Consider the following 144,179-nt stretch of genomic DNA (forward strand, 5'->3'; position numbering starts at 1 on the left):
TCAAGATTCAACTATCTGTATTCCACAAGTATAATTTCAGTTGCCGTTAATAAGATGTATGTGCACATTTATGGGCATAGTTCTTCAAATAATCTTTTCTGAGTTAAGAGACCACATAAAAGGCTATTATCTGTGACTCAGCTGTGATGATGTTTTTAAAGCAGCATTCACCAAACTTTGATGCATAGATGAATATCTGTGTTTTGAAGGCTTCTTGGTTTTGTCTGATAAGTTACAAGATAAGAGTTAAAAATCCTTTGTCTTGGCATAATTTCTTTACTGTTGTTGGGATAGGAAGTGCTATGACAAATGGGCATGTAGCTGGTTCCCAGTACTAATTATATAAAAGAATTTACGACCCTCTGATATAAGTAGTTCAGTATGGAATGTCTTCCTTTGGTGACCAAAATCCCAAAACATTCAGAGATGTGAAGCTTGCCATTTATGTAAATGGGATCAAAACTAGGTATTTCCTATAGATCCTGCTAAATGATCTCATTGGGGAAGTACTCTCTTGCCTGAATTGTTGTCTAGAGACAGAGGTAATAGAGGGAAGATGTATCTATGGAAGTTGAATGTTTCAGGGCTTTGCATCACAAGTGTGCTAGAAGTGATTGGCACAACAGAAGGGTTTGTGAGTGGTAGAATATGGTAGATGAGAAGAAAAATGTAATGGAGAGATCTGAATGGGAAAACAAGAGTAGAAAAGCAGTAGGAAAATAGCTGGTATTTGTACATGAATCTTGACAGGGCTGAGGAAAGTGAGGTGAGAACTGAAGTGGGGCACTTATGTCCCATCTTCAGAGACTATTGGGAAGATCTGTGTGAGCATTAGATGAGAGTGGCAGTGACTCCGATGTGGCCAGCTGGATGTGCAGGGTAGAATCCACACCGAAGGAGAGTCACCTCTCTGAGTGAAAACAGTGGAAGGCATCAGAAGCAAATCTTGGCATCCATCCTTTAGTTTCTTCAGAAGAGAAGGGAAGCAGGGTTTGCACCTTGTCTACCCTTCCTTACAACTATAAATACAGTGGCCTCTGGCTCTAATATAATCTTAAAATTGTATAGATGCATTCTTGTGGCATGTCATAATTCTAGTTCTTATTGAAATGGCCATAAGATCCCTGAAGTGAAAGCTGTGTAACTTTTGTGTGTCTTTCTGGCAAACTCAATTAGTCTTTCCCTTTCTTAAAAAGCTTGTGGCATGGCCCCTGCACACACCTCAAGGGGAAGAGGAGCTGGCAGAGACACTCGGGTGAGCAAGGGGCTGTCTCTGTGTGTACCATGTCAGGAGAGGAAGGTTATTCAGCCATCTCCCAAGGAAAAAGCTGTATCTGAACCTATTCATCCTGTTCCTCCCTTGATACTATCCCTCACCTTTCCAAACTGTTGGGAAGCCAGTGCAATTGTGCTGCACTGTAGGTGTGAGTGTATGGTTATAAAGGGAACAGATATAAAAGGAGTCGAGTAACTTCTGTGGAACATGGTTTTGCGCTGACACTGATTACTTCTGCTGTGTCAGTGGCCTTGAAGTGCTGCTGGAGACGCTGTGGTGCCTGCAGGTTTTCCCAGCAGCTTCAGTGTGTGTCATGGAAAGATTAATGCTGTGAGACTCATGACATAAGGGTATAAGCTGGCCTCATGTGCCCCATGATGACTTTTGGAATTGGTAGATAAGCTTGCTCTCCAGCTTTCTTGTTTTTAATGAGCAATTATCTTCCTGCAGGATCCTGCAAATAGTGCAGTGACTTCTCAGCAATGCAGAGGGGCTAAAATGGTGTCCTTTTATGGCAATCTCTTCAATGTGAGGCAGTTTTCAGTCGGGACTTAGTGTTGGAAGATAATTGCTACTGCTACGGTGGATCACTCAGGCAAGGCTCCTTTTTTTTGTCTTTGGCTATAAAATCTAAAAGGAGAGCAAAAAGACCCTCTTGAAGCAAACTTCCTGGTGACATTAACAGCTACATGACCTACTGATGACAGGGAAAAGGGAGAGCCAGCCTATTCCCCCAGCCAGAAAGCAGCTGTAATGGACTCTTACATTTTCAAAAAGCCTGAATCAGACCAAGCCCTCTAGAGCCAGAGTTCTGTTGATAAAGACTCATAGAACTGAGGAGATTTTGGCATGAGGGGACTGAATGTTGAAAAGGTGTTTTCATTTTCAGCACACTTCTGTCTTCTTTAAAGCCATATCTTTTTGCATTATTTAATTTTTTTTACTTTAGTTTGAATATAATCAGTCTGAGGTAGGAAGGTTTTTGCCTAGTTTTATGTACATTTTTATAGCCATCTTATTTATTTGGTGCAAAAGTGCTTATCTTCACATTAAAAATAGCCTTATTTGTTTTAAAATCCTTTCTTCATTCAAAAAAACATTACAAAACATTTGAAAGACACAGACTGTTTCCATTTAAAAACACCATGTGTCTGAAAATCTTGTCATATCACTTGATTAGATTTTGTCTGCCTTTATGATATAAAGTTCTTTTAAAAACTAAATATTATATCTTTGTGACTATTGTGGCTTGTCTTCTTGATAACCACAGCATATGAGAATTTGCTATATAAAATCCATATTTAGTTGTGAAGACTTCAAAATCTTGGGAGATGGGAGAAAATTCCTGTAGCAAGATCTCAGAAATCTAAAAAGATTTCATTGCTTGCTGATGTCCTCTCACAACTATCGTTGCTGACCACTCTGCTGGGTGTCTGGTATTTGTCTAAACACTTATTTGCCCTGGTGGTGGGCACATGGCTGAGTGAACAGGCAGCACAGTTGTGATCTGTTTGGTAGGAAGTACAACTTTGTTTAGAAATCACATTTGTTTGAGGAATCATTTCACCTGGAGCCTGCAGGAATACCTATGGCTTTTGCTTTTAGAAAATATACCTTTGCTCTAATAGTTTTGAAATAGACTGAACTGGAAGCTTTCCTACCTGACTGAACTCTTGTCTTGGATGTCTGTGCATCCTTAAGTATGAGGAACTTAACTGGTCTAAAACCAACCATATTAAACTTTTGAGATGATGGTAAAATGGCTTCCTGGTGCTTTGGGCTTTTATACTTTGCTTTATTAGAGGCATCAAGTTTAACCTTGAATAGAATGATCCTGGACTAGTCTTATTTTCCTGAAGATTCACTGTTCCCCACCTATTAAGGATGTCAGCAATGCTGGTAGGGTTTTTGGATAATCCACCAAGAGAAGGGCACTGATAAGATGTGAGAATCATCTTGCATAAACTGATATATAGGTGACTGTCAGAGTTGGCAGAAAAGGCATAGTGAAGAACTGGAAGGTAGGAGTTAGAACTGTAAAAATTTTCTATGTTTGAACATACAATAATTATATTAATTATCTGCTGAATTGCAAAGGACATTTAAAATGTCAGAATTCATGGGAGCTCTGACACCCACTGATTTTTTAGCCACTCTGACAATGAGGTTTGTGGAGATGTATTCTGAGGCTCTGTTAAGGCCAGGGGAGTTGTTACCGTGGTTTAAGTTGGGAGAGAGCTTCTTATTGACCCAGTCCTGTTCAGCTCCACATTGGCAGATAAGATTTATCAGGGATTGAGAACCTCACTATAATAACTGAGAGGCAAATTCATCCATGAAGTGACTTCATTGAAGGCAGTGAGTTACAACAGCCCACAGGAACATTCAGCACAAAATTAATTTCTGTGTAACTAATGAGTTTTATTAAAGGGGTAGATTAACATGACTTTAGTTTTTAAATCCAATGGTTTATTATCTTCTTGTCTTCTCAGCTCTGTTTACTTCAACAGGAGCTGTCATTCTGGTCAACAGTGTGTCTCTATGGCAACTTTCAGAAAAAGAATTATTTATTTGTACACACGTACCTCCTTTGTACCTTAAGTGAGAGGTCTGAATCACTGGGAAAAACAAATTATTGTTCTATCTTTTAAATAAATTAAACTCTCCCCTGTTTCAGATCCACCCAGGGATCATACTAAGTACCCGAGGCACACAAGAGGAGGCTGTGCTGTAGGAATGCTTGATCTGGGTGGGGTGATATACACTGACTCTTTACTAAACACCTCTAAGTTCAGAGGCACCAAATTTGTACCTACATTTTCCTTTTTATCTCTGTAATTTGAATGAGCTTAACAAATTTATTATAGGTTAATATATTTATAAATGTATGAAAAACATTAAGTTTATCACCTTTAATTGTTTATGAGAGAAGGGCAGTGTTACCCAAGTAGAAGGCTGCATCTGAAATGAATCAAGAATAGCAGCTGTGTACAGCATATTAATCAGAAAAAGTAAGAAGTTGCATTAGATTAATTTTTTTTCCTTTGAAGGTTTCATAGAACTTCTATGAATATGTTGATTTCTGTTAGGTAATTTAATACCACAGCATTTGCTTTATAGGTGAAGAATAAGACATGGCAGGATTACCTAAAGCTATACCATGAGCCTGAATGTTCTTCTAGCAACATTTTGAACTGTGGTGATGGGGACTAAAAATTGCACAATACTTACACCATGTTAAAAAAAAAATTAAAAAAAATCTTTGTACTGTTAGGTATTTCAGAGCTTTATTTACCACCAAATTTTGGTATGGCTGGGATATGTTAGAAAGGAGTGCTTCCTGAGGGGAAAAGAACTTATTTTTTTTATTGTGCAAAAACTCTTTGCCTCTAGATATTGTTGTCTGAATAGTTTCTGTAATAAAAAGCTCCAGTAGGTCATGTCAGGCTTGTTTATTATCATTGCTCCTAATGTTTCTTTGGTGTTATTTTCATGAAAGCCAGCCAGTGTCACAAAAACTGTGGAGCCCTATGGTGCTTAGGAACTTTGAAAACGAGTCAGCCTTAAATAATTTATAAGACAACCAATGCTCTATTTTCCAAATATGTGAAAACTATTAGCAGTTGCTGCACATGTTAATTTGACATTTAATTGCATGGTATTTGTCTTTGAGCCAGAAAATATATAGAGCAGGCTTTGTTTATTGTCATGTTACACACCAAAAGCATGTGCCTAACAGCTTACCCCTAGCATAAACACCAACTTTCCAGCAATGATTTTTCTTTTGGGAATCCTACTCTGTGGTGCAGCTGCAACTTTTAAAAATATTTTGCTGAGTAAGAAAGAACACGTGGCCTGGCTTATGTATAGTTGGCAAAACATGGAGAAAAAGATGTGAGTTCAAGTAAAGTTATCTCTGGTGTTACTTTTGCCATGTGGATATGTTTCTTACACAGCTGTGATGCTGTGTCTTAGGAGGCAGAAGTCACAATGTTTGTGTACCTTGCACATCAACATAAAGTGATAAAGAAGTTGTGAAACTGGTTTTAGTAGCGGCTCTAAGTTGCTTTTCTTCCTTTTTGCCATGCCAGCTGTGGCCCACAAGAGCTTGTGACAGCATCTGATTTCAAAGGCAGGATTACTGCCAGTGCTCCTTTTTGGGGCAGTAAAACCATTCTGCAGCCCAGTGCAGCCCTTAGTAGCTCAGTTGTCTTCATGTCTGCACACAAGTTTTATTTATCCAGAAGACACTGGTCACTTTTACAGGTTTTAGTTGTTCTTGTGCTTCAGATTTGCTTGCCAGGTCAGAGGCTTAAAATTCTTTGCCCACGTATAGCAGGAGTATATTTTCTTTCTGTATTTCTAAACCCATTTTAATCTGTTGACTTGGGAACAATTAGTAATGTTTTGGTAATAAATTTTGATACATATTTCCCAAGAAAAACACTATTTATAGAAAATATATTACATTGTCCATTGTAAACCTTACTTGTAAATGGTTGATGATTTTTCTTAGAGAATGCAGTCTAATATTACTAGGATGGGGAAAGGAAAGCTTCCTTTTAGAATTCTAATAGTGCTGTTCCAGATTAAATAAAAAAGGAAAAAAAACCAGAAAAAATCACTCTGCCAAAAACTAATAAAAAAACTTTAATCTGCTTGTTACCACAATTATATGTCAATAATCTGGTGCTTTTATACACCAGGAGACATTATCTCAGAGTTTGTGTGCTTTTTCTTTGGTGATCCTAAATTATTCTGCAGGACTGTAACATATGCCGCTGGTAGAAAGGAAATTTTCCACTCAGGGCCTTTTTCAAGTCTTTGAGCTAAAACCTCCCAACTTTCATGTTTGCAGAGCTTTGAAAGTTGAAAATTTCATGTTGAATTCCAGTAGATATTCATGCAGGATGTTTCCCTGCATTTCCTTTGCCTTCATTTTATTTCACTGTATGACCAGTTCAGGGGAGATTGGCTGTCTGGGAGATTGGCTAAACTGAGAATTTTCTGCAGCTCTCTGAATGCCTTCATTAGACAAATTCAGGTATGCTCACACAGCTGAATCTGGGCGTATTCCTGCACTGATAGTAAATGAATTTATTGCTGCTGTGGAAACTGTTGGAAATAATGGAAGTGCCCTCTCTAGGAATTATATAAACTATGATTGATGGATTTGAGTTTATAGTTGATTATAGCCAGGTTTAATACAAGAGTTTTCCCTTTGCAGAAACATACATCAATCTAGTTGGCACTGGTTGGGCAGAGAAAGTAAATAAACAAGGACTAAGAGGCATGTATTACTGTACACACTGGAATCACAATAGAGATAGAACTGGAATAAAGTGTCTCCAGAGAGCTGGAGATAGCTGGAGCAGCAGCTGAGAGTTATTTACAACGTTATTTTTTATTGAAGACCTCTCATAAAGAAATTTCCTGTAAATCAACATGTTGCATTGCTTGACATCAGTCTACTCTTGTTTTTTTTGGTATGTTGTATGCCTTTAAGCTCTATTAATAATTATATATAGGAAAAACACAGTAGGAACTTTAGCATCAGGAATTACTTTTCTTGCTTGAATATTTCTTAACTGCCATAAATCTTGGTAAGGACTTGTACAAGGATCAAAATAGTGTGACTGATTATATTTTTTCCTGCTGGAAGATGTTTGACATGTTTTTATACATCTTGAAAACATTCAAACAAGAGCAGATGGAAGTTTTTGAGAATGGTAGCTTTTAGATCAGGAACCAGACAGATTAATGTTTTGTGAATTAGATTAGAGTCCAAATTGTCTGAATGATTTTGTTAGCAGACATCTAACCAAAGTGTGTTTTTTTCCTCTTGAATTGGATTAAACTGTCATAGTCACAGCAATTATGCTGTGGTTTATGGGAAGTTTACTGACTTTGATTATTGAAATAAATTTTAAGGAATTTTTGGTGTGACCTTTTGTCACACCAGATAGCAGCAGGTGTTTAGAAGGAAATCAGCTGGCTAAAGAACTGTTGAAAATCCAGATTTGCTCAAATATATAATAATTTTTGTGAATGGATTATACTAAAACTCCAGAAGACCTTTGAAACCTCTTGAATAATTCTAAGGGATATTTTTCTAATTTTTAGTGTTTAGCTCACATCAGGTTTTTTAATTTCTCTGCTGGAAATGAAGTCTTGGAAATTAAGAAATACTGTGTGGTATTTGTTACCACCCTGATGCATTTGTTCTAGACAGGTAATAATGGCTTATTCTGCTTGCATACAAAAAATATTGAAAATCAGAAATAAAGGAAAGAATAGACCATAAATAAAGGAAGAAAATTCCTTGGAATATCTGGCAATCTCTGTGGAATTCTTTTCTAGAATTTTGTCTCAGAATGGAAGTATAGCAGGTAGAGATTTAAATGAGGAATATGCAAATTTACATTGTGAGAACAGAGTTGTTTCAAGCCCAATACAAGTAGCAGAAAAATAAATGAAGATGATAGCAATAACTTTCTACTGATGTTGTGCATGGAACAGTGTTTTGTATGTGCAACCTAATAAACATTCTTATGGGTCATAATTTTGTATTTGGTCCAGAAAGGAGAATATAGCATGAACTAAAGGAACTCAGGATCCAGTCAAAATTGTCTATCTTTCTGTATCATCTCCCCACAAGAATTCTGTAAAACATATTTTGGTTTTAGCAAATAGCTGAGCAAAAGTTAGCTATTTAATAGACATAAAATGATTATTTTTTCTGAAATTCTAGCAAAGTGTTATGAAGAGCAAAGCAGTAAATAATATATTATATGTCCCCTGCTTTGTAAAAATAAAATTTCTGAAACAAAATATTGGAAGGGTTAGCTTAGGTTTTTTTGACAGAAGTTCTAACTTCTTGCCTAAAAATACAGTCTGTTTAACAAAATAGTTCTCTCATAAGCTTTTTGTCAGATTGAGATCCTCATTTGGTCAATTCTAACATTAATCTTTTGGAGATTGAGGTTGCTAACAAAATAGTCAAAAAAGTTTGTTCAGGTGTAGCCATACCACATGTAGGGGGCTTGAAGATATTCCTGGAAATAAGACTGGAATTGCTGATAGGTGATAATGATGGCAAATGAATAATTACAGTGATCACTTGTTTGTTGTGGACTAAACAGAATTCAGGGGTAAAGGAACTGTGTGTCTTGAATACAAGAAACTGAAATGTCTCAGGATTCTCAAGGTCAGGTCCTGCATAATGCCTAAAATGGTCTTTCAAGAGCTGTTACTTTGATAAAACATCTACAAGAGGTGGTGAGGTGTCTTGTCTTTGTAATTTTGTCATACATGGGACTCCTGTGTCTGAATCAACCCCTCTAAAAACCCCAAATAAAATAACAACCCACAGCATGAAGCCTAAACTGAACTCTTCCTGACCTGAATTTGCCTGCTACCTTCATTTGTACTGTGAGGAATGTCAGAATGCATCTCCAAGTGGGCTCTGCATGGAAATGGTGAATGAGAGGAGAAATGGTTGATCATTATTCTTTTTCTTCTTTTTAGTTTCTTAATTGTATCTTAGCTTTGTATACAGTGACTTTTCTGTGCTATCTTCTTCTTGATGACAGCAGCCTTGTACTTAAAGGGTAATGTCATTTTGGTTTCAGAAGGCATTGAAAAGTCAATGGAAAATGTGAACTACTGAACTGGCATATTACAAGGACAAAAACATCAAATCAGATGAATAGAAAACAGGTGATTTTGTTCTTGAATAACAAAGAGTATTCTGTATGCCTTGGAGGGAGATTAATATTTCAGATTTAATTTTTAAATAAAACAGATTTAAAAACAAAGAATGAAATAGTTCAGAGGTTTCAGGGTCAGTTCAGTAGGTAAATGCAACATGCATAAGAAATAGCAAAAGAGCAAAATAGTAATTTAAAAATAGATTTTGAAATTCCTGGGCTGCCTAGGTATTTCAAACCACAGCAAGGCTGATTCTGTCTTTTCTAGGTGGTTGCACTGGCACTCAAACAGCACCCAAGGTTTTCTTGCAATTTTTTTGGGATGAGATGACTAAAAATTGAAAGCCAGTTTCTTCTTTTCCAAACATGGAAAATCAAAGTTCTTACAGTTAATTCTCAGCCTTATTTATTATCCCAATAGGAGTGGGGCCATTGAAGCCCAGTGAAACAAGAAGCAAGATGTAGTACTTGCAAAATAAATAATATAAAATCAGCTCTTTATAACATTAAAATTTCACAGTCTTCAGCCACAGACACTTATCTATGTATTTATGTCATAGAATGTTTTATGGAAAACTTCATGCTTCATTCTGTTCTTTTAAAAGGATTGAAGATTTCCTATTTCTTGTACAACTTCTATATTTCTATTTCTTGGCCTATACCAAATGAGCAGCAGAGGGTTTCAATGCTGTAGCTTTCTTGAATTGCTTTGAGTAAAGAGGACCAAGAAACCCATGCACAGGTTGCATGGGTGGCAAACCTGAGGCAGGGCAGAAACCTGGAAAATGGAGCAGTGCAACTTGGGGACAGCATTAGAGTCACCTGGCAGAGCTGATGCCGTCCATGTGTGCCATGGCCTTACTGCATTAATGCTGAGTGCTCCTTTAGAGGGATCTCCTTCTACTTTGGGAAACTCCTGGTGATCTCTACTTTTCATCATGCAGCCCTTCAATGCCTTTGTCTCCTCCAGATTTGTCATTACTGATGGTGAAACTATTGACTATTGATCAAAACTATTGATCTGAACTATAAAACTATTGATGGAAGTATTGACTTCCATCTTACATGATGGAAGAATTCAAAATTGGCTGTGAAGTTCAATCTATATACTCTTTACAATCAGGTTTAATTAACTTTGGAGTTTGAAAGCAGAAGCTTAAGGGAAGCTGTCAGTGACCTCAGCAGAACGTAGAAAACTGAATGTTGTTAAGTCAGGACCAGAGTTCTAATGGAGACCGTAGGTAGCAGAAAAATAAATCAGTTCTAGGAACTGAAACCAGGACAAAATCCATTATCTGACAGTCAGTGTCTGTTTCACCTCAGGCTCAAAATTCTGGTCTGTGGCTCCTTTAATGTGTGTTCTGGAAAGAAGTCAAGAAATAGTTTTGATAAATGTGCATATGGTTGCAAGCAAATCACCTATATTCACCTTAAAGTGTGATTTGGGATAAACTTTCCTTCATGGGGAGGGAGGAATTAGCCTTACTTGTCTTAGGAAGTCCCTGAGAGGGACCTCCTCAGTGTCCATCAGTGTGTGCAGGAGGTTTCAGAGGATGGAGCAAACTCTGCTTGGGGGGGCTAAGCAAGGGGACAAGAAGAAATGGACAGAAAGTGAGGGACAGGAAATTCCAGCTGAACACAACTGGATGCACCCTATGGTTCCTTTTCCAGCAGAGTCATTCTGAGTCAGCAGAATGTTTCCTGTTTATGATTTTTTTTTCACTTTTACAAGTGAAAGAAATGGGCAAAAATATGGAATATCGATTATGATACTTTCAATTTTGCAATCAAATAGCTGTAACTGTGATAATTTCTGGTCAGGTTCAATGCCAAAATATTGAATTTATTGAAAGACTTGCTTTCACCAGCACCACTGAATGAAGCATCAGGCATCTCTTCTTTGAAAGGTGGTAGAACTTTTTCCCTGTCAGAAATAACAACTTTTTTTTTCCTACCTACATGTGCTTTATTTTTGCTGTAGTAGTTTGTGAAGCTTTTGTTAAAAGGTAATGAGTAAAACCACTTGACAATTTTTTTCTCTGTGAACTGTCATGCTTATCTTGGTTAATATTGTTGCAAAGTGCTGCTTGAAGAAATGTATCTAGAAACAATAATGTTCATGTTGATATTTGTGGGATGCATGTGGATTTTTTTTTTTTTGCATAAAATAAAACACACAATTCTAAACACTAATCTCATGAATTTACCAGAAATGGTACTGTGTGTCAATTAGTTAAGACAACTTGAACTTCAAGTGTTTCCCAAGCCTGTCTTTGGAAAATTTGTGATCAGGGATTTAGAAAAACAATATTGACCAACAGTATTCCCTGCTTGATTGTTTTCTGACTTTGGCAGAGAGAAAGGAAATTAAAAAATGGATTTTCATTTTAAAATGTTTCAGTGGCATGCAAGTATCTTAAATTATGGTTTTTTTTCTGAGTCTCAGTGACTAAAAGTAATAAACCTCTGACACCGGTGCCTTCTGAAAATGTATGCAGTGTCATATATTTTGGTTAAAGTCAATTTCTGTCTGTGTAAGCTGAGAACTAAATCTTTGCTGAAAGAGAAATCAATGGTTTGATCACACATTTTTGCTTGAAATAACAGTAAATTTCACAATTTGATTTTAACATAACCATGCAGAAAAATAATTAATGGGTGGCCGAACTTTGAGTCTCCTTGTGTGTATAAGGAGAAATTAAGACCAGTAGATGTTGAACTTTCCAGTTTGGTTCAATGTGGATTTATGTAATGTGGAACAGCTTTCATTAGAATGTATAAATGTTTCCACACACACTTTGTAGACATCTAGGAAGAAAATTATTGACTTGTTTTAGTTCTTTTTTGCAGAACAGAGAAAGGGGAGAAGCTGTATGTGCTATAAAGAGTTTTAATACTTGCAGGAGTGAAGGGTTCTAGTGTTTTGTTTGTGTAATGCCATTGCTCTGGTCAGTCCCAGATACTTCAAAACTTCATGAATATTAGCAGTATTATCACTGTTTTTATAGCTGAGGAAGGAGAGTGTTATTCTGTCCTCTAGGAATTGCTTTTGATTTATTGCTGGAATTACACATTGCTGGATTGTGCAAGTAGGCATTTCTGGATCTCTTTCAATTCTAGCAGTTCACTCTTAGATTTAAAGCTGGTTTCTCGTAGAACTCTTGAAAAAAAGGTCCTTGTTTCTTTAGTTACTATTTTTAAACATGTCATGTCAGTTTTCTCTTCGTTCTCTTCGCTTGTACAAGAACGCAATATTTCAGCTTTTTGACAGCATGCTTGATTTGTCTTATGATAAAGAATCAGATGTTTTCTCACCTTTCCAAGCCTTCAATTTTCTTTTCAAAGATAATTTTTGTTGTGCTTCTCCATTTTAAATTAACTTAGGTTATAAATATTAGCTTAGGTAAGAAAGCAAATTGAAATTTCATGTTTATTTGTGTGAATCTGAGATGCTAAAGAATCAGGGATGCTGACACAGTTGTTGGATCTACTGGTACCATCCAGTACCTCATCTGCTTCTTTTGCTTTGAGTGTTGAAATATGGTGCTACTTAAATTCCTGCTTTTAGAGTAAATTAGGGAAATATCAGAAGAGATAACATAGATATGTAAAAACTGATAGAAAACTTGGTTTCAATAATACTTCCAGGAAGACAGAATTATTCCATTATTATAAGTAATCCCTATTTAGTTTTACTTCCATAATAATCTGTTAATGCTCAGCCTTAAAGACTTGCCAGTTGACTGAAGCTTGGTTAAAGCAGTTGATGGGAGAAGGAAGAGTAGTGGGAAAATTAAAATTTTGTAAACAGGCTGTTGTGGAACAGTAGAATAGATTCAGTGTTTCACATAAATTTGTTTTGAAGTATCTTTAAATTATCCAACTTTAAATTGTTTTAATACTAATTTGTTGGTTTGAATGTTTGACATCATTAAAAACTGGCATACAAAAAAACTTTGTTATTCAGTCTTTCAGATGCATTAAAATAATTTAAACCATGCATTTCTTACTTGAAGGCAGTAGAGAAATAGAAACAATTGAAGGCTGTGCCTTAATAAAATTGAGATCTGCTTAAAGAAAGAAGCACCAAGGAAGGTCATTATGTTCTGTATGTTCCAAGTATAAAATTGGTATGGAGACAAGTGAGTCTAACAAAATGTACCTTTGGAAACAGTGCTTTTCATTACTGATGTGGAAACATAAGAAAATGGTTTTAGTTATAGTAAAAAGAGTTAAATAAAATAATTGTTATCTATTCTTCATTTATGTTGGGTTAAGAGACACCTTTTCCTGTCTGATCTGTAAATTAAGAATAATGTCCTTATGGCTATTATTACTTGTGGCAAAATTAACAAAGCAAAAGGAATTTTTTGTAAAATGGAAAACAATGTATCCTTGGAGAATGTACAAAAAACCCCCAATGTATCCTTAGGGTATCTGTGCTATGCATCTTGATTCGTGTTCCTAGAAGGTCCTGATTATTTCCTTCCAATTGTGGTTGTGAAAAATTCATTGCATTACTGTAATTATTTTGCTGAAAGGAGTTCAAATGTAGAAATTAATTTGCCCACTGCATCCAGTGGACACCAAAAGGTTGTGAACAATCTCCTGAAGGCTGAGAGCTATGTAGGTTTCCAGCTTTTGGGATTTTGTTTTTAGCTGTCTGCCAAACCAAGGAGCAGCTGCCCCTGCAAAACTTTACCTTGAATAGTACTGACAAAAACCAAAAATTTCATTTCAGCTTTTAATTGACAGAAGTAAATTCTTGGTACATAATAGTTTTCTTTATACTCTTTTTATGTGCATATTTGTCAGATTTTATTTAAATAATTTTATACACAATATTGGGATAATCTGTTACATTAATGCACAGCTTAAAACAGTTCTTATTTACACTGATCACAGAAAGACAGAGGTATGAGGACAAATACTTTACATTCACCATCTTAATCAGCATTTTAAGTATAGTTAACCAGCACACATCACACACATCCATATCCATATTTATAAGAAATGGAGTTTTTTCTAATTACACACGGGCATGTAGGTGTCTCCCTTTGAAAAAACCAAAAATTAATGAAAAATTTTTGAAATGCCATTTCCCCCAGATAACCAAAGACTTTAAAAAAAAAAAAGAAAAAGGCAAAATTGACCTGCAGATTGCACATTTAATGGAATCAGGCATGGAAACATGGTGGCTGTGTTTGGACACTTCTGGTCACTGGGGCACTTTGGAGAGTATTTTTACTAGTGGCAAGTTTTGAGCTCCTATGAAGACTTATTCCTGAAAACTGCAATGTGTTCTCTTGCTTTGGAAGTAGATCTACTGGACACTAACACATTTGATTTAATATTAAGTCATCTAACAACACAAAATTGCAGCCAAAGGATACTCTGGATTTTTTTGGGTTTTTTTTAGAATATAAATTAAAAACACATGACTTCATTCTCTGAGATTAAGGCAGCAATGGAGAATATTGTGCTACAATGTGCATTAGCTGTAGGTAATGTTCTATTCTCCTGTATCACATTTTTACATTTATAATCAAAGGCCAACATATTATTGAACTAGACTGGCTGACTACAAAATCTTATAATGGAGAGATAGGTCTTGTGTGATAACCTTGTTACATCAAAGTTGAATTTCTCGCCTTACAATATACATATATTCTATGAAAATTAAAAAAACTGGTAAAAATATGAAAATATTTCCTATACAGAGGTACCCTTATCTAAGTTAAATTCTAGTCACTGCTATAAAAAGGCATTAAAAACTAAGTAAAACACTGGTGTAAACCAAGTAAATGCTCACTGTAAAGCTTTTTTATTTGTAAGGCAAATCTTCATCAGACCTATTAGGATTTATTTTCAAAATGTACTGTTTGGAGGTTTTCCCTTTGTAACTGATATTGCCCATAGCAAAGGAGAGCTAAGTCTTGCAGAAAGGTTCACAGAGTGCAAGGTAAATTACAAATGCAGGTCACCTGCAAGCTTGATGCCTCTTGTCAGTAACCAAGAAACAACATGACACCTTCAAAAGAAAACCAGCTTAAGGCTTAGTAATTCTCTTAATTCACTAAATTTATTCTGTTTCCTTATAATGAAATTAGGCAACTCATGTTTATACAGCAGCTAAAGAAACGCCTTAAGAAAGGAGGAAAGCAAAGCACACAGGTGGCTCAATCTTGCTGTCAGTGCTTGGGCAGGAAAGGCTGCCTGCTCTTATGGAAATCAATGTATGGTTAATGTACACAAGGGCTGCACTGCTGCACTGAGACTCTTTAGCCTCTGCTCTTCCCAGCCACTCTAGAGACCTTCATGTCTTTCTAAGAGCAGAGTTTCACTGAGCACAATCATATATGTGTCATTTCTATTCTTCTGGTGTCTTCAGTTTCTTGGCCTGCTTCTGCCTGTCAGTCACACTGTGACTGCAACCTGTCTAAGCACATTCTGTTTTTTAATGGTGAAGGAAAGCCAATTAAATGCTGTACTTAAACACTGTTATATTTTTTTACTGATTGAATGTTTTTATTGCCCATGTAGCTCTCTGGAGTAGTCTCTGATGAATTTAGATGTACCTAAATTTGACCAGTACCACTGTACAAATTAATAATTTTCCACTGATTAGCTGGATAAGCCCACAGTCACCAACAGGAACATGGATACAAATCAGAGGAAGGTAGCTGAGAAAGTCTCCCAAATTGTTCAGGGGTCTAATCTGAAACATCAAGTTAGCCTTCACATTCAGAAGATCAGGTTCTTACATGAGGTGATCTGCGAACCACAAATATTCCTAGTACTGAGAAAATAAAGTGTGTTAGAACAAAAAAGTCTTACTTTACTTCTCCAAGAGGTTCAGACTTCACACAGTTTCTGCAGGTAGGGCTATATATTGTAATTTTTTGAACTGTGATAGCTTTCTAATGTCTGAGTCCTTCAGGCTCAATTTAAAATGTTTTAACATGGCACTGCAGATGAAATATTTTTAAGTCTCACCTCTTTTGAAAGTGTTGAACTCCAGTTTTGGTTTGGTTCTTAGGAAAGAAATTCTGAAATATTTTCCAATTCCTCATGAAACTTAGCAAAGCAGTCCAGGATATGAATGAAAGCTATCTACTCCTATAAAAACCATGTCTGCTAATTAATGCTGTATGAATTAGAAGAACTGCAAAAGAGACATTAACAGCAAAAGAACTTTTGATGTGGCCTCCTACAACCTAGCAGAACAAAATAAACTTAATTCATGTCAAAACAATAGCATAAGAAGTGAATGTATATACAAAATGTTTGGGCTTGACCCTTTTAAATAATAACACTTAAATGGTATTTTGCTGAGAAGAAATGACCAAGTACAGGAAATTTCATCTGGGAAAAGTACATACAACACACATTGCACGTGCAGTTAGGGAACATGCTCAGTAGTAACAGCCAAGTAATTCTCCTGCATTCTATATTTAAAATATCATGTTTGATCCTGGATATCCTGCAGAATCCCTTTCTATGGTGAGATGTCTTTCAAGTGTTGCCAGAGCATTTGTCTCAGGACATGGCAGAACACAAGAAGGACTGGCAAAAAAAGGTATAAATCAAATGGGCTCAATAATAAATAGCACTACTGCTTTTTGGACTATTGCCTTGAAAGGCCCAATGTTTCTTCCAGAAATCTAAATCTGTGGAGTTTTAGTAATGTATCATTAGAATAGTTCCAAGGATGTGAAGAATTATCTGGCTGAATGATGGCAGGGAGGGGTGCAAAGAGAGAATGGAGACTTTCTTTCCTTGATACGAACTTTTTGTGGTTTGATGAAACATTATGGATCACAGGCAGCTCTTTTTCACTGGACAGAAGAAAGGTCAGAAGAGAGATACTGATATATGACAGCTGCTTCCTTTATCAGATTAAGAATAGGCTTTTGAGGAACTATTTTCTAGAACTGTCAAATGAGCTCTTTAGTTGCTTCACTGAATTCTTCCCACAGGCTTGTTACCCAAACAGCCAACATAATCAGCAAGCAGATGATTCTGCAGCTTGCACCAAAAATTTTCTTCTTTAAAAAGTGGCCTGCCTACTCAGTCAGCATATACATGCAAATCCATGGGGATATTCTGGGAGAGTGGAATTCCCCAGAGAGGGTCTGTTCTTGAAATAGGTGCAGCTGAGGGAAAGGTTGAGCTGCTGGGCTGAAAAGTCAAGACAGAATTAGGGGAAGACTTGCACTTAAGTGACATGGATGATAAAGACCTGACTGGAGGCTTTGGTCTTTTGTTTTTTAACTACAAGTGTTTTAACTGAAGGGAGAGGAGTATCTTTGTGGGATTTTATATTTCCCATATTGAGAATGTATTTGGGAGCCCAAAGCGGGTGCCTAAGAGGAGGTGGGTGCCTGTGCTATGGCTTCTTATTGAACTGTCTGTACCATATCACTGAGTGGAAGAAATGAACATAACCTGGTCTTCACAGAAGTATTTGTCATTTTATAGAGGCTAGTTTGTGACTAGTGGCATCATTCATCATCCAAGAGGCTTGAGGTAGTTCATCATCTTACTCTGTGGAGAATTGAAGACATTTGTCTCCAGGACAGAAGTCGTATTATTTGGGGGGAGACTTTCTTTGGACAACATCTTGAATTTAAAGTCTACCTATGCAGTCATGCACTGTGTATTGTCTGTTTCATTCAGGCTAATTCTGGTAATAAGATTCCTGCTTTCTTTGATAAGACTTTTTGTCTTCTGTATAGATTGCAAGTTCTTTACCTAGAAAACCTCAGAACAAGGTGGCAGTAGTGCAATGTAGTCCTGAGCTATAAATACTACACTAGACAAAAGAAGTTATACAGTAACAGAAGTAAAAATAATGTGGTAGATAATTGCCTTGGGAATCAGTATTAAAAATACAATCAAACCCAAACACACTGGCTAAAGCTGATTTCACTCCCATGTATGGTAGCTTTGCTCTATGTCAGAGCAGAGTGGTGAGAAAATGTAACTTTTCCTGTGTGGGTTGTGCTGTAGGGATGGGATGGACTGTGTCACAAGTGTACATTGGTGGAGGTTTTCAGCATTTCCAATCATGAGCCAACCCAACAATGTATAAAGTGACAGCCTATTAAAGCTCCACATTAAATAACCCCTAGAAGTTTCAAAACTTGGTAATTACATCTATGCTAAGAAGCTTTTGAGCCATGCCAAGACAGTGACTGAAGCAGCTGAATTGTTGAAAAGTAGGTGTTAAAACAATGGAAAGATTCTCATGGAGTTTGGCAAACAATAAAAATGAGATTAACTGGGAAGCTGGTGGGATGATTTTTTTTAAGCCTTCAACATCTTTTCACTATTTAGCCTCTTGTGTAATTACAGCATTAGATCTGCAACTTTTGGAGTTCCTTTATTATTGAAATATATTTAATAACAGGGTTTAAGCAGCTGTTGGCCATCAGCAGGGCCAGAAAATAAGACTTCCTTTATAATTAGAAGAAAATATTCTTTGGGTTTACATCCCTGTTTAAATAAAACTACTGTTTGTCACAGAGACTCTTCAAGAGAAGGACAACACTTGATTCATTCTGAAGTATTGAATATGTTGGAGGAAAAGAATGAATAAGGAGAGAAATTTCCCTTTCATTACTTTGAACAGAAATCAATGTTAAATAGAAAAAGCCCAAAAGCATTGGCACTTTAAAACTTGGCTATTTTAAAACAGAAAATAACTCAACAAATATTGTTTTATAAATAAAAAAGGCCCATCCATTTAAAAGGTCTTTTTTTAAAAAGAGGAAGCACTACATACATTTAAAAGGCAAGCTCAATTTAATGTATAGAGACAAAACAAAATCAGAGGTAATGTCCAGAGGTAAACTCTGGCTTGGATCCAGCTGAGAAGCTACTGCCTCTGAAAATTACTGTAGACCTAGTGATAAATAATTACAAGAACTAACTCAAAGCTACTGAATATAGTGATCACTTGAAAGGTACTACAGTGACAAGTGACCACAGAATAAGAACAGCACCCAAATGCAGAGTTTGTTCTGTATCTTCTACTACTTTGCATAATACTACTAGAGAACAGAGCTGGAATAGGTTTAGAGAGCTGACTGTGCCTAAAATATACTTTTAAATTATTAAAAAAATCTTACTACATTTTGTAAGGTGAATCCTGATTAAATTATAATAATAACATGTTCACAGCAGGGGAGTAAAGCCAGTTTGGTTTTTTGTGCCACTTGGTAATTATATAATTCTAAAAACTATCTCTTCTTATGTATTTTACATTCTTTATTTGGAACAAAATACAACAAAAAGATGAGAGTCTGTCTATTTGGATGTAACTTTCATGCTTAGCTATAAAAGTCTGCAGTGTGTAGATCATATGATAAAGCCATTTCAGTTGTTGATATAAGGGAATATCTCTTGCATGAAGTACACTGTGATATAAAGCTGTGTTCTGCTCTAGTAACTGTAACAGGAATTCTCTTCCTGCTGCTCTTCAGCTTCAGTGTAATGAAACTGGTCAGAAAATGGCATGGACATGTACAGCAAAGACAGTGTTCTTCACCAAGAGAAGGAACTAATAACAAACCACTGAAAATGAAGCACTGAGTCTTTGTCTCACAAGGATGCAACCTCACATCCCTAAGGACAGCATGAAAAGAAAGCTAATGACATGAGTACATAGTTAAAATTGCTCTTTTGTCATAACTGAGGTGTACTCTTTCCTTAGATCTAAGAGTGTTCAGGTGTTGTTGGTTTAAAATAGATTGTGGCATGAATATCTGAAGAAGTTATTACTGTCAGAAAAGTTTAATTCACTTTTTCACAATAAAAAAGCACTTAACTTATGCTGATTGCTCTATTTGTCTGCTCCCCCTTCCTCCTCTTCTGCCTATAGCAAAACTCACAAGTTTTGGTCATGTAGGGATCTTATGGCACCAAAGGATGCAAGAAAAATTAAATGGAGTCTTTAAAGATCATTTGAAGCCAAGTAATAGAAGGGAGGCATTGACAACAGAGAGCAGATGTCTTCCCTCAAAGAGTCAGTAGATAAGCTCTGGGCCAGCCTGGTCCAAGCATAAATGAGGGAGCTTTGAACTTGACTTTTCTGTTTTCTTAGTTTAGCTGAACGTGGGCTTTTTCCTTGATCTGTTGGTTGTCATATTGTTAGCCAGTGTTGGAGCTGTAAGGAAACAGAAGTGGTTGTTAAATTACATCATTGATTCAAATGATGATGCTGACAGATACATTTCTTGACAAATCAAGAGTTACAAAGAAGTTTCAGGATAATGGATCGATAATCCACTCAGTGGCTAAATTTCTGTGCAGTCCAGTTTGCAGTGAGAAATGCTCTGAATGTAAAGGCTACTTAGTCAGCTCTCAATTCAGTTTTAAAATTAAGAACTTCCAGACATAAATGAGAATAAAATATTTGTATTTGTTTGGTTACAGTAGTCACTGTTTTATTTACAATCTTAAACATTGTGAACAAAACACTAAATATGCTTTAGCACTAACAAAGCCATTTCTAGCTGTTCATTGAAGATGGCAGCAAATTAAAATGCTGTCATGTTTGGCATGGTTTAAGGTAACTTTAATACTTTGCTTCTGAGGACAGCCTTTTCTAATTTATGTGAAATTAATTTGCTACCTTTTTGCCATAGATTTGTGTTCACCAGCACTGTGGAATGGCTGTTTATAGCCCTTTCACACAGGAACATCTGCCCCTGGAAACACTGAGTTACAGCAGGAACAGTAAATCATCTGACAACTGAGGGCAGAAACAGAAGAAAGAGAAGGCAGGAAGAAGTGCTGTGCTATTTCATATTCTTGGCCACATCAAATAAATTGTGGTCATGAAACAGGAAGCTTATTTGTGCTTTCATTCTACATCCTATAAATCTACACAGATGATTTCCTTTAAAAGCCAAAATTTACTTCAAACAATATCTTTCAGAATAAGCAAAAGCCAGATTTATTTTTCAGTATCAACATACAAACCAGCACTATATTATCTAGGTCATGTTTTGTGGAGGTGTGTATAATTCTAGTTGCTTTCAGCTTTGAAGACAGAAAGTGGTCCAGAATGAATGCTGATAAGTGTAACAAGCTTCATATTTGCATCCTTTTTATCTTCTACAAAAAGGAGTTTCAATAAGCTTATTTTATTTGCTAAAAGGAAAGCAATATTTGGAAACCCATAGTATATTTTCTGTGGCTTATGAAGTCTCCAGAAATGTTTTCAATCAACCCTTGTCCTGTGAGGAAAGCCAAGTCCATGTAACCTATGTCCATGACATTATAGGTAAGCTCTGACACTGGATATTTTTTTGCTGTTTACCATGTGTTGTGGGACATAATTGCAGTGTTGGAAACATGACTTCAGATTGCTGTGCAGTAACTGAGTGAGAGGCCATGACCTCTTCAAATGCACATGGTAGTTTGGAAATACCTTTGTTTCTTGTTGAGATCTCACTGTATTCACACAGAACCTAAAATATCAGATTCAGGTGATCTGTAAAATTGAGTACTTAGTCCCAAAAGCCTTCCAAAAGGGCTGATGCATGTGGTACTGAGCCTCCTGCATCTTGTCATGCTGGCATAAATAAAGAACTACAGACCTGCAAAGGCATTCACCACGAGGAGATTGGTGCAAACCTGTAGTTTTTGCTAAAGACAGGAAAGGGTTGGTATCAGGAAAAGAAGCATGTGAAAGGTGCACAAACCTTAAACTGCCTGACATTTCCTTGGGCCACGAGTTGGTGCTCATTTTCAGGTGTGATGCAGTAAGCTAGTCTCTAAACCAGACAGGAAGAAGAGGAAAAAGTCAGCCATATGAACTGGGATTATGGATGTAATCCCCAATCTATAGTGGGGAAGTAGCATGAACTTTATTTAAAATGGTAACTTAAATCTTTAATATCACTGCACCCTGTGCCTTTACTCAGTCACTGAGAGAATAAGCCTATTATAAGCCCTTGGGTGTTAGCCTTTAATATAAGAAGCAACAGTAGAAAGTTTATGCAAATACTAAGTCCAAATATTTAGCAAGTGCATATAGAAAAGAACATCAGGAACAAATTGGTATCACAAGACTCAGATCACCTAAATTCATGCTTTTCTGTTAGTGGTGTAAGAGGGTTGGACAGTCCCAGAGTGGGAGAGGAGGGAGGTACTGGTATTTCCCAGCTCATCTCCCTTGTCTGCCCCGTGCTGTGCCCTTTGAGATCACATGCAGATTTTGGTTTATTAGGAACTTTCAACCAGGTAAAGGAGTTCCAATTAGATTAGGTTCATACCTTTCCCCATCCTTTTAAGAGTGTTAATTTGGGGCATCATATCTTGAGCTAGTTACTTGGATGTCATATATTAGCCTTTTGCCATAGAGCTCATGGGGAAACTGAGGAGTTGCTCTTTGCAGGAGCAGTAACAGACAACCAGAACTTGCTAACAATACAGATAAATGAGAGAATGTGGTTTTGGCCAAAGGCTTCTGCATCCTCATATCAAGTAAACTTGAGCAAGAGGAAAAAAGCCTAATGGACCGGCTTTTGTCAATTATTCCTAATTATCTCAAATTATTCTTTGAGACTTAAATGCTCCTAGAAAATGTGTTTGTAACCCTCCCCCAAACAGAACAAAACAAAGGGCTTATAGAATTGCTGGAAATGAGATCTAGAAATTGTGCACAACACTCAGAAGTGGGACCTGAGGAAAACAGGGCAGCTGAGGAGTTCCCACTTTGGGGCACCTTTCTGAGGTGAACATTACATGAGAAGATTGTAATGTTACAGAAACCTTTGTTCCTCTGGGTTTGCTGGGCCAGTGTGAGTGGGATGTGACCTGTCTTTGTAAAGGTTGAGACACTATTTTCTGCTTAATTCTGTGTGTGATGTTGGTTCAGTGATTTGCCTAAGAGCATCAAAACCTTTCTACACCACTGTGTAAGTGTATCTCTAGGAGAGGAGAGCAGTAGAACCAGTTTTAAGTCAGTGGGTTTAGATAAAATTATAAAAAAATAGGTGAGATTGGTGTACAATGGTGAGGAGGCTTCTAAGCACCCTTAGATAATAGTGAGGGTAAAGTTAATATGATGGGAAAAATGATATGGTTAGTGAACCTTAATACTGTGCCATTTTGAACTGACAAATAAAAGTACAGAACACTTTGAAGACCATACCTCATAGCTGAATAAGAAGATACTATAATTTGTACATTCTTAATAACAAAAATTTAATCTCATCAATTGGATCAATTACATGCATAAAAAATAATTTTTCACAATTATTATGGTGCTGTCTGGAAAGCTAATTTCTGTCTAGAAACTCAAACAGAATGCAGTAATCCTATCTCAAACCACTGATCCACCTGACAGATGGATTCAAAAGGTCACTCGTAAGTAATAAGTTTTGGGAGAGAAATAAACTGCCAACTTAGACCCAGCCATTTCATTTCACAGCAACATTAAATGACATTTGATTAGTGTTCCACTTACTTCTTTAAAGGTTCCACGCACATTCATAAATTTATAGATGATATAGGCAGGCACAAGGATCATTGAGGATAATGCTATTCCCCAGCCAATGCGGTTTGCCCACAGAGGGAAGGTGTAGTCATCATAGGTCAGAGGCTTGAAATTTATTATGCTGACTATCACGACAAACTAGAAAAGAAAGTATAAAATTAACCACAGTTTCAAGAAAAAACTACACAGAATCTATTTGTTTTTACTTTCTTTGTTTCCCAGGAATATTAGACTTCCTTTAGAAGCTTTGTACCCATTTTTCAATGTGAGGCATAGTGCAAACTGCAGCATGATACATGTACTGAGGAAAGGTAGAGCAGCCTTATGGCCTGGAAAACAAAGTTTTTTTTTAATTCCTATGCTTCCCTGTCTAGTGCTAGATGCAAGAAGGAAAGAATGGGGTACCACCCTACTTCTGTCCTGTTAAATCCATATGGGTTGTATAACATGCAGATATCCTTGATTTGGTTCTTTGGGGCTATATATTCTGCTCCACATTTCAATTTCCAGTTAAAATATTTTGAGCCTAGGGTTTCAAAGACTATACCAGGATAGTGTGAGTTAAAGGAAGATGATAGTGTAGAGTCTGGTTAGAAAAACACCAGTTCTATTCTCTGATTTTTCTTGGGATTACACACATAGCTGCAGATAACATGGAGAAAGAGCCTCAAGAACTTCCAGATGGAAAAAAAGAAGTGTGCATTGTGTTAGCTGAGAGATGTAGTATTTTCAGATTTATGCTGACCCTTATATTTTTAGGCTTTAGACTAGGAATTTATTGTGGCTCTTTTACCTTAAATCTAAAGATTTAAGACATCTTAAACTACCTGAAAGGCTAACTTAAACTACCTGATGGGCTCTCTGCCTTTAGCTAGATTGTTACAACACTCATGATAAAATGTAAACTTTCAACTGTCTCTTTGTGCGCAAAACCTAAGGATTCTTGCTCCAGAATTTTCCCATTCTGCTCGAGTCAGCCTCCCTGAATGCTGCAGGATATAGTTCCACACAAGTTCATTTATAGAACTGTGTTTAAAAGGATAATTAACACAGGCTTGCTAGGTGCTTATGGATGAATTGGGGTTGTAGCTTTTATATTTAAAACATGTAGACTTGGCCTAAAAGACTACCCAGCATATATTTGCAATACCAGTACTGCTCGAAGATTGCACAGCTTTAGTGCAAATCATTGTCTCTTAAAATCATAGCAAGGTCAAATTTCTGTATTGTTATCCTGACCTTTTGATTTACAAATATGCACTGGAAGAGATTAAAGTATAAAACTCTAGGTTAGTACTGAATCTAACCTTTACACAAAGCATCCAAATTCACACTTTGGGATATTTTTCCCTAATGCAATGGAACACTTTTCTTCCCAACAGACAGCTTACAAGGAATATTTTATACAGTTCTTCAGTGTTTCACACAGCTAATTACAGATGTATTTTAATTTTTCTAAGGTGTCGATTTTGGGACCTTGGTATCTGCCTATCAAAAATAAATTCTTGCTTATTACATAATCTCTTATCCCTGGCTACCTTATTTTCCCAATGGAATGGTTTGTAGTTAATATGCAGAGGTGCTGCAGGGACAGGGAGAGCACTGCCCTAAGTGTTCATTAAGAAAAGCTACCTTCTTAAAATGATGCTAAAATGAAGGAACAGAGGAAGACCACAACCACCACAACTTCTCTTTCACAACTGAAATGTATATTATGGTAATAATGATTATAATACAAAATTAATCAGCATATAATTTCAAGGAGAAAAATGAATTAAATTGGAGTGTCTTCTATTCATCCCAACAATTTATGGCACAGCAACAGGTATCTTGCTCTAGGTATCTACTGTATATTCTGGGAAGCAATGCACTAGTATTCTTTCCACAATGGAATAATTATCAGCACTTACCAACAAAAAAGCAGGGCTAACAAATTTCCAGCACAGCCTCCAGTAGAGCCCTGGTTTGAAACCCATCATCTGTTGGATGTCTTCACTGAACCTGTCCACACCTAGAATGGATGTGAGCATGAGACTGACTGCAGTCTAAACTGATGAGATGCTGGCATGCCCAAAACATCTTTTTCAGAAACTAGACATGAATGACTTCCAAATCAGAAGACATAAGAAATAACAACATTAATGTCCTTTCAATGTCTAGATGTCTTTGACATCACTGTATCTGATTTAAATGCCTGTGAACAATTAAGGCTTCCTGCAGACAGCAGCATTATCTCTGAAAAGAAGCATTTCACAAATATCTAGAATTTAAGTTGTAAATAGGATGCAATTTTTAAAATAGTTATGGAGTTTTGTGACCTAATTCCTCTACGTTGATATGAGTCCGCTGCAGGAAATTGTAAACCCTTACTTGCACAAACTGCTTGCTGATCATGAGGTAGATCCATATGATTCTTAATTTATCAAAGGAGATTTCTTTGTTCAACTTAAAGGCATATTTAACTTTCAGTGTTTCATTGAACACCACAATGTTCTTTACATCCATTACAATTATAATTTCATATTTACGACTTTTCCAGAAAACTTGGGCAACTCTTCTGTTTGTTGTAAATATGTACAAAACTACATCACTTCAGAATGGGATGATTAACACAACGATTAATGATTAATGGGATGATAAAATGGGGAAAAAAGTATCCTTCTGTGCTTTCTGTAAAAAGAAAACAATCTCTGACTTTACACATTATATTATTATATACATATTATATATTACACAGATATTGGCTCTGTGCATTCTGTCATGTAAAACTATTTGTTTATAATTTATTTTGCTCAGTGTGTTCAGGAAGTTCACTTTTAATCATGAACCCATTAGGTATACAGCAGAAATGCAGCTTTTTACCACAAATATTTGTTTATTAGAGATGAAGTATAGTTTTCCATATAGATTAGTTCTCTTTATGTGGATCAGTTCAGTACAATTTACTTAATTTATTTAATGTAAATAATTGGGACAGCTTGAGTTAGTCCATTGTATGTAATAGGATGCAAATATTTTCGGGTGTGGACATTTAAGTATAAATGTCTTGAAAAAATTCCAGCCCTCAGTATTATGTCCAGGTGAAGAGAAATAGCCAAGAAGGATCTGCAAATGCTCTTTAAACTTAATCTGATTCTATTTGCAGTGCTTTCTGTGAACTTTAAAGTGACTGAATTTTAACTGCTATGAACACTGACTGAAATTTAACATTGTGTAGAAGGTCAAAGACAAAGTCTATGTATATCAGAATTTTATTCATATGTTTCCAGACAGATGCACTTGGAGCTCAGACAGTGCTTGGTGCCCAATTTCTGCTGAAATGGGGGATGAGTAGGCCATGCTCTCAGACTGCACTTTTCCACAAAGTGCTTTCTCAATACTGCAGGTTGTCAAATAATTGTTCTAAGAATCAACCTTTAAGCAGAACAGCTATAGCTACAGATGATGGTACCTGTAGGATTTGGTTTCAGAGGTACCTAAAATTTATTATCAGAAGCTAGTTAAATACCCAAAAATAGAACATTCATCAGAAAGATGATAACAGGGTTGCACATGAGGAAAATTGTTAACAGCTTAGCAGTCATAACCAAGGTACATCTGCACTGTAAAGCAAACTAGCTCTCCCTTCTCTTACATACACAGTTGGCCTTTGCAAGAAGAAACTTTACAGTAAATGATCATAGGTATAATTTGAACAAAATTTCCATGTTTTTAGTCTGTGCCAAAATGTCAATGCTTGCCTTTAGGCTGGCTTAATATTCAGCTAGGTCATTAAGGCAAGAGGGGTCTATCAGAAAAAAGAGGCAGACAAGATCATGCCAGATTTAATAAGTTTAAATAGCACCTGGGGCTGTAATAAGTTCTTTATAAAGCAACAGGTCATGCTGTGTCAGTAGAAACATCTGTCAGCTGCTCAAAAAAATGAATAGATATTTTCCTGATTATGGGGAGGCTGCAGGAAGAAATGAAAAAAATGATAAAAGACAGAGAGTGTAAAATAAAATTTTACTAACTTTGGCCTGATTTGTGAACCACATACAAAGCTTAGATACTGTAAAGTGCAGTAAATCCTGTTTTAATAGTAGCAGAAGGTAATTTGCCCTTAGAAACTGAAGAAGCCTCTGCTTCCAAGCTAAGCTGTGATCACTTGTCCATATTCAGCTTTTACAGGGATTAAAGACAGTTGTCTGTGAAATAAAGTGCCTTCATTATTTTGAGAGACAACAGCCTGTGTGCTGCTTGCTCCATGCTGATGTTGGGTGACAGAATTAGTGCATTAAAGCTAGAAACTATTCCTTTAGTAGAACAGCTATTGAACAGCTTTATGCATGAATGACATTCTTTCATTTCACTCACTCTTCAACAGTTTTTTAACTGCAAGATAAAGTTTGTTTGATTAGAAGAACATGGTGAGCAGAATGGATGGATAAAAAGTGACTGAGGTAAATAGCAATAAGAATCATAATGTTTAAGAACCCTCTGAATCATACATTAGCCATGAACACTGTGTCTGAATAAAAACAAAGATGGTTTTCAAGAACAATCTTATTGGGAATCAGGGCAACTAATTCAATACAGACTTAAAGGGAAGATGATTTGCAGGCTGCTGTGACATTGAAACCTGGTTATAGTGAAAAGACATGTGATCAGCCAGGAACTAAAGCATGAGAATAAAGGACATTAGGAAGGAAAAGAAGAGGTCATTTTTTATAGGTGGCTTTAGCACATCACTGCACTCTGATTGGCATAGAGTGATAGTGCCAGAGGTCAACTAAATCCTCCTAAAGCTTGCCATATTTGGGATAAAGTAAATCACTACTCCCTTTTGTGGCATAAATTAGGATTAAATATTAGAAATAGACTTGCTGGTACCTAGTATGTTTCGTATTTCATACCATTCTATGAAATAAAATAAATAAACTACCAGTGTTTTACAGTGGAGTAGAATATTGTCTCAAACAAAAGGGATTAATGTAGGAATTATTATAACTCTCCAAGCACTACCTTTATTTGCATTGTGTGGGGAGTGCTTGAGACTGGCCCTGGGGGAGTAATGAAAAGTGGAAACCAATGAGTCTGTATTTAGGCTAATCAACTTTGAAAGCACCAAGTCTAAACCTGCTACTGCAAGTCTTCAGCAATACTAAAAGTTGTAAAATACTGGCAAAATCCCATCCCATCACAGTCCCTTTCACAAGGCTGTTTGCTTTGGCTTTGTGCAGGGTCTCAAAGCTTGGCCCACTGAATGTCTGCATTCCTGTCACTGCTCATAAATCAGGTGAAAATCTCTCTATGAAATCTGACTTGTCATGGTTTCATGTACACAGGGCTATGCTGTTCTCTCTTAAAATGATGTGTAAGCCTGTCAAAAGCACTTGGAATTTCAGAAAAGCTTTTGCACATGCAAAAGGAAGAGCTTACCATAAAACCAGGAAACGCCAATTGCCTCCATTAGAACAGCAAACAATATTGAAGTCCCAGCTGCAAATGTGTCCAGAAGCGTGAGCACATAAATTCCACCCTGCAACAGGGAGTTAAAAGATGCAAGAAAGTGAATTTACAAAGAGAATAATCTCAGTATTTTTGTATCTATTTAACAGAAATCTGCTTTACTTGAAGCATTATCTTAACCCAAGTATTTTAATATGGATCTGATGCTGCAGACACAGGACCATATCTGCACACAAAAAAGTGGAATCAGACTTGCAACTCTTCTAAAGAGGCTTCTTTTCTCCCATGTCCTCACTTCTCTGGGAAACAGAAACCTCAGCTTAGATCAATGACTTCTCTTGGCACTTCTGTTCAGGGGAAGTTTGGGGAAACGATCAGCAGCTTGTAGGGCAGGGCCTGTCTGCAGCAGTTAATGAAGAACTTCCTAAATTAATGGCAGGAATGGAGCACTCCAGGAGTTTCCATAGGCCATTATCAGTCAGTTTCTTCCTCAGGCCATTTGTTCTGCAGGCCAGAATCTGCACTGTTGGTCTGATTTCCCTTTTCCCTGACTGCCTGCATCTCTCTTGCCCACTGTTCCTCCTGAGGCAGAAGATGATGTTGATTCTGTCACAGCACAGCAAGAAGCTGCTGTGCCCTCTTCAGTCTCTGGGCTGGGGTATTTGCAAACCTTTGCTCAGTGGATACAGCCAACCTTGTCTTCCTTCACAACAGCACATTTTGTGCTTCAGTGGTTCATGACTGAGAGCTGGAAAGGCATTTTCTGAAGTCATGTTTCATTTTTTTAACCTGCAATTTGACTACGTTTTGCCGTGTTTTACAATGTAGTCTGTTACCTGCGTAAATTATTTCTCATTTTACTGAATTTCAGCTAAAAAGGAATGGAAAACATTTAGGTCCAGATTTGTTTCAAAATGAACCTGGATAAAGTGTGTCAGGAGACTTTCTGTCGCATGTAAACATCTGAAGGAATTATTTTCTGTGTTTTCAACCACCAATGGTATAAGTAGCACCTGTATTGTTTAAATCTGTAGGTGATTTTAGTCTCTGTAATCAGCTGCCTTTTTATTTTTTTAAAGATGTTTTTTTCTGAAACAGCTGTGCATATTTACAAAAAGAGGGAGAACAGTACTTAGGCCTCTTGGTTTTTAATTCTATGGGGACTTGTCCGGAAATGGAATGAACTTTGGTTGCTCTTTTAGAAAATGCTGCTTATTGAATGACACTTGAGATTGACCTCTTGTTTTTGCTCTACACCTGCTCCAAATTAATGCCTTTGCAATCAAACTTACCAAAGTGAATTACTAATATGATTTTGTAAGTAACATGTTTGTTTCAGAAACAGCTACTTTTGAAAAGAAAGCCTTAAAGATTCAGGGGGCAAAATCAAACAATTTCATGTGATGTTCTCACAAGGGTTTTCCTTTTTATTTTTTATACATCAGAAATGTTGTTCTTTAGTTACATAAACCAATACATTTGGGCTATTCTAGACAGTTTTGGGAATTCCAGTTAGAGGAGTGAACTTAAGTCTAAACAGGTGCCACTATTTAAAAGCTGGAGTTAGGTCATTTTCTGAAATAGCTTTAGCTCACTTGGAGGCAGTGGAATTGCACCCACTGACACCTGTTCACCTTCTTAACACTGAATTTCTTCTGATACTGTACTTCAGGAAGTTTTATTCCAGTAGAAACTTTAAATAAAGAGGACCATGTTCAGTTATTAGGGATCAATAGAAATAGTATGGTATTAAAAGGATAAATATTTTAAATGACATATCTGTTTTTAGAGTCTCAAATTTTCCTCAGTTTGAGGAAACTGTAACAAAAATATTGGGGTATTTTAATGTAAAAAGAACTTAGTTATTCATAAACTTATGTCATTTCAGTAATCTTAATAATAGATGTGGAAACCATTTCTAGGAATGGAGAGAGGTTCAGCTCATCTGCTTTCATGGTGGTTTTCTCAAGTTTCTGTTGTTTTCTGACAGTTTTGGCATCTTTGTTAACAATTCTCTCTGCTTTTTTTATGGTAAAAAAAAAGAGAAAATTATTTTCTGCCTAGAACACTGTGATTCTCATTCCTTAATTAATTGTAAAAAGCCAGAGGAGACAAAACATTCCACCTGATAGTAGTGATAAATGCAGGTTCCTAAATGTTCAGGATAAGGTTTCTGTGCTTTATATGGTGTTAAAAGAAGTCAAGATCTATGTAGATGAAGGAACATTAAGAAACAAGATGGGGAGAGGAGTTATTCTACACTTCTTCCATAAGAAGTGAGGGACTCTTACCTTCTTCGAGAAGAGAACAGCCAGATGGTCTGGTCACTTGAAATTCTTAGTTCCTCACAGAGGAATAAGCACTCTACACAGTGCTATTTATTGTGACTAAAAAATTGAAAACCAAACCAAACAAAAAACCCCAAATGAACACAAGAGAAAACACACAGAACCAAATAAACTCAGCAGTAACACAGAGGGCTCTTTAGAACAAAGACTTGTAGGCTTGGTTGATAGCAAATGATCTTTTGTGATGTGCCAAAAACCAGAGAAACTTCATACATGTAAGATTAAAACTGATGTTCTGAACAGAAATTTTCTAAGATCTAAAATTTATAATAAAAATAGTCATCTGAACCTATCCATATTTTAATGGCATTTTGAAGGCAACATTTTGATGGAAACTTTTGTTGTACTTACATTGGTAATGCAAAAAAGGGCAAGTAGGAAAGTGCCAAAAGAAACACCAAAGGTGAAGAGCTTTCTGTGCTGCTTCAGGAGGTGGAAATCATCTGCCAAGCCAGTGATGACAGCCTCCATCCCACCCATCTGAGGAAGGGAAGGCAAAAACTCTGGTTAAACACTATTGACTGTTGGAAACACAGGCTGAAGAATGCAAAGCAGTTTGTGCAATTAATACCCAATTTCAGATTTCTTTCAGCTGTAAGTCACTGGTGGAATGAGGCTTTGTTTTCTTCTGGCAAAGGACTGAGCCAGGGAACTGGGCATCAAGAGGGGTGGTTGTTGCCTCCATAGCTGTATCCTCTGAGGAGTCTTTGCTGACTCAACAGAACAATAACTAGACAGTACTTTGGGGAAAATAATATGCATTTTAATATACTCTGGGAAAAAAGCTGTGAGCTTAAGTAACTAAGCTCCTTAAGATATTTCTTAAATAAAGACAGGCACGACAAGCACCTAAAGGAGATACAGTTGAACAAAGATTCACATTAGCCATTGATTAATGAAAGCTGGTTTGACAAAAATCTTTACAGACTTGGATGAATTACTACAAAAGAAGCTTGATGTAATTTTTATATTTTTTTGCTGACAACATGAAAGAATTTTGCTTTGCTTTCTAGAAGTTAGTGAGGAGCATTAGCCATTGCTTTGTAATACAGGAAAGGTGCTTTCCAAGATTTCATTTAAATTGCTGGATTATGTAGGTGGTTATGAATTTTAATTTCTTTTCATTAATGAAAACATTCTGCCCTCACTCCAACAATGAAAATTAATTTCAATCTTTTATCATAGTAAATAAAAGTTTTTAATATTTTGGAGAGGCTTAATTCTATGATTTTTGTGATGTTAAGAAACTGTGGCAAGACCTGGTGTGCTTGGTGCAATACAATAGTTAGTTAGCAGGTACTGACATAGCCTGTCCCTTTCTTATAAACCTTTGATTAAAATATTCCTGGTTGAAATGAGTAACAGAGAATTATCACCATAATAAGTACTGGAGGACCTGAGTTTTCTTTAGGAAATTATGACAAATCTTGAGCTGGTAAATACTCCTTTTAAAAGGAAAAAAACTAAACTTGGCCATAGTTCATAGCTATTTCACTGTATTTTAATTAGCTCCAAAAGAAAGACTTTTCTCCATCTGTAGGAAAATTGTGTTCTGCAATCTAAAGCCTTGTGTCTTTGTCACTTCTATGTTTCTTTACATTGCCCTACACTTAACTGCTGTTCCAAAGTTAACTGTTGTGGATTTAGATACTTCTGAGCATGAATTTTCTTCTTCTTCTTCATTCTCTCCTTTTCCTACTGGTCATTCATCTCCTTTCGCTGTGTTAAACCCTTCATTTCAATCCTTCATATTTGCTTACGTTGTTGAAAAATGGCCAAGCTACAATCCCAGATATACTCTTCCTTCAAACTTTTGTCTTAGGATCCAGATCTTAGTCTACATAGACAAACTTCATTGGACCTTAGCTGGAATCCAAAACTCCAAACACTTAGGAAATATTCAGACCTGAATCTGACCTTTACAGCTCAGCCCTCACTCCACAAGATCTCATACAGCTATTTGCCAATGACTATCAAAGATCCCTGCTGCAACCTCATTTTTTTTTTTAGTTTTGCTCTTTTCCATGTCAATTAATTCTTTCCCTTTGTTGTCCTTGAAAATAAATGAATTTTCCTGATGTTGGAATACTAAGAAAACCCCTACCCTACTAAAGAGGATGAAAGTTTGTCCATGGTTCTCTATTTCTTAAAGACCCTATCTGGTTTTCCAGAAATTTATCAGCCTTTAAGTTAAATATAACAGGATGTCTTGAGGCCTCTTTGGTAGAACAAAGCAGTATAAAAGTCATCTGGGGACTTGGAATATTTTCTGGGGATCTTTCCTGGGATGAAGTTTCTGTGCTCCTGAATATCATGGTGTTATAAAACTCATCACATTAAAGAGCAAATACACTTGTTAGATTAGACATTTTACAGTACGTTTACAGGAAAATGAAACCACTATGGAAATATTCTGGTGTGATTTTAAAATTGTGATTAAATTTACAGTAAGTTCTGTATCTTGGCTTGTAGAAAAACAATGGGAGGAGCACCTTCAAACATTGTCTGTTTTGAGCAGATTAGTGGATTTCAGCACATATAATGATCCCTTCTAGAAACCACTCTACTCAATGTCTTACTTTTGTTTTTCAAGCAGGGCTCCAAAACCTTTTTTCAGGTTCACAGATGTAATAGCTATAGTAGTGTCATACCTTTAAATAGTAATAACTATTAAATAATTTAAATAGGAATAACTAAGGGGTCATAAATACTTTAAATAGTAATAACTGTTGATGAATAGCCTCTCTGTAAAGTCATAAAAAAGTAGAAGGGAGGAAATATTTACTAGCTTGTCAAAGATTTAATCATTTCCTTAACCTCTTAATGATGGAAAGTCTTTATAATACAGCAAGTAATAGTATTGCTATGTTGTCTATGACTATGAAAACAGATTTAGGAAATGTACAGAATATTTACTTGAAATTTAACCCCCTGCTTAAGGCTGATGCCTCTCTACTTCCAGAATATGACAGAAAAAGAGCAATGTTAAGGCTAGAAGGAAAAAATACTCACAGAACTGTCAATGCCAAGAGTAAGGAGCATGATGAAGAACACCACAGCCCAAAATGTAGATCCTGAAAGAGTTGAAATTGCCTCTGGGTACAGGATGAAAACTAAACCAGCTCCTGGAATAGAAAAGGGGAAACAAAGGTGTCACTACATGATGTTTCTTATCTTGACAAAAGTGATCATTTTAATAAGATAAATCATGACTAAGTTAACTTTCATTTTAGTCCTTGTCATGCTCTGAGTACTGGATGAAACAAAATTTGCATTATAGCAAAATATATCTAAAATGCTTTATTTATTTACTTATGATGATTTGGTATTAAAAAATCCCTATCCCATTGTTTTCCACTTTGAATAATATTTTATGGTATTTGCAACTTTACTAGCTATTTTTCATCTGTGTAGTGGAGAAGGAATTATGTGGATGTGGACTTGTCTGTTTGGCAAGAGAATTCTTGGATGTGATGAGAGGTGCAGAAGCTGAGACCATGGGTGACCTGTTCCCTGTGAAAGGACAGACATATAGAGCTGTTCTTAGCAGAACCATCCAAACCAGTCACCTGTGGCACTGAACAGCAATACTTTTGTAAGATACTGCCCAGTGGTTAATTCGTGTTTGTTGAATGGGCAAAACCTGCTGGGGAACCTCAATTGATGAGAAGTGAGGTGAATCAAAACCATTTAGAGTTCACATTTTAACACGGGATTTAAACACAGCATTCTAGTTCCAAGAAAGTTGATTCAGTTCACTTCCATGAGATTTCCACACACTTGTTAGAAACAAATATAAACACATTTACAAGGAAATGATGGGGGAAAAGAGTTAAAATTAATATAGAATTAGCTTCCTACCTTCAGTAGCTACATCCTCAATTTTAACTTTGTGCTCATGAGCCATGTAGCCCAATATGGAGAAAATTGCAAATCCTGAGATGAAGCTTGTGACACAGTTAATGGTGCTAGTCAGCAAAGCATCCCTAACCATGGAGAACATGGAGAGAAAAAACATGAAGAACTAGATAGGTATTTTCTTTAACATTTCCCCCCCCATATTTCAGTTCACAATGCATTTTTAATTCATGTACTTTCTGATTTTATATTTCATTGGAAAAGTAATGCTTGTTTTCATTCTAAAATAGAATGTTAACAAAACATCTAAATGCTGGAATTTCTCAGAAGCTGCAGAGTAATTCTGGTTCAATTTCCACGGTGGTGATTCAGCAGAACACCTACAAACTGACTTGATTTAAAGTGCATTCCTAAACTGGAGCACAATGTAAAATATCAGAAATATAATCCCAAAGCACAGAAACCCTTCTGGAAGCTGGAATCTTTCTGCTTTTAGCTCCTGCACCAATAAGATTTCATCCTGTGTTCACTGTTGCGCTTAATGGTACTTTTGAAAGGCAAACACCAGCACAGTTTACACAGCTGTCTAAAGTCCAAATCTAATCCCATTCTGCTTTGGAAAGCAGCAGATATCTTGGCAGGTTCCTGTTACTAAAATTTCAGTAAGGAAGACAGTGTTTCAAGATTTGGGTTGGTTACTATGCCTACACAAAACTCACCATCATTAATTTATGACTGAAGAGAAAAAGATAGCTTAAAATTTATTTCAGCTGCAGTCAGAGTAAAATAGTATAATTTTGCAGCAGCAATGGAAGAATAGGCTCTTACCTGTAGCAGTTGTTGTCAAACTTATTGTAACTGGCAAATGCAATTAGAACACCAAACCCAGCTCCTAAGGAGTAAAATATCTGAGTAGCTGCATCAATCCATACCTGCATAATGACACCAACATTGCCAGTGTCAGTTCAGGCCACAAGGATACAGCAGGAGAAAAGCAAGACAGCAGGCTTTTGGAAAACATTCATGCTAACATGTCTGTCCCATGGAGCATGGCCCTGGTCTGGAATGGCCTGACCTGAGATGGGGAGGCTGGAGCAGGGACAGGTCCCCAGAGCGCACACACACTGCTGCCCTGCTCTAAAAAATCAGATCTAATATATCTATTCAGCAGTGACTTTCTAACAGATCTAAGGAGCTTATGACCTCCAACTGCATTGGGATTTTAGTGCTACACTTTTATATTTGGCCTAGTGGAAAGGAAGAGAGTGCCTTATCCCATGCTGACATGATATGTGAAAGCACTTAGGTTGGTGATCTTTTCTCAGCATAGATGATAGATGCTTTCAGCTGCTGCCTGCTGGACACTGTGAAACACTTATGGTGCTCTGTGTTTGTAGAAAAACTTAATTTTATGAACTATGGAGAGCTGATTACCTGAATGATAACATGAAGAGCAGTCCATATAAGTTTTATTGCTAGCCAGTGGATTGGAGGATATAATTTTCTCAAATTGTAGTCCATACAGGGTTTTTAGGTATCATGGATTTCTCTCAATGAATAACAAAACAATCCTGTAATCTTAATTCCTTACTTATTCATTTTATATACCAGTTACATCTTAATATTGTATTTATACTACATACACTTAATATTACAATAGTCAATATTGTATTTATAATACTGTACTATTATTGTCTGTGAATATTTTCACACAAAGGTTCAGATCATATAGGACTCTACTCTCTGAAAAGCATTTATGTAGATAAGAATGCAGAAGAAGGGATGCAGTCTCCTATGTTTGTTCTTGTTTTTTGTAAAATTCAGATAGCTTTGATGTTAACAAAATTCCTGAAAATTTTTAACATCGATTTTGTTAAACTCTAACCATATCTGCATACTGCCCCCATAAGACACTTGTTTTTACCGGTTCTGTGTCTCTTTTGCATCCTGCTAGTGCAGCTGTACTCAGCCTTTCTCACTGTTCAAGCACCCTTAAGCAGGTGCTTAAGTCCTGTTGACTCAAGTAAGAGATTAGCTCTTGCTGCCTCCCAAAGGATTTAAGCACATGCTGAAGTATCTGTTGAGTAAGAGTCTTGGCTCACAGTAGCTGATTAGGAAACAAATTGTGAATATCAAGGTGAAGGGAAAGCAGAGCAGAAACCAGAAATTCCTTTACAATTAAGATTAAATGCAAAACATTCCGTTTGTTGTAAGCAAGCAGGATGTAAGGCAGCAGGGCTTCTGCAGTTCATGCTCACATTTCTCATTTTCACGGCTTCTGATAGATGCTTAATCTAATTTTTTTTTTTATGATTGGATATTATTTTTATATGTATTAAAAATAAACAAATAGGAACATTTTACAGCAGGCAGTCATCATTCTTTCCAGCCTTCTTCAGTGTTTATGCTGTTACAACTTTTGTGTATATTCAATGCAGTGCAGTTTGTGGCTCCACAAAATGGGGCACACCTTGTCAGGGTGCTCTGGGGGCTTTTAGAAGAGCATTGGCAGAGCCCTCTGTGAGTCATTAATGTTTGTGACTTAGGATGTTTCTTTGTTAGATTCTTCATTTGGGAGAAATAAAAAAAAATCATATATCACATCTAGGGATGCATTGACATAGAAATAAAGCAGGATTCTCTTCTTTGGAGCCTGAGGACAAAGATTAAACACACAAGGCTATTGCAGCAGCAGGGATGCCAGTCTCTGAGAGGGGAAGGGCTGACATGACAAAGCAGTTAGTGGCACTTCTCAGCATAAGTGATCTTTAGTCTTTTATTATCCTAGTGTAACTTTTTGTTGTCGTCTGAAAAATTTAGCCTTAGAAGCAAATAACTTTAGGGTGGTCTAAATAGCAGCTGCAGAAATATTAAGCCAAGAAAGAGCAGCACACAGAATGTCCTTCCAGAAGCAGAAGGCAGAAATGATTATGGAGGCTTGGTACAGCTAATACAGCTCCATAGACATCTGGTTGAAATTGTGGTGTTTATTTCCAAACAGCACTTAAAATGTATAAGAAAAATATAAGCACCTGTTTTGTTCATCTTTGCATCTTTGTATTTATGTGTATGCATAAATGTGAGTCACTGGGATGGCTACTGCCTTGTGACAAAGGTAATGAAAATCCAATATTTGAAGTTTGATTGGATTATTCCAAAATAGACATGGGGTTTGGGTCTGTTTTTGAAGAAATGCCTGTTTTCAAATTTAGCAGTAAAAAAGCCACTTGGATGTATTTTTTAGCGAAGAATATAAAAAACATGTCTGTATTGTAACACTTGAGGTCTTTTTTAATAATTCAGGAAAAATCAAGATAGGATTCATAGGAAAGGTACAGTGCAATCATGGACAGACTGCAGAGATTTCTGAAAGTTGCAATTTTTCAAGATGATGCATTTCCTTCTAGTAAGATGATGTCTTTTTTCAGATTTATAACCATCTGAATGGCCTTGTGACCCATCCATAGAGATACTACTGTCCAATAAATGGTTTATGCTAATTTTAGGACAGTAGGGGGTAAAATATCTCTGAAGTATTTGTTCTTTGTAGGTTTGAAATGCTGCTAATTTCATGTATTAGTGACTGTATGTGTAGATTTTGCTTTACAATGTATGAAGTAAGTCATAAATCCAAGTTACTCCACAAATTGGTTTGGATATGCTCAATGATACAGTGAAATGTACATTACTTTCAGTAGTAAGATAAGAGCAGCATACTTTTGAAAATCTTATTTGTATGAAGGACCATGGTTTGATTAGGTGAGTTTGTCCTGACTTTTTGTGTTTAGCAAGGTTTGCATGGGCCAGTATTTTTTTTTTTCTAGGTTAATATTTAAGCTAGCAATTCAGAAAGTAGGATTTTCTTCTTGAGGGAATTCTTAGCCTTTTGAGAACTAAGTTTTTGTGTGACTCCAATTTCCTGTATAAAGGATATTGCAGTTTACTGGGTGCACAGTCAAAGCATGGACTTTTTTAGGGGTCTGCCACACCTGTAAGTGTCTCCACACAGGTGTTTTGTGATCTGAAGATCTGTGAGGCAGAGCATGGCTATTTAATTTCAGAAGTAATATTTTTAGTTTCAATAACAAGGGCAACAGGCTTAATAATTAGGGAATGAGAACAGAAGAGTACACTTACTGTGGCTTCTTTTAATCTTCTGAAATCTATATGCAGGTATGCATTTATTCCATTGTATGCACCAGGCAGGGTTATTCCATGTATTAATAAGACAAATAATACAACATAAGGCAAAGTGGCTGTTATCCAAACAACCTGCAGACAACAGAGATCCCAAAGGTTAATCAGCTGTTACAGAAGATTTAAGAATATATAAAATAAGTACAGCTGGCATTTTCTTGCTTTAGTCCATTCAGTTCAATGGAGAAGCTCTTTTTAGGACACAAGGGAAAATGTTACTTGTCACAAGTCTTTTAATATATAAGTTTACAGATACCAGTAGGAGACAGTTTTGACAAACAGAAGACAGTGTCAGGGTGTGTTAGACTGCTGATTTCTCCTCATCTCTATGTTGTTTACTAGAAAGAGCAGTCATTGCCTGATGTTAAATTACACTTTTGTGAAAATGTACAAAAAGCTCTCAAATGTATCCAGCTCCAGAATTTCTGTTGATGTATTTTCTGAGGGATTTCAAACAGTGATTTTCAATGACTTTCATCAGAAATTTCTCTTGACATGGCATTTTGTGTAATAAAACCAAAGCCTCTTACATAGTTGAAATGTAGTATGTTTGGCTAAGAAGAAGATGCACATTTAAGACAATTTTGAGTATTTAAAAATATTTTCTGGATAAAACCACCAATGTTGAATTGAAAATAATACATTAATAAAATTTTCAGTTGGAATATCACACAAGAAATGTGATAGTTTGGTCCTTGAGGATGCCTCAAAATAAGTGATTTATTTTCTTGCTTTCTACAATTATGAGACTTAAAGTAGACAAAGAATGTAGTCAAGATAGAAGGACAATATTAGCTCTACCTTTCCTGAAGTCTTCACGCCTTTCCACAGACTAAAGAAAAGAATGATTACCACCACCAAGAGGCAGAGGGAAAGTTGCCAGCGAGGCAAGCCAAGGTCGTGGATTCCACGGCTTTCGTGCAGGTGCAGAACTCCTCGCCTACACACCAGATATACAACAAAGTCACAACAACAAAGAAACAAAGTCACAGGGGGGAAAAGGTTTTTGCACTTCTCATGCTGTGGGCAGCAGGAATGGGTGCTCCACCACAGCAGTAGAAGCTCTACTGGCATCACTGGCAGTCAGTGAAGGTGTTTTGTGAAGGCTCTATTCTCTGCCAACTCCTTCAAATTAAGTCCAAATCATGTCTTAAGTAAAAGTTTCTGAAAGCAATTCTTCCTTCGTAAGTAGAGAGATGTTTGTCCAATTCTGCTAACAAAATTAACACTCAGAATTCAAATGAGTCAAAAAGAAAGGAAAAACTGTTGGAAGTAAGATGACTAGATTTAGTGTTTTGCTTGCAGATTATTGAAAAAAGAATGAAAGTAGATGAGAAATACATGCAAAAATGAGAAGAGTGTTATGGGGGAAAGACTGAGAATAAACATTAACAGATGGAGCTGACAAAAGAACAGGCATCTATTTTATTATGCTGGACTAAATGCAAGAGAAACAAATAAATTGTTTAAGCTTTCTGATATTCTAGTCAGTGCTCTAGAAATATTTAATTAAAACAGCACCAAGAATCAAACTACATGCACTAGAAATCAGGGATTTGTGCAAAGGACCTTGGTTTATGCTAAGACTGCATTTCATGTTAGGGAGTGTAAATTACTTTTGCAATAAGACTGCATTTCATGTAAGGGAGTGTAAATTACATTTGCAATGACTTTGGGATTGTAAATCTGGGTTCCAAGAGCCTGTCCACCTATCTGCAGGAGGGGCAGGAATGTGAAGGGCTCTCAATTTGAAGCTCCATTCAGACATTCTAGTTCCTCTCAAGTGAAATTTCTTCTTTCTCTCCTTCCCTGTGCTCTCTGCTGGGAAGATTATCCTAATCACCCAAGAGCTCTGGCTCCAGTTCCTGCCTTCCACACTGCATTTAGCTAAAGGGAAATAGTTCCCCTCCACTGAAATCTGCATACAGCAATTTGTTTGATAATTTAGTTTTGACTCTGTTTAGTCTTTGTGCAGCACTTGGGTCCCCTTTAACTTGGCATCAGACCCTGAACAGCCAACAGGCAGCTCAGCTGCTTGGTACTCACATATAAACCTTACTGAAAACAAATTATTGAGGAGGCAGTGGGGCAGCTGCTCAGTGGGACCCAGTAAATGAAGGACCCAGTCACAGTTTTAATAACAGGAAATGTTGGATCAATAAATCCTTCTCTGTGTCTTGGTTTTCCCATCTGTAAAATAAGGGTTATTATAAATGTGTGCTTTCTCTCTACTCTGAGCAATTCAGAACATATTTGTTACAGAAGTAGTGAATATTTGCACATAAATAGGGAACTAAACCAGGAAAAAAGAAATGCCAAAGGTGAACTGAAAATTACTCTGTATCATTTTTCACTCCAACACATTTAAGCTATAGCCAGAAAACAGGATTTAAGAGTTTTAGGTATAGAATTCAATGGGATGTTATTGTCATACTGTTACTTTCTAGGGAGCTTTATGTATTATTCATCTGTGGACCGATTTATGTGATTGTCTTTTAGAAATTTAGAAAATTTTGCATAAATAGATCAAGTTTAAGGTCTTGGAGTAGGCCTCATTTTTTCAATCCAAAATCAATCATAATTTTCATTTTCGGTCCAAATATGTTTACACAGCTCTATAGGCTCATTCTTTCTCTTTTTATTAGAGGCAAAAGTTACTTGCCTAAATTTGATGTGCTCAATAGAAGGGTGTCATTTATCTAAATTTTAGATGTGTTGCATCAGATTGATTCAGAATTCAAAAATGTCTTCACTTGTCAGTAAATTAGTATGTTAACTAACAAATTTATTTGTTAGTTAACATATTAAGTACTTCTAGGAACATCTAAGTACTTATAAAAGTTAGCAGTCATATTTATGAGATCAAACCCAAATGGCTTGCATAAACTAAGAATCAGCAAAATGGATAAGGTATAAATAGACATAGTCCTGGTGTCCCAAGCTATATTCCCTATTCTGGTAGTTAGACTATGTTTTTATGATTTAAAACTTAATGCAAATTATAGATTGAAGATGCTAAAAGAACTGTCAGTGTATACAATGTGCAATCTATAGAAATTAAATTGCATACTCAATTTAGAAGGCACTTTGAAGCATGATAATTGTGCTCAATTAGAAAGCCCTTCTACATGCATCTTCTGTGTTAGACATTTGGACAACCACGGTTCAGTCATCATTGCTGCCAGGTTCCTTCAGAGCATGAAATGTGGTTTTCCTTTACTTGTGGAAAGTTAGCCTATTTGCACCAAGGGGACGTGGCTAGAGCCCTTTTTGCAGAGTTTGCCAGGCTCCAGGTATTTTCATTTCACAAATAGCACTACTTATGTTAAGCTGTAGTTTTCATGGCAGTTTGTGTCCACACAGCAGCATGAGGCAGAGCTTGTGGTACAGAACCTGTAGACCTGAGGTGGTTTCATGCAGGATGGACACCAGGGTCTCCGCAGTGTAACTCTGGGCTGGGAGCAGTGCAGGGAGAGCAGAGTGGCTCCACATGAAGGGCCACAGGGGTAGCCTGGCTCAGGCCCAGCTCTGCCATATGCAGGACTGCTGTCTGAGCTGCTTGGGTGTCTCTGGATGCTCTGTAAGGAGCTCTGAGTAGGCACAGCTGCAATGCTGAAGGATCTCCTGGCTCTGGGACAGAGCTGTCTTGCAGCCCAGAGCTCAGGAGAGCAGCTGAACTATCTGAGGTGCAGTGCTTGTGCCCTGCGTGCCTCATCCCACCCTGGAGTGCTGGGCACAATCCAGGGGGATTCCAGGGGGATGCAGCAGCATCTGGGTTTCTCTCTAGATATTTCAGCTCCCTCTTGTGTTGGAGAATGGAGCTGTGTAATGGACTGCAAGATAGATTTTGGGAATTGCATAATTTACCAGTGGCACCCTGGATGGCATATAATAAGTTATTTGTACTTCATCACAGAATATAATGAATTGAAAGGGACCCTCAAGGATCATTGAGTGCAACTGTTACATCTGCATAGGACATCTCTAGGAAATGTCCACACCTCCCATGCCTGAGAGCATTATCCAAACACATCTTGAACTCTGTCAGGCTTGAGGTTATGACCAGCTCTTTGGGGAGCCAGTGGCCAGCTACCCTCTGGGTGAACCTTTTCCTGATATTCAACATAAACCTGACCTGACAGAACTTCAGGCCACTCTCTCAGGTCCTGTCACTGGTCACTAAAAAGAGGAGATCAGTACCTGCCCCTCCTCTTTGCCTCAGGAGGAAGTTGTAGCTGCAATGAGGTCTCCTCTTTTCCAGGCTGAGCAGAGCAAGTGACCTCAGCTGTTCCTCATACAGCTTCCCCTCAAGGCCCTTCACCATCTTCATAGCCTTCCTTTAGATGCTCTATAACATCTTAATATCTTTCTTATATTGTGGTGCTCAAAACTGCCCCAGCAGTCGAGGTGAGGCTGCTCCAGTGCAGAGCAGAGCAGGACAATCCCCTTCCATGCCCAGCTGGCCCCCTGCTGGTGTGGTGCCCCCAGGACCCGGGTGTCCCTCCTGGCTGCCAGAGCCCTGCTGACCCATGCTCAGCTTGCCATCACCCAGGACCCCCAGGTCCCTTTCCAGCACTGCTTCCACAGCATCCCATTCCCTGTCTGTCTGTACAGCCAGGGTTGCCCCTTTGCAGGTGAAATTTCTTTTTGAATCGTGATAATACAGAGAATATTTATCTCAATGCACTGAAAACTTTATTCTCCCACTAACTTAACAATTCTGACCTCCTTTAAAACTGTGCCCCACTTCATGACTCTCCAAAAATTTACTGTTTCAGAAGAGCTGAATGGAAAGACTGGATGTGATTAGCTGAACATGGGGCTCTCATTAGTCTTAGTTTCCTGATTCAGGTTTTATAAGCATTTATAGGCAGAATTGCTTATGCTGACTTTTGAAGTGGTTTCTCTTTTGGGAGAAATTGCTTCACAACTGTTTGTGTTGTGAAATTGTTTCATATCTTTGGGGTCCACAGCACTGATCACTCCATTTGCTGTGATACTGAACTATGTGGACCCTTTGCCTGGGCTGGCATTTCCAGTGAAGACTTGTACCTTAAAGCACAAACCTATTGCTCTATAAAAGTAACCTTTACTATATAGGGTGAGGGTTTTTTTTCAGAGTGTTTTTGGTTCACACACTTCTCATAAATGTCATAAACATGATGTTCATAAATATGACAAATGTTGACTGCCGTGACTGAAACTTGGTTTTATTCCTTGTTCTGAGGTAGGCTTTTGCAATTGCTCACAGCTGGGCAGACTTGTGAATTCTGTGAATTTCCTTTACTGAATCTGGCATGAAAATTTCCCTGTAAAATTTCTCATGCAGAAAGAATGGATTACAGCCCTGAGAAAAAGTACTGTCAGAGGGAAATAACTATAGCCCAATGTTTGTTGACATTTTCAGTGTTTTTTCTTAAAAATTGCCAAGATTTGTTTCTACAACAGATTGTGATTTTTTGCAGGCACAGTACCTTGTGAGAAGAATAGTGCTTTTGTTCCTCCAAACTGGTATTTTTTTAATTGTCAGCATAAATGAAAGCAAGATGGTAACAGACTTTTCCCAGACAATGGAGAGAACAAATATAAAGCAAGCCTGTATTCAGATAAAGTATTTAAATAGGAGAAATATAGAGTAGATAGGGGAACTTTATTTATTTACTTCTGTTCTTCCAAAAAAAAAAAAAGCTTTATATTGAATTATTTTAACATGTGTGGAAAGGATAGAAGGTTCTTTTCATTTTCTGTATTTAATTCCAAACCACTGAAGAGGGAAGGAACTAAAGAAATGTGTGTCCCTAAAGAAATGTGGAGTTGACATTTTATTCCTAACTGGATTTCTTTTATGTCTGGCTATTACTTAGCAGAAAGGCACCAGTTGTTATTAGATTTTAGCTTGGTTTGCCAAGTTTACAGTGTACAAATACTTTACAGTTGATTTTAAGCATCTCTAATGAAGCATCATAGAGGTCCTGTTCCTTCCTGTTATAAGAATCTGTCCCCATGACATCAGTGGCGCCTCAGCCTCAATTATGCCTCTACAACTGAAACCAGACTTAATAAAATGACACTCTCTAGAAGGCCTCAGTGTAGAAGCACCTCAACCTTAAGTTCTATGCAGCTCTTGAGGCTTGAAATCAAAAGCCAAATATATTCTTCAGGGTTCTCCTGTCACTGCCTTGGCCTGGAATTTGCAACTTGTAATGATTTCTTCCAAGTCTGAGGTTTAGCAGTTTCTCTCTGCTTTTCCTCCTGGCCAGATGCTGGACAGCTGATAGATTGGCCTAGATTGCAAGTTTTTCCTTTTCTCACTCAATATAAGTAGTGACAACCAGCATATTTCTGCTGAATTTGAGGTACTTTGTAGTATTTGATGAACTGTCACATCACAGTTCTCCCACTTCCTCCTACAGTTTATTCCTGAGCCGCTGGAGATAGAGGCAGTCAGCTCTGGCAGCTACAGGGCTTTAGAAAATAATCAACTCTAAATTCATAGTCAGGCCAGCTTAGTGTGAAGGAATTATGTCCCAAAAAGAAGTGTCTGTCTCTTTTCAGAATAATCATACCATCTGTCTGCTTGAGACCTGTCTTGGACGTACCTCTTTTCAGTCACTCTCCAACTGCAACAGAAATATTTGGTGTTTCTGGTCTCCCTGCTTCTCCCTCAGCCTGCCCACCAGAGGCCAAAAGTTTGTGTGTGAGTGTTCTGATGTAACCACACAATCTAAAGAACCAAGTTTAAGCTGTATCACTTAGCATTTCCTTTTGTGACTCTGGCACAAAATATGAAACTTTATAATCAAAAGATTCAACTCTCCTTGTTGCAAGAAAACCATGAGCATGAATTAGGTTATTTGATATAAGAAACAAACTGTTTTTCTGATTTCATTTATTAGGTTGGGTCTGAATACACTAAGAATACAAGTTTGTACAAGTTTGGGTTGACACCTGAGCTGTACAGCTGGACCAGATGAGCTCATCCAAATACTGGATAAATGAATTTAGTGCCCCTTGTGGTTCCCTGTTTTTACAGCTGGGAAAACAGATGTTATAGAGTGTTTTAGTTTAGTGGTTACCCTTCTCATTTTTGCAATGTAGTCTAGCCGCTAATAAGTACAGGGCCTAGTGACCTAATTATAGCCCCAAAGTTCAGGGATCAAAGCATAATGAAATGTCAAATTCCCTTTTCATTCTTACCTTCTGAACACTGCACCTTGAATTCACTTCATGATGAGAAAAGAATCATAATATTTCAAGTTACAGATAATCATTAATTGAGCTGTTCCCCAGATCAGTGTAACCAAATCAAAATATCATGAATTGATTCTACCACAACCTCACCCACTACAAAGTTAAAATCATTACCCAAGCATGATGTGATAGCAGAAGTTGCACAGAACCATTTTAAATAATAAAAAGACAAAGCAAGAATGTAGGGATTACATTTTACTTTACTAAGACTTAAGCTTTTTCTTGTAAGAGCAGTAGATTTCACAGCTGTCATTATTTGCCATTTTAGTGAGCTCTTTTGAACTCAAGCCCCCATCTTGTTTTCAAAGCACTGAGTTTCGTTTACCCAAACCCCTGCCAGCAGTTTGTGTATCACTACTGATCTTTCACTGTGCTGTCTTCAGAGAAGAAACAGCGGCTACAAATGTTAAAGAGCTATAAACAGAGACCCCAAGATCCCTACTGGTTATTTATGGTAACAGGTTTTTTCCCTTTGTTTCTACAGGGTTGGACTAACTGCTCAGCAGGTGTGTGCCCTGATATCCTTCTCTTCTCAACACAGAAATATTAATTAATTCATTATTCAGAATAATTCAACAGCTGGCTCAATAGCATGATTCTCATCCCCTTTCTTTCTTTCTCCTAACAAATCCTATTTTCCCCTCTAAGTCCATAATGAAAATATTTATACAGAGATTGGTATCTTTGTTTTATAGTTCAGTTGTTAATTTATGTACCTTTTGGGGTTTTATTCCAGCTGTTTGATATGAGTGTGCCTTTGCCTGTCTCAGCCAGTGTTGTAGAACACTCGTTTGCTTAGGCATAGGTAAAAACCTGTCCTTCTATAACCAGGGTCTTTCCCCTGCTCAGTGTTTCATCTCACTTCATTGAACTGCTGAAGCAGTGGAACAAACAGAGTTCTGCTGTTGCTCTGAAATATTTTGTGAGTAGAGAAACATTCCAAATCTGTGAACAAATGGTTATTTTAAAGCCTTAAACTCAGCTCACTTTGACATGCTGTCACCTCTGTCAGAATGTTGGTGTGTTTCCTTGCCCTAGCAAAGCTGATGCAAGCAAAAGTGGCACATAGAGATTTGTGTCTTGTCCAATTCCATTTTGCTCAGTAGAAAGCACTGCATTAGTACAGGAGAAACCAAAGATCACAGAGGCAAAAGTCTTAGTCACCTAGGAATAGAGACCAACATGACAGCTCCATTTTAACCTTAGTCTTCTGATGCTCATTCTAGAGGCTAGATACAAACTATTTTACTTTCAAGGGAAACTCCCTTAGACATAGAATTTTGAATAAATAGCAAATTCAGGTCAACACTTACTCATAAAATTCAGCTGCAGGAGTGAGCTTGTACTTCGAGTATTTAGTACCATTGCCAAGCACTGATGCATTGAAGAGTTTGGGATCTGTACAGTTTGGGCTGTTCCAGCTATTGTGGCAGTTTGTCCAGGGGAGCTCAAATGTGAATGATGAAAATAGATAATACAGAGACCAAGCTATGATAACGTTGTAGTAGAAACCCACGTAAAGAGCTATGAGTATCACTGCATAGCCTACACCTAAAGACAAAGGAAAACTAGATTATACATTGCATTTGACATGCAACAGTATACACAAACACTGGAGTTAAACTCAACCATACATGATTAAAAATTCATTTTAGGTCTTCACACCAATAAAAAGGAATTTTTTAAGTTTGCATACACAGATGTGGACACAATGTACCTGACCTCTAAACAAAAAATTACAGAAATGGTTCTGGAAAATGACTGGCTTTTATCAAATCCAGTTGTTTGTCAGAAAAAGAAATTAGGCGGTGCAATGTCAAAATTTGTCCTTGTACAACTCCATTGCTGATTTGCTTCCAATGCAGAAAATTACAAGCCCATGTTAGGAGTGAAACTCACTTCATCTTCATGACGTCAGGGACCTTGGCAACTTCTCTTGGAAAAGTAAAGCTTGACACTTAAATGTAGTTTCCCTATGCCTCACATTCCCACCCTGAGCTAGTTTGGAACAGACACTGATCCCTCTCCTGTTTCTTTCCCATTACTACTCTCTAGAGTGGCTATCATCAGCATGTAACTGGCTCCAAATCATGCATGAAACAGTCTGTGCTCAGTGTTCCACTGAGCTCTCCAGGTGGGTTTCGGGCATGCCAGTAAAATGTGGTGAATATCAGGTTGGGGCTAAACTGTGTATGACATTCAACCCTTTTTACTATCTCTCCAGGATTACAGAATTCAGAGTGTAAGCATTCTCTTTTGACTGAATGTTTGCTTTGTATTTTTCCATATCATGAAGTGTGGCTGGAGGGTCTTTTTAGCAAGAGCGCCCCAGAAAGTTCATTCATGAAAAGTGCACTCATTTCTCCTCATGAAAGTGGACATCTTCCAACAGTTTGGGAGGAAGCTTTGATACTAATGTTGGAGCCCAGTAAAAGTTGGTTGATAGAATTGTTCAGGAATCTTTCTTTGCCTTGACTTCAATCATTTTTTCTTTACTGTGTGCAGCTTTGTTCTCTGAATCCTCCCTCAAAGTTGTATGTACTGCATATTAAAGGTAGGGACTACAGTGATTTTATGAATGTCATCACTGTCACAATGGGTACTGTCACAGCAACTCAGTGCTAACCTTTACTTCTAGTTTTATTCAGTTTAATTTTTTGCATTGGAGGCCTAGCAGTTGGAGATTATTAGGTTTTCTTATTTCTTTATAAAGAAAGGAAGTAGCAAACACTGTGAGCATTAATCCTGGTTTAAAATTTGCATAAGGAACAGAAGCTGACCCTGGAGGAGTTGGTGCTTCAAAGACTGCTGCATGTACAAAAGTTACTCTTTGCTCTGCAGGAGGCTTTTAATCCATAAACCAGTTTGCTTATCCCTAACAATGGGGAAATAATTGTGAAAGTAAAGATGAAACATTATCTTCAAATCCTTGGTGTTTAAATGAACCTAGCACTTGAACACTCCAACTCCAGTGATACACCATGATCAATGGAAAGAAGAGGAGGGAGGAATACCCCAAAAGAATAATTCCTAAGTATTCAAGGTGAATGCTAGAACACTAAGTATGGATAATTTATGAAATACTTTAATTAGATTATTGTTGTTTACAAAAGCGTTCCTAAAATTCCTTCAATCCAGGAGAACAATGAGATATGTTTAATATCAAGATTAAAAAATACTGGATCAAATGTGTTTTAAATAGCTCTTCTCTATGATCTTAAGAATGTTCAGGAATTTTCTCTTATGTTTCTAGGTTTTCTTAAAAGTATTGCTGCACCACCCACAGTCTAAAATAGATCCTGAAAAAAAAATGCAGAGATGAAAACAGACTATGTTACAAAGGTTACAGGGTATATTTATAATTGCATATGTTGTGATAGCATCTCATTAAAAGTAGAGTGCTTGGAGTTCATAGCAATAATATTCATAGCTAAAATTAGAAATATAGTGCTGTTCATTTGGAGAAGCTGTTATAAATTTGTGTAGACTGTGTACTTTTCCTTTGAGTGAGAGATTTGAGTTGTCCCAGAAACAACTCCAAAGCATTAGCAGTAAAACGTGTTTGCATGTTATCAGAGGTTTTAGTCAAAACTTTAAAAGTACTGAGTTTATACCAAGGTGCAAATATGTCTCAATGCTTATTACTTTCTGAGAATCAAATAACTTATGCTATTCTATATTCTTGTAATAAGAAACCTTAAAAATCAACAGTAATGTATGTTTAGTCCACCTTGAAAATGTCAGCTTAAAAACACAGCTGGAATGTCAACAAGAATATACATGAAATAAGTTCTGTTTTCCTTTCTCATAATCTTTTCAATCCTGAAGTCAACACAGAATACCTCTGAGCACAGTGGTATTTGGCTCAAATGCTTTGAGATCCTGAAGGTCTAATTTTTGCATTTAGGTTTTTAAAATCCTCATTGTCATCCAAAGGTATATAAATAATACCAACAGGAATTTTTATTGAGCAAGGGTATTCAGGTTCCTGGGTGCTGGGATGAATTTTGTCTCCCATGATGGGGTTATAGAAAGGCTAGGTAAATCTATATGAATGAACTTTAAAATTTTGAGGCATATTATTGTATTAGCTTGCTTACTTATTTTTTGTTATATTGCTGATTTTGTGAGTTTTGGGTTTGACTGGTAAGAAAAACTCCCTTCACCTTCCTTATTGTGTGGCACTAGACTGCTTGAAGAGGAAAGCTGTATTTTGAGAAAGAAGACTAACATTTACTCAGTGTAACCTATATCCAAGCAGCGGATCCATCAAGTTTGGATTGCTATTGTTAAGCTCCTCAGCTTTTGCCAGTCCCAAGATGAGCATGATCTGAATTTTAAGGTTCTAAGGTCAGCTGAGCTTTCCTGGTTTAATTTCATATATCTCTGTATTGAAAAGGCTTTTGCATAATATTTTAGATACAGTCTGGTATACACACAAAGGAACATACATATTTTGCTGGCAAGCAATGCTAAAAAAAGTTCTTGAGGTTCCTTAACAAATACTTGCTTAATGTACAGTACACATTTGTCTTCTTTCACACATGGATCATTTCCTGATCAAAGCCAAACACCCTGAAGCACCGAACCCGTTTTTTCATTGCAGAGTGATGCAGTGTACAAACAACACTCCATAGCCTTTTATTCAGTGATGCTAGAGAGTTAATCCTAGTGGAAAACACTCAATAGTAATAATGTTCAGATTTTAATAAGTGTTTTTCATTGCTAAATCTGAAGGATGCTTTACAAAGACTATCAGAATCACTGCTCCCACTTCACAGGCAGGAAAATTGAGGTGCAGAGATACCACAGAAAACACTCCTGTGATGTTACAAGTCTACTGGCTGAACCTACAGTCCTCACAGCTCCATTTTAGTGTTGTAGGCACTGTGCTGGTTTCTGCAGAGAAAGCTCCATGCCCTGAATGGGGTAATGGTTACCCTTAGTCAATGGGGAAGACAGGGCTGAACTAACGGGGATGGGAGTTGGTATTTCCAATATCTGGATTGGCAAACCCCTCCCTCCACCTCGAGATACCCAGTTCCTCCCACTCCCCAGCACACAGGGGAAAGGGAGGGCTGGGCTGAAATTCTCCTGCTCATTGTCCTCTGCTACAGAATGAAGATGATTTCTGTGGCTTTTCTCATGTTGTGCTTCACCTTTGATAACATAAAGACTTCTGACTTCAAGGGTTGGGGAAAAGTCACCAAATGCCACGTTGTCTGTGAGAGATCTTTGCATTGTTTGGGATCACACGTGTGGCACCCTCAGGTGCTGTTCACGGGTGCAGAGGAACACTTACCTTTGAAAACTGGACAGATTTTCCACACAGTGGCAGCTCCTTCTCGGTTATATTGTCCCAGTGCTAATTCCATATAGAACAGGGGCATTCCAGCAATGATTAAGAAGAGAATGTAGGGAATAAGAAAAGCACCTGAAAAGACAGTAAAGAGACTTTGTAGTCTTTGTATTGGTTGAATTTTTCTGTCTCTGTTGCTTACTTTAACCAGCTAAAGACTGGTAAAAAAAACAGTTTTGGGAAATAGAAAGGAAATATTAGGAGGGAAGAACCCATGTGTTCTCATCCCTTTTCTGTATTTTTTAAAGCCCCCAGAGTCACAATCCCTGAAAAAAAGCTATAGGCCTTAAATCCCATTTCCCCTTAATGCTTCCCCTCTGCTTTTTGGCTTTAAAGGGAAAAATAGCTGAAAACATTTGCATAGCTGAAAGGGACAAAGGGACTCTGAAAAATTTTGTCAAGTTATTTTTTTTTAAGTGTAGTATTTTCAGAAGGGGGCACAGCACCAGCAACAGAAGAGAAAAAAGTGAAATCCTGTAAGTGCATCTTAAACCATTGAGTGAAGCATCTGCAGGAACCTCTTGGCTTGAAAACTAATTAGTACCAGTTAATTATACAGAATTTGGGCTTCCATGACATATTTTGAATTTTGCTATAATAAATTTCCTTATTCTTATGAAATGGGTTAGACAACACACCCCTTTTTCCAACCTAGTGATGCCCATGGCCATACTGTGGAGGATGTGGAGGTTCCTGCTAGGCCCCAGTGCAGTGTCTTGGTATTGCAGCAGGACAGTGCTGGGGCTGCTGGCACCTTCCTGGAACACTTCACAAGGCTGAGCAGTCTCCCGTGAGTTTGTACTGTCACTGAGAAGATGACACTTTGGAAAAATCCTGGTGTGGCAGCTACTATAGTGTAATGAGTATTGCCAGCTGAAATACAAAAGGATCACCTAATGTAGAAGCTACCTGAACATTTCTTAGCTATTTTTTATGATTCAAGTTGCAGAGAGATTACCCCAGTGCATGGCTACATGTGATAATATGAAGCAATTATAACTGGTGTCATGTTTAATAACTGTGGGCTCTGACAGTTCTCTGCTTTGTGGTACATGCAAAGGGTAGCTTTTATTATATTGTGCAGCTTGCTTGGTCAAGAAGAGTTCAATTAATATTAAACTTGCCTGTATTAAAAACATTATTGGATTGCTTTAATAACTAGAGAGCTGACAGAGTAATTACATACACTGAATAAGTGACTAATGTCCTTAGGAGTTACCTATGAAAAAGAAAGTAGATTGTGAATATCATGGCTCAATTTCTCAGCAAAAGGAAAAACAACAGTAGCTTGACTATTTCTCCTAATATCAAGTAGTACAAACTTTTGCAAACCTTTAAAATCGGTTGTGCTCATTTAGTAATTTTCCTTTGTAAAAGGAATTAAGTTTGTATTACTCCTAAATTTATGCACTTACAGGAGATAAAAAAGCTGAAAGCATGACTGTAGCTTTTTGAAACATGCCAGTAAGCAGAATGAATTACATGTTTGAAAGTATGTTTGAGACTATTGTTATGCTTTTAAAAGTCTGAATAGTTGTTTCTTTACCTTTTGAGCTTGCTTTTCACAGATATTACTGGTGTAAGCTGCCTTGCATGACTGCTCAGAAAGGGAATTTTGACTATATACTGGAGAATAGAATGGAAAAACAAACTCTGCTCTCTTAGTCATACCTCCAATCTACTTCTAAAAGTAACGTGCTGTAACATAATGGTAAGGACAATGTATTCAGCATTCAGTCATAAGTTTAGTCATTTGAAAGTTGAAACCTTGCAATGAAACAGAGACAAGGTATATCAACAGAAAGAAAAAATAGCTTAATCCTTTGAGAATGCATATTAAAAATTGAAATATATCAGTTGTATCACTTTGGGGGCAAGAATCTTCTTCATGATGGAATGTAATGTAAATGCACCTTGCATTTGCATAAGCTACTACAATATCAGTGGTACATGTTTTGGTAAGATTTTAGTGTTGTTTATAATCTGTTTTCCATGATTGCCATGTTGAACTGGTGTATGTTTGAATACTGTACAGAAAAAAAAATTTATTCAACAGATACTTAATACCCTGCGGTTCTGAGGTCTGTTCAACGTTGAAACATACTCAGCCAAATCAGTCTGGAATACTGGATATTGCTTTCGCTACATCTAGTATCTGGAAAAATTATTTTACATGGTTTTACTGTCAGATTTCCTGCAGGTGAGCTTTTGAAGTGCCATACTTGTCTTGCTTTGATCATATTACAGCGTGCAGAGCTGACTCACAAACCTGGCTTGTATTTGGGAGGTATGGGGTTTACAGGGAGTGATGTTTGATTGATGTCATGAGACTGTGGAAACTTGATGCCTATTCAGGGAAATTTGTATTTGAGAAGATTAACCCTGGAGATGGGTAGTGGACATACGTATTAAATGCTAGTTTAAAATACGCAGTTTTTAAGTATGACTAACACTAAGATGAACTGTGAAGTGTACTCTACTTAGGCATACTTGCTTAAGTGTCATCTGTTTGGCTGCGAGTCATTCCAGGCTTTAGTTAAAGGAGGTTTCTTTCTTTTTTTTCTTCCCCCGCCCTGCCCCCGCAAGGGATTAATAAGGTGTGGTGTAATTTTCATCAAAGAGCAGTTACACAGTATGGCAGGGTTTCATAGCTGGGTTACTTTTCAGGTGCTAAGTGATTGAAGTATTTTGAAATTGAGATAAATACCAAAGTAAGGGTGCTTAGTCATATTAGTTTGACTTAATGTTTTGGAGTCTTCTGGAAACTTCTTGTTTAGCAGCTTCTGGTTTGGTAAAAAATAACAAAAAGGTCAGGTACTTTTGTAAGTATCTTTGTATTTGCTCTTATTTTCCTCGCCAATATCCAGAATCAATTTTCATGGTGTCTGCTCAACCCTTCCTGGGATCAAGGGCCCTTCGAAGAAAAATAAATGATGGTCAAAACATCATTCAAATTTCCACATGAAACAGATATAGAATAGAATGGTCTGCAAATGCTTGCAAGCAGCCTGTGTGTGAGAGCTGACCAGTGTCACTCTGGGCTTGCACAGGGGCTCTGTTATGGCTGTTTAGGAGCTGTCAACAAGAGGTGTTGTTTGGAAAGCTTCCTACAGCCCTGTTTGTGTGAACATCCTGTGGGCCAGGGAAGAGACAAGGCACTCCTGGTGGGCCTCTTGCTTCAATCCACTGGTGTGAATTGAAGCATCAGCCCAGACTTCTCCTCAGAAGCACTTGCTGTTGGTGCCTACCCTGTCCAGGAGGCCAGGGTGTGTCAGGGAGGGTGTCAAGCTGTGGCACTCCTGCTCGTGCCGCTGGCCGCAGAAACTGCAGCGCTTTATTTGCATGAATCCAGAGTCACATTTGGATAGGCCAGACAGCTGAACTCTCAGGAAACAGAGCTTGGCTAACACTTCAGACAAGCTTGCCAAGATCTACCTACCTCAGCGAGCTGAGGGAACGCAATCTGTGCGATCGCAGCTTTGGCAGTAACACGCTGATAGCACTCGAGGGGATTCCACTCCCCCACGGTGTGAGCACACAGCTGCATCCCACAAGGCAACACTAGTTTCAGAAATCCCTAATGGTTCCTAATTTCCCTCTACAGCTAAAAAGCTGAAGTCATTAACATCTGTAATACAGCTCTGGCACATGAGCCATACTTGATTCTCTACTGAGTCACATGCAGCTCAAAAGCCACAGGTTGGCCTTAGGCTGTTGTGAACTGCTACATCCTGACAGATTTCACGAGACCCATACATGTCCCTTTAAGGTACTGGTGCAAATATGGGGTTAAGACAGCCTTATGTCTTATGCAAAACTAGGTTAGGTCAAACCCTCAGCTTCTGCGAGAGCCATCTATGTGAAACTTCCAGTGGAAACTTACACAGGATTTTTTAAAAAACTATTAAATTTAATTAATGAAGGACAAAATACAAGACAGACTTTGCATTCCTGTGTTCAGTGCCAAAACAGCTTCTTAATTTTGGTATACCACACAGAGTGTTTCCTCTCTTTGTCAGCATTCCCAGCATCCTAAGGGGTGGGAAGCAAAAGCTCTAAATATTCTTCTCAGTCCTGCAAGGAGGTCTCATCTCACTTTTAAATCCCAGAAAGAAAGAAGCACTAATTTACTAATGGCTGAAAAAAGGTAATTTAAACAGCTATGGGTTTCCTAAAAGGATTTTTGATGCACATACAAGAAGTAAGCCAGGACAGGGGTAGTTGAAACAATTTTGAACTCTTGGTGCTTGTTAGCCTTCTGCATTTGTTACCATGGTTATTTCTGGTCAAAATGTTATATTGGCAGGGGTGTCTGCTAAAACAACAAACTTTGAGCAAATATTGCAATATATTTTCCAGTAGGGGTGTTTCCAGTATTTGTACAGGAAAAGTCTAAAAGCAGAGATCTCCCTGTTGGTGAACTGAAATACAAGCTAATATCTCTATTGACATTGATCAACACGGTTTTGTTTTTTTTTTCCATTCAGAACAAATAGTATTCCAAACAATATAAACAAACAGCTGATAGAATGCAGTACATCTGCTCGGACAACAAGGAAAATGGGTGGAAACTGATCTGTGCAGACTCGTGAATGAAAAATGAAGTCACTGATGCAGAGTTCTTGAAATCTAGCTCACCATGGGTAGAAAACTAGGTAATTGGAGGGGCAGGTGTTTCTAGTAGATGGGTGTTACCTGGCTCTTCAGCAGACAGACCACCAAGCTGGCACAGCCTGCAAGGGCACCTCTGAAGGAGGGGAGCTGGAGCCTGCAGCTGACAACAGGGATGAAGGGACGAAACACAAAGACCTTACTGACCTGAGACTAAAAGCAATGAGGGTCAACAAAGAGAAGTCAGAGCTACAAAGAAGCATGATGGAACCTCAGGTCAAAGACAAGATGATGATGATAACAGCAGCTGTATAATGATGTTGACAGCAGCTAGCAAGAGATTCTAGCTGTAAAAACATTTTTCTGCAAAACAAATCGCATGACTTACTATAAAAATTTCAGCAGCACTTTACACGTGTAAAAATTCTCCAAGTATACAATAAAATCTTCCAAGTATGCAACCTTTTTTAATGGTAAGTATTTCTGAATCATAAAACCAGTGGATCTATACCATAGTGACTGGTGTGTTTCTCTTGAAGCCTTTACATTTAGCTACTGCCTGTAACAAACCATTGCTAGATTTGAACTTATTTATATTACTACTCTCAATTTGGGCTCAGAGCCTTCAGTTTTTTCAGAATTGCAATTTTAACAGCATTCCTTTCACTCAAAAGAAAGTGAAAACAGTTTCCAGAAATGGTTCAGTGCCGTTGGCTGAGGCCAACTGAAGCCTGCATTTTTTGTCTTGAGTTGTTAACCTGCTACTGCCTTAAAATCACTTGAAGTAACTTGAAGTGCAGTGTATTTATAAGCTGGTCACTGATTAGTAACAGAAAGGGTTACGAAGGCCCTCCCCACGCAAATCCAATCATCCTTTTGCCTTTTGTTACAAGAGTCATGAGCTAAAGAAACCCATTAGTAGCTATTTTGAACAAATTAATGAGAGTTAAATATATCCAGCCACTCAGAGCAGCATGATTCATTCATAAATAACAGCCAAGTCATTGGCCAAGGTCCTATTTACATAAATTAATGAAACAATCACATTTATGACAATGTGTGGTTTAAAGATAATTGCAGACACATACAAGAACAGGACTCTGGCCTGTGTTGTTTGGTAGGAAATTAAAGAATAAGTGAAGAGACGTGGTGGGTATGAGAGAATGTAAATCATGTTGATCCAAGGTGGACAGTGTGGCAGTGGGAGCTCTGGAGAATTGCGGGGGCTTCTTGTGTTGACCTTCACAACACTCACTGTGGCTGGCATAGGAAAGGGACAATTCCCACCATTTTCCATGAGTGTGACCATAGAAAATCCAAAGATCTGCTTTATGGGTTGCAGTGAGAGCTTTTAACACTGTGCCTCTTTAGCAGAGGTACTATTGAACTTGGATCTTTTGTTTCCAGATCAATGCAATGATGTGAGTTTTATCTGTAGTTTGGTAAGTGAACACTTGGAGTTCACTTACAACAACAACATGAAAGCCTAGCTACTAGCATTCCCACCCAAATTCACTGTCTTGATTTTGTGCCTTTTTTAATTACCTGGCTGGCTTAAACAAGCAATGAGACACTAAGTGATCTGGACTGTGGAGCAAGCTTGTAGATTGTTCTGTTATTTATGCCATCCCTATTGATAAAGCTCAATAGGACAGGGGCTGTAGGAGTGGTAGAATCCTTTCCTGGACAGATAGCACCACTGGGAACAAACCACTGAACTTTATAGTTCAGGAACTCTCCAGAAGGCCCTAGTCAGGGGAGACATGTAGTACTGGGCTACTGGGTCAGCATGCAGATGCCTCCCTGGAGAACACTGCTGCTTCACAACAGACATGACTGTTGTGGACATGAATGGAAGCTTAAGAGATATTGAGAGGGAAAGATACTATCCTAGTGTTTAATTAATAGGAATGTTCTATTCATGTTTTTTCTCCAAACTTGCAATCATTAGGGGTGACATGAGGATATATTCACCTGCAACTCCATATCAACAAAACCACCCAGGTAAGGTGTAGGCTGTACTTCAGATATACAAGAGCAAGGTGCCTGTCAAAATACACCCTGATTTATTGGTGGCAGAACATCCATGGCTAAAAATATTTTTTAATGAAGATAACAGGAAGTATTTTCTATTGGCTTGTGGATCAAGATAAGCAGGTTTTCCTAGATCCCAGCACTAGATCCATAGCAGCATAACATCATGTGACAAGTTTTCCTTGAACTGTTAAGGACTGAAAATATATTTTCTGTGATATACAGAACATCATCATGTACACAAAAGGAAATACTACTGCATCAGCTTAGCTGTCTCTTAAATGTAGGGAGAGTTGGTGCCAGGGAGATTTTGGCAAGTACAGTTCTACTTTGGTTCAGATATAGACTGTTAGTCATAGTTTTCTCATCTTCTTGGAGAATTTGTATGTTCATTTGTGTTGGGTTTTCTTTTCTTCAGTCAGCTGTAAACTAAAGTGGATGTTTTCAAAGTTCATGGATTAATCTGAATTTGATGCCGGAATGGCTTGTGAGATATTTTGATCTAACTTGCTGTCTAGCATAGACTAGAGTTTCAGACAGAAAAACCTACAAACCTGATTGGAAGCTACTAGACAGATCCTTTGCCTTCTGGTTGTTTTGTTTTGGAGTTTTTTTGGGTGTTGTTTTGTTTTGGAGATTTTTTTGTTTGTTTTGTTTGTGTTTTATTTTTGAATCAAGTGCTTCAGCTTTTTGTTTTTGTTTTTTTTTATAATCTATATAGATTGAGTGAACTAATTAATTACAGTGCAATAGTGATACCTGCTTTTCTGTCTGGAATTGTCACCCCACAGGTATTTCTTGGTGTAGCATATTCCTGCATTGGCAGGTTGAAGAGCTGTGTAGGCACTTTTGGTACTTACATTAAGTTAGGATACCTCCTTTCTGAGCTGTGCTTTTAACTCATCAGGAGTACCAAGTTTATATCCCTGAAATGTTTTTCCACCTTAATAAAAAAGAACCTGGAATGAGTCCTCTGGAGTTGAGCCCATCATTTAGGCAGTATTGGTCCTTGCTTTCTGCCCTCTCTACCACTCTCAGGTAGTGGTAGAGAGCTCCCCTGTGGGAGCTGCTCGCTGTCCTTGTGCACTGCACCACTGTACACGAGGAGATTCCCCTCCCAGCCATGCACTGCCCTGGCAGAGCTGATCAGAGCCACAGCAGCAGCTACACAACAAGGCAAGGTGTGTGAAATGTGCTTTGTGCTCTGCATGTAGCAGGGCAATTCCTGGTTCTCAGCAAACTGGGATGGAGGGTGTTGCTCTTAAAGACTGCTTTTCTTTTGCACGTTGTCAAAATGAAAACCAGCCTGCAGCCTCCAAGTTAAGCACCCTCTGGGGAGGATGCAGTACCCATTTTAGGCAGCATGAGATTCATAACTGTGCCAGGGTAAAACAAAGTGCCCAAGACATCTTAAATCAGCTCCAGACAAGTGCCAAGCAGCTTTCAAGAGGATTAATGTACAAACCAATAGGAGGTAAATGCCTTGAAATTCTGCTAAAGAAGAATCAAGCACAACAATCTGTGGTACTCTTAAAAACTTGCCCTACACTGTTTATTGATTAATCCAATTTTAAGTTGTAGCTTCAATTTTTGGAGTCAAAGACTAAAGCAGAACATTCCTTTTCCTTCCAGTCTTTATTAGATATTTATTTTTCTTAGTGTAATACTTTCTGCATTATTTTAACCTTTACAAACTTTTGCCTAAGAGAATCCCCTAAATTCTTCCTTTCAGTAAAAGGGTTATTTCTATTACAGAAGTGTGAGATAGTCAATATTCCTAGCTATAAGAATTCTAGTAAATCTTACCTTTACTCTCAGTAATGAAGCCTTCCTTCTGATACCACTAAAGGAAGCAGAGTAACTGATATTTTTCTGATATTTCTTAGACATGCTTTCTAAAGCATGTATGAAGTACAGATAGCAAACATATTTGAAATGGATAATATGTTATCTAGCCATAAAGAATATTTTCTTATAGAAGGCAAATGCTGCATAATTTTAATTTATTTGTAAATTTTAACAGCTTTGTATGGTGCTATTAACAATGATACTGTCTAATTCACAAAATTTCACAAAAACTGTCACTTTTCTTCACAGAAAACTTTTCCTTTTGAGAAAAAAAAAAATATTTGGCACAGGGTAGTGCTGGTAATATTCTGTGTACCAGCCATTAGGTGGGGTGTCTGAGAATTTGGGTATTGTGAACACAAAGTGAAACTTCTCAGTACCGTCCCTCCTGCAGCAGGAGGACTGTAAGAACTCTTCTTGACATCAGTTTGCTTGAAAGGCTAAACTTAGTCTTATTTAGACCACTATGAAATCACAACAGCACTGCACAAATCTATCTGTACTGGCTAGCAACACCCTTCTTTCATTTTCCATCCTCCAACTACCCAGCTTCTTCTGTGGGAATTAATAAGACAGAAGTTTTTTCCTTTAAGTTTGCAGCTTGAGTCTTATGTTTGTTCTTAGTGGACTGTTTTCCTGATAGGCTTCAAGCATTGTAATTCTCCCCTCAGTCCAAGCTGTCCAGTACATGCTTTGTCACTGCCATTCAGCACAGGGCCTCCTAGCTTGAAATGCCATGGAAGAATGTAAAAATTACCCCAGGGCCCATCATAGCTCCCTGCCAAGATGAAGCAGAGGCATATTAACAGTTTGAAGCAAAATCCTTGTTTCATCACAATGCAAACTTTTGCTTGGGCAGATTGCAGAGCAGTATTGTTCACGGATTACTCAGACCTTATGATAAATCAGTGTGGCTGAAACTGTGTTTTCAGCTTGTCACACAGCAGGTTGTTGGTTTTTTAAAAATTTCTAAAGAGCTTTAAACGCATAATACATCATGACTGTAAAATGGTATTTGGAAAGAAAAATATAGGTGATCTTAAAGATCTCAAAATCTCCTTATTTAGGGTCACAGAGATTTTGTCACCAGCTTCTGTATGAGTCAATGGAGGATTAACTGGCTGTTTAGGAAGACCCTGATAACTGGTTTCTGCCTCTTTCTTTTAGGGTAGAGTCAAGAGAGTAACTTATGCCAGAAAGTAGCTATATTCTTATATAGCCACCAGTTTCAAAAGCTCAAAAACCATGAAGTAGGCCCCAGAATACTTTAAAATGTATGTTCTACTACAGTCCTTTTGCTTTCCTGTTTGCTTTTAGTTTTGAATTTACTTTGTATTTTCCCACCTTTTCTTTTCAGCCTTGAAAGGCAGAAAGAGATCCTTGCCTAAGCATTTGTCCCTATGAAACTGTGAGAGTAAAAGGCACTTCTTAAAATAGTACTTTTTTTTATTGCTTGAGCCTGGCATAGGAGAATGCTGAGGTCATATCTAACTCTCACAGAGTAAATCTAGTTTGTGTAATAATCACCATCATCTATGTAATCTTGACAGTTTGCTTTTCAGGTAAAGTTCTGAGCTATTGTACTGAGTGAAGATCAGTTACATCTCAGTGGAAGTTTTCTGTATCACTTTAGTCTGAATAGTTTTTTATTACTTTACTCTGTTTTTCTTTTCACATAGTTCTTACTCTGGAAATTCTGTCTACTTCAGAGTCCTTAAGAGAGAGACGTCTGTTATTTGGGTTTAAATCCTGGCTCTGGTGACGTCAATGGAAAAAAATCACCCATTGACTTCAGCTGGGTCAGGATTTCTCCCATGTGGTTTATGAATCTATTGATTTTAACTAAGGCTGTAGAGCCATACACATATGAGAAACAAACTGCAGAAAAGAAGCAAATGATCAAACTCTTCCCCAAAACAAAGTCCTGGATTGTCTTTGATCTCACCAACACCTGTCTCACAATCTCATTTACACATCTGGATTTCTCTTCTTAAAGGAGACAAAGCACTGCAGAGCACAAACTATTCCTTAGTTTTGTGATAAATTGTAGAATTAAGATGCCTGTGTACAGCTCTAATCTCCCCTCAGTTTGAGGGCGTGAGCTTGGGAGCTTTGTTCAAGCATCAGTCTTACTGCACATCAGCAGATACAGCCTTGCATGCTGGTGAAGAGTCATGTACCAAACATCCTTCTGAGAGTGGCTTCTAAGCTGTGAACTTGATGTTTTGGTAACATTTGGCCTTGAACTTTTTAAAATCATAATAAGTCCAATATACTTAATTGTGAAATTACTGTGTTGTGAAATAATGATTTCTCTGCCAAGAAGGAAAGATGCTGAGACCTCCTGAAATGTGGGTTACATTAACATTGAAGAAGAAAAAAGAAATATTTCAATTGTAGAATATATCCATGAAAGTCTGTGTGGAGCTGGGTTTGTTTTTTTTTTTCTTTTTTTTTTTTTCCCAAAGGCAAATCTTTTGAGGGCATTTGGAGCACCTTCTAAATTTAGGATTTGAGAAATTGTTTCCTCCTGTACCAGTCCTTGTGGGGAAGAGACACTATCTCTGTTTTATTGCTGCTTTAAAAAAGGTGTGTTCAGGGTTAACCTCTTGTTATCAATGGATTGTGTCCTTGCTGTCATTCTGGCCAGGCTGACAATGAGGTCCTACACGTGAATTAGGCATGGCTAAAAGCTGCCACTCCTATTATATCCTAATAAATATAATAAAGTGGGAAATCCAAGAATGGTCCGCTTGGGAACGATCTTTGTTATTACTGGGCAAGTCTGTATTTTAAAGTAATGAGCCACCATGTCCTTCGTTTTTCCTATAAATATTGTGACATTAATTATCAGGTTGGGATCTCCCAGGACCTGTGAGGATCTACTGCTCCACCTTGTGGTCTGAAAAACGCTTCCCGTTATTCTACTCTGTACAGAGTGCTCCGCCAGAAAAAGTCCAGCCTCTTCCCCTTTTTTATTTATCTGGAATTTGAATGGAATCAGTATCATACTTTCCCTCGAGATAAGGATCTTAAGGGCAAGTAACGTGCTGTCACCTTTGACATGCTTCAGGATAGACATTGCAAGAGCTCTTTCATTACAGAAGAGAAAAATAGAAATGAAAATATCAGTGAAGAGAAGAGTGCTGTCCACACATACCCACATAGCTCAGGAGATGCAGAATAAATTAAAAATAGCTGGCATAAACCAAGATGCACAATACTCAGCTGCTTTTTCAGTACATACACTGGGCCCAAGGAAACAGTGATCTGGATGGTCAATGAGGCAATTGCTGAGGGTTCATCCTTCCATGCTGCTGTTGGGCCAGAAATCAGCTCATTCCCACACTCCTGCAGTCTTCAGTAAAGAGGAATGCTGTCCAATTGCCCAGCCAAAATCCTTCCCCTCCATCAATGCCACAAAAGCTGGTTCTCAGGCTAGGAAGAGTGATGTAGCAAGACATGACAGCCAGTGCTTGGAAATCATGCAATAACTTTCTCCAGCTCAGAAATACAGACTGCAAAGGAGTAATATTCTTCTGCTGTTGAAATCACAATTCCTGTGTACTTCAGTGGGGTGGGATCAAACTGCTCTTCTGATGCAGGGTTTGTTCTAGGGAAACAGTTTATAGCAAAGCAATACAAGAAAGTCTTTCTGTCCGTGTGGTTTAACACCACTAGTCTGGGAGGGTTGGATCCTATTTTTGACAGCTACCACATATTCTTGGACAATTATGATAGCCAAACGGATAGCAATCAGTTAATACCTACATTAAGAAGAGCTTCTGTAATCACCTGTGCTTTTGGAAGTGAGTGGTTGTGTTCATAAAGCTTTAAGGAGTAGGAGCACTGGAAAAATTACCATCTTCTATAAAAAGACTTATTGTATAATAAGGGCACCTTGTCTTACTACATACCAGCAGTCAGAAAGCTCGTCATAAAAAAAACATTTATGGACTGGCAACGGACAACTGTCTGCCCAGTCCTGCCTGAATTTGGCTTAGTAATATGTTACCACAGAATTCTGTTCACTGGAAGGTTGGTAGTGTGCTGTAGATGAGTGTAGAGAAGGACGTGGCTTGCACAGCCAGACCTCCCTGCAGACAGTTTCTGCTTCGGAATGGTAGACCCTGGTTCCCAAAGTGCTGCTCTGTGCTGTCACCTTTGTCATGCTTCAGGAAAGATTGCAAAACTTGTTTGAATAGAGAATAGGGGAAAGGAGAAAGAAGAGTGAAAATAAAACAAAGGATAGTTTTGATAAGTAGTTTAGAGGTTCTTTCCCATGGTTTTCTTGAAGAATATGTCACAAGGCAAGGAAATTAACTGTTTTCCTTCCATGGCTCTTACCTCTTTTTCCCTTTTTTATGGATTAAAGGTTTCAAAAGCTCTGTGGCTAAAATTAAGTATGTTGAATCTATACAGAAGTGAAGATGCTGAATTACACTACAGTTACCCAGAATTTCCATGAGAACAGGAATTATTCAGCAGTACTGCGGATCTAGGCACTTTCAGTGGTGATTTCTTGAAGGACTCAGATACCCATCTTTAGGAAATCAAGTGTTGAATGTGAATAAATCCTTGCATTGGAACTTACTCTGATTTGGCACCAGTATATAAGATCTGCACAATTAGGATGAAATTTTCCATTAAAGGTTCAAGACTTAGTATGTAGGTAGGGAGAAGGAAAGCAGATGATTAAGGAGCTGCAGTTGGAGGAGGCAATTACAGCTTGGCAAGACCTGGGTAATGGACTGCTAACATGAATCCTTTGTCTCCAAAAGCCTTGAGGAAAGAAAACTCAAGGTTTATAACCAGTATGACATTCCTGGATTTACATACTCTTCATTGAAAATGGATTGGGACAGTGGATTTGTCCTTAAATACAATTTATTTGAACTTTAATAATTATAATGACGGTAATAATAGGAAAAGCAATAATTATTTTTTTTCTTGTTGTGACATTTCAAGTCAAGAAGTTGAGAGTCAGTTGCAAGATTCCAGGGGGGTTGAACAATCCTTAAGGTCCCTTCCAACCTAAATAATTTTATGATTCTATATGTACAAAGAAAATGGAAAGTACTAAGAGTGAGGTAGTAGTGAAAGACCCAGAACTGTTTCACAAGGACACATCATTAAATGTGTGTCTTGACTTCAAAATTACAATACTTTAGTATAACTGGAAATTTGAATTATTTGGTTATGGTTTACTATTTTGTAATAACATTGAGAGCAGTTAGGTACAACAGTGTCTAATAACTACAGGTAATAACTGCAATGTGTGTAAATGCAGGGTAGACTGATATCAGAGAACCATAATACAGTTCTTAAATATTTAATCAATTGGTTAAACTGGGACAAAGGCTTCACAACTGGGAGTTGCTGATGTGCTTACCATCAGACATAGCAAAAATGAAGACATGGGCTATTTGATGTGGCTTCTCAGAAGTGCTCAAAATTCTTTAAACCATTCATTTTCATTTTAATACACAGCAAGAGGTTCAGTAATTTATGGACTGATTTTAATCCATCATTCCCCTCACAGCACATCTAAACTCTCACTGAAGCTGTATGTTCTTCCTGATCTTATGTGCAAGTAGATGTATTAACATTCTCTCTCGTACTGGTCTAAGCATGGCAAAGAAGTATCTATCTGGAAATAATACCTTTAGATGCTGGAGCTGTATTCACATATTCACCAAACTGACAGACAAGTTTGTGATATTTTGCCTAAAAATGAAAGTGAGTTTCTGCCCCCAAACCATGTGGACCATATCTCATTCCCTTTAGAGATATTGTGGTTTCTTCAGTAAAGAAGGGTTGTTGGCTGCTACACTCCTAACCTGGCCTTTCCATTTTCACTTACACCCAGAGCTTATGATGTGAGTGATAAAGTAGACACATGAAACTCACCTGCCTGCTGTTTCAGTTTGAATGTGTATCCAAACCCTGCACTCCATTTCAAACTGTAAGGAAGTCCTCTATTTGTTTCAGTAGGAGTTAATATGACCTTTGAAGGCTCCCTAATGTGACTTGCAGAATTTACTTGTGCAGAAAAGGTTTACTAGAAATTTTCAGTACTTCTTCCTTGGCAGAACTGAGAAGGGTGTACAGGAAAGAAGAGGGCTTGAGGGTGGGGCAGGGGATGGGAAGACCGTAAGCAGAGATTTTAAATTTTCAAAAACAGAACTAAGTTTAGTTCTTGAAGACTTTTCTGCCTCTTAGTTTAGAATAAAGTGGTAATCAAAATGTGCATCAAAAATGTGTTTGGAAAATGCATCTTTGCTTTTGTCAGCCAGTCCACACCTGCTCTTCTATTGTCAGTAAAGCTGGAAAATTAGTTTTGGTAATTGATTTGAGCTCCCTTTAGATCAGTTCTCAATGCTTGCCCTGCATCAGCCACAGGATGGTCCTTTTTAGGTGTGAAATCAAGCTAAATATTATGGATCTCATCTAGAATTTTTTTATGCTGGTATATCTCTAGACCTTTGTAAATTTGTCAAGCTAAGCATTGCTAGAATTGTTCAGGGACAAATAACATCTCTGCATGGGCAGGTATTTAGCTGAGAATCTATATTGTGTGCCACTTATACACTATTTCATGGTATCATACCTCAGAGTCAGAAACAAGGTTACAATTGAAAGATTTGCGTGAGAGATTCAGTTCTTCCCTCTCAGCTATTCTTAATACTCCATATGTAGTAGGTGTATGATGCAGTAGCTTATAACTCTGCAGAAATTCCTGTTCTGAAGATTTATTTTGTGGAGCCACCAAGACATATAGAGCAGAACAGGGAATTTCAGAGAAGCATCTGGCATGTGAGCTCCAGTGCTGAGGAGCCTGGGTGAATCCATGCCCTACATGCACCCCGTGATTTGTGGCTGATCAAGGAAGGGAAAGAAAATAGATGGTGTGGGAAAGGGAAGAGAGCATCTGTGAGCTGGACACTGACTCTGGATCTGGGAAATGAGGTACTGCCGCACCACACAACTGAGCATTGTCCCTAATGTCACACTACAGCTGAGAACCCAGAGCTCATGGCCATAGTGAGGAGATCAGCACAACAGTTTAACCTATCTGAGGTCAGTGGTTTGATGTGCAAATGGGAATTGAAAACCCCTTTTTAGGAAACCAAAATCACTAGATTTGCATCTGAGCTTTGATTGACTGATGAGTCAAACTCTTGGCGTAGGCTTTGCAGTAAGATTACTTCAAAGTTGATTTATTATTATCATCATCAATGCTATTTTGAAATATAAACTCTGATATTGTAAGGCAAAGGTCATCCACCTTTGAACTGTAAAGTGCCAGGTTATATTCTTCCCCAAAACAGTGATTAAATTTGGTGGCAGACACTTTGCAAAGCTGAGGAGGCAGAGTGAAGTAGAAAGACAAGGCGGTGCTGTCAGCACCACGGTTTGCTCCCAGTGAAGTGTGCGGTGGCCAGGCTCCCAGCTCTGTGGGAGGTGACAGCTCCACCGTGTCCTCCTCGATGCCTGACAGCTCTGAGCTCCTGACATTGAGCTGGGCCTGTTCAGGGATATTTGGATCTGGTTTATGCTGTCTTTGGTACCTGTGCCATGGATTGCTCAGTCCTGCATTACAGCTTACAGAACTGTGACTAGGAAGGGAGCATTAGCAAAAATTGTAAGATACTTCTGAAGTGTATTGACTGCTGGCAAACTGTTGAAGCAAACAATATATTCTGGAAATACTGTGGTCTAAAAACACTTTAAAACAATGCTACAGGGGCGATTTAAAGTGGGCATTATGATAGCTAGAGTAATGTTAAAATATTTATCTGCCGCTCTTCTTAAATTCATTAAAAACTTAATCTGATTCTTATGATACGGTAAGTCTCCAGTGACTAATCCGACAATTACATGCTTCCTAATGAGTAGTCTGAACATGACTGACCTTGCAAATACTTTGGCTCACAAATGAAGTACTTTACATTGGTAAATTCCTTTTCCTCAAATTTCAGTGGGAAATATTAATTCTGCCTATGACTATGCAGGAACAGGAAGCAAAAAATAATATTAATACTGAAAGTGTCTTGTACAAAAACTACAATAGCTTGTTAACTAAGACTGAGCATCATCCTCCCCCACTGTGAGCACATCAGTTAATCATAGTAGGCATTACTCAACTTGGCATCAGTAAATTTCAGATGAATCCAAATACCAGGGTAAATCTTTCCCTAATTTGATGAAAGTATAATTTTAATAGTAGTTCTCTTTAATTCACCATAGCCTCTTGTAGAGCTGGGGAGCAATTAAAATGTTTGTTGTGCTAGAAAGAATTCTTTGGAATACATTGATGGTGACCACTTACAGAGAGTTATATAGCTAGGAAATCTTTTTCTTAACTTAATTTAAATTATTAAATTTTATTTTTAAAATATTTTTTTAAAAAAGTGCTCTTACCAGAAAGGCTATAATGAGGTTATAGCTCTTGTAAGTTTAGTTAGTAGAAATGACCATAGTTGATGTTTTCTCCAGTGACAAGCCCTGCCTCTTTGCAACTCTCAGAAATGCACTGCACAAAAAGTATTCCATCTGCTGCAAACAGTGCTTCTCCTCTGTGCTGTGAGCAGCAGTGAAAACCATGTAAGTCATGGTCTTTTTGATCAGCTGGAGTGACAAGGTGATGTTTGAGAATTCCCCCTTTTGGAGTGTTGCCATATCTACTTAGTGGGAGTTTGCAGATTTTTCCCATCTGTACAGAGCCTACCCTATCACCTGATAAATACTTTAGAGCACACAGTGGACATATCCTGCTTCCAAGAAGTCAGTGAGGGCAAGAACTTCTCCAGCCCGTTCATACTAAACTGTCCTGTAAGCTTTCTGTGGTACGTTTCAAATTACAATACAGCCACTAGATCTGTCTCTGCCCTTGTAAGGCAGGTAAGTCCTGTGAAAGTAGGTAACTGATATAGAAAAATAAATGCTCTAGATTTTTAGATCTTACTAAAGACTGGGGATTTTTTTTAATAGCGGAAGAATGATTCCAAAAATTACCGTTGTTTACAAAAGGGTTACATTCTGCCATCTATCTTTGTGCAGAAGTCCCATTGGGGTCTCTCAGCAGGCTACTCCCAAAACACAGATGTTTCTGGCTATTCATTCTGTGTTTCAGTTCTGCTGGATGCTTCTTACTCTCTAGCTTTTTGTTACTGGGAGCTTGTTAAAATACAAATGTTTCTTTTTGTTACCACCACCAGTGCTGTCTCCCCAGTTACCTAACAGAAAAAGTCTGTATAGCTGCCACTGGGTGGTGTACGCCTTGTGTAAGTAAAACTCACTAAAGTAAACTATCAGAGTTTTGGATAAGTGCAACTTCCAGATCTAACCCAAAAGCCTCCATGTCTGGTTTTTTTTTTGGGGTTTTTTTTTTTTTTTTTTTTTTTTTTCTCCTAGAAAATTTCCCTGCAGTTTATTAAAGAAAGAAACTCCAGGACTTGGCTAGTAAAAAGGGGGTGTATGTATATACATCCATGTCCTTGTAAAATTCAACTTTGAATAGGGGAATACAGTGTGTGTTTATATTTTCCTTCTCAGATCTTGTAAGTTTCCATACTTTCTTGAGGGCCACCTACTTTTACAAGCATGGAAAGGCCCTTAGTTCATCTGCAGGCATCTTGAATTAATCACAGTTAGCTTTAGGACATAGTCTATATGTCAACCACCTAAGTTTTTTTTTTGAAATGTAGAGGAAGATGCCATTTTCTATCACTTCCATGTCCTTGATGTTGTTGTTCAACTTTTAAGAACATTTCTAGAACATTTGTGGGTGTAGCTTTTGGTAGGAAAGCAGCATTTCCTTTTGTTAGGTAGCACAAGCTATGCTGACTCAGGACTTAGGACATTATAATGTGCTTCCTTTACACAGAATATTTTTTATCAATCAGTTGATAACACGTTCATAACCCCATGTTTGACTGTCCAAAGTCAGCTCTAGTTAAGTCACTGAGGTTGAGTATTTGCTGAGGCTTTCAGAATAAAGACAAACCGCAGGAGGAAGAGGAAAGGAAACCTTTTACCTTCCACTGCTTTATTTTATGTATACCATCCAATTCAAGTTTAATCTGTTCTGTTGGTTTCTTGTTTACCTAGCAGTTCCTTATAAATATCAAAAATCAAACTGTAATCCTACTATGAGCATCCTGCAATTTTTTAATAGGTTAAGTCTGAACATGCCAGACAAGTATAAAAAAAACCCTTCTGATTTAATCCCTTTAATTTGCTCAGCAGTCCAGAAAACCTACTAAGGTAGTGAAATTAAGTTTTCCCCATGTCTATATCCACATACCAACTTCTGCAGGGGATACATAGCAATTACATGAAACCCATTGTGTTATTCTTTTGAGAAAGGAGAAGTTAAATTGGTGCTAGAAAGGTTCCTTCATGCAGGAAAATTTACACATAAAGCAAACAAGCTCCCAAACAGTTTGAAAGAAAGAAAAGATGGAATTGGCTTGAAACTCAGTAAAGTACTTTTAGAACCTGAAACTCTTACAAGAGTTCCTACTGACTAAAACTGATATATATGTCCAACATAAGAGGCAATGGATGGAAAAAATTTAAGATATCAGAGTGTTTGGTCGTTGTATCAGTAAACAGTTCTTGGCCATTCTATAGACTTTGGTAGCAAAGGGCCTCTGCTGGTAAAGGTCAGATTTTACTTTGATGATATTACTGCAAATTTTCACTGAAATGTTCCTCCTGTAGCTGTTGGCTTTCTCTTTACTGTCATTTGGAAGTATTTGAATTAGAAGAGGCTAATGAAGACCCAGTTTTTTCTAGCTGAACTGACCTAAGATAATATATGGTGGCTAAACAAAATGTAAGAGTTGCACACTGTTACCTTCTGTGCCTGAACTGGCAGTAAATTATGAAGGAAGCAGGTTAGGAAATTAAGTGACCCAAATTACAATAGAAAAGAGTTCAGGCACTCTGGATGTCACCTTGTGCAATGTGAGATAGGGGAACATATCTCTTTTCCTAAAAATTTCCAGATGATGTGGAGATGTGGCAGTGGTGCATCTGTCCTGAGTGGGATGAATGATGCTGCTGCCACACCTGCACCTGACACGGCAGGAGCCTGCTGGGCTCCTGATGCATTGTGCTGCTGTAGTGTGAATGGCTAACACTATTTTTGGATATAACGAAATAAGGATGGAGGTTATTTTTCAGTACTAACTACCTTCTTCAGTCTGTCTGGGTGGTGAGCAGAGAGGTTTTCTGACTCCTCTCAGAAGTTTTGGAGGTATCAAGCTTGACTATTTCATTAGCACCAGTACCATATTAGGTTCCAAGTACAGGTATAATTCCATGTTATTTGATAGGGATTTTCCCATTCATCTGCATTCCTAATTTCACAGGAAGCAATTATTTTATGCTACAAGTGTGAACTATTAGCCTTTATCACCAGGCAACCACACTATCACTATATACATATATAACTATCTTTCAGAACATGCTTTCTCTCTGTCGGTTCTATCTGTATGGTTCACCGTTCACACACAGTTCTCCATCTGCCAGGCAGGCTCTGTTCTTTCTGTGTGTGATCTGAAAGCACCCCAGGCACCTGCCCGGCTTGCAGATGGTGTTACTCCGTCACAGTCTGGAGTCATCACTGACAACACAGCGTACTTCAGGGACATGAAAGTGGATGATGGAGTTAAGGTCTTCCTGAAGACACGCTAGACAATCTGAGCCAACTACAGTACTGGGTGTAATTTTTTGTTGTTGTCATTGCCAAACTGTGCAGGAGGTGATGTTTTGTTTGTAACAAATCTCCTACCTACTTTGGAGGAGGGGAGAACCCCCACACTGCAGAACCGAGGGCAGAAATCACGATCCTATATTAAAACTACCCCCACGAAACCTTTCAGTGTCTGGCGCTAGCTCTTCTAGATGCTGTTTTCCTGCTTGAGTGTTTTTGGTTTGGCGTTCTCCCCCCCCGCCACCCCCCCACCCCCCCCTTGGTGCTATTTTTTGCGAACGAAAAAAAAGTGTTAAGTAGCCTGGAGTGGCAGCAGAAGGCAAACACGCCTGTACTCAAAAACTAAGTTAAAGTTCTTGGAGTGTGCGATCAGTCGTCCCCGGGAAGGGCCGAGCGGTGCCCCGGGTGCTCTGGGGGCCGAGGCGGGTCCCCCTGCCCGGGAGGAGCGGGCAGCGCTGGGGAGCGCGGCGGTGCCTCCGCTCCTCCCTTCGCCATCGGCTCCGCTCCCGGGCGGCGCGGGGCGAGCCCCGGCTCCCGGCTCTCCCCCAGAAACTCCGCCAGCGAGAGCGGGATGCCGCCCTCGCGGCGGTGCGGCTCGGGGCTGCGGAGCCGGGGAAAAAGACCTCGCAAGCGGTTCTCTTACCCCCTCCATTTTTGTAGCAGAGGTACGGAAATCGCCAGACGTTGGCCAGGTCCACGGCGAAGCCGATGACGGAGAGAAGGAAGTCGATCTTCTTGCCCCAGGTCTCCCTGTCCTGGGTGCCGTAGCGCGGGGCGGGGGCGGCGGGCAGGAGGCTGCTGCTGGTGTACTGCACCCCGTTGTGCTCCTTCACCAGGATCAGCTCCACGTCCTTCTTCGGAGGCGGCGGCGGCCCCGCGCGGTCCGGCAAGGGGGCCACCACCGACACTTTGCGCTCGGGCTGGACCTGTTTGTTCATCCTCGCCTTAAACATCCAGAGAGAGCGAGCTGAGGAGGGGGCGCGGGCGCAGATAACGGAAGTGCGCTTCCCGCTGGAGGCGACTCCGCGCTCAGCCCGGCGGTGTCAGCGCGGCGGGAGCGAGGCACGGCCGTAATAAGAGCCATGCAAATGAGGCGGGAGAGGGGGGACCGCGGCGCCCGCGCCCGCCGGGGCGCCCCCGGGGAGCGGGGCTGCCCGCGCCTTCTGCCGCGGGGAGCGGCCGCACCTGGGGCCGCCGCCCGGCCCCGCCAGCTCCGACCCGCGTCCCGCATGGCCCGGAGACCGCACGGTCCAGAGCCTGCACTGCCCAGAGCCCCGCAGGGTCCAGAGCCTGCACTGCCCGGAGCCCCGCACTGCCCGAAGCCCGCATTGCCCGGAGCCCGCTCTGCCCGGAGCCCGCACTGTCGGGAGCCCGCACTGTCGGGAGCCCCGCACTGCCCGGAGCCCGCACTGTCGGGAGCCCCGCATCTCGTCTGGTTCTCTCTGGTTTCCCGCTGAGTTACTCAGGTCGGCTCCGTCCTGCCGCAGAGTACGGCGCGCTCGGAGCGGCTGCTTCCCGCCTGGCAAAACACGCATCCCTAGTCCAGCCAGCTGAAATTGCCGTTAGCAGGCAACAGGCAGAGCCTGCTTGGAGTGGCTTTAGTTAAACAGCAAAATTTTTGGCTTTTGACAGTACCCGGTGATATGCAGGCTGCATGGCAGAGCTGGACACCGCTAATGCTCCTGTGCCAGGGCTGATGGATGCCCAGCTTCTTCTTTCCTGGCAAGTGTGAGGCTGGTAGAATTCTGTTGTCAGGTTGAGGCATTTGTGGGACATTAGCTGTTTGCTGCTATTCCAAATGGAACCTGAGTCTTTTACATATAAAACGGGCAAAGAATGATCTGGCAGAGCAGTGATTGGTGCCAGAAGCTGGATAAATACAGCTGCAGAAAGGGGTTTTCAGGGATTTTTCTTGTTACAGCTGTGAATAGTAAGTCTGTGTCAGTTAAGGGAATAAAATTTGTCCACAAAAGACAGAAACCAGCTCTCCCTCCCCAGTACTAAAGAGCTTCCCTTCTGCCTGGCATCAGTGAGATCAGGTCAAGTCACAGAGGATTCTCAAAGGTGTTACAGTCTACCATACTTATTTACTCTGCTAGGGCTGATAAAACAGTATTACATGTATTGTAATACATAAAGAGGTGCTAGTCAGAGTTCATAAAAGAATACGAGATATCTCTGCAAGCTTGGAATGTGAAAAAGATTATATCACCTCAGAGTTAAAGTTCACATATTGGCATCCTCTCCATCTCTCTTTAGGCCACAGACTAAAAAGATGCTAGCAAGACAGCTAGTGACATACAAATTTTATGCCTTCACAAAAAACACTTGGTTCAAGCTCTAACATCCAAGCTCTGACTTAAATCCTAAAGCCTTCATTTGGATGAAGTATTTGAGCAGTACTGTTCCAGAGTACTTAGGTGCTTGGACCATGCAGGCCATATGTTCTCTTTTGGTTACTCCAATTTCCTGTCCTCATCTTTTTCCAGTACACCACCCAAGACCTTTCTCTCTTCCTTCTGACACTCCATGCCCTGCATGCTGTGAGTCTGTATGACTATCCCATAGTGCCCTATGAGCAGTTGCTGTTTTCCTGTGCAGTGCAGCCCACGGGATCGTGCTCGTGCGCAGCTGCGCTGCTGCCTCCTCCTCGTACCACCCATCAGTCACTCCACCACATGCACCAAATACACCAAATACAAACCCTGTTCAAGCACTGCCCCCAAATATGCCCAGCCCGCCTGAGTTTAAGTGTGTCTGCACCCCCATTCTCTCACAGCAAATAAAGGACATGCTCTGTTTCAGACGTAAAGGCAACCTCTGCTCTCAGCTGCACAGCCCTGAAGGCATCTTGTTGACAAACTCACCAGATAGCACTGGGGGTGTCTCTGTCCCATTCCCTGGTACCTATGGGGAGGGGGAAGATGACTGAAGGGGGATTGCTCCTTCTTGGTTCCACCACTCAGGGACTTCCGTCTCTCTGGGAGCTGAAGATGTAGCCTAGCCAGCAAGGAGCTTTTTAAACCTGGTTCCCCTCTCTCCACGTGACTATTACTGCTTTAATGATCTGCACAGACTTCCTACGCTAGACAGCGGCACTCCCGTATTGCTTCTGGAAAAATAAGGCCTTGCTAAGGAACACCCTTTTCCCCACAAAGTCTCAATTAGCTGAGCTTGATCATGATGTCTATGGTGGGAGGAATCTAGAAAGCCCCCGCTTATTTCCTAAGAGAATTAAGTCACTCTGAATATATATATACATATATATGCCTTTAGTTCTTGCATGGAAAGTGTGCACAATCCGGTTAATGTAATATCTGCTGCACCCTCAAGGTAAGAAAGTCCTCAATTGGATTTTATGAAAAAGTTGCTTAATCTTGAATCTGTCTGGATCTTGTTATGCCTAATGTAGCCTGACAGTGGGTAGAGTTGAAGTCAGAGAAGAGAATATTGTATTTAGAAGCTTCAATGGGGCCAGACAAGATGGCAGGGTATTAGTGATATTCCACTATTGGCTGGGAAATAGGTTGTAATTTACTTCAGAAAATAGTCAGGTATTGCTAGGTTGGTCATCAATTATTCAAATTCTTGTTCATCATTCCTTGCAATGTATGGGAGAATATACTGTGTTCTGTAGCAGTAAACTGAGGCTGTCACTCACACATTAGTGTCTAGGAAGTAAAAAACCCCAATGAACAACAAATCTGTGTGTGCTTTCGGAGCTCCTTTTGCTGGTGGTGTGAAGGCTCACTGTTCTTGTTGTCAGTAGGGTTTGACTTTTCCCATGCTGGCAGCACAGCCCTCTGCCACTGACACTACAGAACTACAGGAACTATGAACCTAGGAACACCTTCTGAGAAGGGTGGATCAAACAGCCTTCAAATATGCTGGAACTTGCACTTCACAGTTGGTGCATCTGTAAAAGTCTTGCTTCGGAAGTGTCTGATACACTTAGTGCAAGAGCTTGGCAGTTGAGCCAAACAAAACAGTGACAGAGAGGATATAACAGTTTTATAGGTAAATTGAGGTAAATGTCACTGAGAAAAAACCTCACCACTATTTAAACCAAAGGAATCACAATAAATTTAGTGGAAAAATGAAGAGTTCTAAGTATCAAAGCAGTGAATACAATGGGAACTAAAGGCTTGGGATTTGGGGTATTTTTTTAATGAGTAGATTTGTATGACAAAGTTGTTTCAAACATGAGGACTTAGGACATCAGTTCCTTATAGTCCAAGATACAATGAAAAGAGTAAAAGGGACAATGGATATATACACCAAGTATTTAATTTCATGTCCTGGTACATCTGCAGAAACTCATTCTGGCCTTGAGGCTCGCCAGCACTGAAAGATATTTTTCAAACAAAGTGCATAAGTTGAATGAAGTTAGGTTTGGTTATTCTGTAATAGAAAAAACTTGGGGAATAGCCAGTTGCTGCAGGAGCTGGGAACAAAGCCTTCTGACTAAATCAATGTTAAAAGGATTTCACAGTGGTAGGAACATGGCATTGGCAGGGGTGCCCATCTTTCTAGGTTAGCAGGTAAAGGATGCCATGCCATAGACTATAGCGGGCATCTTTTAATGACAGTAGATACATCAGCCCCAGCTTCTTGGACTTTTAAGAGTGGGTTGGGCAGGTTTGCTTCACAGTGTGTCTAAAATCACAATGCCATTCCAAATGTATTGTTTACTTAATATTTAAGACTTCCGTGTTTTATTGTTAGCAGACTGTTCTTATAGCATCTCTTTCCTAGAGCTAAAGAAATGCATCTCTTTCAAGGGCTTGTTTGGGTCAGTCCAACCCTGCATTTTGACAGTGTCTGTCATGTCACAAGCTCTCTTCAGACTAAAAATAAATATTACAGAAACACTTCACAGTATTTTGGTATTCTGTTCATGCAATAATTCCAGGTTCTAGGGGAAGACAATGCTTCTCCCTGGTTCTCATGATAGCAGCTTTTGTAACTTATCTAATTGCTTGAAATTGTCACAAATACACACCTTCAAAGCTCCTTTCACCTGGGACCTGCTACCTCCAGCATCAGATGACCTTCATGAGACCATCAGTGCCACCCAAGCAAGCTATCCCATGGCATCTTTATCATTTATAACGTATAGAGTATGTGTGTGTGGAAAGTATGACGCTGAAGTCCTGGAGTTTTATCCCTCATAACTACACCACTGCCCCTTCTCTATAGTGAAACCTTTCACCTCCCTTTGGCCTCTTTCCAGTTTACTAGCACTTAGGGTCTTTTAAAGATTTAAATCTCCTTTGGAACATTTCACACAGCAGTTGTTTCAGCCTCAGCATATTCTTTCTTGCTACCTGTCTTGGATCACTATCTCCTGCTGCTGCTGTAGCAGAGGTAGCTGTTTGAGAGCGATTTGCAAAGCTGCATTGTAAGCAGGGTGGAGCGGGGAGAACTCCCTGGTTCAGTCTGACTGTGCATGAAGTGCCTTATCTTGGCTTGTGCAAGAGACGTGGGTGCAGGGTTCAAAGGGTGCAAGGGTTCAAAAGGTGCAAAAGGGACCACGTCTCTGCTTTGAACAGTAGGAGAACCAGTACAGTTGGCTCTGCTGTAGTCCTTCCTCTGGGTTCACCAGCTTTTATATCTGTGTAATCTTTCTCTTTTCTGGTGGGAATAAACTTTTCTTGAGCAAAAATGGCCCAGATTTTAGATGAAGTCTTACAAACCTTTAGTGAAATAGTAATAATTCCCAGGACCACCAGCCAAGATTTTAATGAGAAGGGGATCTCACTTTCCTTTTTCACATCTGTACTAAATGTTTGTCCACAGACAGGTTATAAACACCCAAGTCATTCTTCTCTGTCACTTCTCTAATTCTTCAAAACCAGGTTTACCATTTTATTCTCCTTGCTTCCATCCTATCTCTGTTATGCTAGGTTTCCTTTTTTTTATCCTGTGTGAGTCCCATTCTTCACTGATTAAATGTTGCCTGCCAACTTCATCATCTCCAAATTTCATTAGCAAACACAAACTTTTGGGTGCATATTATTAATGCAAATATTTAATAAGATCATTCCCACTAACAGATCTTTCAAGATGGGTAATCTCACTCCAAGCCTGTAATTATTCTCATAGCACAACATAGTATTATATCCTCTTTAGTCAGTTCCTTTCCTGTCTTAACAATTCTATTTATCTCGTGTCTTCTGCTCAGACTAACAATTACAAATGTCATTGTAACAGCTACTTTTGTAAAGTCGTGATAGATTAATATCTACCTCATTTTCCTTGCTTTTATAAAAGGCAGTTATGAGAAAAAGGTACCACATTAATCTGTCTTCCTTTGGGAAGCTCGTTTTGCATGTAGGAGTTTTCTGTGCTTATACACCTGTGGGTAGAATTCGTGAAAAGTGTTTTAACTTGGGAACTCCATGTGGTCATAGCCTTATTTGCATTTGCCTAAATCAAGGTATTCATAAGACACTTCACCATTTCTGTCATCTGCAAACCGTGAACAAGACACCTTGCTTGATGTCCAAGGTGAACATGAAGGATGACTCAAAATATCTAGTGATATTAAACATTTGCTGAACTTCATCTGATCCTTAGATGATTTTTTCACTGCACTGTTGATGGCAAGGTGCTGGGTATTATTTTCCTCCTCTTGAAAAGTCTAAACAAAAAGCCAGAAGCAATCTGTTCTTACTTGGTGGGAGAACCTGTCCTTTCTTTTGCTGCCAGTCTCTTGCTGATATTGCTGCTTGTACAGCAAATAAAATATGTCCTATTCTGCAAGCTGCAAAAAAAAAAAAAAAAAAAAAAGACTGAGAATGAGCTTGATATTTTGCTTAACTAAAAATAAGTACCTTAATACAGGCTAGTGATCTTAAGTTTATTGTGTACTGTACTGATCAGTGAACATTCAAAGCCAATCTTTATGTAGCCTCATTCAGTTTGAGGGATCATGCACCCGTATCTGAAGACACAATAGGATGAATTCTTTTTCTAAATGCAAAACAGCTGATTTCACTGGTTACAGTGAAGTCCAAACAAAGAGTGAAAATATTTAAATTATTAATGGTTGGTGCTTTCTACTGGGCCTAATATTTGTGATCAATTTTTTTTCCTTTGGTACAGAAACAGAACTGTCTGGACAGTGAGAATGATATGTGAAAAGGAGATGTGGAAATGAAAGTCTAGCCTTTCTAAGTTCTGCTTCTCATTTTTGAGAATTCTGATTTTCTAAGAGTACTCTTAAACCATCAAATTATGCTAAATAAACTTGCTTTTATCACTAAGAGGAGGCATGCATGCCGAGGTTCACACTACAGTTGCCCAAGGTTTACACTGTGGCCATATCCAAATCAGAATTCTGTTGTGCTAGGTGCTGGACATCCACAAGGACAGAAAAAAGTTAGATTCATCTTATCTACCTAGAAGCAATGAGAAATCCATTGCTGTTACTTGAGAGAAAGAACCATTGTGGCCATTATTGGTCCTGAGGCAACTCATTTCCTTAAGCTTTTGATACTGTGATTCCATGTCTTTGAGACAGAAAGACAAAAACCCAGCAGCTAATTAAAAATACTCTTCTCAAAAACACTGAAAAAGACCAATTATTTATTTCTCTTAATGAGAAAGTGAATCTCTAAAAAATATAAACTTCTGAAAGGATTCAAGTCTCATAATGGGTATTAGTTGAAGAGTGAAAAATAATTTCTCCACAAAGCTTAAGAACTTTTTGTATGTTTTGCCTTATAAAAGTTCACACATTCATCTTACAGGTGTCTTTACCTCATGTATAGGTTTGAGTGGGTTCTACTTGTTTTAACTGTCCAAAACCTTTGCAATTCTATAGCAACAGGCACATCAAGCTGTGAACTGATTTAGTACTTGGAAACCTCCACTTGCCCTTAGTTGTAGCATTTATCCAACCACCAAGTAGCAATTTAGCTTCCCAGCTAACATTGAATAGTTTGGACAGTTCTAAGTAAATTGTTTTTGTTGAGCTGATTGTTTTAAAATTAAGCCTCCAAGCACTGAAAGAATCAGCAATGCCAAAGGAGACTCAGAGCCTCTCCTCAAAGTTATGACAAGTCAGGCACTTGGCAGTTTTTACAATGACCTATATTTTAATATGGGCTATTGGATTATTTCTAAAGAGGCTTCTTAGCCATAAAAGAATTATGCTCATTGGCTGGGCTGTGGCAAAAATACAATTGAATTAAGGATTGAAATAATTTAGGATCCAGCTGGACAAGTTGTCCCTGCGGCTGAGCAGTAACAGATGTATTAAGCATTGGAAATTGCACAGAAAAAAAAGTATAATTGATCTAAGGTAACCTCACTACTTTATATTAAATAAATCAATGCTGATAAGCTGAAAGGTTAGAAGCAAGAAGCTGAATTGAAGGAAGGTGGACTTGGAAAAAAGCAACTCTAAGTAAAACAAGTTAACTTTTATGTCTTAAATATGGTAGATACTATGGACACTCGATTTCTCTATGTATTTCCAAATATGCTATGAATTTCCAAACCAGCAGAGCCCTGGGGAGTGTTGGGGGAAGCAAAGGAGGGGTTGCATTTTTTATGTGAGAAACAGAAAATTATAATTATCCACCTCTGTGTTAATTTGTGCATCTACAGTCGTGCATCACTGAAAACCCGCAGGGCTCCCTCACACGTACCTGTATCTGTCTCTGCTGTTCAGCTCAAGGATTCAAAGGGAAGGCTGCATCACAACAACCACATTACACTGGGCAGCTGAGGTTTCTGGAATGCAGTGTGCATGTGTGTTGTAAGAAGCAGGTAAGCCCAAAGCGTTGGCCAGCAATGTAGCAGACAGTAAATTTCTTCTGGAGTCACCCAGGTTCTGAACATTAGCACGTGCAAAGGTACTGGAGGAGGAGGCTGGAGAATGAAGAGCAACACACTTTTCTAGTTAAAAGTGTTTTTTGAAAAGTCAGAGGAAAACTTTACAAGGTGAGAGTAACTTCACATAAACTTTTATATGTATTTAATGTAGTTGGAAATACTGCAGGGCACTAGAAGACAGTATTTCCCTATTGTTACTCGACTCCTAATTTCACTTCTCCATTTCCGGACTAAGCACAAATAGTTTCAGTAGGAATTAACCTTGCTTTGCAAAGAATAAAAAGATACATTGAAAAAATAAAATATGAATTATTGCTTTAGGTGCACCTCTAGCAAAGTGAACTCAGACTCACATGTTGTGCTTTGGGTGTGCATCTATGAAACTGGACGCGTTCTCGCACTGCTCCTGGAGCCGAGGAAGGGGCACACGGGGTGGCAGGGGCAGCTGGAGCCGGGAGCGCTCCCTGTGTCCCGCAGAGCACCGCCTGTCCCGGCGAGGGGCTCGGGTTTGGCCAGACCGGCTTTGTCGGGATGCTTAGAGGGAAAATCGAGCCCGTGCTGGGCTCGGAGAGCTCTGCTGGCGGCAGGGCTGGCTGCGGGGATGCGCTGGGAGCAGCTCCCTCTCCGGGAAGCTCGGGCTCTTGGATTGCCCTGAAGCTCCACCTGCTGGGTGAGCTTCCCTGCAGCCTGGGCAAGGAACCGGAGCGCTCCCGGCCCGTGCTGCTGCTGCCGCTAATGCCGCTATTGCTGCTTCTAATGCTGCTATTGCTGCTATTGCTGCTAATGCTGCTATTGCTGCTAATACTGCTATTGCTGCTATTGCTGCTTCTAATGCTGCTATTGCTGCTGCCGCTAATGCTGCTATTGCTGCTAATGCTGCTAATGCTGCTATTGCTGCTATTGCTGCGATTGCTGCTATTGCTGCTATTGCTGCGATTGCTGCTATTGCTGCTGTTGCTGCTATTGCTGCTGTTGCTGCTGTTGCTGCCACTATTGCTGCGGAGCCTCCCCTTAGTTGGCTTGAGGCTGGGCTCTTGTTCCAACCATACACTGCAGACCTCCAGAAAGACTAGAGCTCTGTAGTTTCCCCACAGAAATTAAAGACACGTGCTTTGAAAATGTGGAAGATCCAAACTTCCTTAATGGCGTAGCAATTTAAAATGTATTCTTGAGACCTGGGAATAGCAACGCTAAAGGTCAGTTCTGGATGCAAAGTCAAGCAATCAAAGTTTAGGAAATGTTGTTAAGAGAATGTTTTAGTTAAGATTTTGCTGTGGCACAAATGAACAGGAGAACTGATATTAGAATATGGCTCTGCCTGTGGCATTCTTCTGACAGCCACCCTCTTGCACACCATCTTCCGTCTCTGCCGCTTCCAGGAGCCGAAACTTTTGTCACCTACTAATTCCATGCAGATCTGCTGAAGCTAATAAGAAATTTTGTCTGATTGTGTCTTGTCCTCAGCAGGGAGGAATCTCTGATGCAAAAGAAAGAGGAATGAAAATTCTGATTTTGAATTGAAGCTAGACATAGATTGGAAGAATCAGTTGTTTCTTCATTTCAAATAAATGAACTGAGATGTAACCAGCAGGTGAACATGCAGTCATCCTTCCTTGCTGTGATTATTTAGTTTTCAAGCTGCTCTTAATCAAAGTATTTTTCTTGCATCTCAGCAAACATAACTGTAGAAATCTCTAAACATAAAATTATGTAATTAAAAGTATGATGTTACTTTGGCCAGTTAAATGTTAAGTTTTTGTTTATGCACTGAAATAGTAGTGATACCAGAAGATTAATGACCATGAGACATTCTTTGTGAGACATTACATTCTGAAGGAAAAATGGAACATTCAGATGTATCCTCAATATAGAAAAATATCTCTTGCTTTCCGAAGATTTTCATGCTGCAATCTCTTGGTGTCCAAGTGTATAATTCCTTGTGGTCAAAGTTCAAAATGATCACAGGACAGTACATTGTATATCCTCACTCCTAATTCTTACGAAGAAGCTTTCAGATTAATGTCAGGCTGTTGTTAAATATTAGTTTGGGCAAGGATCAGCCTTGAGCTTTGGCTTCTCCTGTTTTCTTGTCTTGTTTTTCTTTATCAGAAAGCACAAAAAAGAAAAAAGAAGATGGGGGAAGGTCCAAACCAGCTTGGTTAGGACTCTGTGTGCTGGCACCTAAGAGCTGGCTTGTTTATTTAGGCTGGAAGAAGGAATAGGTGAGTGTATTGGCTGGACTCTCATCTCCAGTTAGCACAGGAGCTCTTTCAATAAATTAACAAGTAGGGAGGAAATCATGGTGGAGTTTGAAGATGGGAGGATGAGTTGTTTGAGAGTGGGAAGTTTCTTCCTACATCCTTTTTTTTCCTCATCAGGGCTGTGCTCTAGGAGACCCTAGGTCAAAACTGGAAGGCAAACTCTACATTGAAGGAATATTGTTCACATTGTTATGCCAGTATACGCTGATTTAGCAAGACTAGAAGAGAAAAAATAAGATAAAGCCAAATGAAGCTGGTAGGGTCAATTACTTCATCAGGAAGAGGGCTACTGGAAACAAAACTATCCATATTTTACAACATCTAGGTCAGTGACTAGGTGGGTTTTTTTTGCTACAGAATTGCTGCAGTTGTCTTCAACATCCGCCTTTCCTATGGGCTTCATCCCTGCAGCTCTTGATCTGTGTGTCTGTAAGGAGGGGTAAGCAGAGTTTAATGCAGCGACAGCACTTCAGTATTCTCTTTCTCAATCAATTAATAATTAACATTGACCACCGATGACTCTCATATTATTTATCTTATACTTTTCCCTGTTTTCTCTTATCTGCATTCTTTCTTCCCTCTTCTGCGTTGATCTCAGCAAAACTTTGTTCCAGACCCTACAGGGAGAAGGAGAAAATGGGTCAGAGCTACAGAGGCAGCAGCAGGGCACAGTCTTCTTACTGGAACGAGTGAGGCCAGGAACAGAGGAGTGCTGGAAGCTTTGTGCTGGGTTTCTGTGGTATAATAGCACAGCTCTGATGGCACACTAATTCAGTTTTTTACTTTCAGGAACCACTAAGGCAGTACTGATGCTTCCTTAACTGTGCTAGTTCATTATCATACAATGTAATTTTCTGATTCTGGTATACAGTTTGTAGGACCTATTTTCTGGGCTCTGTTTCTTGGCAGATCTACCTGATAAGGCAGCTTCCAAATAAGTACATGGAAAGGTCAGGTTTCTGTGCTGAATAAATTATTATTTGTATTTTGGTAGGGTTTGGCCCCTGTTGTTATAGGCTCTGTAAAATGCCCAAAATAAAGGCCAGTCCAAACCCTAAAGAATTCAAGTTTAAAAAAAAAAAATCAGATAAGAACATGTAATAAGCTCCCATCAAAATCCCAACCTTTTGGAAGAAATTTGGATGTAAATTGGATCTTGGAAGCACTGGAGGATTTATAATTAAAAATTCCAAATAAAACTCTGGTAGAAGCCTTGCCATGTCATTGCTGACATTAACACTAGGCTGCTTTACTGGGATTGATAGACGCTTTCTTCTTTCTTGTTTAATAATGTATTTCCTCTTGGAGGAAAACTGTGGTAGTAAAACTCAGCAAAGCCAACAATATGTCTCATAAACAAATTAATTTCCTTCTTCAAACATTGTTTCATTCAAGAGCAATACATTCAAAATTCTTTTTCGTGCTGGATTTTGAATTGGCTCCTTTTGCAGGAATGGAGCAGCCATTCTTTGAATCTTCCTTGAAATTTGCTAAATTTGTTAAAATTTGCTGTGCTATCTTTATTAAATTGCAGTAAGGGAACGATCTTGATAACACAATTAATCTGTGATTTTATTTAGAGTTTCTTAGGAAAAACCCACACATTTTTTTGTAACAGTGAGCATTTGCCTGTAATATGTATTAAAAAATCACCTTTAACTTTTTCCTAGGCATGCAGTTGAGTTTCAGGGTTGTTTACTGATATCTAAAACAAACAAATGAGGGATACCTTTTCCTGTAGTGAGGAGTTCTCATTTCATCTGCTTCTGAGAAAGCCTCAGATTGCTCATGGTCAGACATTGAGTGAAATAATTGTGCAACTAAAGTTACCATGATTTTAGTATTAATGTTGTTGGAATAACATTAATATTTCCTGGAAGGCTGTGGTTTAGGTTAGTGATTTGCATTTCCCCTTTTTTGGGGAGGATGGGGAGGGGTGATGGTGTGGGATCTTTAAAAATATTTTTATTCAGCTGAAGAGTAGGGGAAACAATATGTGATTGCAGCTCTGTGACAAGACTGGTATGTAAGGCTCGAGCTGAAGACAGTCTGTGGTGTAACCCAGGGCTGAATGTGTTCCATTAAAGTTATTCATTGGATGTTCTCTCATGATGAGTGCATTCAGAGATCAGCAGCCCTGGATTTTGAACCACTTTTCAATTAAAGAAAACCCGAAGTTGCAATGAGTATGGAGATGAACATTGACTAGTTACAGCAGAAGCCTGTGAGCCAGAGGAGGTCACAGGGAATTATGGCACTGTGGCAATGCTCCCTCACCCAGCCCTGAGAAATGAAAGAATTGAACAGAAGTTGCCATTGCTGGGCAAGAGCCAACACACACAGAGCCAGCCCCGACCCTCAGCAGCAAAGTCCAGCTCAGTGTGGGACTGTGCCATACAAATGAGAGGAGCTCCCTCGAGCAGGAGGGAGGATCTCAGCACAGACAGTGCTCAGGGCTCTCTGGCAGATCCCATCCCTCACCCCATGGCAGGGCTGGCTGGAAATTACCTGCCTCCCTCCTGTGAGCCAGCCAGTCTGTGTCGTGCTGCTCTGCTGTGCCTCTGGTTGCAGTTGCCTAATTACCAGGGTGAAAGTTGTTCTTCCACCAGGACTGGCTCCTCATTAGTCTTTGCACTAAGAAAGCAGTGAAGGAAGAGAGGTTTGTGCTTTCTTACCAGTCCTGTGCTTAGGTCCTACAGAGAGCTTATTTTCACAACTAAAATGGATTTAATAGGGATTTTCTTCTCTTCTATCACACCATCTTTATGCCCTGGGCTGTGTTTTCTGAAGAAACAGACTGAAAAATGTATTCTATTGATACTTGGTCCTCTGAGCTGTAGGTAGCTTTTGGAACATGGCACGTTAGGCACAGAGCACACTTTGCTCTTTAAACAAAATGACCTTCTGTCTCTGAATACTTCCACACAGCATTTATCTAGAGATCAAGGCACATTTTGGCCTATCTGAGACACTTCCTCTGAAGTAACTGCTTCTGAAAATATAAAGGAGAGCTCTTGATTTTTTTTTATCATTCCACACTGTCTTAAAGTGGATGTCACCAGTGGGTTACAGGCACCTGTGTAATGACAAACTTCTAACCCAAAGTAAATATTTTCTTTTGATGGTCTATTGCACCAGTAGACTCCAGCTATGAAGTTCTTTTAACTGAAGTCTCCACATCTGTATGTGTTTTATTCCTTAGATTCTGGGTGACCTGATTGCAAAGCTCCCTTTTTAAGAGAGAAGAGATGCTAACCTTATAATCCTGTCATTTTTTATAGTTAAGGTTGCATCTGAAACAATTGCCAAGGTGGTTTCTTTACTGCTGTTCTTAATTAGGAAGTGTCACCAAAATAAATTGGGTTCAGTTTTGCAGTATCAGTATAATTTATTACAGGGAGAATGGTGAGCTGAAGTGTAGGTAGATGGCTGACAACATCAGTAAGTTATTTTGTATTTTGGCAGTTAGGAGATGGTGGGATACACTGATGGGTAGGCCTGATTCAGAATCAGACTAGGATTAGCATGTTGTTTCCATCCAATAATAGTGTGTGTATTTGAAATATTTTAAAGAAAGGGGTGAAATACTTAATATTTATTGCACTTATAGAACAAATTACTTCCAGAGAAACATCCAGTGTTTAGGAGTGATTCAGTCTTGATGAATTACCCTGCCATATACAGTGATCTAGCTAAAGGACACTTCCAGCTGGCTTCATTCTGTGTGGCCAGTGTGATATATTCCCAAGACTCTGAAGCCTTTTCTAAGGAGAGAATACTTTGTCCTGGTTACATCAACAGTCCCTTCTGGGGTACATTGTGACATCCTTTTGTGTGGGGTGTGTTTTGTCACTGTGCTGTATGGGAGATGTGTGCGTAATAAATCCAGTGGAAATAAACAGTGTTTTCCTCTTTAGGATTATGTGATCTATGATTTATTTGTCCACCCAGACTTAGACTAATAGCATGTCAAATGCTGCCTGTTTGTCTTCCTGTTGACATATTTCTATCAGCAGTGTCTTCTGTATTATGGAGAGGAAAAATATTAGTAGATTTATAAAACAATGGCTTAACGAGACCAGTTCTTTGATGTAAGTTAGATGGACTCCACTAGGGAAAATAATAAGAGATTAGGTGGAGGGGAGGGTTTTTTTGTCTGCTGTGAAATTGTTCACATTAGGCTGGAAGAAGAGTAAATGGAGACTGACTGACTCCACCAGAAGGTCAGACACTGACCTGTCTGCTGGGCCAGAGCTTGCTGATGTACCCCTGTAGCTGTACAGAGAGCTGAGATCTCTTTCTCTTGCACCTTGGCATGCCCTGAGTCATGGTGGAAAGAATCAGGCTTGGTATCACAAAAATGCCTGCTGACAGAAAGCAAGTCAGAGACAGATGCAGATGTAAAACAGATAGATGATATATGTAAGAGGTACAAGAATTCTGACAGGGAAAAAGATGCTAAAAGAGTCTAAATGCATCATTTGCCATAGCTATCAAATCTGTTTAATCTGTGCTTTTCCTTGTCTGATGCTGAGCTCACCTTCTTGCATCTGAAAAAAATAATTAGAAAAAATAAAAGCAAAGAATGTCAAATTTGTCTAGAGGGTTTGAACACCATGAGCACCCACAGGTAATTCAGGAGCCAGAACTCTTGTGTTTCTATGTTTGCTACACCAGTGCCCTCCTGTGCAACTTTCGGCAGGGTAGTTGCTTTCTTTTTGCTTTGTCTATTTGTAACCTGCAAATAGCCAGGAGAAATAGAAACTGTTCTTATGTGCTTTATACAATACTTCAATGTCTGTTTCTTCTGCTTAAACCTCAAAGTTCATTTTAATAAAATGAATAATAATGGAAGCACTGTTAAAAGTGTCTCCTAGTACTTGTTGCCCAAAAGGCTGGTTCTTTTTGGCCCACTAAGTATCTTTTCTACTAAAAGAGAAGTTTGTGCTATATAAAGCATAGACTTTTGCCTCAAATTTGGTAATACCAAAGGTAGAAAGAATTGCTCTTCCCTGTGTTTATTTCAAAGGTTGTTTTAGGTTTAGTGCAGCTTTGAGTTAATAATAGTTCAAACCTGAACTTAAACCATATAGGTGATAATGACACTGTTTCTGTCCCCACTGTGTATATTGACAATATACTTTTCTGCTTACAAGAGATGGGCTGTTAAGGACATGAATAAATAACATTATGGGGTTTGGCATGCTTTCCTTCGAAAGGCCAGTGGACAAAATGTAAACATTTCAAATGATTTCTGCTTTGAACGGCTGCTGTAGCTCATGGCTGGTTATCTCCTGTTTCAAAGACTTCCGGCATTGAGGAAAACAGCTTTTCTAAAAGCTGCTGGCAGTTCTGGTATGACTCCTTCTAGTCTCCTACACTTTTTCCTGTTCATTTCTTTTTTACGTTGTAAGAAAACACTTTGAGTTTTCCTGCGATCTTTGATATCAGGAGATATGGGCAGAAACACAGACTTGTGTATCTAATTGTGCACTTGGCCTTATCTTTGTCTGCAAGGCTGATGTTTACCTTTGAAAAGGAAATTATTCTTTTTGAACAATTATGGCCTCTAAGCTTTCATCATGTCTCTCTAATCTGTAAAACCTTTGCTTCTAGTGTACTATCAGATGCTTAGTGAAGTTTTAGGAAGATAATGTCCTTAACAAAAGGGAAATAAATGTTTTTTTTTTAAAATAAGAAAACTCTTTTTAACAATGATTTGAGCTGATCAAAATATTATTGATAAACTGGTCTTTTAAATACCATAAGGATAAAACTATGATACTGCAATAGGCAGGAATGAGCAGCTGTAGGAAGAGAGAAAGGGGAGAGCAGTTCATTAGATTGGAGATAGCTTTACAGTGGGCAGTGTTGTGCTGTTTTTAAAAAGACAAGCTTTGCACTGGGTGTGTATGAACAGGAGCATTGACTACAGAAAGTCTTCTTGTCTTCTGAGGAATGGTAGGCCTGGAGCTGAAGCTGAGAGCTTCTCTCTCTGGAGAACCTAAATTAAAATAATTGGTGGTCTAGTGAAGCCTGTGAAGAAAAAAAGAAAGAGATTTTGCTTTTTGACTTAAGAAAGGCAGGCTGGGGGCGAGAAAAGGGTGCAACAGGCGTGACCACAAGACCTGGATGTGCAGCTATAAATAGTTACCCAGAAGATAAATTGAAATGAATAAATTCTCCTTGAGCAAGGTGAACACAACAATTCAGCTGCAAAAGTATTCAGGCTAGACCAGAAGAAAAACTTTTCAAATAGCAGAAATTATTGAGCAATGGATTAGATGGGCAAGGCTGTGCAGTGTTCCTTTTGGAGCCCTTTAATGGCAGGTTTAATTTAGTGAATGCTCACTCCTTCAGATGAATACTCTTACCTATGCCCAGCATAAACAAAGCAATGCATGTGCAGCTGAAGCTTTAGAGAAGAGCCTTGCTTGAACCTCTTTTTAACATATCATTTTCAATCTTGAGAGAAAGATTTTCAATGGATTATTTCCTGGAATAAAACTTGTAATAAGAGCTAACAGATGAAAAAAGTTAATACTAATTTATTATCAGGATGGTAAAGCATGTAATAGCATGAAAAACAAGAGTAATCACAGTGTGAGAATAGAGGAGGGGCATATATTTACTTTCAACCTGTTGCAGCAGGAAGGGGCTTAAAAAGTAGTGGTTAGCCAAGGTAATGAAGTATTTTCTATTATAACGTTGTCATGTGTCTCTGAAGTCTCACCAGTCAAGCTGTAGTTGCAAAATATCACAGTTAAGAGGATGGCATAATAAATAAAACTTAGTCAGTTGTGGTATTGTGTTCCTTGATGATGGTGATGCAGTTCTCAGCATCCTTACAATAACTAGCCATGGAAATTATTCCTGTTTTCTGATTATTATTATTGTTTTCTGCTATTAATAAGTACAAAGCATCTGATTGATACCTACAGGATTAAGCATACACTGAAGTGCTCAGCAGAAGTTGGGTCCTTAAATGACCCTCCTGTATTTCCTTTGTCATGGTACTAAACCTGCCGTGCTTCTTGAACTTTATCTGAGTAAGTGCTGCATACTGTATTTATATCAGACACATTTTATTGTTTGCATTTTGGCTTTATGAAATGTCAGAATCAATCTTATACTAATGAAATGTTCAAATTTCATCTCAGCTATGAACATAGCTGCTAATCCTATAAGATGTTTACTCTCTGCCTCTCTGGCTATGTATAGTAACAGAGAGTCTGCCAACTTAAGCACTGCTGACAAACGTCTCCCTCTTGCTAGTCAGTCTAATAAATGTTATTTCACTGAGTAAAGATTTAAAATTAATTAATTCAGTGTCATTAAAATCCCTTGCAACCTTTGACAAGTTTGCTCTTACTGCAGGTCAGTAAAAGTAGTTACCTGAATCCTGCACATGCCCCTGAATCCCACCAGATTCACTAATTTTTATGTTTTAATTTTAAAATTTAACTTTAATCATTGTGCAATATAACTTTTAATGGTAGTAGCTATGTTTTAGGTGAAAATGTGGAAGAGAAAATGGAGAAAAAGGTAGGTTGTTTCAAGAGATGAAAAACAGAAGGGAAAAAGGTAAGCTAAAGGGCACTGACCAATCTTCCAGCAAATCCTACAGAGCAGCTACCAACCTCCCAAGCCTTTCTTTAGAATTTCTCCTGTGGTATTCTCAAAGTGAGAGCTGTGTAATTCTCAGCATGAAATCTCAGGCTGCATGCCTTGTTGAAGGCTGTGGTCAAACAGTTCACAGCACTGTCCGGTGTGGGTGTGTTTGTATATGTAGGGACATTTTTTACATTTAGTTTCTAAGTTTCAGGCCCTGATTTTCCACATCCATGAGCTCTGAGTAGCTCTTGGCACCTATGCAAGCACCACCAGGAGCCTGCTCAGGCAGAATGGTGTATTTATTTGCACTGGCATGGTGCCTGAGGAATTACCCAGGAATAGGGCTCTGGTGGGCTGACCACCATAGAAGAAAGGTCTTGACAAATGTTTCTCAGACATCTGATACCATGGGAATACTTTGTTCTAGATGGGAATTGCAAGGGAGATGGCAGATGTGGCCAAGCAGCCCTTACCCTGTGCAACTCTTCTATGAATGGTCAACAGAGCTGTCACACAACACAACCTTTGGCTGCACTCCTGGGGCTCTTAGTCCTGCTGGGGTCTTGAGAAGGGATGAATAGGCTGAGCATACAACTGTTGTGCAGAATGTCCCCTGTAAACCATTTAGGAATCTGGGAACTTCACCTCCCCTGCATCCCCCCTGCCATGGAGCAAGCCAGTGAGGAAGAGGATGTAACACTCATAGGAATATTGTGGGAATACAGTTTGGCACCTTACTTGTTCTGATGCAGATAAGCACAAGAGTTCAGGAGCAGAAGTTACTGATGGTTTGGTGCCTCTGATTGGTGCTGCCCAGCTGACTGTGAGGAGAGCCACTTTCAGATGCTTTCCATCAGTGTTACTGCTCCTCATAGTTCTGATGGAGAGCAACCAGCCAGGAATTATGTGATTTTGGCAGTCTAGTACCACATCTTATAGAGGTATAACCTGACATGAAATCTGGATGTGTCATTCTGTTTCCACTTTGGTAGTAACACTGATGCAGCAAAGGAAGTGCAAATGGCTCTAATTTTCTTGGATTGAAAGATCTTTGTCCCAGAAATCAACCTCTGGTGTGGCCAGTGGAGACACCCTGTTAATTCACCTTTCTTAAACTTACAGTATTTATGTCTTTGTTGTTCCAGGGTGAACAAAGAAGGTTCACTTCTCTAAGTGACCCAGCATTGCCTTTATGTGTTCAGAAACAGGAGCCTAGATTTAAAAGATGTAGATGAGATTTATTCATAGTGTATATAGTTATCAAACCTCATGAATAACAGCATCCCATGGGCCTGTATTCTTGTGAATAAGTTGTGTTTCCCTCTTCTAATAGAATTGTTCTTATCTGATTCTCACCTGTTTTAATATTGCTGGGGTTTTTGCTTACTTGAAAGTGTCTTATTTTTGTATCCATGAATGATTTATCATCAAATCCATGTCAAAGCATGACAGAGAACTCCTGATAAAATAAATTTTTTCCAGGGTGACATGGGGCCAAATATACCTTTCTGCTGTGTAGGACTCACAATGATCCTAAAGCAGCCCTTGGACTTAAAAACTTACACCTCAGGAAGTCTGAGATAGAAAGGTGTCATCCCTCAATGCCTGATTGAGGCCCATTTTCTGTTTAGTATTTTTAACCTCCTTCTGTTTAGTTCCTGCTCTGCCACTTAATGTAATGCCTGTTTATTGCAGACTGCTTTTAGTTTGGTCCTTTTAAAAGCTCCCTGAGGCACGATGATGGCTAGAAATTAATGTATTCCCTTCCCGCACATCCAGCAGATGTGTGTATATTGAGTTAGTGTCTCTAGTGTTTAGCTAATTTCTCTTCAGAGCATGGTTGAATCACTGCTACATACCAAACCCATTTGTGGCCTTTTCTCTAACTACAGGGATAGGTAGATTTATATATATATATATATATAATACTTTTGGCTTTAACTGCAAAGGGCTTGTGTGACTTGCAGATTTTTATGAAATCACTAAAGATGCTGTGCAATTGGACAGCACAGCTCCTGGTGCTGAATGCAGCTGGATTCAGCAGGAGTGTGTGCAAGGCAGACTTTGCATCCTGAGACCTTGAATTGCTTTCCTGTGTCATCTTTGGTTACCCATCTTTTTCTTACTGGTTGGAATAGAAGTCAACTTTGAAGAGACTACTGCTGGTTGAAATGCTGAGACTGGTTAATGTGCTAGGTAAAAGCATCCTTGCTAAGCATCAACATTCTTTCCAGTTAACTGTATTCCTGTTTCTCCTTTTCTAATTGAACTACTCTAATGTTCACAATACGCAAAGCTGTGATAGTTACATCTCAGCTGAGGTTAAGGTCACTCATTTTACATCTAAAGGGTGATGCCTTATTTTCCATCAATAAACTGAGGTCTCTCTCCACGGATTTGCAGACCTTTGTATCGTCATCCCTCTTGATGAGGCAGTCACCAGAAGTAACTCTTTGGAAGAGCATTGGTCCTGTCCTACTCTTCCAGCCCTACATAAAGCAAAGTGCCATCATGCAAAGAAACTGGAAATGACAACTTCAGACTGCACTGAGTTTACCAAGGTAAGACATCTTAAGCACGATTTTCTGGAAGCTCCCCCCCAGCCCCTTAAGGTAGACAAAGTACCCTTCCCACTGTACTAAAAAGAATCAGCCGTTCAAGTAAAGTCTTTTAAAAAATATAGATTTATTTTAAGCACATGAAACATCAGGAGAGGCACAATTAGAGAAAGTACAACATCACAACGAGCTTGTGGCCAGACTGCAAGCAGTAACTTAGAGGCAGAGGTTACCATTTCACATATGAAAACCTGCTGAAAGTTGGTTATTATTGTAGTAGACAGTCTAGGCTTTGCTCATCTCAGTTTTCATTTGAAAATATCTTCTCATTTCATCCCTTCCAAGTTTTTATTGAGAAGTATTTTCCTAAATAGCTATATATTTTAAATACTGGATAAAGTGCATTCAGATGAAGGATGGAAGAAGATAAAGGCCCAATTTCCCGTGCACTAGAGAGGACCAAGGCAAAACATGTTCAAATCATTGACTAGAAAGAGCTTGGTTTTGAACCAAACCCCAAGAACACTGAGTAATGGCACAGTAATGCAAACATGGTTTCTAGGAGACAGCTTTAGAGTAGATACCAAGTACTAGAACTATGGTTTGACAGCATATTTGCCTTTCAAGCTTTGCAGAGCAAGGTCACATTCCTCTGTTGATAGCTGCGAGAATAAAAAATACGCTGAAGTTTGAAATGTTCCTCCCACTGTGATCCTGAACAGTTGTTACTGTAAACAACATGGTATTTATTTTGAAATAGTCCATTAATTCTTAGGTCTTACTGTCTGCATTTTCCTTTAGACTGTAAGCTGCTATCTTAGCATTCCAATTAGTAATTTGTTGTTAGAAGTGCAGCCATTTCCACCTGTCACCAGCCTTTAGGCCTAAAGTGGTTTCTGTTAACCCCTGTGAACCAGCATGTCTTGTTCAGAAGCTTAGACTTTCTGGTTCATAAGTAGTTAAGGGCAATCTAAAGATAGCCAAAAAACACAATCTTCAACTCTCAGCTTCCTGTAACACATTTCTGTGTGTCTCAGAAATTTGAGAATGGCTAAATGATATTGCAAATTAGAACACTCTAGCATAATTTTTTTCCCTTAAGTAATGTTTGGGATATAGAGAAATTGAGCAGCACCAAAAATTCCACTTAGTTTTAGACAAGTGGACTCCTCAGTCTGCATTCTGAGAGGTCACTGCAGTGCTGGAGCCTTGTACCCCTCTTAGCACACCTGTTACTTTTGTGGAAACATGAACTTGGGAGACACTGAACAACATTCCCAGTACTGTGATACTGACATTAAGAACTAAACAGTGGTTTTTCCCTTACAATCAAACAGGAATAATTCCTCCTGTTATGAAAGTAAAAAAATCCAAAAAGAACCTTTTTTTAAATTATAACTTCCATCTCTACATCAGTTGTGCTTATGAACAGCTGGGGAAAATATCCTGTAGAATTCAAGAGGTGAATTATTTAACTCTTCTCAGTCATCCTTTTTGTCAGAGGTACTTGAGCTATCTTCTTCATTGCCTTCAGGACAGACTTTATTTCTTGCCAGTGGTGTTTCTGAGACTGGGGCTGTGCTCCTAACTGGGCTGTGTTTGCCTTTGGGTGGCTCAGTGTCATGCTCCTCAAACATACCTAGCTGGTGTCTCTGTAGATCTAAGTACGTAGTAAACAACGTGGCATATTCTGGATGCTTGAGTGCGAAGTTCTTGAACTCCTCTGAAAAACATTAAAAAACACAGATGCTACGCTGCAGCAACAGAATGAAAGAAAATTTCACTGCCTGCTTCTTTCACTGAAGCTGATCTCCAGTTAGTTCCTTCTAAAAAATCCCAAGAATATCACACAAAGTATCTAAGTTTGTGCTTCAAAAAAGCTCTCCCCAGAAACAAGGTATGAGAACCATCAGGGAATTTGAGGGAAGTAAAAAAGGAAACTCCCTGTCAATATGACTATAAGAGTATTCTTTCTAACAAAAGGACATAACTTACCATAGGAGAGCTTCCCAGTTTCATCTGCATCTATTTCTTTGAAGAGCACAGAAACATCAAGCTCAGGCAGCCCCAGTGCTGACTGAATGATAGAAGCAAACTCATCTTCTGTTATAGTGCCATCTTCATCCATGTCAAAGAGCTGGAAGAGACAGAAATTGTGTAGAAATACTTTACCTATGAACCCTCTGTGCACATCAGCCACTCATCACTGCTTTCTAGCATTCAGGAGCTCTGGGAACAATGCCTGGGATTTGAAGAGCCTGGAACAGGACTAAGAAGACACTTTGCAGAGCAATGTCCATGCCATAGCTGGGAACAGAACATTCTGCCAAAACAAACCAACCTCACAGTTGAACCTTGGTTCAGTGATAAAAATAATACAAAACTGATAAAACATAAACAAAGATGTAGATTTATTGTCACCATGAGCTATGCTAAGAGTCTACTGGATTCAGCCAGTCTATACTGGAACATCTTAGGTTTTAGTCTCCATTTTCATTAGGCACCCCTGCTATCAGCTTGAACTTGCTGTCATAGTTTATGCTCTGACATATCTAAATTTTAGTGTATGTGACACTAAATTTTAGTGTATGTGTATAATTCCTTACAATTAAGGAATTAATTGTAAATAACATGAATTTTGGTTCCTGGAATGCAGGCAGTTGAGGTACACTGAGCATCCCATCCTTCCCAGTGCATCCTTAACCATCTGCTATGAATCACCCCTGGAGAAATACAATGGATGGAGGGCTGTCATTCTTAAATATTTGCTACAGGCAAACTTTGCCATTGTGAAGGAAAAGACGTTTAGTGGCATGGAAAACAAGCAGCAAAAGGAACCCAAGTTCCATTTTAGACAGGCTTTTACCAGCTGAACCAGTTGTTTTGTGCTGAAACTGGAAAGTAAAACAAACTACTGATTTTATAATCAGCACACTTGTTAAGATACCAAAGAGTATCTTAAGAAGAGTCTAGGAAACATCACAATGGAACAGCAACAACAGCTGCTAGGCTTGCTTCTTCATAGGAATCTGTACTGATTAAACATCCCTAAAAATGAACAAATCACCTTGAACAACTCTAGTGCTTATCTGGAAAGAAGCCAGTGGCTATAATGGATTGCCACAAAACCTCTGGTACTTCCCAAGTATGCATGAGTACAGGGAAACACCCAGTTTACAAGGAACGTGAGCAGTATCTCAGTATGTTGTTCAGTAGAGTGCATAAGACCAGATTAATGGGTAAAACAACTGGATCTGTGTCCAAGAGCCACTAAAAAAAGAGCTAAGGATTCACAGCATCGGTCATGTATTGCCTGCCTGTATCTGAGATGTGAAAGGAGCTACTGCTCCTTGACTGCTTGTACTATCAGGGCACCACAGGACAAGCCAGCAGTTCTCAGATGCAGCCCAGTTTTGGATGTGCCAGTCCTGAACAGCCCTTAATTTCTTTTCCCCTCTTTGTTAAGAACAATGGCTCTAGTGAGGTTTGACCCACAAAAGGATATTACTCCATCTATTGTGACATTGAAGAATCACAGCAGAAAAAAAACCTCAGGCAAAAAAACTACAAGTGCTGCTGAATCATTTTTGGAGTTAGCCTGCCAAGTTACATATTCATTAGTGCCTTCAGATGGCTTTTGAAACCCTTCTCTATGATGCCTGCAATTCCTCCCCTCCCTTTCACACTCTAAATGTCAATTGGTTTAAGAGAATTACTCACATTTGCATAACAGATTGAAGCTATAAACTTATGATTTGAAAGCTAACAGACTTACAGTCAGTCTTGATTTGTCAGGTTTGTAGATTTACACTAAATTGAACTTACCTTAAATGCCATCCGAATAGTCTCCTCTGTGTTGGCTGGGTTACAAAGAATAGACAAACCAATTACATACTCCCTGAAGTCGATGGTGCCATCTCCATTCTGTAACCCAAACATGCACAGCAGTAGTTATAGTTAATACTACAAATCACTTTAAGAGCTCTTCTGTAAATCAAACACAACACATGCACTAAGACAGTTTACAATACCAGAGGTTTTTGTTCTTCCTGGGAAAAAACCTCGCTAAATCTGTAATACTAAGGCTGGAGTAGCAATATACATGTTTTCAGTAGCTACAACTGGGTAAAAATTTCTATTTTATAAACAAGCAAAACACAAACAAAAAAGAATTGAAACAACTTCAAGTTTTTCTTTAGTACATGGCCTTCAGGAAGGCTCTAAGAATAACTGGAACCCAGGTGCTTGAGGTAATTGTAGCAGTGCATGCAGCACTGGCACTTGCAGAACTTCAGAGACCAATGCAGCAATCCGGAATCAACAGGCCAAGAGTGAGGCTGTTGCTTTGAGTTTGGACCTTCAGCAATAAAATATATGTCAGTGAAAGGACAACCAAATCACCCCGGTTTATCTTAAGCTTTTCTTTGAAGCCTATGCACTGCCCTACATGCTATTGAGAAGCCAATGCACTGTCCTACCTTTTAAGAAAGGCAAGGACTTCATTGGAACAGCCTCTGTAATAATTCCAGTTTTGATCTGAACAAACATTTCAATGTGTTAACTACAAAGCTACATCAACAAAATATTTGAAGCTTGTTTTGATGGGATTTGTGATTAATTTATTAATGTGTAAGCTGCATTATATTTGCAGACAGGGAGAATGGCAGATGCCTGATGAAATCTATGCTTATGTCAGTAGTGTTTCTGTCATCACACTGGAAGTTTCTTGAGTGTTTTGGGAAACATCTGTCTGGGCAAAAGCCATCTGCAAATCTTGGTGGGACACAGAGCAGGTAATGACAGTGTAATAGAAATGACAAGTAGTTAATTGTTTTGAATATTCACAATAAGGGCATTCATCAAAAATGTTTTAAAAGCACTCTGAAGTGTAAAGCAGAGTTCCCTTTGTGGATAATGTGCATTATCCACATATCTGCATTTCAACAAGAACATTATTTTAAAAAGTGGAGTGCCTATGTATGAGAACAGCACAAAACTTTTTCAGCCAAGTGAGAGAGAGATGGTTGGCTGGGTAAATCTGCAGCAAAGAGTCAGACCAGGATTCTATTTCTGGCTCTCCTACCAACTTCTAATGTCTACTTGAGCATACCAGCTATTTAAAGTAAACTTTAGAATAATTTAATTAAAAACAACTCCTGAAAGAAGTTAACACAGCTGCGGCTGCACATGGAAATATGACAAGAAAAAAGACAAAATAAAGGTCAGTTTGCTTTCATTAAAGTGCGAAAACTCAGTAATCAAAACTGAGCACAGTCTGATAGACAGAACTCCAGCCATTTTAGTGGGAAACAAAGTTACTATGCTTGCAAGATCATGTTGTGACTAGTTCTACTAAACTCTAGGACGCTGGCTAACTTCCAAATGCTCTGGTATTTTGGTTAAGGAGAAATGACGGGGTTGCTGCCTGGAAAAAGAAATGGAAGTTAAACTGAAAATACAGGAAAACCTTCAGTGCTTATGTAACACCACAGCAAAAAGCACTTGCAATTATCTTTCTATGTGTATCTGTGTTTGCAGCCTGAATACAAGAATATTTTAAGGAAGCAACATGTGAGCTGAGGTCCAGTTCTCTCAATGACAAAGTAGAACAACAGAATTTGGGTATTTGTAGTTATGCTACACAAAACAATCAAAACATAATGTAACCTTAACAACTTCTGTTTTTCTTTAAGGAAGACAGCTTTCTGCTACTGTCTTCTCTTAGCATGCTATGGTAACTGGGCTTTTGTTGTTTTTTTAATATAATACAGTAAATCTTAGACTTTGGAAAACAAGAAAGTTGCACTGTCATAAGCATTCTCCATTTAGATTTTCAGAGGGACTGAAAGCCAGATGCAGTATAAAGTTTAAAGTACTACTGCATCAATACTTTTGAGGAGGTATCACACTACCTCCTGCTTGCTTCTCTATTGCTCAGAGCCCAAATGGCACTATGTGGCACAATGGATAACTGAGTGCTTTTCCACTGAACTGGGAGGAGGCTGAATGCCATTAGGAAGGAACAAGCCTCTTTTTTTCTTTGACAATATTACTATTTTTCTGTTTTCTATTAAACAAAGTGTAGGAGAAAAAGTCTGGACACAAATTTTAAGTCAGTTTCAAGTAAAAGGTTTCTGCAAGTATACAAGGGAGGGTATCTTATCAATTTCAAAAATACTATTTGCTAAGTGTAAGTGCAAGATTTAGAAATCAAAGCTATGGAAATTTACAGACCAAACCAAACCAAACCAAACCAAACCAAACCAAACCAAACCAAACCAAACCAAACCAAACCAAACCAAACCTCTGTGTCCCTGGGGAAGGGCAGGGGCATGAGGACTCTCACATCTGGAGACTGCCTCTAGTTCCAGGCTGTATATTTAACTCATCTTTTCACATTCCAGCCAGCTCGCGCACACCCGAGATAATTTTTGTTTAAAGCAGCAGAACCTTGCCAAGAAATCCGCCTTATGCAAGAGCTGTTTTGATCAACAATGTAATCCTTAATTCAAATAAATGTACCTTTGACAGTTCATGTTACTGCTTTTTTTTTTTTTTTTAAATTCAGAAGTTGACATCTTAGCCAGAACTGCATAACTACCTTGAGTGGGATGCTGCACTCCGATGAAATTTCACTCAGATAGCCAGAGGTTGACTTTGGCTGGCTGTCTACTATGTGACTGCATAATTATTTCAAGTTTCTCTAAATATAAATGTAGTATTTTGTTTGCTTTATAACTATGTTTAGGCTTGAAGGAAAGAGAGAAAAGACTAGTTCATGGAACTGTAGGAGGGAGAAGATCATTGCAAAAGTAGCCTTGTGTAAGTCTTCAATTTTATCCTGGCCACCAGATAGACCTGACAGTAGCACTGAGGTTTTGCTTCAGCAGCCAAGCATGAAAAAGCAGAATTAGAAAGGAAATGGAATGATTATGTAAGTTCACTGATCATTACAGTTATTGCAACTCTAATGTTTTTCCCCTTGTTAGAAATAACTGTACAAGACTCTACCAGTGACTGCCTTCAGGCAAACAGCCTTTATTCCAGCTTAGAGACTGCTGACAAATCAGAACAGCAACATCAACACCAAACTTAGGAGCTTTTTTATATAATAGCTATACTCGTATGCAAACCACTTTACATTAAAAAGTAACTAAGCTTAGATCATTCCAATATATTCCCTAAGCTTAGAGTTTAGAATTTTCTGAAGACAGGCTTATGCAACTGCCCAATCAACAACCCACACAAACCCCTCAGAAAAGCAGACTGGTACATGCACAAGAGGAATCACTACACTTGAAGCTGATCCATCTACCGCTAGCTACATCTGCCTTAAAAGACTAAAGGCAAAGACTACAGTTGTACAGCAGAGGATTTTAGCCCTCCACATCTATCTTCCACACAAAGCTGCTTTTTGCCACGCCTTCACGAATACATGGTCAGCTGCAGCCAGTCCTCAATGGTCACTTTGACATGCCCACTTCCATCTTGGTCCAGGGACTTGAAGGCGCGGAACATGCTGTCCAGCCGCACCAGGCAGCTGATGAAGCTGTTGAAATCCATGCTGCCGTCCTCGGCGGCGTATCTGCGCACAATCACCTGGCACAGCTGCTCGTTCAGGTGGAACCCCGCAGCCTTCAAAGCGTTTGGCAGCTGGGCTCTCCCAACAGTGCCTGACTGATCAGTATCGTACTGCTTGTACACACACTGCCACTTCTTGACGTTGTTCCACAGATACTTGAACTCCTCAAAGCCCAGTTTGCCGCTCGTATCGCTGTCCATGACGGCGACCATGCTACGGCAGGTGTCCAAGCTGAAGCCATCCGTCTTCAAGTCTTGGTGTCTGGAAAGGACTTTGTTCAGGATGTCCCTTAGCTCTGTGGCACACACTTCCATATCATCTCCAGCCAGCTGGGCAAACAGACGACGGAACTGTCTGATCTCATCACTCTCCTGAGCTTCCACATTTGTAAAATGATTGCGAGGAGGTGGAGGTGGCTCTGGATTATACTGAGCTGCCGCTTCACTTATAAGGTTGACGAGACCTCCAACAAGTCCTCCAATATTCCCTGCACCTCCACCTCCTGTTAGGAGCCCCCCAAGGCCACGTGCAAGGCTTCCTCCACGACTACTACCACTTCCTCCACTCAGCAAAGCTTTAGCAAGGAACATTGTGAAGATTTTTTGAAGCGAGTTACTCAAAGATCCAGCGTTCTGTAGCTCTCCAAAGCTGTTTTGTGTCTGACTTGGGTGTAGGCGAAACACAGCTTATCTGCATGCTTAGACTTCCCCATGTCTGTGCATGTCTCTGGCTGCCAGTTACGTCTCACTGGTTTCAGTCAGGTGTTGGTACGCCTCTCTTTTCTTCTTTGCAGCGTTATGTTTATGTGATTTGAGGAAACATTTTAGAGAAAAAAAATAATGAGGCTGAAACGCAGAAAGCAGTCTCAGAATGCCTGTGCTCATACCTGAAGTAATTTGAAAACAGCCCTGTTAGACGAGCATGACTGTTCCTCAGTTGTGTGGATCTCCTTAAAGGTGCATGCAACTTTGTACTTGTTTGTTTTCGCAATCTTTTATTCCCTCAAATTTTTAGTGAATTGAGCATTGCTTTGCTAGTTCTTGTCATTGATGTTGCGCCATATAAAGAAATTGAAATGGTTGCCCTTAATTACTCTGGTTGTCACAGCACATTTCTGATGTAGGTACTGTGCTTCAGGACCCAGACCACATGCCTCAGGAGCCAATGGTCCAAGATGGGGAGGCAGGAATGACCAAAGGATGAGTACCTAGCTCTGTTAGAGCTTCAACACATTCAGCAGTTCAAGAAATAAATTTGGCTCTATCCTATTTTCGAGCTTGTCAAAAGTTTTCACCTGGAAAAATCCTGAAACAGTTTTAACCAGCATATACCATGGCCTCCCAAGGACAGGTGTACTGCTAAGACTAACTGATCAGGAAGAGCTATGGTGAGCTGGGAAAGCTCTTATAGTTCAGAGAAAACCTCCAGTCCACAGGAACTTGCAGGACAACAGGGTGTGTGCACTGCAGCACATGTGGAGGCCTGAAAGTAAGATTAATTCTATCTCTGCTCTAGTCATTGATGCTTCTGGTATTGAGAGAAATGCAGCCATTTTTGTCATCCTCAGAGAGAAGCAGAAAATTGGAAAATTTACCCCTAGCACTGACTAGGGGTAAAGCCTAAATGATCATGTTAACACAAAGCCCCCTTTATGGCTGGAGAGAAGAAAGAGGAGTCTCTGTAAAGTCTAACAGCATCCTTCACAAGCACAGCAGAAACACTGCAGTGCTCCAGTTAACACTCCAGTTAGCTTCACTCTGTCTTAAATTATCTAATTAATAACAACAGCTAACTAAGCTTTCAAAACATACATAAGATCAAAATCTGCAGTTGGCAAAAGAAAATATTCAGCTGTTACCAGCATGAAGATTATTGTCTGATACTGGTGCAGCAACTTGGCCCAAACGAAGGCTGCCATCTCCCAAGGCAGAAATGAATGAATGTTTTCCCCACTGAAATTTATGAACAAAACTGTAAGTCACCTACCTTGCTTACAGAAACTGTTAACCAAGAAGCATTTACTAAGCTGGACATAATGAATTATAATAAATATCCTTTTGGTACGTTATTTCTAACAAAATATTGTCAACAAGTCAGTTAACCGATTACTCACCCTGTCAAAAAGTAGAAACAGCTCTCTGAGGACATCTGAAATAGGCAGCTTCAAGTACTCAGCAAACTCCTCAATTCCAATTCTTCCCCCTTTGGAAGCACTTGCAATAGCAGCAAAAGTATCCAACTGCTCTCTGACATGATTCCATTTTAGGCTATGCAAACATGAGGGAGAGGAGATATTTCTATACAGCAGTTCTTGGACAGATGGAATTTCAGTAGGAGTTATTACAGTGTTCAAAGATGAAAAACTGCCAAACAGGGCACGTGTGTACAGCATTTCTAATGCTGTACTTCAGACCAGATATTTTACTTTAAATCAGTAATTAAGGACTGCTCCCCTCTGGTTATTAATATTAAAAGCAGGCAGTTCTATGCTTGGGTATGTCAGACTTCCATAGACTAACTTCCCAAACTGTCCAATTACTAGGCTGCTCCAGCAGAGAGCTTTTCATCACTGTACATTCAGGTGTAACAATATTTTGCTCCATCATGCTCTAGGGTAAGCATTTCCTTGACTGAGGGAGCACATGTCAGCTCTTATTAGCAACCTCTCTACCCAAAAACTCACTATTGCTAGAGCCTCAGAAGCATCAGATCTCTGCAGAAACATACCACTGCACCTGGTAAGAATAATTAGGATTGCCATGTAACTATTCCAGATGGAGTTCTATAAATGGATATATAGCACATAATAGTAAGTCAAGATTTATTAGACACACTGAGATTTCACCACAGCCATGCCAGGTTATTTGATGGAATATGGTTACATGGCTCAGTCCTCAAAGTCCACTGTATCCAGACAGAAAAAACTGACATCATTAGTGACACATGGCTGCAGAGTAAAACTAAGAACAGTAAGCTGAAGTATCAGGCTGGAAAAAGGCTTTTTACTTCCTGCCACAAGTTGCCAGTACCTCACCAGTAAAGCAATTTAAATTTGCACCAAGATTACCATCAAGTGCTTAAAAGAGGTACTGCTCTTTCTTACCCTTTGGTGAGAAAAATATTTTCTCTTGCAACATTGGAGACAAAAATTACTCAGGATTAGTCCTTACTGGGATTTTCCTCATCTCTGACTTCCTTGTAATTTATGGAAGTTGTATGCATAAATACATTATATTACACATGGCCAAGTCTGTTGTCTGGTTATTTAATCTTTGGCAGACAGCCATCAACACCTGCAGCACTTTAGTTATTACTCTACCAAGAGATGAAACTTCCCTTACTTGAGCTTCTTGCTAATTTTGGTGAACTCCACCAGCCCAGCTTCCATGGGTAAAGTCAACTGCCCTGCTGAAATCATCAGTCTGCAATCTTCAAAAGTGTGATCAGTGATTGGCACATTCAAAGCACTGAAATAAAATTAAGGAAAAAGCAAAATCAATTTCGTATATGAAAAGAACTTTTTGTTGATGGCTTCCCTTCTCTGATATGTGAAACAAAGGGTAATTTATTCTTGCACTGCTGCAAGTAGGACAAAGCAATACACACCATTTCATGAAACTGTGAAACCACACTGGGAAACTACATTATGGCAGCACCATGAGGTTTTAATGTTTACAATCTTGTAAATGCAGCCCAGTAAGGCTGCAGAACAAACCACCACCCACTTTTCCTTGTCAAGCAGAACAGATGATTTTATTCCAGTTTTCAATGAATTGAACATACATTCCAATGTAAGACAATCTTCTTTATGCTCCATGTAAAAACAATCAGGGTAATATAGTATATGAGTTTGACACTTCCTGGTGAAAATCTAGAGTAATTCCTATATATAGTACCTGGGACTTGATTAACTTGTACTTTATGGCTAGGCTATATGTGGAATTTCTGGATATAAAAGAACAGCTTTCAAAGGTTTTACTGATGACCAGTTACTTACCTTGCCATGGTTTGCCGGACTCTGTTGGCAAAAAGAATTGGATCATTCTTTTCTTCCTCAGTAGGAACATGAACAGGCAGAAACTGAAAGGGATGAGTTATCCAATCAATTCAATAGCTACCACTTCATTAGGAGCATGAGCAATTTCTTATTTTTGAGTGTAGGACAAGAGAAAAACATCAGCTGTGCAATGAGAGGACTGGGCGCTAGAGGTCTCAACCACCTTAGAAAATGCTCAGGCTCTTCTGCCCTCTCCACACAAATGAGATCTACTGCAAAACTGCTTCTTAAGGATTGGTAGAAGCTTCTTTAATATGTAAAATCAATCCCCCAAAGAAGGAAAGTACAATAAATACATATTTAGTTAAAAGATTAAATGCTGCACTGGTAAGAATGTGAGTTTGAAATATTGCACACTTCAAAGATGTTTTTAAATACACACTGCAGTCCCACCTCCTACCTGTTAATTTTATCTGTCAGCACATGACTGGTAAGTTTCCTGTACACATTTTCCCCACATGACAAAACATTAAGGAATCATAGGTCTGAGTTGTAAATAGCACACTAACTGGATACAATTTTGGAACTCCAGGCAGAAGGAAAAAAATCCCAATAACCCCCCTCTCCTACCACACCTAGGAAACACCCCAGTTATCTAAATGGTAAGATGCTTTCTACTGAGGATTCAGTATTAATATATAAGAAGTTGAAAGTACTTTTTCACTAAAATAGCCTCTAGATGAACTATTATCTGTTGTGGCATGAACCAGCACCTGTTTGCAAAGTAGTGTGTGTGGAGGAGTGCTTTGCTCTTTCTACTTCCGTTGACAGTGTTTGCTCACAGCCCTGTTTACTGGGCCTTTTCCCAGCTATGGTTATCATTTATCTGAGTTCTGCTGCTCTGCACCCTGCCCCGAATTCATAGAATATAACAATTCCAAAATAAGGTGTTTCTCATGGTTCACTGGAAGAAAGTTGTTAATTATGTGCCATTATCTTGCTTTAGTTATAGTGCAGGTGCTGGTGATGCATTATTACAGTGCTAACTCTCCCATATAAACACAGTGAATAGCCTTTCAAAATTAGTTTTTAAGAAATGCTTTCTCTTTATGATTAAAACCAGTGAGTTTATGGAATTATCTGTCAAATAACCATAACAATTTTCTATTTATAATTAAAAGTTGTTTCCCCTGTAAGGAGAGGAGAAGTCCAGCTGCTCATATGAATATTTGAGATTTCATTCCTTCTGTAAGCAGTTGCCAGCTTTGTTCAAGGTCTGAAATAGGTCCCTGGTTATTACAACTCCCCTTCAGAAGTCACATAACTCTTGAACCGAGAAAGCCCAGGCACACAGTACACAGAAAACTCTGTCATCACTGGCTGAGATGAAATCATAACTCCAGGTTTATCTATGCAAACATGGTCATGGTTTTCAAAGTGGTCATTTACGTCACTTGAGGCTGAGGTCTTGCTCACAGAGCAATGTAAATTCCTGGCAGCTTAAACACTACCTTCATCCCCTTCAAAAAAAACCCCTACAATTATTCATAAAACCTGTTTGCCAGAAACAACAGTTGAGGAGCAAGAATTTGGTTTCCTGACCTCCTGCAGTGGCTGCACGATCTCACACCCTCAACTGCTTATCTGCTAGAGAGTGGCAAGTGCATCTTCCCAGTCAAACTCAGTCCTGTGTGAAAAATCCTTCACACATCTTTCAGCAGCAAAAATATTTCTCTGATCTGTTTCTCTGATCCTGTGACCTAGTCTCTCTTCTAACAGAATCTGTCAAATGATGTATTTTTTGCAGCCCTAAAACTCACTGCCAGGCTCAGCCTCATGTTCAACATCCCAGTGTTAGAGCTGGACTGGACATGGACACACAGCCCTGGAGCCCATCACTGCTCCAAAACAGCAGGTAGAGGCAGTGCAAGACTGGTGGGGGTGGAAAGGCTACTTGCTCACAGGATGGGACAGCCAACAGAAATGTCCACTCCAAAAAGGAGTAGTTGGATTTCCTCCTTCTAAAAGTTTCTCTTTTCAGAAACTGAAAGGCTTTTGCACTGATGCTAAGAAATTAGTTTCATTTTGGGGACACACATGCTGCTGTGAAAGCTGAAAATTTTTTCATGTTTCAGTTTCATCTCTTGGAATATGAAATTTATTTTCTAACAAACAAGTCTGACTTCTGTTCTGAAGCAGGGGAAAATGAAGTTTTCCTTCAACTGGAAGGGCTACATTAACTGTTTCTTGCTCCCTTGTATATAAATCACATAGCAATGCCCTACTGAAAAAAATTATTAGGATAATTTTCTCTGGATTACACCTACAAATATGTGTCTAATGCATGCACTATACAGTCGCAAGATGCTCCCTTAAAATGAATTTCATTGTTCCACAACACAGACTACACTGCCAATTGTTAGCAGTAACAACAGTGCCTGTATTCACAAAGCTTTGGACTCTGCTAAGTTCTGTGTTTTGCCAATAGAGCAAAAGATGTCATTTTCTCCCCTTCCTCAGGTTCCTAAACCAACTTAGTCCACACTGACAATCCTTTGTGGTCTGGTAGGGAATGTATTTTCAAAGTTGTCTCTTTGACAGGAAGCAGTTAGTGTGGGTGCACACATGAATTCTTTTCACATTAAGAAGTGTGGATGTTGTTTCAGATGTTGTTCATCTGTCTCTGTGCTGTGCAGTGGATTTTAATGATCAAGGGAACTGGTTCCTTATATGAGCTCAGCACAAGTACTTGAATGAGCTCTTAGTTGTAGAAATCTGTGAGAGTCCAGTCTGGGGAGATGGTGAGGCACAGGAGGTTGCTGTGAAGGGATCAGAGAAATGGGGAGGTAGGAAAAAGATGCTGTTACCTTTGAAAGAATGCATGCTAATTCTTAGTTTTAACATCTGTAGAATTCATGTGGCGATAACAGTGATTTTATAATGCTCTAAAAATAAAGACATTTCTGGCAGCTGTCTTAGAAACTCATCAGAATGATACAAACATATGGACAACAAATTAAATCTATTATTTACTGTGATGCTTGTTCTTGGTTCCGAGACATTTGATTATTCTTCCCTAGAAATAACTAATAATGTGAATAATGCATTTATATTACAACAGAAATTCCCTGGTTGCTAAATCTTAGTACAAAAATATTTCCAATTCTTACCTCAACTTCTAATCTTGTGAAGATCTGACACAGTGTCATTATGCACAGCTCTTTACTGCAAGCGAAGAGGAAGAAAAAATAAATTTTACTTATTTAAAACAAAAGTATTTGCATGTCAGCAGATCAAACTTTTTAAAAGCACAAAAACCAAAAGGCAGTATTAGGCAAGGTTTTTATGTACCTTGCAGTGAAGTTTCCTAAAATATTACTTTTCACATTTTTTCTAACAGGGCTTCAGCATATAGCTGCTGCTTGCTCACAGGGCAAGCAACTTGTCTGCTCTCATGCACAGTAACAATTCTGCACAGCTCTTTTGCCACTAAAATGCCTCCTTCTCTTTAAAGAGGTCCATGGATACTGGATTTTAAGCTTTAAGAGCTTTGATTCTGAGAAGCAGAAGTAGAGTAGTTCTCTCTATCTTTTATTCTCTCAGCTGCAATATAGGACCAGAAACTTCCTTATGCAGAACTGGATTTGTTAGTATTTTCTAGTCATTTTGCAAATTATAGTAACATTTACAGAGATGTGTTAATGAAGCGCCAGTAGGGTAAGGACCATCAGTGCTTCTTTAAAAAGTCACAATTTTAGGATCAACAGATAAGCTAGGGGGAGGAGGAAACTGCTGAAGAAGATAAGCACAGTCATTTCTACCTCTGACTTGCTCTTTGCACTGTGATTTTGAAGCAGAAATGCACATTTGATCCTTAAAGCAGATGCATTATAATAGAAAATTTTCAAGAAGTCTTTCTCTGTTCTTGTTTTGCACAAAATAAAAAAGGGAAAAGGCAAGAGAACCTATGGGATCCTGTCTATCTTCTGCACAAGTCCACTCTTAATGCTCCATTTTCTAACACAGCAGGTATACCTCCCAGCAAGGCACAAAAGTAAGAGGGAAGTAGTAAGCGAAAGCAGGAACTGTGTCAGGAGGTTTCTGAGCAGGAGACTGGTACTGTCCCGTCCTGGCTGCAATATCCAGGAAGTTTCACAAAGTGAGACAGTTCTGCATTTTGTGATCTGCACGTCTGTGCAGGGAATATTCTTCTGGTTCCAGTTAGTTTTATTAAGCATTTATGGATTCTTCTCTATCCATCCTTCTCTCCTCATGATTTTTCTAAGCAGCTCCTTTCACCTGCTCACAGGTTTTGATTTGAGCCTTCACCATACCCAGCCACCAGGCTTAGAGCATTTCTCCATTCTGAGTGAATGGGCAGCCTCCTACCTCCCATGGGAATACCTCTAATTTAATTTCTTTCTTTGCTTATTCCTACTGCATCTATCATAACTGAAGATACAGCTCTATTTCAATCTTTCAGTGTAAACCCTCCATAGAGGACATCTGTAGTATGTATTGAATTTGCAATGTTAATTAGTCTCAGTATGCTGATAAATGTATCAGCAATAGTAGTAACAGAAAAAAATCTTGGGAAATCGAAATGGATGTTTTCATCATGTTGACTGTCTAAGTGTGCAGATGTTAGGATTATATATATTAAAAGAATATATATATTTATATATAAATATATGTATTTATAAAGATAGCTTAAAAGGTCCTTATGATCTGCTCCACTAGTCCAAGTCTGTTTCAAAATTAGCTGCCTTACAAATGTTAGATAGTAAATCAGGACTACTGTACCTAGATACACTACATATTCCACATGAAAATGTGGATAGATGGATGCTGAAAATGCACATTTTAATGAATGTCTGTAAAGTGAAAAGTATTTTCCAGACATATTTTCAGTGGAGTTGTGAAGGTTCTTGAATACTTTCCTTTGTTCTAGTGTAATGTGTGAAACAGGAGAAAATGGAAAAAAAAAGAGTGGCAGAACTGGAAATATTATTTTCCTTTGCTAATCCCCTTTCTCTAGCCATTCTGACATGAAATCTACTGCATGACAGCATTCTATTCAGGTATTTCCCCCTCATAAAAACAGATCTAGAAGAACATGTGTCTTGGCTTAATGGAATCTCCTTGGCAGAATGTTTAGCAACAGGAGAAAAACTTCTGTATGTAATTTTCAGTATGACTAAGAAACTTACAATGAATAGCCCTGCCATGTCCAGGTCACAGTATCCTAAGGAAAAAAATAAAACACAAATGTATGACAAAACCAGATGAAAGTTAGTGAGCATATAAATTACAATTTAAAACAGGCACAAGTTTAGTAAAAGTGGATGATGTTTTTAAAGGCCTGTAGTGAAAATAAATAAAGGTGCTAAGGCAAATAGGATTCCCTGCCTTAAAAACTTGGAAATAAGCATGGCAGACATTTATAAACAAATGGGAATAACATTTACAGTCAGTTATATATAGTAAATCATTCACTCTGATCTATACAACAGAAGTAGGGAAAAGAAAAATTATTAAGATTTTGTCAGTGGGCCTTACTGGTCTCTTTAGAGAGGCATTCTCATAAATACGTCTCATTTAGCTTTTAAGGACATTTCTGCATAATTCATCATGCTTTTTTCTTTGATATTTTGTTTTTCTTTTTTTTACTCTATGTTTATTACTTCTTTTACAGTGTGTACTGGCAGATCCTTAAATCTTATCAGTGAAATACCAATATAGCAATATCAATCCCCTTGAATGTTACTATTGACGTTCATTTGTAAAAGGATACACAAAGGAGTCTTTGCAAATAACAACAGTAACAACCACATTTTTAATCTTAACAAAACATTAGGAAGTGAAAGTTTGGTCTTTTCTGGATTTGTTGGATGACCAGGAAATTTTAAAATAGTTGAAATTGTCCCAGCCTTACAGCTGGAGTAAAGTGGAGCTGCACAAGGAATGCTGCATGGAAAGAACATCTGCAAAGCTGCTCTCCTGAGGAGGGGTGCTGGATGTACTACATGGCTCAGCTTTGCTTCTGCTCAGAAACTTTGCAAGTTCCTTTGCAGAAAGGCTATATTGAGGTTAACCAAAAAGTGATGACTAATAGGGAAGTTGTGACCATTTTAGACTTCAAAGTACAGGCTCTGTGGCACTGCAGGAAGTTTCCAACTTCCGCCACAATAATTTCCTGTCTCCCCTCTTTAGCTAAGAAACCCAGCAGAAACTTTTCACGGTCAGAATAGCAATTACACCATGGTGACACTTGGCAAGCCTGGCTGCTTCCAGGAGCTCTTCAGTGCTAAAGCTTGGAACAACATATTCTTCAGTGACTATGCAAAGTATTATTGTAGGTAGCACTTAGGTCAGGTTTTGCCTTCTGAATTATTAGTTAGTAACAGAAGCATGTTCTGCTCACCAGCTTGTTGGGGTATCGGAGTAACACGGGTTGGACAGGGACTCGTGGAACAAAGGCACCTGCAGCCACAAATTAGAACTAATTGTTACAACTAAGCTTAATATAGCAATTGGGAGCTTTAAAGTGATTCATTTCAGACAACAGTACCTGGAAGGAGACATTTTTAAAAACACAAGGAGAAGGAGAAGTGTTCTACTTCAGTTTTTTGTTTGTTGTTTGATTTGGGTTTTATATATATTGTAGGTTGGGTTTTGTTTTTTTATTTGTTTTTAAATCATCATCACAACCAGCAATATGTCAGGACATAAAAGGGTTTGGCTCCATCTCAATGAGAAAGCTGTCTAAGATCCCTGGACTGTTCAAGCTCATTTTCTGTGCATTATCTCCCCACTAATGGGCATTAATTTCAAAGGATGAGATGCTCACAAGACTTTTGAGCATGTACTGAATCACTCTGTAATCCATCATCACACGTGATATGGATCTGGGCATGTAGTAATGGTTTTGTAACACTTCTACCCAAGACACTTAGGTTTTAAAAACACTGTAAAAAAGTATCAGGTTGCTCTGCTTTCTTAACTTAAGGGCAGGACAACAATCTAATGATCAGTAATGCAGTGAAGTATGTTTCTGTCTTAAAAATTATTTGTTTTCCTGGCTTGCTAAGCATTTCACAAACACATTTTGTAACTTGGTTACTAAATCTTGTATGGCAAAATTTACAGGAATCTAAGACAGTCCAACTGTTAGCTGAGATAAAAGAACATAATTCGAGTAAGTTCAAACATTCATCTCATAACAATTACAGTTGAGTTTCTGAGTAAATAAATTAGATGAAAATTGTACCCAGAAAATCCCCCAACTAACTAACAAAATACATCACAGATATTTTGCATTCCACACAATAGCACAAACCAGAAAAGTAAGCTGACTAGTATAAAAGAGTGGGTTTAGTGCCACTGAAACCTTAATAATGTAAGGGATTCCTACAGTGCTGTTGTGGATGATGTACCTTCACAAGTTCAGTCCTTACTACAACTATCAAATTAATATCACATATTTTTTTCCAACAACAATGGGATAAAATCTCTCACCTTGTTTAAATGTTATCAGGCAGGACCGGTTTGTGCAGGTGCCTTCTGGGAAAATCAGTATCTTGGATTTAAAGAGAGAGAAAAATATATATGCACACATATATTTCCTAAAAGGATTATAGTTCAGTATCTGTTATGCACAAGCTGACATTATACAAGCTCTGTGACCTGTTGTACTGTATTTTATGTCATTACTATTTCCAAAGGAAACAAACTTATTCATGAAAGATGCTCACAATATTATTAATCTGGTTCATCCCGATTTGTAAACCAATGCTTTCTAAGAAAGGAGCTCTGGGGAAAGAGCTCCTATCAGTTCAGAAATATGGTACAAAAGGCTTTAAGTGTTTCACTTGTAATTTTAGTGTTGGTAATAATAGAATTGTTCCTCTGACAGTTCCTTATTGAGCTGCTGGGTGTATAAATATAGGAGTCTGGGCAGAAAGGAAGTGAATGAGGTACTTGGACATTTACAGGCAGAGATATTATCAGTGAGATGCCAGCTGTGATGAGATCACAGCTTGAGCAGCACAGCAAAAGGCAGAGAAGGCACGTGCTGTGAGCAGAGCTCTGAAGGCATTACACACCACAGCAGCCTCTGAACCCCAGTGACTCAGACACGTCAACAGCCAAAAGGTTTCTGAATTAGTGTCTGAGAGAGTACATGAAGTGCACTGTGAACTGCAGTGTGATACCGAATCCAGCGCCCTATGGAACACAAGCTTTGTGCTTCTCCTAACACCACAGATCACAAGCAGCATTCCAAAAACACCCCGGCACAAAATGGTCTGGATCAAGTGTTCAAGGTGTGCTCCCACTTGAGTCTGAATGAACAGCTCAAGGCTAGCTGTTAGAGGCCTCAGTAGGTCACACCCAAGGGACACACACTGTTCAAGGGTATGACAGAGGCAACTGCACACAGCAAGTTACAGCCAGTCCTCCACAACACATCCGGTAATCAGAAACTGTGGCTAGGGCACAGGACTAGGAATCACCCAGTGATACCCCCAGTTGTACAGCTGACTCAGTCTTGGAGATTCCCAGATTACTTGACTCATAATCTATTTATGCCACAGTACATAACTAGGTTTCAGCCCAAGTGAAGCACTAGTGCAGGAGCCCATTTCCCTTTCCTCCTCATGCTGCTTTCAGCAGAGATCAGGTCTACCAGGACATTCATCCATAACAGTTTAGCAAATCATAACTACCAGTGTAGTATGTAAGCCCAGTATTAAAAAAAAATTGGCATGTGTACATTTAACTGACAAATTTTAAAAAATAATGGAGGCTCTGAAATTATTTAGCATAGCTTAGAAAAATACCTTAATGAGTCAAAGTACCCTAAATGTTAAAAAAGCTTTAAGAAAGGTACTTATGAAGTAAAAATGTATGAAATAATGTCATTACAAAAAAAATGGCAAGTGTTGGTCTTCCCTACTTGAATGGTCTCTGTTTCCATAGACTGTTCAAAAAGTAGAGCAGTAAACAGCAGGTCTAGCTGTCACAGAAACCTCCTACTGAAGTCTATAATCCTCACCTCTTAATTTTCTTCAAAAAATAAATCTGTTCCTCAGTGGAACAAAAGTGAAGGGAAAGTTAATTTTTCTTAGTCACTTAGGGGGTATCCAACTATGACTCAAGAGACATCATGATTTCAGCTACTGAACTATTTTAAGTAAATTAACCCCCAAGTAAACAAGTCAAGAGGGAATTCAAAACACAAAGCAAGAGTTTATACTCAAATCTGCACAGGAGATGTTTGGAGAAAGGTCTTATATTATCACTGACTGGATTTGTCCAGCAGCATGGCAATTGTACTCATGATATGACATTGTACTCATAGTATCTGAAGGCAATGTGAGACCAGAGTCAGTGCAACAAGAAGAAAGCAGAAAGTCACTCCCAAATGAGATGTCAGTAGATGCACAACTACTCCCAGTCTTTCTTCTTCCACAGGATGTGGATTTCCATCCCAGGCCTCTGCTTTTCATATAAGCAGCAGAGCTGTTGCCTTAACACTCTCCTCCCTCCTGATCAGCCCCTGGCCCATTAGCTCATCGAAATGGATGCAGAACAGCAGCTTGCTGCTGAGCAATGACCACAGGAAACACTGTAGAAGCAGTGTTGCTTCCATGTCAAAATCCTTCCACAGTTCAGATCAATCTAAAAATATTTGGTTTAGTGCATTATTAACCTGAAGAGTGAACTGAGCTCCACCTTGTCTATACCCTACGTGAGAAACTGAGGTTTTGAGCTAAAGTGCTGTTTGTACTGATCTTGGACATTCTGGTTTAGCCATCTCATCAACTGCTCATCCTCTACCTGGTGTGAGCACAGCTGTACAGTCTAGCTTCAGAATACTGATCCACACATACCAATGCAATTCCTCTGCTACACTGAAGTCAGCATGTTAAGACTTGAAAAGGGAAAAGAGACATCTGCATTTGCAATAACAATTGGTACTGGCTGGACTTAACTGATCCATCTGTCACAAAAGAACTCCTTCTGGACACCAGATTTTTCCCTCCTTAACCCAGTCATATACCTGAGAGGTGACTTCATATCTGTACACTTTAAGAAATCTATCCAGCTGGTCACTTGTGACACTGATGCACAATGAACAGGGAATAGGAATACACCACAGAAGAGATGTTAGTAGTGTATTTATTACCTGTGGCCACTGGCCTCTTGATAATGCCCGCCTAGTTATCTCAGCAACTGTGTTCTTCCGTGAATCAGGGTCTTGACGAGAAACTGCTACAGGCTGCAGGGAACTTAAAATTGCTGTGAAACAGATAAAAAAAAATTTGCCTTATACTAGTGCTTAGAAAACACATGGGGTTCAAGGCTTCCTAATAGCAAAAACTTCTTATTCGTACACTAGGAGACAGACTCCACACAAACAACTTTCAGACTAAATTGGTAAGAGTGCTACTTATGTCTTTCTGCAAAATGGGAAGTAAGACACAGAAGACATACCCAGTCTGCCAGCTGAGGAGCTTTACAGTAGATATAAACATGCGAAATTCACTCAAATACATTCTGTTACTTTTCACTAAGCATTTCCACACAATTCTAAGAGAGAGACCTGACTGGGTCTGTTCATGGGCCACGCTCAGGCCTAACTTGTGCAGACTGCATCCAAAATGTAGTTTTACATTTGTGCTTTTCCATTACAAAGCATGCATGGCTTCAATGTAAATTACAGGAAAAAAACCCTCATTTAATCAGAAGTCTACATTAGAATGCATGGACCTTTGTGATGAGAAACCTGGCAAAGAATTATCTTCTCTGTCCCAATCCTGTGCTTTTAAGCTAAAATCAATATATTCTCTGTTCATTTCTTTTCTACAAAACCACTTTGCTATGTTGCCTACTGTGTTTAGTTCTGGGTTACTGTATAGCCAGCAGAATGTCTACAGCTGATTCTAGCAATAATGCAAATGGGGATTCTTTTTGTGCCAGAAGGAGGAGAAAATAATAGAAGCATGACTCATCTGATCTTCTCCATTCCCTGCATTTCCTTTTTGAGTAACTCTTTTATTCCTTCCTGGTCTTCCTCCCATTAAAAAAATCCATAACAGTGCCTGCAAGTTTAATCTTATAAATGTGGTATTTTCCAGACTACTGTAGTTTGGGTCTGTTTTGAAATAACCTTCACTCACATTTGTGGGCCACACCGTTAAAAGACAGCAGTGGAACAGATTTTTTGAGCTCTTACTGGGAGAATTAAAGAGAAAGCTTCCAACCTGAGCAACTGCAAAACATGTTTTCATTAAAAAACAAGTTCAAAATGATATTCTATTTCATACCTGGAAAAAAACAGCATAATTTCTAGGCATTTTTACCAATTCAGAAAGATAACGTGTCATAGTGATTTCATTGGAAATAATCTGTCAGTATCTTTGGAAGCTAAAAAATTAAAAGTCTCCCCTTAAATCACTTTAGGAGATAAAATTTTTGGCCCAATGTTGAGTTGTTGACTTGTAACTTTCAACTTTTTTTCATAAATACTTACTGCCAAAAACTGGAGTTGACAAATTCTCTGCTCTAGTCACTATTGATGGCATTCCAGTCAGGGCACAAATAATGGCATCAAAAAAGCTTGAATGAGGGGCTGCAACAAAGATTGGGGCTTCTGGTAGACTCGCTACCTTCCCTTTCACTTTAACTTGGAATCCCATCACCAAGTACGCAGTACGAGTCAGGCCGGAGAGGGCTGTCTGGATCATCCTCCTTGTTAACAGAAACACAAAAACATCGTCCAGCTTACAGTCAGTACTTATTTTGTATTTCAAAACAAAAGCCCCTAACAGATTTCCCAGTTCTAACCAGCAATGGGGCCCCACACAGGGTAGCAATGCTACTCACCAGCAGAATGTAGGGCTAAAGGGGAAGTAGGGAAGGGGACATCACCTTTTCCTGATGGAAGATAATGCAATGTACAGCACCCTGTGAAAGCTCTTCCCAGGTACACTATTTCTCGTGGCATATTTTATGGCATTGTACCATAACACTATTGTGAGGGGAGTAATTAGCAGATTTACTGTCTTTTCTGTAAGAATTTATGTAACTGATACTGTTTTTTTACTATCAGTTTTAAACAAGAAAGATTTAATGGCAGCGTTTACTTACTGTGACGTGCTCCCACAGTAGGGGACACGTTCCTTTCGTGGGACTCTCCCTAACCTTTTAGTCTTGTTAGAATTCACCTCTCCTGTCTCCTCCTCCTCCTCCTGCAGCTGCAGTGCATTGCGGCTAGAAGGGAACTTCAGTACTTTGAGGTCAGAAGTGAGTGAGTGAAACCCAGAACCCACAGAAGCAGCTGTGAAATACCACTTCAAGGGCAATGCAGCTGAGAGGAGCTGTCAAAGCTAATTTTGTCATAGAATCACAGAAATGACAAAGGCTACACAGGAGCTCAGCCCATGTCATGTTACAAAATACTTAATGAATTTATTTTCTCAAATATTCATGTTAGGATTATTACTGAAGTAAATCTTGGCTTAGAGATAGTCTATAAATATTTTTATAATTTTTTTTTTTTGCCTCAAGACAACTGAAAATCTACCTATTTAAAAAGGTCCACTGTTGTAAAATTCACGCATTACACTCATGCGTCATATAAATAGGTAAAACTGAGGAATCCTCTTTATTCAAAAGGTGTAGTGAAAGGGAGAAAAAAAACTTTAAACCCCAGGTTTGTGTTACTAGGAAAAAAAACCCTTAGTTTTCACAAATATTGGTCACTTTTTCACCTTCTCCATCCTTTCAGTGGCAGAAATCCTCTTCCAGGCTGACAGAAAGTTGCAATTGATGCAGACAGCCAAGCTAGCAGTAAAAGGAATGTGATGCATATGACACGGAGGGGAAGCAAAATAATCCCCTGGAGAGCAGTCTGGAAAAGAGGTGAAAAATCTTAAGAAATGGCATCAACAGAAATGGCTCTGCTATCTGTGTAGTTTCTTTACAAACATTTTAAAGTACTACCATGATTGCTTTGTGATTGAATATGGAAAGCTTGAATGATTCCAGCTTTTCTGGGAAGTAATTTATAGTATTTAATTTTCACTTTTGAGTTCCCATTTCAGGAAGAACTGGAATACCCGAGAATTTACATTTTTGGCTCGGATGTAGCTAGACACAGAGGGTTAACTAAGTTTGCCGGCTCCAGTTTATATTTGGTCCTGGTCTGCAGCACACAATCAGCTCAGAGGAGCCTGCCCAGCTGACACATATCTCTACTACAGAGCTTTCTATCACTAGCTGCCTATCTAGAAGTCAAGTGAGATCATTAAGATGATTAATTGTACTCTTGCCCTTTCAAATGACAAATCTTGTGTTGAGTCACAAGTGATCCTCACTACTGCTCCAGGGAGCTGTGCACACACAGCACAGTGTCATTTCCCCCATTGGGACTTAAGCAAAACCAAGGTTTTAGTTGCCCGGATTGCAAATAATCCTAAAACATCATCCCCACCCCTCCCAAAGGAAGCTTTAGCTTGTGTATTTTCATGCATAGCTCCAGGAAATGGGTATATGGCACCATGTCCTACCACAGGCACCTCTGGTACAGGGGCAGGGCAGGAAGAAATTCTTAATTGTTTCACCCCAGCACATTAGGTTAGAAACTGTATCCTGAAGGTTGGCCTTTATGGTGCAACAAGCACTGTGCAACAAGATTGAGCAAGGCTGGGGCTGGCAGGCAGGTGAGCTGTGTGAGCAGGTCAGAGCCAAACATTCCTGGGAAACCAGTAAAGGGTTCAACTCCCTTTGGTACTAACACAGCTCAGTGCCACTCACTGATGAGGTTCAGCTTGTGTCAAACCTATGCACAAAATACACCCCAAAAGAACTGTAACAGTGATTTTTTTTAAATTTGGGCTGTTTCTTCAAGTTCCTCAAAACTTACCTGAGAGTGTATCACAGATTAGACTGAAAGCTCCACCAGTTCAAGTGCATGGGAGAAGTTACCGAAGTAGAGCTAAGAGTTTTACTCTTGTGAGCTTACTTTTATGCTTCACTGGTTTTTAAGAAAATCTACAACTGAACAGCAGTGTTCCTCTCTCAAAATCTACCCTTTCTAATCAGCTCTTTAATAATGGCCTCTTACTGTACAGAAAAAGCAACGATTTTTGTAAGTCAGTGTTACGAAATAGTTTGCAACCTCCTAGAGCTGTGATTATTAATATCATAGTGGATTTTAATTCACCTCTTCTCTTTAAAAAGGAACAAGAGTAGATATTTGAATATAAGCAAATAAAATAATAATTTTATTATTAGTAAAGTAGCATATATTATTTGAAAATAATGTAATAGTGTATCCTTTATCCATTTTTTTTGACACAGTCAGTTGCTCCTAATTTTCCTTTCACCAACACATGCCTTTTCCTCCCACCAAATCCCTTCCATGTTCATGTAATGTCCTCTTACTCAACTCTTGTCAATATTCAAGAGAGGCTCTGCCATCTGGCTCTAAACCCTCTGACACTGATGAGGATTAAGATGAATGTGGGGCCTTCAGAACTTACTTCTGTGTTACCACAGGCACAGTGACAACAGACCAAACATGACAGTGGATACACAGAGCAAATTAAGATAAACATGATAAGCAGGGACACTGTGTTGATGTTTATGTTCTGCAAGCACTCACATACAATGTGTGTCCGGGAGAGACCTGAATTCTTAGATCTGATAATTTATTTATTTTACTTAACACTTCTGTGTAACTAGCAAAGGAGTTTTAACCATAATTTTATGGACAACAGGTGAAGAACTGCTCCGGATCACAGAAATGAGCATAACAGGTTTGACCCTAGAGATCTATTGCTCCCACTCACTCTGGTGCCAGTTGTGGCAAATCTGAAAAAGTCAAATAGGAAAATAAACCAACAAAGACTCCTGGCTTGTCTCCCGAAATTAGATTTGTTTTGTTTTTTGTTTTTTTCTCCCTATGCATCCTCTTTTACTATGATCTATAGTCCATTTCAGCTGCATTCAGTTATTCAAAATGGGCAGTGTAAGCATAATCAATGTGGTTTAACTTAAAATAATATTTTTCTTCATGCAATAAAGAATATATATGTACTGACCTAAAATGAAAAATAAAGGATGCAACAGCAAAAGCAAAACAATCCCTTCTTCAAAACTTTAATAAATTCATTAATCTATTTTAGGCAGATGCACAGGCGGTACTGATTTGCTGATGCAAGCTATTGGCTTTCTAGGTCACTGTGTAATGAGGCAGAGTTGGTTTCTGCTCCATCAGCTGCAGAGTAGGGCAAGAAAAGGACAGAAAAGAAAAAGGTCAAGGTAGACTAGAAAAGAGAAAGCATAGGATAAAAACCTACAGAGAAAAATACAAAGTTTAGTTACTACTCAGTAGCATCAGAGCCATTCCAGCTTTTGTGCAGTAATCACCAAGACAGAATTATTCTGAGTCATCCAAAGAACCTTTTCCCACATACTGAATCACCCATGTACTTTCTGTTCACTGTGTCTGCAGTAACTGCATATCCTGTCACCGCAGCAGTCCTGGCAGTCCAGGTACTCCCATAGCTGACTGATCCTTGACCAATACATGGGATTATACCTCCACTGATGGTAGGAACCTGGAAAGCAGAAAAGCAGGTCTATCAGCAAGCCACAGAACTCCATATGAAATTCTGTTCAACTTTAGCTGCTGTCAAGTTATCTAGGAAGCAGCAGCAGAGCAGGCTGGGGACCAGGATAACGCCCAACTCCCACTGAAATACTTTTGACATCTGAAGCTGTGATCAGATGGATAGTCCCCCACAGCAGTACACACAGGGCAAGATGGTGTTCCATGAGCATCCAGGGGATGTCACAGCTCTGCCAGGCAGTCCAGCTGCTTGCTTCTAAAAATACTGCTTTTAGCATGCTGGTTGTGGTATTACATAGCTCACCAACGCAGAAGTGCACTGAGCATCTCTTCTGAATAAATCAGAATCCAGTAATGACTTAACTAGAATTTGTGCTTTGCATTTGCAGTTCAGAAGTTAGGATAGCAAGTGAGCAATCAGGAACAAAAGGACTAAAACTAAAACCTAGGGAAAATCCCAACAATGAATTGCAGCCAACATCAGTCTGAGGATGGAAAACAGAAGTATTTGAAGTTTTAAAACTGTTTAGCACATGGAGATGTTTAGCACAGCCCAACCGATCCTTGCTTCATACATTCTAAAGAATGACAAATAAAAATGACAAATAAAGGGTAGCTTGTAAACTATTAACAAGGAATGGCAAGAAATTGTAACATCTCACTCCACTTTTCAGTCTGGCTGCTTTTATATTTGAAACTTAATGAAATGCAAACAGCTCCCCTGTCTCACTTTCAAGCTCCATTCATCAGGCACACAGTAGCCTTTACATTCAAGGTCACCAATGTATGGAAGTTCTGCTGTGGACTCCCAAAGAAAGAGAGTTTTGAAATTATATGTTTGTACTGGTGTACATTAAAGAAATAGCACAGAATGGGGAGACATAACTTGACTATCCGTAACATGAAAAAATGGAGAAACACTACACTTGACATGAATGGAAAGATAAGGGAGACTTCCCTTTTCTGAACTTTATGGTAACAGTGTCTGGTAAGGCCTTGATCCCCAGCAGGTCTGACTGGCAGTGCTGAGCAAGAAAGGAGCAGAGGTTTACAGGACAAAGCAATCAGTAGGAAATATCCCAGTCATTAAGACCACAGGGGAAAAAGAACAGAAGGGAGCAAACTGCAACACAAAAAGGGTTCTCTCCAGTGTGTTTTTCTGCTTTACCATTCTGTGACTGTTTTGCTCCTCAGCTCACTAGCACCAGGACCTAACTCAGATGGGTGCTTTTCCTTCCAGGTGCATTATGGAGTAACTTAAAAATACAAGCTCTTGAAAGTAGTCTGTGTATCCTCCAGAAAGGACAGCCAGCACAGAAAGCTGTCCACTTCTGGAACCTCATTAAGTAACTGGTTTCCTCAGGGTTCTTAGTGCCTAAAGCTACTGATTCAGATGCACTTGAAATGTGTTCCAGGCTGCTAGTAAAACATATGGGATAAAATGACTTGAAATTGTTTTCTAGGTTTCTCATGTTTCCTCTAACCAGCTACCTTCAGGGCAAACATTGTTTATAACTTCAGAAAGATCTATATTAAACATAAAATATTTAGTTGTATGTCAGCTTCAGGTTTTTATAGCCATCAGCAGAAAACACTGTAACTTCACCCACACACTGATGTCCTCATTGCCCTCAATGATATATTCATATTTGATTCATCAGCTAATTTTTAAAGAATGTTTTTAAAAATCAAATATTTTTAAGTTGTGTCCTGTAAGTCTTGTATGTGCTTGTACACAAGTGATACTGGGACAACACTCAGCTCAGAGGCGTGATTGAATTTACCCAGTGAGACCAGCCAGTAATGCAGTGGGGGTACCATTTTTTGTTGTACATCCTGCAATATGTAGCCTAGAGATTCACTCCCCCCTTCCCAACCCAGGCTTAAAGTCAGCCTAAAGCCAGTCAAGCATCTGAAACAGCATGACTGAAAAAGTGATCATCTGTTTTAGCTTTTCATATCAGAGAGAAGTTGACATCTTAACTCTAGAGCTGAGGCATCTGACATGACTGACCGATGGGTAGTATTTAACTCTTGAATTAAACTCCTGTTTTCTCTACGAGTGATGTGTTATCAGCAACGATTGCACAGATATCTCCAAAAGCTTGTTTTAAATCTTGTGTTAAAAGTTTTAAGTTTGAAGCCAGTGAGCCTCTTTGTATGCGCTGAGCAAGCATGCAGCTTGTGGATTCTGAAAGGCTGAAGAGCTTAATTTCAAAAACAGTGACTTTTTTATGCTTGCATCTTTCGCCATTTACATAACTTCCTCGTGCTTCTGCTCCCTAGATTACATCAGGAAGCAAACTATGCCGTACAGGGGAAGGAAATGTTCTCACTAGCAGCCTGTTCCCGGCAAAGCCAGGAGCTGTAGATGTGAACCAGAGCCGGGGCTGTTCCTCTCCCCTGCGGGCGCGGCGCGGGGCACGGGCGGCACTGGCAGGCCGGGCCCCGCAGCCCCGGCTGCCGGCGGCACTTTCAAACCTCGCTCGCTCACACGGCGCTCTGCCCTGGCAAGGGGGCTCGAAAGGGACCAGTGCCGCCCCCAGCCCGCACGGCTGGCAGCCCCGCAGCGGCCCGGGGCGCGGCACGGAGCGCTGGTTCACAGCCGCGCCGGGCTGAGCCGAGCCGGGGCTGAGCCGAGCCCGCCCCGCCGCCCCGCTCCCGCGCGCATCCCAGCCCGGGGCAGTGTGGCCCGGCCCCGGAGGCCTCTCCCGCCCGCCCCCCAGCCTTACCCGCAGCTTGTTGCCGGCGCTGAGGCGGCCCGGGTGTACGAAGGGGTTGAGTACGGTGGGAGGGCTGAAGGATTGCTGCCTGGGCAGCGGCAGCACCCGCGGCGCCATCGCCGCAGCCATCCCCGGCGGCTGCGCATAAGCCGGCGGCGGAGCCCGGGGCCAGCAGCTCCGGCCGGCCCTGCCCACCGCGGGAGCTCCGCCTCGGGCAGGTGAGGGCGGGCGGTGGCAGTGCTGGGATCCGTGTCCGCGCAGCGCCGGCCGTGCCCTGCCCCGCTGGGATCCGCGTCCCCTCAGCCCCGGCCGTGCCCTGCCCCGCTGGGATCCGCGTCCCCTCAGCCCCGGCCGTGCCCTGCCCCGCTGGGATCCGCGTCCCCTCAGCCCCGGCCGTGCCCTGCCCCGCTGGGATCCGCGTCCCCTCAGCCCTGGCCGTGCCCTGCCCCGCTGGCCAGCGCGGTGGGCGCTGCAGGCAGCGCAGCTGAGCCGCGTCCAGGGCGATGTTCATAAGCACTGGGAGCCAAGCGGGCCAATATCTGAGAGAGGAGAGGGGCCAGTGCGGTCTGGCACACGGCAGAAGTCGTTTCTAGGAGAATGGTGCATTTTCACCACTGCGAAAGGCAGGTACAGTGATTCTGGTTCTTGAGTACGAGAGGTCTACAGATCCCCTGCCGCCTTTCTTGGCGTGCTGGATGCCGCCCGTGCGGTGCCTCCCCTGGATGCCCTGAGGGCTGCGCCAGGAGCGGCTCTGCAGGGCCGGCGGTGCGGTAAAACACCGGCCTCCGGCACCTTCTGCCCGCTCGCCTGGCTGCTGCTGCTGCTTTCAACCCAAGAGGAAGTTCCACATTTAGGAAGCAGGCTTTTGGGTTCTCTCAGGAATCCGGTCCAGGGTTGGGGCTGAACCACCAGTCTGAGTGCAGCCAGCGCTGGGCTCAGGCCCCCGGCCTCTTGTGTGACATTGGTTCAAACACTTCGTTTTGCTGTGGTGTTCTTCCAGTTTCTCCTTCACACAAAAATATTGGTACTTCCTGGCACAACAGTTGTCTTTATGTTGCCAGACTGTTCATGTTGCTATAATGAAACTAATTATAAACATCTCATAGTTCAGTTCCCACTTTGACGTCTCTGCTTCCACAAAGATACCATCAGCATTCACAAAACTTAATTATTATAAAATTATTATTTGTGTTTTGCAACTGCAGGTGCTTAAGGAGTAGTCATAATAATATATTTGGTCTAACTGAAGCCTGCCTATAATGGAAGCTTGATGAGCGTAGGATTTCCCTTGGGTGGTTTCCAGGATTTCCCTGTGATTGCCAGTCCTTGAAACCAGCACTGTCCTCTGAAAAAGCTGAAAGCTGTGAATGAATTGGATCAGCACAATCACCACAGAAAGTAGGGCTGGGGGGAACTCCAGAGGAGAAAGATCAATTATACGTCTATCACTCTCTTCCTCACTTTTTAAAAAATATGTTCTAACTTATCTTCTTATCATAAAATGTGCAGTAGGCAAAAGCATATACTGCAGAATATGAAATATTTGCAAACATTTTTTTTATCTTCTGTCAGTAATTCCTCATCTGAACCAGAGGCTAAAAGAAGGTGGCCTTTTCAATATTTGTCTGTTTAATTCTTTTGATCAGGGCTGTTGTTTTACCTTTATAAGAACATGTGTACACAGACATTTTTGATGCAGAAATTGAAAACCTGTCGTGTTTGACCTGCTCCCTGCTGTTGTCTGACAAAAATCTGCCATCTCCTGGCCCGGCTGTGTAACACTGCAGCACACAGCAGTTGGGGAGCATCTGTTCACTGCTTGTAAGAAAAACAGCTCCTCTCAAGGACCAGCTAAAAAACTTCTTTATGCAACTTGGCATTCTGATTTTCCAGTTTCTGTCTGTGGTACTAAATGTGACCTGCTTGTGGGAAATGTGTATGAGGACAGCAGTAATGGCCATGTGTTTCTGTTCTCAATTCAACACTTCTTTCTTGCTTTCTTTCTTGTTTTCTGACTTTTTTACTTTCTTTCTCTCTTGCTTGCTGTCTAGGCCATGGTCCCCTAATGCCAGTTCGGTTTGTGCCTCCCTCCTGGAAAAATGCCTGCTAATGCCTTCTAAGTGCCCATGTGGGCCCAGCTGACAGCCTGTTCTCTCCAGTAGATCAGGGCAGCCAAAAGTGTAGTACAAGACACATGAAGTTTGTCTTTCTCCACCTGGGACAGCCTTCCAATGCTATCCTGGTAAGCTGTGTCTACTCAAAGGTCTTTATACCCTGACTGTACACCACACAACCTCAGTGTCATGCCACACAAATAGCACTGTGGCGGGCTGGATGACATAGGGTGGGTGTGTAAGCCCCTAGGGTTCTGTCAATCAGTCTCAGTCTCCTGGGAATCCAGCTCTGCACATCCCTCAGAATTCACTGGTTAAGTGGGACCAAGCAAGGAAAGCAGCTCTGGACTGTTCATTTCACAGCACTCAGGTACCTGAGGACTGGAGGAGGTCTGACCTGCATGCATGGAACCAGGCACACATGGGGGTCATCCATGTATACACAAACCAAGACATACCTTTTCTTTTCTTTTCTTCTAAAACAGGTGCTGAGATAGATATATCTTTGAGTTTTCATTTAATGTTAAATAGAATGCCCCTAAAGTTAATCTTTCTCTTGGGTATTCCTAGATGTTTTCTTCTACAGACATTTGTTTCTCTGCCTCTGCCCCTTCTTCCCTAAATGTTAGACTTTTTGTGTTTGTCTTATGTTCCTTACATTGATGCACATAAGGTTCACAGTGTTTACTTGGTAAGTTTCAAGTGCTTCATTCAATTTGAGAGTTTTTTTCTAGCTGTTTTTGTCAGAGAGAAGTTGCTGTCCCTGTGTTATCCATGCCAGCCCATAAATGCAGGTAATGGAGTTCTAGCATGCTGCACAAAAGAGGAAAATTTTATGCTGAAAGTTCCCTGAAGCTTCTTCTGCTGAATTCCCTTCTTTTTGCAATGCTTAATGTACATAAGGCAAATAAATCAGAGGCAAGAACCTAATCACTTCATTTAGCAAGTCATACCTGATAATGGCCTCTGCAAAGGGAGACACTTCAGTAAATGCTTAGTTTGTGTGGTGTTCGTCTCAGTGGAGTAGGTAGGACTTGGCTGGATTTTTGGTCCTAGACAGGCAGATAGATTGCTGAGCCAGCGCTGGTAACAATTTAGGAAAACACAGCATTGACTCTTGCTGATGCTGAGTGAAAATAGAGGTGGTATTATCTCAGGGAGTCCCTTGGGTATGTCCCCTTGGAGATTCCTCCTTCCTCACCTGAGCTGGCTGCAGAACTAGACAACTTGACAAGAATTTCTCTTCTGTTCCTCTGGGTAAGGAAAGCTCTTGACTGATGATGGGGCTTCTCCAACTCCCAGTGCTCTCAAACTGGCACATTCCCTGATTATTGAATTCACTTGAAAACAAAAGAAAAAAGTAGATTTACAAGAAAAGGAGAGGCTCCAGTGATTTGTGTGAGAATGAGATATAAAATTACCAGCTGAGGTTTTTTTCCCTTTGAACTGAACCCAGGAGCCTCAGTAAAGTTTACCCTATTTAAAGCATTAATTAGGGAGCTGACTGTACATAAAGATAAAACAGAACTCTTAAAAAAGTCTCCAGGGACTCCAAAAAACCCAGGTTTGTCTACACGAGGCAAAAAAATTTTAATTAGCAGCAACTGAATTGAAGTGAACTGATATGAGCAACAAAAAGAGAATTTATCCCACAATGTATTCAGAGAACATAATTGAATGTTCATTAGCTAAGAGTTATATACTGACTGTTAATGAGCAGAAATGAATATGTATTATTTCTCATTAAGCTAGAAATGTATGGAAATAATTGCATTTAAATATAGCAGCTATAAAGCTGTTTATTAAGAGTCACTACTAAGAAGAGGAAAGACATAGGTGAATTTATATTCTTTACTGCAGTATAATTTTAAATATTTATTATGCTAAGTGGTATTAATACATAGTTTTTCAGGGAAATGGTTATTATGTTGTACTAGTAGGGCTTGGTGGTGCCTTCATTTTGATAGGATTTATGCTTTATTTATTTTAAATTAGGGAAGGCAGCACAAACAAACAGAAGCTCTCGGATTCCTCTAAGGCAGTGTTATTATTGCTTCTCAGGATGAGGGTCCTCTATTACTTCTGATCATATGACACTTGGCTCCTTGATATCATACTTTGATAATAATCTCAGGATGGAGTTTTGGTAAGGTTTCTTTGTTGCAGATATACAGGAGAGAGCCATCTTGTTACTAGGTGTGGTGACAGGAGACGAGAATGAATCTGTATTAACACTCAGGGTGTGCTGTGCACACAGCCAGGAGGGGCCCATGCCTGCCCAGGGAAGCCCGTGGTCATGTGGTGACACCCTAGGCTGAGCCCAAGAGGAAACTGGTGGGGCATGGTGGGCACTCTGTCTAATGAGGGACATAGGGAAGTGTGTGGGAGTGAGCAGTTGCAGAGTTGTTTAGGTTGGAAGGGTTCCCTTTGGAGTATTTAGTTAGTGAGGGGTGCATGAGGAAGGGAGGGGTAGAAGGAAGGGATGATGTAGCTGCCCATCCTTAAGGCAAGGTTGAAATGGAAACCCTGGTGTCCAACAGCTCCTCGGCCTTGGAGTTTTGTCAGGTGAGGGGTGGTGACTTTGCCTGAACATTTTATGGCTTTTGCCTTGATTTCACTGCTCTCTTGGTGAAGGAGAGGGACAGCAGACAGAGATGGAGAAGGAAATGAGCAGTGGCACCCTGAGTGGGTGCAGAGCAGCAGGGAAGAAAGGAATACCACAAAGAGGAAGTTCCCTAAAAATAATGCAGTAGAAGTGTGATGGCTTCCCAGTGTTGAGTTAGCCTGTTTCCTTTGGAGCTGCTGTGAAGTGCTGGAGCAAGACACACCTGCTGATGTCTGCAAACCTCACTGGCATCTCCAAAAAAATTTGTATTTACACCCACGATTATAAACCGATAATTTACTTTGCAGTAAAACGGTCACATCTTCTGCATGGAAAAAATAGGTGTTTTCATCCTCCTGCTCCATTTGAAATTGAAAGATGTTTTGGGGATGCAATCAGGGAGGGTTAACACACCTTTGAGCTAGTCTGTGCATTTGACATCAGTGCTTTAGGCAGTGATTTTGTGGGATTTAGATCACTGTCTTCCTGCTTACAGAGGAAAATATCTTGCTTGTTCTGATTTGAATTAGAATTATTTTTGATTTTGAAATTTACCATTTTCTGATAAAATTATTGTAGATTATTACAGTAACTAGCAGACCTACCTTTTTAGTAATCTGAATTTCTGTTTATTAATTGTACAGATGTGTTTTTACTACAGGATTCTTTAGGAGCAGCAACAACTGTGCATTCACTTTCAGGAAGGTTGTAACTTTTCCCCTATTCACAAGAGGGCGATAAATCCCCAGTCATCTTTATGCAGCTTCTAATAAGTGTTCAGTACCTCGCTGCAAAATGTCATAAAGACCAGCTTGCTGTCAGAAAACTGATATATATGTATATGACCCGTATGAAATATTGTGATGCCTTTTGTTTTGGTTTATGGGGAGTTTAAGCTATGCTCTGTTTATTTCATCCCACTGCAGATCCTACTATGACCAGAAACTAGATGTGGAAAAGTTATTTACAGTTTTCCCCCCATCACACACTGCAAATGTTTTCTTCATGGTACACATACAGGTATTAAATTCAGCCGAATGTCAAGCATGTAATAAAAAAGCAATTTTGAGCACAGCATTCAGGAGAATTCCCATAGCCTAAACATTGTTGTGCATGTTTGTCTCTTCCTCATATTAAAACTTGCTTTGGTAATCAGAACCTGTCATTTCTTAACATTAATCTTTTTCTTGAATTAAAATATCTGTTGTTTTGAACCTTCCCTTTAAATACAATGTTAATTCATCTAAAACCAGGTTTTTTGTGGTGATAATATCAGTATGGACAGCTGCCGTAAGAACTGTGATTTCTCTATTTTTGTTGACATTTTTGTAATTTATTAACATGCAATTATATTTCCAATATTTATATTTATTCACATTCATTATTTCTTTTAAATAGTTTCTGTTTCACACTGTATACTAAGAATGATTTCAGGAATCTTACATGGAATAAGGAAAAGAAAAAAAACAACTGGTTCAGTGGACTAAATTTTATGTCTCTGTTGATGTTATCTGAGTTCATTCTAGCTCCTGTGTTTGAAGGAACTGGATTTCTTCCAGCTCTGAAGCTCCATGACCCAGCCCATGCAGTTTTCAAGCTGTCAGTATTAGAACAAAATCTTAATAATTTACAGTGTAGTATGGCCTCTGAAGAATGTTTTCACTTTGTATCTTAATATGAAAAATAAATAAATGCTGAAAGTCTCTAGCAGTGCACTGAGGCATTTGCTCAGTGTGTTAGTACAGTGTCCAACTGAGTTTAAGGGCCTCAGCTGATGTGACTTCCTTAAATAATAAGACAAGTCCATGACTCCTGAGGTTCCTTCTGCAATCTCAGTGGAGTTCTGGGGCTGTCTCAGATAGCTGAGACAAAACCACCTTTATATTGTCTTTCAGCATATTCAGCTGTGCTGGTTGCAGAGACTCACTCTTGCCTGGCCTCTTGCCCAGTTGTTGATTACCTCAGGCCTGCAGTACGAGGGAGCTGTTAGAAATCAGGGCTACCAATAGCTTATTTATTTTGATATTATCTTGCCTGTAGCAACCTTCACAATTCCACTCCTCCTCCAGTGGTGCCTGCAGGGGCTGCACCAGCGCAAGGGCAGGGCTGTCCTTGAGTGCAGCACTGGCTGTGTGCTCTGGCAGCTGTGATGCAAACAAGAGCAGGACAGGGCAACAGGCACAGCTGGATCTGAGCTCTGGGGAGAAAAACGTACCCTGTTCAAGGGAAATTAGAGTCTGTCCAGTGCCTTTCCTAATCACCAGATGAAGTCTAGGGCCTCTTTGCTGTTTTTTGTCAACTCTAAAACTGGAGTGTTTTAAATGTTTTACACTCAGTAGTTCCCAGGCTGGGAGCACCACTATAAGCACAAGCTCCTTCACAGAGATTCTCTCAGTATGGCCAGGCATTTTGGCTATTTTAGTAAAGACCAGAATTATATAACAAACCTATATGACTGTGTCTGTTGGCTCACAATCAGCTTTCCTCTGGACAGCAGCAGAGTTCTGTGTGCTTCATTAATGTCTCCTGACTGCCTTGGCAAATGCAGCCCTGACTCTGCTGTGTGTCTGGAAGTATGAAAATCTTAATTGGCACATTCAATTGTAAATATGATCTGCCTCACAGTAACGTATAACTCGTGTGTTTCCAGCAAAGGAAAACAAACTCTTCTTACCACAAAAATGCGACCCCCCAGAACTCCATCCGTATGTCAGAAAGATACTTAAGCCATATTTTTGTCATATTATTGAGAGTTTTAAGCACACCACAATAGTAGGAGAGTAACTATGCATATGGGTCAATTCTTTTTATATCATTTCAAGAAATAAAGAGGAGTTGAGAGAGAACAAGCTAGAGTACATGAGGCATTTCCAACCGATCCACTAACTGTGACTCAGCTGAGGTATCTGATGAGAGCAAGAACTTGGCAACTAGAATTAAGGAGGGAGTGGAAGGCAATAGTTCTTTTTTATTTAGCAACTGGAGGAAGATTTTTCCTGCCTATTCCTTCTGTAGTGTTAACAGGTATCTGCTTTGCTCAAACCAGGTTTTGCTTTTTCAAGTGCTAACACCAAAGCCATTGTAATGCTATTAATATGGCAGGTGAGGCTGCAAGATTGTAAGGAGAGACACGAAATTCAGATGTGTGAGCTCACTTAATACTAATATAATGTTCCCTGAGCCACACTGCATTTTCAAATACTGAAGGTGAGGATATTGGGTAATTTAAAGCAAGACCAAGTATTCCTGCTGTTCAGCAGTCGGGACCCTTGAAGACCACAGCAGTGTCTCTTCTGCACAGGTACTTACTCATAGGTGAGGTTGATCTGACACCAGGACCAATCTAGAAATTTGCTGTGAAGCCCAAAGTAGAGATATATTATAAGCTTTGGAATACAGGTTAAAAGAAATATTTTTCTAGAGGAAAAGGGCAAGAAGGGTGGAAACAATCAGGCTTGCAAAAAAAACAAAGGAGCAAATGCTAGGAAACAGGCTTGCTATAACTTGGCAGTTTTCAGAGATGTGCTGCTAGTCGTGCCTGAAGAATAAACATTCTGGTTTTCTGCTGACTGCAGCCAAAGTTTGTGGCCAGCCAAAGGGCAGGGGAAGCTCTGAGGAAGCGTATGCATGTAACAGGGACATTTCAGATGCTGATTGCAGGTGCTTTGCCCAAGCTTTTCATTCTATATTTCAAAGAAGGTTTGAGTCTGGAAATGTGCTGTGGGATTAGGAGCACTGCCTAAGCTCTACCCAGCTGGCTTGGAGAAGCTTTTGGACACTGATATGTGAGGCAGGTTCGACAAACTGAGATTGGACCTTGAAAGGTAAAATAACCTCTTTTCCTTCTGTGGAATCAGATCACAGATGTGGATGTTAACAAAGGATTATGAAGCTGTAGCTCAGTTCTCATAAAGAGAAATGGTGATTAGTGACAGAGACTTGTGAGCTTCCTTTCCAGCAGCAGAGGGGCATGGACCCAAAGGGGCTGCGTGCTGAATTTCACCCATGCTTCACTGGGCCAATGACAGTAACTCTGTGCTGGTTTTCCAGTCTGTACTATGAAGTGGTTATCTTACTGGAGGGATTGAAAGGCATAATCAGTTGTAAAATGTATTGAAACAGAAAGTGCTATCTCAGTGCAAAGTGGTTTTATCTACAGCTGCACACCCAAAGGATTTACTTTTGAGGTGGAGACACATTTCTTAATGCCTGTGATGTGTACCGAGACAATTGGAAATAATAAAGCCTTGGGGTAGTGGTGTTGGAACCTTGTTCTTATTGAGGTCACTGGCAATTCCCTCACTGATTTCAGCAGGAAGAGGATCAGCCGCTTTATCAAGAGGCCTTAGGTAAACACAAGACTTTCCAAGACTAAGGATCAGGGGTTTTTGGAAGGCTAAATTGTGCAGTGCCATTCCTTGCCTTGGTAGTTCAATGGTATAGTGTAGACACTATGTCAACTAATTACTCAGGGATTTATTAACTTGAAGGAAACTGCTAGCTTCATTGCTGTCTGCAAACAAAACATGCAGAGTGAAAAAGGTTTGTATACCCTAGGCATTTTGGCAGAAAATGAACATAAATTTGTTAACTGAACAGAGGACTAATTCAAAAGAATGTATGCTATTAAATGGATCATATGATCCATGAAAGAATTTAGAAATAAACATAGTACACTACTGTTGTGAAAACTGAAAGGTGACAGTAGATGGGGAGAAACCAACAGAAAAAGAAACAGAAAAATCTCCACAACCAAATCTCCACAACCACAAAATAAAAAAGACCTTGTGGATAATTTACCCCAATGTAAATCAAGCTGAAAATGTATTGATATTTGGGAGATGCCTCTGACAGTTACGAACTTAAACAAGAAGGATGGATATTTCTCTGAAGAATTTCAAAGTGTATAGATCTGCAAACAATTTATGTATCAAAGCAGTCACCAAATGGGCTGGAGAGGTAGACCAACAAATCATTTCCAGAAACTGCCATTATCAGAATTTAGAAGTAGTGGTAATCTCAGTGTTGTTATATAAGTGAATATTAATGTCTGTATTTTAAATACAATCTGATTTTGATTTTATTATGGGGCCTTAGAACTCCTTGGAAATGGTCTTGGAAAATTCTGCTGTAGCCATGTGAGCCAGCGTCTTTTGACATATAAATAACAGAAATCTGGAAAGTTTTCTAAACTATATGTACTGACTGTCTTGTTAAATCATAGTAAAGTGTTTCATCTGACCATTGAAGACATGTATAGTAAGAAGAGTTAACAGACATGCACAGGTGACTTTCTTATTAAAAAAACAGAATATCCCTTATTTATTTCTTGTGTTTTTCTAAAGAATTTGTGCTTCCAGATGATTTTATACTTTTGCATTCTTTTCTTGTTTTGGGAAGGAAGATCTTTTAATAATGTTTAGCAACCACCTCTCCCACCTGTGCAATTTGTTGCTCTAGTAAAAGTGCTGCTCCCCTGCAAAAGCTTATAACATGCTATATGAAATGTCAGAAATGATAAAGCAAAACCAAGAGCCTCTGAAAGAAAATGTACTGCCATGAATATCTGAAATCTACTGAAACACTGCTTTTATTATACTTAAATTTCAATGAACACTTTTCTTAAGAGCTTGTGCTTCAGTAGGTAGAGAGATGTGTTTTCTGTGTAAATAGCAGTGTTTGCCTTTTCTTTAAAAACTGTATTCCACTGCAGTAGTAAGTCCTACAAGCAAACTAAAACACAGTTAAGGCCATCAGATATGGAATAAAATCTCTGAAACCTCTCTCTATGCTTGCTGGGTTGCCATAGGGCCACATATGTGGCCATATTGTGGCCATATTGTGGCCATAGGGCAACAATGCCTTAGACAACTGATTTTCACAGTGTTTTTGCGTATGTTCAAGTTTTGAAAATAAGAGAGAGGGAAGAAGCCAAAACCCATGAAAGGGTGCTAATAAGCTCGTTTTGCCTCTTCGTTGTTTTATGCCTTGCCCCAGATTTTATAGCTTCACTCTCAACAGAGATGGTATGGCACAGGATTTATTTTTTAGCACTTATCACTCCTTAGTAGAAAGCATTTACGTTTTTCCATAAGAATGCTTTCTATTCATATCTTCCTTGATAGCATTTTTATCCACTTACTTTACCATGAGGTGTCACTTAGAACACTGCTCAGAGGTTGGCAAGGGTTAGTGTAACCATTAATGCTTTAAAGTTGGCTGCTGGAGGTGTTAATGGTTAGCTGGCAGCTGTGTCTCAGAGCTGCTGTCTCTGGTGTCAAAGGATTTCCTTTCCTAAATTCCAGGCCAGAGCTTCCTTCCTTCTGAAGTCTTCCTCAGTAACTCTACCAACTTTCCCAGTCACCACTTTTAGTTTCCCAAGATATCAGGCTTAAAGTCTTGAAAGTTTGAAGATGTATCTGTTTTTACAAATGTCCGCAGATATAACTGATTTTCCTGAGTAGTCATTTCAGCAAGTTTCCTTTGCATCTCTTCAGAGCCAAATTAGCAACCAAGCAGGAAGCAAGTGAAAAGGGTAGATTGTAACAGGACCAATCTGTGACTCCATCCTATGCAGAAATATCACTTGAATATTTTCAGAATGAAAGGCAGTCTCCCCAGTTTTATATTCTGCTTATGCTTTTGTACTGCACTTTCCCACTTATCATTGGAAACTGTGTAGTTTTTCAGGCAAGACAACTCTTACCTGTCATGCAGAGCTTTCACTCTCCTCATTTTATTCCAAAGATCACTGTAAGGGACTTGTACAATAACAGTAATGCTACCTGTATTACATTAAGTGATGTGGTGGTTGTTTAGCTTTGCATGGACTAGCTGAAAGCTATGGAAAAAGAAAGCAGAATGCTGGAGTTGTGGCATTCTTAAATCTGCTCATGGTTTATTTGTTGAGGTTGGATTGGTCCTCAAGCTGGTTTACATCTGTTTCTCTGTGGCTAAAACTGGCAATTACAATAGTTATCCATGAAAGCAAAGTTGCTTGCTTTAACATAGACCTAGGGCACATCCCCCATGGAGATAATGTCATGGTAGAAAGTAGTTTAATGATGGAAGAACGGAAATATTGGAGAGTTCTTTGGGTTTTTGAGATCTCATCTTCCTGTTCTCTGTCCTGAGGTAAATGTTCTGTCTTTGCACAAGTAAGCTGAATTGGATGTTAAGACCTCGGAATATCCTTGGATAGCTTAAACAGGATATGTCATAGCATGGTTGAGCACAAAGTTTGTGGCTGAGTTTAAAAGTACCTGAGGGGAGAATAAACATGTTTGAGGAGCTTTGAGATAAATGGCCAGGGGTTTTAGCATGCACAGTTGTGCATGGAGCTTGTTGTGCTTCATTAAAGCAATGTAAAGGATGTCCTGTGACATGGTGCTCTAATCCAATGCCACTGGGCAGAGCTTTGGTACAGCAAGTGCTGAAGTGCTACTGAGATAGAGCAAAAGCTAATTGCTACTGTGGGCCACACAGTTGCATGCTGGGTTGATTGACTTATCCATTTGGGAATGTCATATGTGATAGGGTGGAACACACTGCTGCACATGCACAAGTTCCTATTGTGTTTTCTGGACAGAAGTCCAATAAATAATTGTGTAATTTCTGTCAAGAATTCTGTATCTTGTCTTCCTGAAAGGGAGGCTGTGTTCTGTTTTTCCTACATCTCTACAAAGGCAGTCAGGACCCCAGTGAGATTTTTTGGTGCTGCTGGTTTTTGGGCTGGCACTAGGAGTGAACCATTAGCAGCCCATAATTACACCAAAATTAGAAAGCTCCTTAATTATGAGTACAGTCATGCTTTCTTCTACTCTATCTTGCCTGTTATTGGTGCTGCAAATCTTGCAAGGGGGAGGGATTAGCAGATGCCTGTGATTGCTCTGCAGTTCTTCAGAGAAGGTGACGTTCTGGATCTGGTGCCTTGTCCTGGTGCCAGCTCTGACTCTCCAGCTCCACAACAAACTCCTCAGTTTACAGAAGTGTCCCATGAGGGGGTTCATTATTTCATGTTTATGATGTGTCTTGGTGTAGAAAGTGTTGGTATTCTTTCTTTTGAACATCCTCTCGGTAAAGAGATAGAAGACTTTTAATTACAAAAAATGCGTATCCTGAGAATAACAATCCCATTGGCTGAATTCCAGTGACTTTTCTTCATGGCTTCCTGTTACCATACAGTTGACTTTTAAGAACATACAATTTTTAAATAGTTAATTTTTAAAATTTAGAACAGAAGTTGCCTGACATTAAAATATTTAAATTTATTCTGATTTTATTTTTAATTGCATACAGCACTGCTTTGATTGAAAATATTTAGACTGAGAAAAGCTGTGCCAATATGCTGTATTTGTATTTTTGCTCAGCTTTTCAGGAAATTCCTTGTCTGTCTCTGTTGCTTGGCTATAATGCACTTAATGAGAACAGTTTTTGTTGTTTTTTAAGAGTAAATGTGATAAAAAACTTTGGAAAGAAAACACTGCTGCCTTCACAAATAATTCTAAGAAGAAGGAAGTATAAGTAAATTTGTATGTATTATTTCTCATTCACTGTGTTGCTTTGTGTCAGAAGCCTCAGACAGGTTAGATGTAGTTTTTGCTGTGGGCAAATGATGTAACTGGTGGAATGAACATGTGTTCCTATGGAGTAATTGATAATCTGTCTGTTTTAAAGTTCTGCATTCCCGTATCTGTTGATCACATGCAACACTGCAAGTTGATGAAAACAAGAGCTTTTTCCTTCTTTCTCTAATGAGGAACCATTTCTTTGGCTCTGAGACTCTTAGTGGAACCTACCAAGTCCAGACCACATATGTGTCCTGAAAAGATGGACACAGTTATATCATGGGAACACTTAAAAATTAGTTTTGTTTTTTAATTTATTGTAATTTAACTTCTGAAAAGGTGGATCTAACCTTCTTAAGTACATTGTTTCTAGGAAGACCAACTCATTCTAGCTTCTGCTTAGGGCACCAGGGTTAGCCTGAATTAGTGAATACTATAAAACAGAGTTTCCATCAATGAACTACCTGAAGCATTTTTCAAAAACACATCTGCACTCAATAATTTTTGAAGTGTAAGAAGTGTTATGGACAAATTCATGGAAAGCATATTCTATACTGGATATGAAATTCTTGTGCACATGGATAAACAGCACAATTCCTGGGCTCTGGAGGTCTGATGCAGGACTTTGGAGAGACACTCGGCTAGCAGTGTGTTTGCACATGGTTCGTAAACAGCATGATTTGGAACCCAGTCATGTCCTGTGGTTTCCTCATATCCTTCATGTTGGATGAAAAATAAGCTGTCATTCATGGCACTGTGAAAACTAAGCTGCTTAAGAAGACTGTCATTGAATGTGGTAAATTTTCCATTGTTTATAGCCCTTAAATCAAGGGTAAATGTGACTGATTAATGTAGTAATCAGTGGCAGAATTTGAGGGGACTTTAAGGAGATCAGGTTAGATTATCACAATGTTCCTTCAAAAGTAAAAGCTACAAAAGCACTACTGAGCATATACACAATCAGAATTTTATGTACCACATTTATATTGAAATGAGCATCTACTGTTCTGAAGCGTTGAGGGCAGAGGAGGGGCCTTCACTTCAATCCTCCCTTCCCCAAAGTCAGCATGAATGCTGAGCTGTTTCAAAGTGCCTTGCAAATAGAAAGAAAATATCCCCCCTTTATTCACAGTGCAATGCTGCTGTGTTTAACTCCAGGTCAATTTTTTTTTTTTTTTAAATAATGGTAATAATATCATTGTCTTGCATTTTGATAAACTGAAAGTTTTTATGGATAGCCATCAGTACTGTGATACAGATAAAACCTGTTCATGTTAATGGTACACACCCATCCCATCAGGGAAATGGAGAGGTCTTGCCAACACAGATTAGATTGTGATGGATATTAGTCAGTAAGTGAGAATAGATTAATCTATATAAATGTGAAGTATTTAGTAGTATTCTCCAGCTCCAGATAATGAAATGCCATCGAGGCACAGTTAAATTTCTGTTTATTGACAGACATCTGCTGCAGTAAAGAGCCTGCCAGGAGCATGGTCTATGTTTTGAATTGATTTTATATCCTGGTAACTCTCCGTAGTTGTGTGGAACATGCCCAGGTGCTGGAATGGAATTCAGTAGTTCTGTCTCTAGTAATAATTTATCTGTAACCTTGCTTATGATTATTCCTCTTCTGGTGATCCCTCCCTTTCTCCCTTGTAAATAATAGTAGAAGGAAGACCTCTCCTTTGCTCCTCTAATAACAAGTTCATCTCAGAGTTTTGAGCTGCTTGCATAATTTTATACTGTCAGTATTTTGTTGATATTTCCATGATGCCTGAAGTTTTGGTATCTGCCTAAGAGCAGTAGCAGCTGTAACAGCTGTCTGGTCAAGAATAATTTTTTGGATTCAAAGTGTAGCTTTGTGTTGCTGCCCCTCCAGCAGTGAGTGCTGAGTGATATTCAGGTGGGATGGCACAGGGGAGCTGAGGCCAGTGCTGGCTTCCCAAGGGTGAAACAGAGCCATAAGCTCTGTGAAGATGAAACACATGGTTCATCATTAGCTACTCATTTACCCTTGCTCCTTTGCTGTGGCCATTCTCACATTTTGGGTTATCCTGTGGAGTTACTGACTGGTAGCTCTGTATTTGCACTGTTAATGTGAGACTGGGCGGCACTGCCCATCCTCCTTGGTTTCTCTCCCAAAGCTGTGTGCTTAGGGGTATGAGTGTGCAGCAGTCATCACTCCTAATTTGCAAGGTTTCTCCTGTGTTCTCAAGCACACAAGAGATTTCAGGCTATATTTTCACTGTGACACCATAGTTGTGCCATACCTTTTATCCATAGAGGCAAGGCCTGCATAATTTCCCATTCTCCAAGAGGGGAAGCTGACATATTAGTCACATGCCAGGATCGAAAAAGAATTACTTTTTAAAGAAAACTGTAGAGTTAAATAAACAGTTTCAGGTGTTGAATTATCCCAGAGAATTACACCAAGGTGACCTGTTAAAATTACATTCAGGTGGTATTTGTTTAAAGAACAAAGACTTGAACAAGTCTGGAAAAAATACAGATAATAGGTTGGAATACCCATAGTGCGTGGTGGAGATAGTGCTGAGATGTGGCCAGAGGTCTACTGGCAGCACACTGTGCTTCTATAAAGACAATATCTCTTCAGACTGGCAGGAATTGCTGTGGGGGACTTACCTCCTACAGCGAGGAAATTCCTTGAACCTGGCTTAGTCATTTCCCAGCCTGTTGTGGCTGAAGGCTGTGAGGCTTTGGATGACTTTCCTCATTTGGCTTGAAGGGATGGTGACTAGAATGAAGAGCCTGAGGGACATAGTGATGGATGGAGAGACAGACAAACTCAGGGAAAAAGCTTCCCCTAAATGAATACGGAGTGTACATATGGCAGAGTGTATATGGGAGCTGTGGTACATGATGCAACAGTTCTCCCTCTCTTTACAGGATTGCTTGTGTAAAAGAATTTTCACTCTTATTCAACAAAATGTACTTTCCTTTTGATGTTTAAACATGCTTTTTAACATAGCTTGGTACTACCCCAAAATAACTGGCCCAAAGAGAGCAAAATGCTGCAATTCTCTTGCTTGACAGTGCAGTGAGGATTCCGAGGGACACAACTGTTTTCTGTGCTGCCTTCGGTGCCGGGGGCTGTTGTGGGACCCTGGGGAGGAGGAGCGAGTGTCTGTGGGCTCCGGCAAGCCCTGTGCCGGCGGTGCCGGCGCTCCGCGGAGCCGTGCGAGTGTGGTCCGGGTTCGGGTCCGGGTGCGGTCCTGGTCTGGGTGCGGTCCTGGTTCGGGTGCGACCGGCTCCGGGTTCGGGTCCGGGTGCGGTCCGGGTCCGGGTGCGGTCCTGGTTCGGGTGCGGACCGGCTCCGGGTTCGGGTCCGGGTGCGGTCCCGGTTCGGGTGCGGTCCTGGTTCGGGTGCGGACCGGCTCCGGGTTCGGGTCCGGGTGCGGTCCCGGTTCGGGTGCGGACCGGCTCCGTGTCCGGGTCCGGGTGCGGTGCAGCCGCGCCGCCCGCAGGGGCCGCTCCGAGCCCGGACAGCGCGGAACGCACCCACAGCGAGGAGCTTCAAAATAACTCCCGAAATGTTTGTCTGTGACAGCCCGTCTGCTGACTCTGGAAGGAAAATCAAACTGAAGCAATGCTGTGTCAACTGCAATAACTCTCCCTCGGTTTGCTTTATAGACGTCCATTATTGTAAAGCTACTTTGTGGCTCTGCAGAGGCTCTTATCCCCTTGAACTCCAGGAATGGTTCTAGTTTACATCCACATTTCATAAATGTCCTCCTGAGTTAGCCTGCTTTGTGATTGCTAGTGAGAATGTAGCTTATTCCAAATTTAGGAGAAAGTAAGGCTCACGAAATTTATTTGTATTATTCCAAATTTTTGCAGGGACTCCTTTGGACATTTCACACTGTGCCATGTGGTGTCTACAGCAACCTAGCTCATGTCACAGTTATTCAGATCATACTCCATTACTTAAATATGATTCCTAAGAATTTTAGCATTGGCAAGCAATCTCATATGGAAGTACAATGCTGTGCAGTGCTACATAGAAAGGCATCTAAATGTGAGAATGGATGAAAGGCCTACAAATGGGGGGTTTAGAAGCCCGTTTGACAACGTTAGAAATGACAGAAGGATTCTCAGTGTAGGTCCTCCTTCTTTTAAGCTGCTGATGAATAAGATTGTGAGTGGCCTGGAAAAGTACATTTTCTTAAGGGGAAAGAAAAGCATGAAAATGCTGAAATTTAATGATCCTTGCTGTGTCTTCTGCTAGTGAGAACCGACTCTCTCTCTTTTGAGGCCTGGGTTCAACAGTCAATGCACTGACCACAGAGTTGAAGCAGAGCCCTTGTCTTTTGCATGCAGGACTCGCCTCTGGTAAAATTCTCTGACTTGGTTTGCCGTATTCACTTATCTGGTACTGTCCTGAGGCAGTGAACTCTGCTGTGGGGGGGTTCCACTGAGTCAAATTCTGGGAGCTGGAAAGGAGAGTGGCAGGGCCAGAATTGTTTAGGTGCAACCACAGTAGAAATAATGTCTCCATGGCTGAAGTTAACTGTATGATGTGACAGTGGATGGGAGACCTGTGGTGGAATTTCCCAATTCCTTGGCTAGTGGTGATTGGAAGCTTTGTGCAGTGGAGATGCTGGATCTGCATTATTGCCTGGCACCCAACTGCAGAGTGTGAAGCTGCTTTCAGGCTTCAGCCCTTTTGGCAGCAGAATTGTGCTGTAAAAGGCATAGGCAAGGCAGGATATAGCTATGAAAGAGTTCAAGGTTGAAGCAGTGGTAAGAGACATAGAAAATAAGCTCACTTGGATAGTTTAATATTGTGAATTCCTGTCTTTTAGAAAGTGGAGACCACCTCCACGTAATTCCAGAGATAGACCACCAAACTCCAGGCTAACCTAAATTAAAACAATTATCCTCTTACAATTTTAGTTTATTTTGGCAATGCTAACAAATTCTTAACAGCAATGCAAGTCAGTCATTTGAGAGTAATTCTGAGAAGTCCCAGAGGAAAGGACTGGGCAGTAAAAGAGAGCTGAAAGTTCAACTAATTCTGTTTTGTCACCCTCTGGCTCATTGTGCAGAGCATCTGCAGCAGGGTTTGCAAGGGAATGCAGACCTGTAGTGTCATGAGGTCTTTTATTCTTGTATCCCCCTTCCAGGCTGGCTTGCTGGCTGTCTGGAAGATTCTGAGCATGGGTATGGTGAATCTGGCTAAAGCTGAGCTTTAGAAGCCTCCTGGGAGTTTGTGGATTTGCAAAATGCGGTGAAAGAACGATCCAGTGATGACATAAGCAGGCAGTGTGGATACAGCCTTCCCAATGTTAGTTAGGCTGACCAGCCTACAAGTGCTGGTGTGGCCTCTCCTGCAGCTATTACAGCTATGGAGAAAGTGTTTGAGCAATAAAACAAATGAACTACTGATTATCTTGGATTTCTTGGCTGTTATCTCTGGTAGTGCTACCAGGGAACAGCACCCATGCAGGCTGAACAGTTGTACTTTATCTCGCTGTGTTGTTCTTTGCTCAGACTCTAATATATTTTCTGGAGAAGGGAAAAGCTGGTATTATGTGCTAAGCAGGTTTAGGTCAGTTAGCCTTCAGACAGTTGGACTAGATGATTGTCATAGGTCTCTTCAAACCAAATATTCTATTCTGTTGTCTATATTAGATAAAATATTCTAATATAGCCATGAGCTATATTCTTTGTGTGTGCATATGCATGTATGCATGCAGGCATATATTTAATATATAATTTAGAAAAAGCTATTATATATACTTCTTAAATTATATAAATTAATTTCATGGGCTAAGGCAGCTCAAGACTAGCAGAGACTATTGGTTCACTTAATCCATTCACTACTGGGTCCAGGCCAGGAATTTATTTTCCCAGAAAACACCAGAAATAATATGTTTGATGAAAGATATTCTCTGAAAAGGCAAGAAATCTTGATCTGAAGACATAGTTGTTGGCTTGGTTGTTGTTTTGAGTTTTTTTTTTCCTGATTTTGTTTTTGTTCTTACTATAGTTTCCTACCTGGAAACACCTTAATACTTCTGATTGTTTTACATAATCAGTCTGGAACAAGTGCCTCCCCTTGCATGTACCAATCTGTGATTCCACAGAGCTCAGTGCCTGCTTGTTTGATGATTTCAGCTCTCCCAAAAGCAGAAGTACATTCATTCACTCAGTCTTTGCTGCTGAAAACATCCATGCCTAAGTTTGTAAATAGAAATCATTTATCCAAAATGGACCCAAAGGTTCATTCCTCCCGATTTTAAGAACAGCACAGTGACAGTCAATTGCTAAAATTTATGGGCAACTGCTGCTATGTAAAATCAAGACAGTAGCACGAAGAAGATGTCTTTTTAGCAAATACAAAGTCCTAGTGGGACACAAATTGTTGAGCACGATTCACAGTTCAGGCTGCTCTGTCTATTGAGTTTTTAAGCTGTGGCATTTCATTATAGCCTTGGCTGCTTTTTATGTATTGCTATGGAGCAGTTGCTAAATCATTGCCCTTTGCTCTACTGGACTGGAGCTGCCCTGCTGGGGCCCTGCAGCCCATCCTGCTCATGACTGGTAAGAGATTTCCTTCAGCTCAAGTTGCAAAAGCGTCTGAACTCTCTCCCTGTTCCAACAAGCTTTGGTGCAACGCGTGCAACTCTACCCTGACACCAAAATGTCCTAAGTGAACCCACCTTCAATTTAATAAAACTCTAGAAGCAGAACAAGTTCAATAAATGTGCTGGGTTTTGCATGGCTTTGAGGTAAACACTTATGTTTTTTCCCTTTGTTTCTTCCTCTATAAAGAAGGTAGGTAAAAACTTTTGGTTCTGCTCTGAAAATGGCTTGGGAGAAATGTGTTGAGGGCAGGAAAGGCAAAGTTGACAAGGGCACAGTCTCAAAGTGCACAAGGGAGGTGAAAAAGAGTCTTGGGAAGGGTAGAGCTAGCTTGGTTCAGCCAAGGGTCTAGAGATCATCAAAAAAGTCCATAGTGTTGGGAAAGACCTAGAGTTAAACAGGGAAGCAAGTGAGTGGGATGGATTTCCATGAGACATGGCCGGGTACAGGCTGAGCTGCAGCGCTTCTTGGGTAAGGACTTTCCATCTCATGGTTGACTCATTAAAAACAGGAAAGAGAAAGGAAGTTTTAGGAGTGGCTCTAAATAGTGGAATTAGACCCAAAGACATTTTCAGGACACATTTTGTGACTCAGTGTTTCCCAGGTCAGATGTGAAAGGCTAATGGGAAGGTCAGTATACTCCTTCAGCTTGTCTGACACACATAAGTGATAACCTGGCAAATGCTACACTTGATGAGCAGAAACAGATGTGTTTATAAATGACCTGTGTTAATCTTAAAGTTGTCAGCCTGAAACTGAACCCAAGGAAGCGTGTGCATTGGGTTAAGGATAGAAAATTTATTTCTGGTTTTCTGCCAGTGATTTAGTCATTGGAGAATGGGTTTACATAGGCAAGAACAAAAGGAGAAGCTGAGAAGAACTCCTT

At 39.6% G+C, this 144,179-nt stretch overlaps 3 protein-coding genes across 8 annotated transcripts; all 3 read right to left on the reverse strand.

Moving 5' to 3' along the window:
• Positions 1-13,715: 13,715 nt before the first annotated feature.
• Positions 13,716-73,208, reverse strand: SLC6A2 (solute carrier family 6 member 2). Its single transcript, XM_015640358.2, has 14 exons — positions 72,823-73,208; positions 51,905-52,036; positions 47,916-48,153; positions 40,153-40,291; positions 39,292-39,426; positions 35,983-36,086; positions 35,158-35,282; positions 34,309-34,421; positions 31,648-31,776; positions 28,919-29,018; positions 25,408-25,508; positions 23,468-23,635; positions 21,699-21,770; positions 13,716-20,155 (listed from the first exon to the last, which is right to left on the reverse strand). Exons 1-14 carry the CDS (start codon positions 73,130-73,132, stop codon positions 20,132-20,134), a joined length of 1,890 nt encoding a protein of 629 aa, XP_015495844.2. The 5' UTR covers positions 73,133-73,208; the 3' UTR covers positions 13,716-20,131.
• Positions 73,209-93,563: 20,355 nt separating this feature from the next.
• On the reverse strand, positions 93,564-123,559 carry LPCAT2 (lysophosphatidylcholine acyltransferase 2). Of its 6 annotated transcripts, none has more exons than XM_015639741.3 (15): positions 123,408-123,559; positions 120,521-120,664; positions 117,812-117,951; positions 116,572-116,789; positions 115,225-115,337; positions 112,554-112,614; positions 111,460-111,518; positions 110,246-110,280; positions 108,206-108,260; positions 105,036-105,118; positions 104,380-104,505; positions 103,152-103,305; positions 97,282-97,380; positions 95,452-95,593; positions 93,564-95,179 (listed from the first exon to the last, which is right to left on the reverse strand). In XM_015639741.3, exons 1-15 carry the CDS (start codon positions 123,525-123,527, stop codon positions 94,938-94,940), a joined length of 1,791 nt encoding a protein of 596 aa, XP_015495227.1. In that variant the 5' UTR covers positions 123,528-123,559; the 3' UTR covers positions 93,564-94,937. The 6 variants fall into 6 exon arrangements, with proteins under 6 accessions (XP_015495227.1, XP_033373081.1, XP_015495229.1 ...); XM_033517190.1 differs by lacking the exon at positions 120,521-120,664 and adding an exon at positions 120,146-120,321 and having other exon boundaries at positions 123,408-123,497; XM_015639743.1 differs by having other exon boundaries at positions 120,537-120,664; positions 123,408-123,485.
• On the reverse strand, positions 100,475-101,775 carry CAPNS2 (calpain small subunit 2). Its single transcript, XM_015639746.3, has one exon. It carries the CDS (start codon positions 101,626-101,628, stop codon positions 100,882-100,884), a length of 747 nt encoding a protein of 248 aa, XP_015495232.1. The 5' UTR covers positions 101,629-101,775; the 3' UTR covers positions 100,475-100,881.
• Positions 123,560-144,179: the final 20,620 nt, after the last annotated feature.

Source organism: Parus major, chromosome 11 (genome assembly GCF_001522545.3).
Source record: "Parus major isolate Abel chromosome 11, Parus_major1.1, whole genome shotgun sequence".
Classification (NCBI taxonomy): Eukaryota; Metazoa; Chordata; class Aves; order Passeriformes; family Paridae; genus Parus; species Parus major.

What these genes read in the sequence shown, in the direction of transcription:
- CAPNS2 (XM_015639746.3), bottom strand. Translation starts at nt 101,628, where the DNA reads ATGTTCCTTGCTAAAGCTTTGCTGAGTGGAGGAAGTGGTAGTAGTCGT.
- LPCAT2 (XM_015639741.3), bottom strand. Translation starts at nt 123,527, where the DNA reads ATGGCTGCGGCGATGGCGCCGCGGGTGCTGCCGCTGCCCAGGCAGCAA. An exon ending in GTCAACTCCAGTTTTTGGCA is followed by an intron (nt 115,338 to 116,571) that starts GTAAGTATTTAT and finishes TCTGTTTCACAG; the next exon opens with CAATTTTAAGTTCCCTGCAG. An exon ending in GTCCGGCAAACCATGGCAAG is followed by an intron (nt 104,506 to 105,035) that starts GTAAGTAACTGG and finishes ATTTTATTTCAG; the next exon opens with TGCTTTGAATGTGCCAATCA.
- SLC6A2 (XM_015640358.2), bottom strand. Translation starts at nt 73,132, where the DNA reads ATGTTTAAGGCGAGGATGAACAAACAGGTCCAGCCCGAGCGCAAAGTG. An exon ending in CTGCTACAAAAATGGAGGGG is followed by an intron (nt 52,037 to 72,822) that starts GTAAGAGAACCG and finishes CTGTCTTTTCAG; the next exon opens with GTGCTTTTCTTATTCCCTAC. An exon ending in TTTGACAACAACTGCTACAG is followed by an intron (nt 35,283 to 35,982) that starts GTAAGAGCCTAT and finishes CTCCATGGTTAG; the next exon opens with GGATGCTTTGCTGACTAGCA.